This window comes from Anas platyrhynchos, chromosome 12 (assembly GCF_047663525.1).
Source record: "Anas platyrhynchos isolate ZD024472 breed Pekin duck chromosome 12, IASCAAS_PekinDuck_T2T, whole genome shotgun sequence".
Lineage (NCBI taxonomy): Eukaryota > Metazoa > Chordata > Aves > Anseriformes > Anatidae > Anas > Anas platyrhynchos.
This window is the reverse complement of record NC_092598.1, coordinates 16,297,277-16,441,455: the sequence shown is the minus strand read 5'-3', so window position 1 is coordinate 16,441,455 and position 144,179 is coordinate 16,297,277. Positions and strand designations below refer to the sequence as shown.

Below are 144,179 nucleotides of genomic sequence, written 5' to 3'. Positions count from 1 at the left end.
ATTCTCTCATTACCATATACTTTGGAAGCTAGTAAGACAAAATAACCAGATGAGAGATCAACAAGAGCAATAAGCCTCACTCAAATTAAAAGCAGGTGGCAAAATGAGAGAATAACAAGAATGGGGGAGGGTTCCTGATTTGAAGGAGAAAGCCAATGTGGCTGCAGCTCGCTGAGGCCAAGGCTCCAGGCACAGCCCTGCCGAAGCCAGGACCGTGTTTCTCCCACCGAGATCCTGCGCTCATGCGGCTGCACTGTCCTTGCTCAAGTAATGTGAAACCACAGAAAGAAAGCTCCCTCAGATGGTTTAAGTTACAGAAGCTTTTGTCAGTCTTGAACAAAGCATACAACTGAGGCAGTGCCACTAAACTAATAAATGAAAGGCAAAGACTCAACACATATTTATAATCTAAGAATATAAAGCCTTCTACATACACCATGCACATAATTCTCCTCACAGAAAGATATAACACACCTAATATTACCCAGGACTAATATATGTAATACATACATAAATGTTTTACAGAAAACCTAAATCATATGGGTACGATATAGATCATATATGTAAAAATAATCTCCTTTGAAGACCTTTTTTACATCGCAGCTTTTTTTACTATCTTTCCAATATACCCAAACATCAGTTTTTGGAGGGTTTGTAATTTTTTTCCTTTAAATAACGTCTGCAGGTTTTGAAGACAATAAGAAAGGAAAACCATTCAGCACAAGGAAGCAAAGTGGATTTCATCTGAAGGGTGAGATCTGGTTGCCTGAACACCAGCATTTAGTGTCATTTTAGGAAGGGTGAGCCATCCCACTTGACCTCTGGTTGCTGGTTTGGAGCGTATGGACCTTCCTAAACCCAGCAGCAGCTCTACCACCTGCAAGATAAGATGGTGCTGGGTGCCTGTGTTTAGGCAACCAAATTCTCAGTGTTTAGAACAACAATGTATCAAGTATTTCTTTTGTGGTGGTATTGAGTAGATTTTAAATTTAAAAAGCTGAGCATACTACCAACTGAAAGTGGATATTCCTTGTTATCCCAATGTTGAATGTGACTTACAAGGCCAAAAAGTAGACAGCACAACCAATAACTAACCTATCCATAACAAACAAGTAGCTTTACAGATGGCAAACATGCTTCAACTCACCTGCAGTTTATTTTTTAATATTCCTAGACATTTGGGCTTTAGTCAGACTCTTTCCCAGTGTTTCCATAGTCCAACATTAAAAAAAAAAAAAAAGAGAGAGCAATTTCTAGGAAGAGATTCTCATTCAATGCAAGCGGTCTAAGAAACATGACAGGCCCACATGTTGAATGAGAATTCGTCATTAATTTATATAACTATAGCTAGATGGGAAAGAAAAAAAAAAATGGGGTTTTGTCTTTACTAATCACCAGAAGGGTACCTCAAACACTAGAAGGGTAGACTGCAGGATTTTCCAGCAAGGAAGTGGCTGGGTGACTGATAAGTTAGAAACTTCACCAAACTATTGTCTTGAGTAACTTGGAGGACTCATGGGAGCATCTAGATAGAGAGGGGGGAAGAAAGGAAAAAAAAATAATAAATCCATTGTGTATCTTTCTTCTGTTGTTTATGTTATTGACCTGATCACTTGGCAGAGGAGGTGAACTATGTGAAGTCAAATTCTCAAATGGTTTAATTCAACACAACTTAATTCAGCTTTAATTTAGAGCTGCTTCATTGAGTTCAGTCCAGCTGGGCTGATTTATTCCTGCTAAAGAGTTGGCCCCATTCTACTGTAACTGGTGAAAACTATTATCCACTGAAAGCGCTATCATAAAGAAAAAGGTATTGAGAGGCATAGTATGAAATGGAGGGTGTTGATATACTGAGCACTAACAATGTTTATTGCAAAGACAGCTCACTCTTTCATTGCTGTGATTACAGTTGCCTTTTGTTACTATGGAGCAAAAGAAGCACATCTTTGTTGCTTGGAGGTCCACGTGCTTCTCCTATTTATCTTACACTTGAAATCTTTACCCTTAGTTTGTGACAACATAATTATCTCCATGGAAACTAACCAAATTGTCATGAAATGGAACACTTACATAAAATTTGGACCCTTCTACTTACTGAGTAAGCAGACATACTGTACAAACCACCACTGTGGATATATTTCATATAGACCCCCTTGTAAGGATGTTAGAACATAATGGTTTTCCTGTTTCCATTCATCCAAAATATATCATTTAAATGCATTAAGTTTTCATTAATGTCTTAATTGTTCAGTATAATGAAGAACTGCTCTGGTTTCAAATATGCATATTTCTACCTAACCTAGGTTTACGATGATTTATAGGACAGCACAACATATGGAAGCTATCATCAAAAGCAAGGATGCTTCACAAAATTTAATTTTCAATTCTGCAACCTGAAAACACAAGTCTAGCAAGGAAAATGTTTCCTAATATGAGTTAGAAGAGAAGTTCATGTCGTGGAAGCTTAGCAACGAGGTAATTCCTAGAAGAAGAAGATTAAGTATGGGAGTTCTATTAAAGTGTTTTTTCCTTTGGTGCTTTTGAAAATCCCACTGCATGCTACTAGTTGCAACTTTGCTGGGCCAATCCTATTAGCTATCTCCATTAAGTGTTCACAACTTCTGCTGAAAGATGTGTTCTTCCATTTCAGGGCACATTTCATAAATTAATTGCAAGCTTTTTGCATTTAACTTGCATTCAGGTTTTGGTTGGGGTTTTTTGTTTGCTTGCTTCTTTGTTTTTAGTTCAGCACTCGTTCATGCTTTGGATGTTATCTAGAAATCCTTTAAAACTTTGCAATAAAAAATAAAATACTAAAAAAAAAATCAAACATATATATTAGGGGGTAGAAGAGAAGAAAATGAGTTGTATGGTAATACACTATGCATCTAGAATATATTGCAGCTATCTAAAGGCCAAATTATTTTTAGCCCTCTCTTCTAAATAAATGAGTCTCCAGTGATCGTGACTCTTTCTGTCCCTTTGAATTTGTTGTTCTATTACCCTCAACAGACAGGCAGCATTACCAGAGAGACTGTTGCTGAAGATTTTGTTAAAACCAGGGGTTGGTTAGAGGCCAGAGTCAAATATTGTCCCCACTAAGGGGATGCTCAGAAGACTTTGTCCGTGTTTTTTTCAGTATTACTACTGGCTGCATACGCTGAGGACAGGCTTACCCTGACTTCACAGTGATATATACTTTTGCCCCTCTAAATATATGACAACTTAGAAGCTGTTGGGGAAAGAGTAGGAAATATGAAATTATGCACCTTCAATAGAAGGCAGGGTGAGAATATGGAAAAGACTTCTAGGTACTGTCATATAAAAGACAAAATGAGGAGAAATAAAGTTGATGAGATAACAGAAGGCATGAGGAAACCGGACAGAAGTCTGCAAGAAAACTTCATTAGGGAAGGTTCATAAGGGACTTGTTCCTGGAAAAACAAGTGTTCTTTTATGGTAAAGCAATTAACTGGAATTCACTGTTGAAGGTATTACAGTTTTGTAAATTATTTCAAGAGAACAATCATCTAAATATACTAATGCTTTCTGTTCCAGGTGAATACATAAGGCTTTTTCCCCCTAAGCTACTCATTTCTAAAACTGTCCTGTGCTCCAACAACAGCAATTTCATCCCACATTGTATTTAGTAAATTGCACTGAAGTGCATGAAGTCTTCTCATAATCTCTGTAAACATGGCCGTATATCTAAAGGCAACTATTACATTTGGGTCATTACCTATTCTATTGCTCAATATCTCCTATTCATGACCATGTCATCTCAGTAAAAATGAAGTTGTTTTGCATTTAGATGCCAAGAAAGATGCTCTAATATATATAAAATACAAATATTTCCATAAACATAATTTGCTATTCATATAGTGGATTATATCATTCATATAATGCCTTAAACACAAACAAAATATAAATCCCCAGATTTAAGCAGATCCACAAGCTTCAGGGATTTTGCTTTGAATGCATTATTACCTGTATCTATATTATCTTTTCCTGGGCAGTGGTTATGGTTGAATCTGAAATATTTTGGAGGTTTTGTCATCCATCTGAAGCTTAGACTAAACTAATTCAGGAAAACAAGAGGCCAGGCACAATGATTTTCCTGAAACTCAGGATCATGAGTAACACAGCTTACACATATGGTGTGGCACCTGGTGCTTATTATGTACAAATCAAACAAGCTCATCATTCTTATAAAACATTTCTCCAATATGAGCCTGTTAAACCCTGTTTTCTTCTACTTCTCTGTAATTTTTAAACATCATGGTCAAAAGGTGACAACCACCTACAAGAACATACCAGTTTGCCATCAGGGAATAGACTGCAGCTGAATTCCCTGCTTTTAAAGACTTTCCTTTTGTGGTTCTTTCAGATTAGGGCACATAGCCCACCTACAACAGCTGACAGCACTTAGCAGTATATGCCTCCCTCATTTTATTTAAAAAAATAAATAAATAACAGACAAGAAAAACAAACAAACAAACAAAAAAGAATGTATCTATAAGAAGTAGCAGAAAGTCTGTAAAATCAATGAAAAAAAATCAAATTGTTAACACCCTGCATTTGATTCAACCTAAGTAACATCTGGGTGACTGCAGTGGTTACCCCAGCGAAACACATAGCCAGTGCAGAATATTCTCCAGTGCAGTTTAATAAAGTGTAACCCTGTAGCATAGGCCAGATTCAGTGATTTTTAACTTGTATAAAAGTTTGGATTCACTAAAGCTTCTTGAATGTAGAATAAAATTTGTAGAGTCAGGCAGAGAATACTAAAAAATAACTATAATTCAGAATAAAAATAAATAAATCAGAGCTGATAAATATATCTCTATAAGAATCCATTGTCCACATTTTACTGAAATAGTTCATTATGGTGCTATTTTGTGATATTTTCCAAATCTAATTATTTTCCTAAAACAAGTTTAACTTTTTTTTTCCCCTCCCCATAGTACACAGCTCATGATATTTAACTGTGACACGAGGGAAAGCAGTCATACATAAGTAATACATCATCAGTAGCAGATGAAGAGACTATCAGTGGTATCTAGCATTATAAAAAGATTTTGTGGGTAAGTGAACATATATTTAATCTCTGTTAACTTTTTTTTCCCCCTGCAATTTAGGGTAAAAGCTTCACTGTCATTGCAATACTAAAGCATCATCTATCATAAGAGGAACAAAAGACCAAAGCACTATTCAAAGATGATAACATGAAAGGCTTTGGGGGGGCTTTTCATGCTTTCAGTCACATGGCTCTGAATCTTCCCTTTCTCAATTATTTCTGTATATTACTAAATAAAACTGTGCATCTATCCAATGACAAATTTAATCTGGAGGTCAGGATTTAAAATAATACTCCGGCTAAAACACAAGTTGTGTGGATACTTTCTCAATACAATCCTTGTTTTTTTCTTATAGTTTTCATAGCAATTTTACTACGTAGGTGAAGGTATGTGTCATAAAACAATTTATTCTTAGTGTCTGTGTATTCAGGTCCCATGCCTATTTATTTATTTAATCTTTATTAAATAGCACTTGTTTTCATGTCTAATCGTATTTTTATTCTCATTTTACCAATAGAGAATAATAGTTTTTTTGTTGTTGGTGGTGGTGTTTGTTTGTTTGTTTTTGTTGTGTTTATGTTTTTGGTTTTTTCCATTTTTAAAAAAAAATCTTACAATAAGCCTATGGCAGAGTTAAGAACAGAACCCATAATCAGAGATAACCAAACACATTGCTCTGAACACAAAAGCATTATTTTTGAATACATCTTGTTTGGAACAATTTTCTAAGCTAGTCATTTTATAGACAAAATGCAGCAGAGCACTGAAGTGTCGGTGTTTTGTGTCTAGCGATAGGTACATGAAGTATTTATTCACATGTTGACATGAATTGTGTCTATGTAGCCTACGAGAATTCTTTCTTTTTCTGTTTTCTTTCTACTATGTCTTCAATTTTTCCACCTCTCATCAATCCTCCAGAAGTAAAGCACATGCATTTTAATGGGGAATACATCAAAGCTCCACAATGATGCTCAACAGAATGCCAAACTGGTGAATCGCATCTCTCAGACAAAACAAAGACCAGTCTAAACATTTTACGTATGTGCAATTTTTAATCTCTGCACACAGGAATACACTTGATGTATTTTACTGGGTTCAACAGTATTCAGCTGTGCTTCTACTGTTCAGGCACAGTTTTTGCAGCCATCTAGAAATATCAGCAAGATCTCTAACAGCTAGGTCTGTTTAGAACTTTGTCTATGACAACAATCCTGAAAATGTCTTTAAATAACATATTAAAATTCTAGCTGAAAAATTAATGCTGAGAGAGAGAGAGAATGAGAGATTTGGATTCTTTTATTTGCAAAAGAGCATATATTGGGAAAACAATTTACTAAGTGGAAATAAGCCATATCTTAAATGGCATCAGCTCTATATAGTATTGCATATCTGCTAGAATCAGAGGCAAGGATGAAAGCTTGAGATGGCATGTAAGACAGTTCAAGAATTTCATCCATATCCAATATGCTCCATCCATGCAGGAGTGGTGTTGTTGTTGTTGTTCAGTGCCTCTCCCTTCTGTAGGATCATTTCATTTTTAATGGAATAAATACATAAATTTAAAATCTGAAAGCTTGCCTGCAGCCATTAGCTGACTATTGACAATAGCCATATATTTTCCATGAAATATCCTTCCTTACATCTCTTAACACTGAAAAGTCAAAGGGCAGGATAAAATGAAGCCAAAAGCTGAAAACAAGTCCCTAAGCCATGAAAATGTTGGGTTGCCTTTACTTTCTGTTGATTATTGTCCCTTTTTCATATGATATCTACTATCAGAGCCTCCCAGTACTGAGGACAACAGCCAGCAGTAAATGAGATGACCAGCCTCTGCAGGATACAGCTCCAGTTGCACACCAGCTTGACTCCATGACAGCAGCAAAGCAGCTAGCAGTGCAAAGCTGGTGTGGAGCAACACCTCAGGCACCAAAATCTACTGTTATGGCCAACCAGGAACGTCAGAAATCTTATGGCAGAAGCCGTTACGGCTGTTTTACTTACACACAGATGTACTTCACCAAGGGTTAACACATAAGCATCAATTGTGTGGCATCAGCAACCAAAACCCAAAACCTTCTAACGCCAGCTTTGCTGGAGGTGTGAAAGAGGGGCACCATTCTGCCCTGGACAGACCATAGGAACAAGGATGCCCATGGATTGGGGAAAAAGTCCTTCCTTATGTCCCTTGAGTGCCCTCATTATTACCACTGACCAGATCACAGAGGAAGCTGCCAGGATCTGATGGTGAACAGCTGGGCAGGTCTGTGGGACATCCCTCACAGGCTGCTGAGACACCTCATCAGAGAAGATCTAATAAATCTGAATCATCCAGCTTTATAGCAGCTTTTGTTTTCTTTAGCCAGAAATCCAACATTACCTACAAGAACAGCAGAGCATTGATGTCATTTGTGCATCACACACTGCAGATTTCTGTTTTGCATTAAAATCTGAAGGATATTTCGTTTTAGGTGCATAGCTTGTCCAAATGGTATTGGGACCTGGAGGCATGAAACATCTAAAGAAAAACTAAACTGTTCACAAATCTTAAAGCCTTTAGAGTCCAGGTAGACCCAAATCCAACCTCCCTCCTTGCAGAGAGCAAAGTAAGCACACGTTCATTCCCATTTATGCACTGATACATAAGTAAATTAACTGGGAGGTGAGAGGTGTAGCCACAGTTGAGCGGAGGCTACAAAAAACAAGCTTCAGAGTGGAGGAGTTTGTAAGAACTTGTCCTCCTGAGAAGACACAACTAAGTATGATATTGTCATGGAGACAGCATCCAAGCAAAATGAAAGTAAATAATACATTAGAAACAAGATAGCAGGAAAACAAATGGATTTTTTTTTTTTTAAATTAAATACTCTTGCCTAGTTTTCCTTAGCTAATTAGCATCCCTTCTTAGCGGTTTAAGTAACTGCTCATTTAGATCAGTGAATGATTGCTCTGAGATTAGGGTGTGGGAAAAATCTTTCTGTTGGGAATAATCTACTTATGCTACTGTTTATTTGAAGCAGTTATAAACATAGAGATTTTCCTTCCATATGTGCCAAGTATAAGAGAAAGCAGAATGATTAATGAACCCGTGCATTTTGCCAATAAATTACCAACTTCAGACAGAAATTTATAGTTTTCATTAGTACAAGATATTACAAAAAATCATAACTAATTTAAATCAGTTTCATTGCAAGCTATTCTTGGGTTTTTAAGAATGTTTATATTATTTCCATTTGATCTGCTGGGAATGACATTTTGCACACCATTATTTATAATCTACAAAAATTAATTATGCTTCTAATTAACAGCATGCAAATAAATTATTGCTCAAGGAGTTATTTATTCAGTTGTAAAGCAGGAGCTTTAAGACTGAATATATATATATATACACACACATTTTAATCATGCTTCTAGGCTTTTCTGTTTTTTTGTTTGTTTTGTTTTGTGTTTTTTTTTTTTTTTCCATTTTACTTATTAATTTCTTCCCGGATTTCTAAGGTCCAGTAAAGTTAGTCTTCTGTGAAAGTTTTTCAATGCTCAAAATTATTTATTCCTCAATAACCAAGAACTGGATAAGCTTCATGTGCATTTCCTTTCTGTGCAAAGGATAAGTCTAAGAAAAATAGTAATGGGAAAGAAAAATGTGAAACTATATTGACCGCTAACACACTCCCTTCTCAGGGCTATTTAATGAAATTAGCAGCTGTGGAATATGCCAAAAATAGCTGTAGAGATGGACAGCTAATCGTCTTGAGAGTACATAAATTGGACAACCACAATACAGAATGATTTCTTTTGCCCTAATGTCTTATCCAGGTGTAATTAGAAGGGGTCACCTTGTGACAAAGGGGGGACACCCCGTCTCACCCTGCTCCCATCCCTTTTCTTAGGCTCTCGCAAAGCTGCGATTTGGTTTCTGTTCTCACATGTGGGTTGCCAGTGGACCTCGATAGCTTGGTTCTGTCCCCCTCTGTCTCTTTGCAGTCTCCTACCAGCTATTAGGTGACAGGAACTGTTACAAAAGAGGATGAGTGAATGCAGCCAAACAATTACTTTGTGCCTGCTTTCCATACATTTACAAGTCGATGGTAGAAACAGTCATAAAAATACTTTTAACTGATGTTGCAGAATATTCAGAGAAAATGCACTTTGCATCATAAATATTCATGCATCCCTATTTAAGAAGTAACTACTCCACAGAGGGTGTTAGGGAATTGTAGGTGGTGTTACGTCCAGGCAGAAGACCTCCAGTTTAGAAATGCAAACAACCAGGAAAGAATTTTAAAACATTTTATAGACTGCAATATGCTTGCAGAAATGATTTCAAACAAACAACCAAAACAAAACCAAAACACACACACACAAAAAAAAAAAAAAAAAAAAAAAAAAAAAAAAAGGCTTGTGGACAAGCACAGGGTAGGGAAAGAAGATAACCCTAGATGCAGAGATCTCCCTTCTGCAGCATCCAGCAACGTCAGCTAGAGGCTGGAATTATGAGGAAGGTTATCACCTGACATTGAATTTATTCACCAATGGTGTAAACCCACGTGTCAAACAGAGATCCCCTAGATCTCCCCTAAACAGAGATCCCCTAATCCCCTAAAATTACTTGTGTGTACAAGTAATTGTACACACACTAAAAACCAAACATTCCTTCACCACAGGCTGTCTGTATTTCTCTCCTTTTTCTAACATCAGCTGAGGTTTCTACACGCACAGAAGGATGTGCACACATGGCCCACACCCTGTGGACACCCTTACAGGCGTGCTTCCAAAAGCTCACTCCTTGTCTTTGCCACCAGAGGCAGGGTGGGGTGTACACAGTGGGTGCCCTGCTCTCTGTGGAGCTGCAGAGGCACAGGAGGGCCTGGGGACACAACCGTGAGCTGAATGAATGAGGTAATTAAAATGAAAGAGATTTTTGAAGGACACAGCCTCGTATTTGTAGATGGAGGAAATGTTGAAAAAGAGTCTGTCACTGGTGAGAGTTGTGTGCCATGGGACCTGATCTGTTCCCTGGAAACACCTGCCAGCTCCTGCTCTTCTCCTGGTGGGGCTGTTTGCTCCCTGTGGAATGGACTTGGTTGCAAACATGAGCTTTTTATTAGCTGCCAGGGATATTTTTGCTTCAGCCACCCATCAGCTACGGTAGGCCCGCTGCCATCCTGTGCTGGAGCCTGTCAGGAGAAGGGAGCACAGGTTGTGGAACCATCAAAACCTCATTAACAGGGGGACAAAACAGGGAATAAAAGAATGTAAAGTGGTACCAGCAACCCAATGTGACTACAAAATGAAGGGTCTCGTCAAACCACAGAATACTATGGAGCTAAGAGCATGCTGACTTGCAAACTTAAAATAGCACTACAGCAGTTTTGCTTTAAACAAAAAGCACATACAGAAGAAGTCTTCATTTCAACATTGGTCCAGGGTCATCTGTTTTTCTCAGTAGTTGTCATGTGGGTCGTGCTGAAAACATAATGAGCATATCAAAAGGTATGTTGGACAGTTTAATAGAGAAGTCTAATAAACAGATGTTAGTAATGAACAGCTACCAAATATATTAACATATCTTCTTTCTAATAAAACGTAACATAAAGTAGATGGATTGTGATACTCAACAACCTCTGTAGTGGAGTTAAAATTGAATTATATGGAAGAAAAAACAGCTCTGTTCTGATTTCAAAATTACGATGATCTACTATTATGATCCATCACTAGCAGAGCAGTAGGTGAAACAATAATAAATCACTGTTATTTATAATGCAGCAAATCGTAAGAAGTATCATGAGGAGTTATAACTCATTTTCATTTCAGGTCATAATTAGACATCTATTGCATTATATTTTTGCATAGGTATATCAGTAGCATGGTAATTCATAATCCATCACACAAAATCAAAACAAATGCAAACTGAGTAAAAAAACTATTTTTCTCCCCAGCGTACCTAATTTATGAGTTAAGTAACTGGAGTGAGTACAAAGCACAAGTGAAATGCAGAGCATTTTACCTATTGTGGTGATATTTTAATACTTTGTAGAAAATACAGTAATGGCTTTTGAATGAAAGAACTCAAAAAAAAAAAAAAAAAAGAACAACAACAAAAAAAACAACGCATGGTTCCAAGTTTTACCAGTTTTTGCCATCCATATTAGTTAACTAACGTGGATGATGATCTGCCAGCCAGATAGTGGCTGCTGGTTCCCTTCTTGGTTACTGAGTGCATGAATTTTCAAGGAAGCTAGTAGCAAACATTTGAGGGAGGAATTCAGTTAGTTTACCTCCTCTCTTTCCTTATTTTTTACTCCAGTAAATGAAATTTTGTTCCTTTGATGTTGCAGGAAGTGCAGTGTTGCTGAAAACCAGCAACTGTGATATCCACCTGTTCAGATCAGTGGAGTTCATTATATCAGGGATTAGAGTCCTAGTTGTACTAACACAACATTTCTCTCCAAAGCAGAATAAAGACCATGCAGCTTATTCTTCATACTTTCACTTATTTATTTCAGAAAGCAGAACAAGATTATTTTGACCACAAAGATGTCGAACTTTTCTTTGAGTTACTGTAAGAGAAGTCTGGCCCTCTGCAGCCAAGGTGCTACGTTCTGGGACCAACATTTTTTTTTTTTGTTTGCTTGTTTATTTACCATATACCCAGATTTCTTATAGGCAGGGTTTCTGATGCACAGGAACTGCCCATTACAGATGAAAGCAAGGCACTGTATGTTTCTTAGCAGCACAGCCCAGCAGCCACTGCTCAGAGGAAAACACAAGCCTGGGTGGCTCCAAGGCAATTGGAGATCATGCAAAAAAACAGCAAACACAAGAGATATGTGGGGAAAGCTACAGCAAACTACTTCAACCTCATGCTGGTAGTGGTATTACGCCTGCCCTGTGTTCCTCAACGTGTCATGTCTCCATCCTGTCCTGCTATGACCTTTCACTTCAGCTCTGCCCCTGCACATGTGCTCCTGACACCTTGACCCATGCCAGCAGTGACAAACAACACATTTCAGTTGTGATTTACAGCTGGCTGGGGTCAGACTTTTTAACATCTCCAAGCATTATTTTACAATGCTGTTGATTATAGATTTATTTTGTGAGAACATCTGTCTTCCACTTAAAATGTATCCTGTCATTATTTCCCTCTTAAGGCCACAGCTGGAGAAAGGGGAAAGGAGCCACGCTGTGTCAGAACAAGGCAACTTTTGAAGAACATTGCAGGAAACACAAAGGTAAGCCACACGATAGAACAGCTACTTGTGCTTCACAACCTGTTACTCAAAAAAAAAAATAATAATAATAATAATGATAATAAGATCAACCAATTTTTAGTGTGATATCTCCTCATTCAGTGGGGCTCATTCACCCCACCCAGCCATTGGAGCCAGCAGGGTTAACCACATCCCGTCCCAGGCAGGCCGTAAATACAGTGAGAGAGGCTCTGCCCCTCCGTGTCTACGTACTCCAGGTTTGGTAGAGACATCTGTCTGATAAATAGCTCATTTTGCAATCACTATCGTATAATTTAGTATTTTGACAGGTGCATAAACTTAACATGAGCTTTATATAAATATTAAACAGCCTTTCTAAAAATGAAAGCTCTGAAATGAACACAGTTCCCTAGGCCTGCCTTAATAATTATTCTGAGGAAAGGTTTTTCTGAAGAAGAAAGGGAAAAGATTTCTCTAGTGAGAGAGTATTGGAGTAATTTGGTTATATTGTACCTGGGTTTTGTGAATATCAGTTTCAGGTACTATCAGGCTGTACCAATGATGATAGCTCTGTACCTTGCTTCATTCCTTTGTGTTGTTCTTTTTTTTTTTTCCCCTGTTTGTTTTGGGTTTTATCTCCTTTTTTTTTTTTTTTTTTCTCCTTTTACAATTCAGACTTATCTCTTTTTCACCATCCTGAAGGGAGATGTTTGCTATAAATCTGCACAGGTATCACAGAATGGGATCAAGGTTGAATGAACACACAAGAAGATTTAGGAAAGTAAATACATGATAAAATTAATGAAGATGTTCCCTCCCGATGCTCTTCCTGGTGCATTCCCCTTTCACCCCGCGATAGCCTTGCTATTGTCCACATCCTTCCTCTGCAGCCTCTGCTCCTGCCCTTGCTGGGCATGTCTTTGTTCCCGGAGAGGCACTTAAAGGATAAATCTCTACGTCTTTGTGCTGCTTTTTTCCCCTCCTCTTTTTTTTTTTTTTTTCCCCTGACAGACATTGATTTTTACACAGAATGCACTCTACTCTCAGCACTTATTGTAATCAACATGAAAATAGTGTGGTACCACTTCTCAGGATACCTTTCTTGTTTTGTCTCCTATTTTAAAAGGATCATTTAAAGAGAATGATACAGCTGAAACCTGCTGTTTAACTTCTCAAAAATATTCTCTTTTTTTTGTCCTTAAATACACAATTAAAAATAACCTTTTTGGAGGTATTCCTTTTTTGCATAGGAAGACTTCTAAAAACTAGTGGTCTAAATATTCTCTGCTCTGTCCTAACAATGACAAGTTGGACCAACTGCATGATTTATTTTAAAGATCCAATCTCTGTAAAGATAATTAAGTAACCTGTTACTGCCTTCAAATAATAAGGAAAATGCATCTGAGCAGTTATGAGTTGTCCAGCATAACTGAAGGAGCCAGTGTCAGGGCTAAAAATTAAGAGCCAGGAGCTCCTGGCCCATAATTCTTCTCCATGGCTAAATCTAATGTCTTTTCCCAGCCGAATATCATGTGCATTCCTCGAGAACCTGGCAGAGGCACACCATGCTAGACACCAAAATCTTAATGAGTTCTGCAATGTAAACCATATCATCTCTGACCCTTCTACCTCCCATTACTTTCACATACATTTGTTTTTAAACATCACATTTATCTGCTTATAACCTTTTTTTTTTTTTTAATTGATGACAACTTTGAGAAACACCATACATGCTATACATATACTCCACTAGTTTGTTTTTGGTTATTTGCTATTTTTGTACTATAACAAAACACTTTTAGAGTAAATTTAGCTTTGTGATGGAGATTTTTTGTTGGTCTTTGTTTGTTTGTTTGTTTTTTTCACACATCACCCACATTTCAGTCTTTTATGTCCATATTGTCCCCTGTCAATATGCAGATACAAAGAGAAAAAATATCCATGCATCATTTCTATTAAGGACTAAATTCTGTTGGGTTTGACATTGAAGGGGAAGTTTTGAAAAGATAAACTTTCCCACAGGAGAGAATGACAATTTTAAAAATGTTCTTAAAATGGCAATTTATTAATAATTTGCACATTAATGCATACATTATGCATACACAGTTACCGTACACAATTGTGTAACCTTATGCATACACAATTACCATGGAACTGATTTTTGTGACATATCAGAAGTAAAGCAAGCAAATAAAATAAGATTGTCCAGAATGTTCATTTAATTTATTCTTTAGTATTCCAGTACTGAATATGTTTTATTGTTTTTTTTTTTTTTTATTTTAGACTGGTGAGTTGATCAGATAAGCTCTGATTCATGATATCAGACTAGCAGTTATCTTCCTTTAATATGCTCGGTACTGCTTTATGTATGAGCTGGATACCTGGTTCTGCGACTCTGTGTCATCATGATACTAACAAAGCAGATGAGGAAAGCCAGCCTCTGAACTCTGCTCAAAAGTCTAGTTAAATAAATCTGATATTTAATCAATTTCATTTATTATTTAAATGAAGGTGCTCACCTCAGGTTTAGGTCTTGTCTGTGCTATTTATATGCAGTTTTTATATTTATATTTAGTGATCTCATCTGTGGAAATGGGTGAATTAACTTTAAATATAGTTCACCGCAATAAGTTAATATGCATAACTTCTCTTAGCAATATATGTAATATTCCAACACCAGAAAACACAGCCACAGGCACATGAGCTGAAACTTCAGACCAACACTAAATATAAAATACTTTGAGTTCAAAATCCAGTTGATTAAACACAAATTCCAAGAACATTTACCAGAAGTTTTCAAGAAAACTAAATCTATTTCCTGTCTGCTATACTGAATCGATTCTAAATCCTACAAACCTTTATTTGACTATTGCTATACCACGTTCCTTTGCTTTCTTCCTTGCATGAATAAATCCCCCAAAGACCCTCATTATTACTTTGCTAGAATGACTCAAACTAAATAGGATATTTAGTCTGTGTCAAAGAACAGATTTTTAAGGACCAATTTTTCCAGTAAAATATGGGCCTCTCTTAAGTAAGAGAACTCCCAAAATATTTAGCAGCAGTTATTCTTCAGACCCATCTGAATTTCATGGACAAGTTTTATCATGTGTGATTTCCATTCCATTTTCTTCATCTCTGTTATAGCGTAAAATTTCATCAAGTGTAAATGTCAGATCTTTTCTTTATTATTTGCTAATGTCATAAAAAGCTGAATTGTTTGCTTTGTTAAAGGGCTTACTGAGCATTGACTTTTCTTTATTTGTATTTTACTACCAAAAATGTTTTAAAAAATAAAATAATAAAAAATCCCATCTGAAATGGGATTTAAATAACAGAGCAAGGTTTGCCATTATCATAAATGTATAAAGTGCTTTGTGAGTAATAAAATGGATCATGGATTCTGGATAATTCAAACTGAAATGTTATGTTCAGTATCAAGATTAGATTACATTAATGTAGTTCATTTTAAATGGTTTAAAGGCCATCAGATGCATGTGAAAAGAATCTGTATCATAACTTAGAATAAATAGACTGAGACATTTGTTTATAATGTCAGTGCTAAACAAATCTATTACTACATTTCTGCATGTAACATTATGTTACCACTGTTATTAAACAAGCAGAGCATGAAGATAAATTATAGCTTTAATTATAAACATTACCTTTGCATATTTATTAATTTAAAATGAAACAATGTTCATGAACCTTAGATTATTTATATTTGCTAACATTTTAATTAACTTTGTTTTATTTATGTTACTTCTTTGCTGCTGGTGGTCATACATAGCTACTTAACTTGTGCAATCTAATTTATCATACTTCATATTACCCAGGAAATCATACAATGCTGTTTTGGCTACTTTTGGTGCAAGATACACATAAAAAGCAGAGCTAATGACTGATGGGAAAACCCCTCGAAGCTCACTCACAGGCAAAAACTCCAGCCTTGCTTTTTTAAATTACATCCATCTAGCCAAGATGCCAGCCATAACTCAAAGAAAACTCTCTGCTTACCCTGAAATGATTCCGTTTGACAATATGTCCTTGATTCGATATTGCGAGTGTTCTTTCTTAAAGTGATTTGGGAAGAAAAAAGTACTTCAAGGACTCCATGTTTATTATAGCTCAATAATGAGCAGATAATGGGCTGCATGGAAGTATTAAGGTCATAGTACAGCCTGAAAATTTCCTTTGCCTGGTTCAAGTGTATCAGAAGAAGAGAAATTGCTGAAGTTTTAAATCTCTGGATGAGTTTCAAATCCCTCCAACTTCCAGCTAGAAAGTGGGAAAACAAGCTTAACAGTGAAGCCCTTACTGCTGCTTTATGATGAACTTCTTTATAACTTTCCATCAGTCAAGCTCAGCTGAAGTCAAAGTAAGACTCAGCTGATTTTTACTGCCTTTGCCAGCACCTCCCCAGGCAGCAGAGGGGCAGCCCCACTCTGAGCAGCACAGGCTCTGCTCAACTGTAACCGTGATGGCCTAGCAGAGGGCGGTTATACCAGAGTTTGCCTTAGGACAGAGGTTTATGTACAGCTGGTGACGTGGATAAGGCACTAAGGCATTCCCACACAGCTGCTTTTAAAACTCATGCTAAATTCTGCTATTAAACACTTGCTTCTCCTTACATGGATTCTCTTTGTCCCACACATCTGGGAGAAAATCTGTGTAATGTTGTCTTTGGTTTAAACACTAAACCAGGATTAACACCATCATTGTGTTTTGCATAATTATTTTTTTATATAAATTTTATAACTAAAGTGCAATAAGTATCTTTAATATCAATAAATATCTTTTAAAAACAAATGTCTTTAAATTTAAATAAATAACAAATGTTCTACTGTAGTCCTCCCTCTAAGGCCAGAGTTGCCTTAGTAACTGCAAGTCAGAGGAACTAAAAAGAACCAACTATACAGGCCTTAGAGAGGAATGAAATACTAATAAAATTTTAATATTAAATAGAAAGCTTAAATTAAGTTTTATAAAGGATTTACACTCTGTGATCCTTATCTTTATTATGCTACAGCATCATATATTCTGAAAAATGAGGAAGCTCAGTATGTCCCATCTTCCACTGGTTACCACACTAGGACCCAATCCTGCAAAATTTTATTCCCCAAAGGGCTGAAGATTACTTGAAATCAGCAGAAGCAGTCCAATGCAGTGAGCGCTCTGCAAGAAGTCGCTGGTGTCTTCCCTAATGCAGCCTGGGGCAAAGCTGGGGTTTAGGATTCTGGTCTTGCCCTGTCCTATCTGAAACAAAATAAATTGACATGCAGGTCACTCTTTCCCTTCTATTAGAGTAACAGAACAAAGTATAGGTTGTTTCGAAGTCTTTCTCCTTGGCGCAGAGGAGTTGGACTTCGTGGACAATTCCCCAGAATCTCAGTTCCCCAGCCATAATGTAGCTGTCTAACTAACCATTTGCCTGAGATATGATCCTGCTGCTTTAGAAAATTAACTTTATTTATTTATTTTTACTCAGCCCCCAAAAAAGTATTACACCTTTTTAATAGATGTCTTAATTCCAAAAAAGTGGCCCCCTAATGGTGGCACTTTCCTACTTTACACATCCCAAACCAAAACTGTCTCCAACTTTATCTAGGACAACCTATATTTGTGTCCTTAAGTCATATATACCACACTGAACAGCAGTCCCACAAATGTCAAAAAAATATCCTTATTAATTGTTAACTGCCCCTTTTTCAAAACCTTATCAGTAATCTCATCTAAGAGCAGTTGAAACTCTTCAGTGAGATCACATGTTAATTTCTGATAATCATCACTAAAACTGTCTAATTATTCCAACTCATTATTCATTATGACTACTGAAACCTCCTTTATCAGCTCTTTTGACCTCTACAGTTTTATTATTCTTTAAATCATTTACAGCATGTCTCTTGCCATAGCTGCAATTGTAATTAACCTTAGCGATATCATCAAACATTTTATCAAGTTCTTCACCCAAAACTTTAGAAAAGGTCAAGAATAGTAGGCAGAACTAAAAATAGAGCTTGACCACATAAAATAACCTTAGTGGTAGACTGTATTCATTCAAGATACAGGACGTGAGGGAAAATAATAAATAAATAAGTTAAATTAAAGTTATATACAAATGAAAAAGTTACAATAATCATTCTTCCTTTAAAAATATATTGTCTTAGTTCCTGCATTAAAACAGTATTTTTAATTATGTCCAATTAAACTCAATAAAACAATTAACATTAGCTCTCAGAGTAACTACATCTCTGAGCTTGACAAAGATCATACCACAACCAACATGCTAGCAAAGCTTGGAGACTAAATAAATGTGTGGCATACCTTGTAAGGTCATCTCCCTGATGTTATCATCACTGACAAAGCAGTGAGCACTGCAAGAGCAGAGCAAGATGGCAAATGAACACACTTGTCTGATCACGCTTGTGCCCAATTTTCTTGATAGTCAAGAAACATCTCCTGGCAAAGCTTAGCAGAACTCTACACCATTCTATCCCCTCTTAACAAAAATGGAGGAGAAAAGCAATCTAGCCATGCAGAAATTAAGATAGGAAGTGCCAAGATAATGCAATTTTACTTTGTATATGCTGGAAAGGCTGGCAGAGCAGAAACAAAAGCCATCCATGCGTGTTGTACCTGGGGAGATGCTGCAACTCTGATGCTCTTGTTTCTGCTTTGGAAATGGTGAGTTATGGAAATCTTGGCGCAGATTTCCCACTATTCCAGAAATTTTACTCCCGTGCAAACGTCTTAGGAAGGGCAAAGGACCTATCAAAATCTTTTTTCACTCAAGAAAATATTCTAAAGTTTATAATACCATATTCAAACGTCTCAGAACATGCTTGAAGACTAAGCAATTGATGATATCACTCAATCTAGTTACAACTTCAAACAAAAGCATTTTGTTTAGATTTGATTAGCTTGGGTTCTGTAGAATCAGTCTCCTACTAATCCAAATACGTAAAATTTTATTAGGAAAGGACAAAAAGAAAGCATGATGTTATTCTTATCCATTTTTTCTGGTGGACAAAACCCCGCAAGAATGATATACCACACCAAATTATAATGCCTCCTACTGATGTTAACAGAAGTCTCAAAGTGCAAAACTGAAAAAAGGTGCTATGAATTTATTATTATGATGTGTAAAATTTATTTCTGATTCAAATATTTATCCACAATTTAGTTAGATTCTTCTTAATTACTTCACTTTTCCCCACTATCTTCATTAGTTCACATCAAGAAAACCTTAGGAAAAGAATTTGAGAAGAGATAATACTATTTCTGCTGTGAGACATTTAATATTGTTCCAGATTTGACAGTTTGAAAAAAAAATTAAATCCACTATTACCAGCATAAATCTTTCCATTGTACCTTAAGTACAGGACTTGAGTAAGGATTTTAAAAGTTATATTTGAACTTCTATTGTGAAAGCTTCCTGTTTGGGAAAATAGAGAAGAGATGAAGCAGTGCTCATGCTTGTGAACCCCTGAACATCTAGGGCTAAATCTTGCTCTGCAATAAGGCAAGCACTGCTTTTAAAGGTTCATCTTCTCCCTGACTTCAGTGAGCATTTTCCCAGGGCCACATCTGGCTGCATTTGAGAAGGAAAGGGGAATAGCTGCACCTAAGCTTGGTGCAATTGGGTTTCCTGCCCTTCCCCTTGGTGGCAACTGGTACAAATAATGACAAGGAGATGCCGATCATCTCAGTTGGTTGGTGGGATAACTTGCAGACCCCTTCAGACCAGACCAGGTAGTTCCAGGGTGCAGTGCCCTTATTTGACATAGGGGAGCCACGTCTGGGTGTCTGGGACCTCTGCAAACATCCTCTTCACTTTCACAGCCCATACCTGTGGTGTTCCACAGATGGTGTGTATATCATCTTAATAACACACCAATTTAATCAGGTCTGCCACAGTACCTTGTCAATCATTTAATTGACTGTGGCTTATATCATGTGTATTTAATAGTTGTATGATTTATCCACTAACCAAAAAAAACAAATATTTATAAATATTAAACAGTAAACTCAAATAAGATAGTTTTATTCCTCTGGATTTTTTATTGTACAAAATAAAGCTCACAAGATACACTTGTAGAGGAAAAATATGTTCCTAATTATACCTTTCCAGTCTCTTACAAGGAAATCGAAGCATCATTGCTGATACAGCTGAAAAAGATCTCATTACATCTCTAGGACCAGGTCTTTTCCTAGTAGTAGGCGATCTTTTGATCTCCACCTCTTTCTTCCAGGTTGGCTGCATACAGCATTTGTCCGAAAGGCTGCAACATGTCTCATGACATTTCATAAGCTTTATAAATTCCATTTTTCCCTTTAGCTGTTTCCTCTAGTAGTTTTAAATCAGTTTCTCTCTCCCACAGTGCAGAGGTCTTGACCTGACATGGACCTTTGACCGTCACAGCGCTAACACAAGAGCTCACTTATCAGATCTGAGTGCCTTGGAAACCCAAAGACAGCTGGCACTTACAGAGAACGGGAGGTTAGTGAAATGAATGATGTTGTACTGAAATGCACAAGGTAAATATTTTGATATGTTAGAAGAGCATATATACCCTTAAACCTCATCCATATGGACACCGCACGCACATGGGGCTTGATCCAGAAAAGGAGCTGAAAAGTGGCTGATCCCCATCCAAAAAAGTTGGGTTTTTCCTCCCACATTTCTATTTCCTATAATTGAGTTTCAAAATGAAAGGGAGGTTACTCTGCTCATCCTTAGGCATCCTGGAAAATTATCGAAAGTCAGAGATGTGTGACCTCTTTCAGACACCCTATGAGGGGGCAACCAGGTACAATTCTTAATTCAATTTTCCATCTGACACTTATAACAAACATCTGAAATAAAATATTTTGGGAATATCTGTAACGATATTTTTATATTAAATGGTTAGCATAGGTAGATGTTATTTTACCAACAATATCAATCTGATCATTTTCAGGAAAATTAGCCTTCTTTTTTTTTGCCTAGAAAAAGATCTTCAGTAATTTGGGATTTACTTAAGGTCTTACAAAAAGAAAGAATACAGAGCATGAATGATATTTCCTTCAGAAATCCACTCAGCTTTCACCACTGGTGAAAAAAATAAAATATCTATGGAACAACCCCTATTTAAATTGTAGCCCTGTATGGGTTCAAGGTTGCTATTGCTGCCATGTTCATTTGCTAAAATATTTTTTTGACTATCCAAAGGAAACTCCTGAATAATTATGTGATCTATGCTATCAGAAATAGAATAGGGATAATTCACTGCCTCCAAAATTAGACCACTCTCAGGAAACATCTGTAATGACAAAATATAATTTGTAGTTTAATGGAGTGTCAAGGCCTGTCTGGACACCTACCTGGGCAGCCTGCTCTGAAGAATCTGCCTTGGCAAGGGGGTTGGACCCGAAGATCTTTCGAGGTCCCTTCCAACCCCTACAGTTCTGTGATTCTGTGAGTAAGTTTGAAGGCATAAGTTAGGTAATCAGCCTTCTTTACTGCATTAGTTTGACTTGATATTTCATGTTCCTGACTTCCTTCACCATCTGTAGGTCTATGCTGAGCCCAAGACACAGAATCACCAGTTCAGGTTTGGATTTAGAGCAGAGGAAGTAAAACTGTTGTCCCACTCCGCACAGCCTCATCCCAGCACAGATATACCAAAAGATATACCAAAAAAACAGAATACCCATTATCAAGATGGAAAAGGGACCTCGGGCATAAGAGTCATATTCCTTTTCATGTTCTTTGGGATTCCTCATATATATATATATACACATATATCTGAAGAGTGACACAGTTATCTGGATAATAAGCAAACTACTTCCTAAAAGCTGTGAAACAGCTATAGCCTAGGTTTCTAAACTCATTTTTGTAATTGTGAGCAGAACAGAGACCACCAAATCTCACCCAGTAATTCACAGTTTGCATCTATACTTGGAGATATGCTGTGATTTAAGGACATTAAAGAATGGACAGATTACTGCGTCTTGTTAATCATTTCTGCTCTTTAATTATCCCTATTATATCCTGCTGAGATGTGGCATCTCAGCTGGGTTTAAATTCCACTCACTCCAAGAAGGAAAATTAGCCTCTTAAGAGTAATATGCAATGGCTCTCCCTGATAATGTTTTTGTGGACAGATTCAAAAACATCTGTTGGGAAAGAAAAACTAAATCCTTGGCCTTATGTGTCTGCCCTTATAACTGGACCAGGTGACCACTTCAGGGATCTTTCCACTATGAACTTGTGTCATGCTTCATTTTAAATTTTGGCGTTCAGCTGTTGCCGGATGTCTTGGTTTGGTTTGCTGGTTGTGTGAGCCTTATAGTGTCAGGTCTCTGTTGATATACTGACACCTATATTACGTTTTAAACTTTCAAAAATCATACAGTTACAGCATTCCTTACCTTAGGGTACTCTTACCAAAAACACTCCTCACTTTCATGAACAGCCCTAGCAGTATCAATGAGAGAGTTTCCACAAGATTATGCAAACAGGTTCTTTGCTCTTAAACCCTGATTATTCCAATGAAAACTAACTTAGCAGATATTAAAAGTAGTACTATAAACATGTTAATAGGAATATTAGTATTACTAACACTAATAAAAACAATGTTTTCTCCACCAAAAGGAAATAACTGCCTGCCATTTACAAGCTGTGTATGTACTTGTATATATTCCTTTTCTCTAAGCACGGAAAAAAAAAAAAAATCAGGCCCTGATGTTAATAGCTGATGCCCTGGCTTTACTAAAGACAATGTTAGTTTTGCAATGGGCTTCAGCAAAAAATAATCACAATTCCAGTCCAGTCCTTACACGTCCGTTCTGATTTTCCTTCTTACTTTTGTAATTAAGCATGTTATAGCTTGCTCAATACTGTTGATATTATTTTACTAAGCAATCTTTCAGCAGCACTATTCTAGAGAAATGGACTAAACTTGATTTAGAATATATTTATACTCCTATAATTTAAGAGAGCTTCTCTTTTCCTCCCTTGTTCCATCTTCAAGTTTGACTTTGATTGGAATGGGATTGCCAGTAGTGTTGGATAGTTTACAAGCTGTCCCCAAAATCCTGAATGATGTGTTTCTTGCTGAGTCTATGCCCCACAGGATCTGCCAAGCAGCCATCACACTAATCCAGTATTGAACTAGTCAAGCATGTGGGAGTTTGAGCTGTCAAGAACTGTAAGAATCATACGTAAAAACCTCCACTTTTTTCCTTTTCTTGCCCAGTTCATATATGTAACTACATTTATCAATATGTTATGTGTTCATCTCACCACTAGCCTATTTTGATTTCTTGCTTTGAAGAAGCTGCTATAATCAATCTAAACCAATCTAAACAATTCAGTGTCTCATATGTTCACTTCAGAAAGAGCTTCTGTGAAGAAACAGTTTTCAAAATTCAAACAAAACATGAATGCAGGGGTAGATTTGCCTGGTTCCAGTTACCTAAGTGGTTATAGACTTTCCCTGAATCCTGAACAGTTCTTCAGAATAACCATCTGAGCATCTTTTCTCCCCCTTATCAGCAAACATTTCCAATGTGGTCTCTGAAATCAGTAGATAGTTTGAAAATAAACCTATGCAAAACATTGGCAATCACAGATTTCACTCATACTTAAAGACAGAGGGGAAGAAACAGGCTCATCCATCATAGTGGGATTTCTTGGCTGAGAGCAGCATTCCTGTTCAGGCTCACACCCATACTGAATGTATGAAACAGCATGATTTGCTTTAAATACAGGGTTTAGTTTGGCTTCAAGGGTATGATATACATTCTGAGCACCTCTTCAGAAATGCCTTGACACAGATTTGTTCCTAGTTTACACAGCTTAATTGACCTTATGTTTCCAAGTACTTCAAGAAGGAAGAAAAAACTAAAAATTTTGATTCAGTCTGGAGATCCACTGTTGCAAAGAACCCAAAAAGAGAGTGAGAAAAACAGATGAAGAAAGCAAGCATTCCTCAGAGTTACATGACCTCATGAATGGAAAAGATCCCAGCTTGAGTTCTCTGTAGCAGAGTGGGCGATATCTATTTCAAGAAAATGTTTTTATCATTTATTATGTCATAAGCAAAAGAGTAAAATAAACTGTTTATTATCATGTATAAAATGCTTTTGACCAGTCAACTGAAAAACTAATTTCATTTTCTCATTACACTGCCTCAGGCATCTTTTAACGTCAATTTTTATTACAGACAAAGAAGGAAAATTAAAATGATCCGTTACAGTGCAAGAAAAAACAAATGTTTCAGAATTTTAAGATGACTAATAAGCACTGAACCTGCTAATCATTCTTGGTAATTACTATTAATTTTGCAAGAAACAGAAGATGGGTCCTAGGGATCTGTGTTTTTGTGTCCCAGAAGGAACTCTCCTGAGTGGAAGCATTAAGGTTTCTAAGAAAACTTGGAACAGTAAAACCATGAGTCTCTGCAGAGACTTCTGGGTCTCATTGCTCTGAAATAGGAAAGTTAGTTATAGAGATGCTCCCTAAAGGAGAATTAGAGGCATTTTTCTTGCTTCTAGGTGGAATTGATTGTTCTCCTCTGGGTACGATTAAACCAGCTTCACCAGTACAGTCATATGTCTTAACATCTTTTATATGTCTAAAGTGCATCAGATTGCAACAGCTTTATGGACTTACACTTGTGGGCATTCTCTTGTTTTGTTTGGTATGGGGGGGGGGGGGGGAGGCTGTCACTCAGAGCCCCCCCCACCCATACCCCTCCCCCAGATCATCTCAGCCCATTTGTTCCATAAAGGAGTCATGCTAGAGCTGTGCCAGGCTGGAAGTGTGCCCCATGGTGATCCCAAAAAAATTTTAAAAAAATCTTAAGTGGGCCAGTAACTCAGTGTGTAGTACAGCATTTCACCAAGTGTAAAGTTCTTCTGGAGATGTGGCCAGGAATTCAATAAGCTATCAAAGGCAGCAAGGCTGAAACAGTTGATGTAAGGTAAGTATTTACTATTTTGTGATTTTTTTTTTCCTATGCCTTGAAAAATTCTAAGAGAGCTATTGAGCTCATCACCATTTGCCTGGCAGAACCTGTAGCAAAATACTTAGTCATTTGGGTTCCTGCAAGACTTTCCAACTGCTCCAGCTGCTGGGGGATCAGCAGGAGGGACAAATTTAATGGATCTAACATCCGCTATTTGCACAATGGTAGCAAAGGCAAAGGGCTCCTTTGCATGAGTTTCTGCCATAAACTACACCAAAGCAGCATGTTCCAATGAGTCAACAGTACAGTGAAAAGTTTCATAGGGAAAGAATTTCATGTAATTTGTGCAACACTTCTGTAGGCATGTCCAATCCTTTTCTCAAGTTACTCACAGGTGTACAAAATCAGACTCTTCATTTTCCTGGGACAGCTTTAGGAGCCATCTTGTTTTCTTTCCTTCTTTCTTCTCTTCCTTTCCCATCATTTTCTTTCTCTTCACAGAACACCCTGGACTTGAACGTGGAGGACAGGTTTCAAATGATGACAGAACACTACATTAAATGACCATTGCTGTCTTCCACAGGAAAGACTCCAGGGAAGTATATTTATAAATAAATGAAGTTTCCATTCAACTACATACTGAAAAATCACCTAAAGATAATGGAGTTAGTGATGAACAAAGGGCAAAAGTGGAAGTGTCCGCTATGATTGCGGTCAGCTTGGTCATTTTCTGGAGCCAAACTATAGGGAATTGATCCTTTCCTATCCACAGAAGTCGAGTTAAACTCTGCTAACATGTTAATTCTGAGGTCAAGTTTACTTTCTGTACATCCTTCAGTACACCCCTGCCTGGGAACCATGTGAGATAGATTGCTACAGCTAGTTCAGGCCTGATTCTCACATATTGTGCTTTGGGGGAGTTGCTCTAATTTCTTCAGTAATTAGGCCAGTTGATATCAGTTCATAATATAGCTTGTACATGCCTGTTTCCCATGATATATGCTGTGTCAGACACAAGACAAAAATTTACACATTTAGATGTGAGCCCTAGACAGGTGTTTGTCTCATGTCCCAAAAATTGTTTAAATATTTCAGGCAGGTGCTTGAATGATTGCCATTAAAAGCTAACTTACCATTTATCTCCTTTCTAAATGACATGTTGATTTAGTACTGCATGCACATTAGTGACATGACTGAGCCTGTCTTAATTATTCTTTTATTTAAGTCTACAAATTATCATTAGTTGTTTCTCTGTCAGGTTAACACAGATTGTGGCAAGTATCCTTCAGTTTAAAGTTCTGGATTTTATCAAGCAAAAACAATGTTATTATTGAGTTGCTGAATCTTAACATAATTCCTCTTAAAAAGAGACAGCAGCAAACAATTAATACATAGGTATGACGAGCAATGCTTGCTCTTAATAAGCTCCCAGAAATCTACCACCAGCTAATAGCATGCAAAGCAGTTTGCTTGGTTCTGTAAAACAATCCACTTTTTTATAGCATAAAAGTAATAGAATATTGGATTAAGGATGCAAGGGATGCTAGAATAATATTTGCAGAAAGCAGGAAAGACAGTTAGAAGAAAGTTAAAACAGGATGCAATCATTATACTGAAGTAAATACAGTATTTTGAGAATACCTTCTATTATTCTTGCGAATATTCTCAGGGGCATAACAAGGCTTTATATCACAGATAATTAAATGCAGTCTCTTTACTATTATATCTGTTGTATTCCAGAGAGCAGTAGGTTATAGGGCAATAGACTGAAATTAGATTTTAGCAGAACATGTGTCCTGACCTTTCTTTAAAGCAGATCTATTTACTTTATAATGCAGTTCATCTTGTAGGAACTGATGTACTCATAGCCAATGTAAAGGTTAAAACATATGTGACTCTTAAACTTCCTTGCTTCTAACTCTAACACAATTCTTTGTTTATATTGTGCAAAGAGATATTTTAAATAGCTAGTATTGAAAATAATCTTCTTTGTGGTGATGTTAATTTCAGCTATCCTAACGTTTATACATGCAGCAGAGCAAATGCGTTTCTAAATTGCAAATCTAATGGGCCTGATCTTCTCAGCGTAAATCAGAATAGCTCCAGTGAATCAAATACTGAAGCCAATGAAATTTCACTGATTTATATCTAGGTGCCTAACTCAGAGCTTAAATGGATTAAAGCCAGATTTACATGATTGTAAGTGATAAGATCTTGGCCTCATGTATTTTGATACATTATGGGCCAGATTGGGAAACCCTTATGTCAGTGGCACAACTTGCATGACTAAGTGCTCACTGATGTGACTGTGGGCTGCACAATCTGGCTCTGTATTACACAGATGTAAACAAGTAACCAAGAGAAAGTTATTAAGTGGCTTTGATGATCTCATAAATAAACACGTCATGACACTTAAGTAGCTTTAATAGTATCAGAACCACAAGAAATATGTACAGCCTTATATTACAGATGCCCTGTGCTGTGGTCTTTAAACATAATGGATGAGAGATGGTTCAACTATATCACGCCATGATTCTGGATAACATTTGATTTGCAGGGAAAAAAAGTCACATAAAATAGGACAATGATGCACTATGCAATGCAAATAGGAGGTTTTGCACATTCCTTACTGCTCTTACCATTGTTGTCTATTGATCACCAAAATCTTTTTCCCTTGCCCCGTGATCTGTTTTCCTCCTCCTTTCCCCCTTGTTTTTATTTTCTCTTCCTTTGTGTAATCTGTTTTTCTAGCAAGACCTTCACATTTAAAGCACTATGTTTTTTTCCCACCAGGTAAATTTGTGCATTAATACCGCTTGTAATTTAATGCTAATGCACATAATAGACATTTTGTATGTGCATGCATACACATTTCAGATGCTAATATAGGTATATGTATTAATAAGTGGCGATTCTATGTACATCACATAGGCTAATTTGCAAGGAAATCATAAATTTGTGTTGACAGCATCCAAACTCTCAAGGCAGTTCCCACATAGCCCATCTCCTGAAACACATGTCCGCTTATACAGATAGATACAGACATGTACCAGCAGAGCAACACATCATGGAGTGACATGGTATAGGACCTGGATGAACAAATTCTCGTAACATCCCACTCAGATGGCAAGAGATTATTGAATTTGCTCATTGACAACTCCTAGCTGTAGTAAAAGAGTTTCCCATAAAGTTGAAGTAATCTGAACAAACAAAATACATGGATACAAGTGTAAAATCTATTGTCTATCTATATAACACCAAGCTCTGCCTTAATCTTCTTGAGAAATATAGATATAATTTTATGCCTTAGAGAGATTTTTTTTTTCCCCACATGTTAGTTACTTTTATAATCCCTGCTTTTGTCATTCCTTGCATTTGACATGTGGAATTCACATGAATTACAAATTCCAGTCTTATAAACCACAGTAAAAAGTGCAATAAGTAGTAAAAAAAAAAAAAAAAAAAAAAAAAAAATTTCAAGGGAAAAAACCTGGGCCAATAGCTCTGTTCAGCCATGATATGATAAATATTGATTCACCTGGCTGTTAGGCCTTTCTACAGGATTATCCCAAGCCTATTTTTATTGCTGCACGCACAAGCAGGTAGCAAGCAGCAGGTTGGACACAGGAGCAGCCTGGGCTCCCAGGGCAGGGGTTGCAGCTGGGGCAGCAGCACAATCAGGGGCCCTATGATCCTGCTCCCTGCAGCTCTGCTGGGCTTTGATACTGGAGGCTTAAGACCAGAAAATTCTTCTAGAAGATGCAAGCCCAAATCCAGAGACCCTGGGATCATACCATTGGCTAGCATTGAGTCATCTCTGTCAGGGTATAGAGATAAAAGAAGGGCAAGGGGAAGGTGCTGGACAGGAGTATTTCCTCAGTGAACTTTTTCCTCTGAGGACCAGGGAGCACAAAAGGTCATTCTAAAGGGTTTTCAGCTGCATGGGCAATGGGGGAGAGCAAGCACCTCAGTGCCTGTGGTACCCCCTGTCCTGCACCCAGCCTTCCCCTGTTCTCTGCCTTCCCAAGTGAAGGAGTGCATCTTGCTAACAGCACTCAAAGAATAAAAAAGAAACCCTTATATATTTTGACATTGCAGCACTTGTTACCAGCAACAGCACCATGAAAAAACAAAAGAGGTTTCAATGGCTAATAAATACAGCTGCATCCTGACCACTATCACAGCTGCTCCAGAACTGGGAGTTTGGAGGGCCGCAGTCACTAACACTACTCATAGGAACAGGAGGAGCTGAAGAAGGGGCCTCACAGCAATGCAGCAGTACAGAGGGATCTCTGCAGCATCGTCTGGGGGTGCCTGGAGACGTCAGGGCCCCCAGCATAACCATAAACCTTTCTCCTGCTATGGGTATCAAAACAGTAAAGAGAAGCTCTCCTTTTTCTTCAAAGCAAAGCCCTCCTGTGAGAGGGATGGTCTGTCTTACAGCGCACAAACTGCTTGGAAATGAGGGAGCCGGTACAATGGCTGCTACACAGTCCTCTTACAAAGCAGGAGGGAGATGAGAGGATGCAGCATGCTCAGCACCTCGAAGTGCTCCCTGCAACTCCAACACGCACACAGCTCCCTGGGCACAGGCACTTGCAGCCCTGGCAAGAGCACCTTGCCCCTTTTTCACCCTGTTTCTTCACCTTTGTGACATTTCCTTCAAGTTTCTAAACTCACATTCCTGCTCCTCTCTTAGATGAGCACATGCAAGGGCACCAGTATGCACAGGGGGTTGAGGGAAATGGCGAATCACAAAAAACAGCAATTAATGTGAAAATGTTACATGCAGTACTTTTTTTTTTTTTTAAGCACATTACATGAATTCAGTATCTTATAGGGATTATTTTTTTCCCCTCAAACAAGAGACCAAGCTATCTCTCATAACCAAAATAAAAGTAAACTATGAAACAGCACAGGCTTGGTGACCATCCTCAGTAATGTAATTTAAAGCCCCACAAAAATACACTTACACTGGCATAAATCTCAAAGCCTGAGGAACAATTACTGCCAGAATAATAAGGGATATCAACACTGATTTTAACATGAACAAAATGGCTTTTTCAGTGTTCTTAGAGGAAAAGTAGAAATATTATGGGAAAGGCCTTACATAATAACCTTTTTGTAAAGCTTGGATGGCAAGATGATTCTGTAAGACACTGAAGTCACATGTCATTAATCAGAAATGACAGTCTTTATTCATGTATATTTGACTGAAACTGCATAATTTTAGCCTCCAATAGCCCTGGATAAATGACCCTAAGTATAGTACTTTTTCAAATTGACAATGATTGATGATGGAGAAGAAATTATGAACACAGAAGAAGTAAACATGAAAAATAGACAAACCCTTTAGTATCAAACAGATTTCTTGTTTTCACTTCTCCAACTCCTTCCATCTCATTTTTTATCTCTATAACCTTGCTCATCATGTTTTAATCATTTTTATGCTACTGCATTTTTTACATTTTGCCTGCAGTGCCCCCACACTAAATCCAGAGCTTGCTGAAAGATTCATTCAGATAAATGGAATTGATTTCATATTTTCCCGTTCATGAAAAGAGTCTTTAAAGTTGGAAACTCTTTATGCAGAACAAAACTAAGGAAACTGATTACTTCTAGAAAGCATTTATCTACATCTCTTGACAAAACTGCATAGCACGTCCTCACGTGAGCAGCATTACTTACATGACACATGGTGAACCAGCCACACTGCTCTATAGAAGCAGTCCTACAGCTTTCAAGTCCCTTTTATAAACACAAGCCACCTGGCTGACCATGGGATAAATAATGTTCTTAAGTGATTAAAACCCCACCCTATTGATTGTTTTACAAACCAGTATGTGCTTGCACTAATTGATGAAACAGTGAAGAGAAACCAGGACCTAATTAAATTTGTTGGGATTTAACAAGTCCTCCTCCACAGCAATACCTACTGCTGGAATTAATGACTGCAGCAGTTGGGTTTTGAAAAGAAAATAAAAGAAAATAAAAAGCAAAACCTGCCTTGGCACCAGCTGATGCTCTGTGCATGGGCAGGATGTGGGTTGGAGCCTCGAATACTGTTCATTGTATGCCTTCCTCAAGGTGTCTGCTTGTACACGAGCTTGAATTTATGGCAGGGAATCAGTATGGGGGGAAGCACACAGTGGCAGAGGGTTCAGCTCCTTGCTGGCAGGGCTGGATCCCTTGCTGTGACCCACTGGGATGGGGCCAGTCCCTTGCTGTGACCCACTGGGATGGGGCCAGTGGTGAGACATAGGCAGGGAGGGAGCTGCCCCACACACAGTCCCTCTACTCCAGCAACCCACTGTCTGTCCAGGCGAGGCTTCCCATTTCAGCTGGGATCGTGTTGTGCAGCCTACAGAACAAGTTTTATACCACAAGCAAAGCAATCAAGCAAGAGGAAAGCCAGTAGCTTGCAAAATGTACAAATTATTTCATAACATATCTCCTTATAAAAAGCTTTAAGATCTGAAGATGAAATCAGAAATAGGTGGCAGCCCATTTTTCTATTCAGATTGAAGACTGGCCGAGCCCACCCCCACAGCCCTGATCCCTGGTTTGTCAGCAAGGCCCATGGCCTTCATGTTCATCCCCTGTACTCCAAAGCTTTGAACTGACTCTGTGAGAACAGAATTCTGCATCCCGTCACTAAGGGCACACAAGTGAACGTAGCCTGTACAAAATAAAAGACTTTATTGGCACTTTTCTCTGTCATAAGAATGACTCTCATATTAGACTAATAAGGCTAATATTGCCCCTGTGTTACCACTTTACGAAAATTTGCTAATGGGATTTAGACTTGCTTAATGAACATTTCCTGGTTCTTCCAAACACCCGTGCTGCTGCTCGCCATCCAAAAGCTGACCCGTGCCGCCACAGTGGGAACCGCCAGCAAGTGGTTGATGCCAGGAGAGGCCAAGTTGGCTTTTCTCACACAGTGCATCGTGTAACATCATCCCACATCAAGTTACACCACATTAGGGCTCCATACAGCATAGTAGGAGGCAACATCCAAAGGAATAAGCTTGAAGAAGCCCACCACTTCACTAAGGTGCTTGTGCAGCAGAAGTGGGTGCTGCCACGATCGATAATCCTGGTCTGCCGAGCCCTGCACCCTGATTTGGGAAGGGACAGCATGGACCCAGCACCAGTCTCCAAAACAAGGTGGCCAGAATACATTGCAAACACTTTCCCCAGCAGTCCTGGGCAGGGGGACTGGAGGGAGCACCATGGGCACATGCCCTGTCACGGTCTGGCTGGCAATTCTCATATTTCAAAATAATAATTTAATAGCATCAACAGAAGTTATTCCCTGCTGTTTGCTTTGAATAAATTCTGCCTGTTGGGTTGGTGCTTTACCAGACGTGTAGTTTTAAGTTTAGCTTGTCCCATTTGTTTTCACTTGCACTGACAAGGCATAGCGATGGTCTGGACTTCTGCAGGAAGGCACGGCAACTGTTGATTTGCAAGTGGGAAGATGCTAGAGGCATTTACAGAGAGCCGCAGGGAGCACTTCTAGGCTAGGAGAGCAATCACTATAGATAGACTGACCAAGTCAATGGCTTTGCTATAGATCCATTAAGAGGACCAGTTCTCACTTCTTACAATTGTAGAAGGGCCATCTGACTAGTCCATAAAGCAATAAAGCTCCATTTTTCCTCACTTACAGCTGTCACAATTTTCTGCTGGGCCATGAAGACAACAAGGAGGAAAGCTGGAAAAGTCTCGGTCATAATTCTGCATTCCCTGGCACATTTCTCAGCTGCGGAATTATGCAACAGAGGAATCTGTCCTCGGGTGTCTGCTTTTCTCCTACCATAAGTCATGGCTTGTAACGTTGCATTCAATACCCAACAAAACAAAAAGAGTCCCTCTCTGTAGGAGGCATTTGGGTCAACTTTAACAGTGTGAAGGGCTCCATGCAGGGAGCAGTGTGCTGTGCTCCAGGAAGCAATGAATGCCAGTGTTTATCCAGCAGGAATCTGGAGCATCTGAAGTTCTCTTTTGTGTTTTGTTTTGTTTTTTTCCTCCTTTACTATCTTTTCATCCAAGTGAAAGGCTTATGGGGAAGAGCCACTACACAGTTTAAAAACAGATTAGTGAGCAGATGTTCTTCTAAACCAAGTACCCACCATGATTTTTGTTTATTATTAGACCATGTTTACACCACGAAGCTGTGATGAGAGTGTGCACACTTGTGCTGCTCATCAGGGCCATCCTGCTGCAGGGTCTAGTGCAGAAAATCCAACCTTGGCAACACAGCCACGATGCCATTAAAAGGTAGTCGCTGGATCAAGCTGTTCTACCTTCATAGCAAGCTCCTGGTGCACCAGCTGAGAGTCACTAGCACTACAGAGTCATATATTTCACTACTGTCGCTACGAAGTGTGGTTTCCATCACACAAGGGCCAGATTACTGTTACATAAGCCTTACAATGTACTGCAGCCTTGACTGGACTGGACAGACTTTTTGGGAACAACCTCCCAGCACATGGTCCTCTGATGCTGACTGATGTCCAGCTGTGGGTCATTAGAACTCATTTCCAAGCTTATAGCCCTTACCAGTTTACTCTATGACTTCTTTTCACTCCTGAGGTGGGTACTATATCATATAACACCTGAGAAATGTGTACACCCTGATTTTAGCCAGATGCAGGTGGATTGGCTTATGTCAGTAATTAGTCAATCCTCAGCACAAAAGGCATAAGCAAAGTGAATCGATGTTAATAAAATATTAAAACAAGGACTCCCAAACAGTCTACATGTATTGATCATACAAGGAAAACCACAGAAATGAGCAGAACCCCAGCCCCTGAGCCAGCTTCCACCCTGGCAATCCAGGGCCGTGGAGCTCCTCATTCTCATTCACACAAAGGTTACCGAGGCATCACTCTGGCAACATAAAGATACCTCAAAGGGGATATAAATATTCAAACCTTAAGGTCCATTTATATAGCTAGAGCGAGGTAAAACAGCCTCAGGGTAAATGAGAATTAAGATAATAGATTTTAAGGCCAGAAGGGATCACTGTGATTATCTAGTCTGATCATAGTTTTACTCAATAATTCATTTATCAAGCTGATGCCTTCTCTTCACAGGAGTGCATCTCTGTGCCACAGGTATTTACTGCACAGTGAGCCCAAAGAATACTTTGCAATGCATATGTCAAGGCTACACAAGACAGTGAAGCACTTTTGTGGTATTCAGGTGTCCTGTTTTAAGTTCTGGGTTCCTTGGGTTTGGGATGGGTCACAACAGGTTGGGAACCTCAGGCTCATAGTTTTGCTTCAGCATTTCAGATGGGGTACAGCAGCACAGACAGTGGTGAGGAGAGTTATTCTGGAAAAGAGAAAAAAAAAAAAAAAAAAAAGAGTGGTTAAGAGGAAACTTCTGGTTAAGACAAATGCCAGAAACCACAGATCATACTTATATTAATCCCATGTCCCGTCATAGTCATGGTCATTGGCGGAAAGAAACGCTTCTGAGAAACAGCTTTGGCAAAAATGAGGAGGTGGGAAGACTTCAGACTTCAGCTCTAAGGGGGATGCAATAGTCTCAGCCTGAAACGTGGAAAATGCAGACACTGACCTCTGGGCTCATCTCCTATCCTCCTAGGGACAGAAGTTCATATGCACTGTGCTTGAGCAAACTCTTTGTGCTCTAGATGACCTACTTGCAAAAAAAAAAAAAAAAAAAAAAAAGAAAAGGAGGGGGGTCAAAAGTAGGCCCTTGCAGAAAAACAGATGCTGAAAGTGAGCTGAACAATCTTGGGTAATTAAATTGTAATAAAAAAAAAATCGCTTCATTCATTAACTATGGTAATTGACAAAAAAACAGTATGACACCTGCTATTTTTATTATAACTGCCCCAAAATAATTCAGGGTGCAATCTCTATGTGGAACAGGTCATTTAGGTTTAACATGGCTTCAGATTATCATATTAAACAGCTCATAAATGTCCTCACCTTTTATTTCCAATGACTGATTCCAACAGAGTTTGACCAAAGAAGAATACTTAGCTCAGGATTTATAACAAAGTGTTTCACCATGTTACTAGAAGATTCACCTCCTTTTGTATTTGTTTCTTTGCTTCCAATTCCTTTAGGCCCTATTTAGCATGAAATGCAGTCTTTATAGATCTCCCAAAGTTTCGTGGATTTTTCTTCCTATTTTCTTTTTTTTACTATTTAAATGTGATAACATACAATCCTATTGTATTTTTTATGTATTATTTACGTTGTGTCAATGTATGGAAATGTGTTCCCTGCAAAGTACAGTCGGACAGATGTACTGGAGGTGAAAAAAAAAAAAAAAAAAAAAAGACTTTATTTTTCAGTAGAGCTTTCTTTCTTTTTCCTTTTTTCTTTTTCCTTTTATTTATTTACATCTTGCACAATAAAGATTTATTGTCCAACTGCACAGATGTCAATACTGGGCTAATTCCATGTCTCACTCAAACAAGGTTCTTACTACAATAATGTACTTACCAAGATTACAACTGCTGTGGAAATCGGTTGCAAGCATCCAACAAAACATATTTCTCCCAGTTTTAATTTAAGTAGTAGAAAGCAAAAAGGAAAAGAAAGAAGATGAATTCATATAAAGTAACAACTTCAGTTTGTTTTTGTCCTGTCAAAACTACCCCAAAGCTTTTAACTCATGTCTAGAGAATTTTAGCCAAGCTTCTTCTTGGCTGTGTGTTTTAAGGGCTCTGCTTATTTTCAGTTTCAGCTGTACAACTTGTACAGCACACTGAATGATTTAACCAAGCAGATTTAGAGTTCAGTAGACAGTGTTCTTTGTTAGATTTTAGTCACATACCAAATTCAATAGACTCTCTGCTGCAGGCGTACGTCAAAATGCCAGGAAGGCATGAGACATTGTTGAATATGTTGGAGTTTATTGTTTAGAAAAAAATTAAACTTGGTCTCTCATTCAATCTTTAATTAAATAGTCATACTCTAAAGCTCAAGGGACAAAGGAGAAGAGAGAATAAAGACAGTTGTTCTGTAAAACACAACAGATATTTCTTTATAGCTGTATTGAACAAGTCAGTATATGTCATCCTCTCTGAAAATAAATATAAGTATGTTGGGTAAATGTGTTCCAAGCAATAAATTACCATCACTACTGCTAGCTATTACCTACATAAGATCATTAACGAACAGACAGCTTTTCTGCATAAATAGAGCTGTGTTTGTTTCCTAATAAGAACTGCCATCATATTCTCAGCTGGTGAGTTTTGGAAAACAAGTCTTAGATCTCTGTGCAAAGACCTCACACAAAAACTGAACAGCCATATGTGATAGCTAGCTAAAAAACAAGTCATTTCACTGCTCCCTGTCTGCACATTTGTCCTTAAATATGAACACAGAGCAGACTGCACATTAGATCCTGGGCATCAGGCGTCAGGCTTGCATTGCCTAAGACCGAAGAACAGCCAGCAGTCTGCCAAGCCCCCGATTTCAAGGAACCCATTCAAAGGCCACTGTTAGTGGTCTGACCACAAATCCACCCAAATTGATTCAGAGTGGGAACGCCTGAGAAGTGCTCAAAGTGTGGAGAACCACACCACAGAAACCCAGGAGCCATTAATCATGTCAGCCCCACCATGCTGCAAGTATTTGCCTTCCCCAGGCTTGTGGTGGGAAGCATCCAGAAGATTTCTTCCTTAATTTCTGTATATCATTTAAGAGAGTTTTCGTTTCATATATCCATCACATACCCATCCACAGGACGTGGTTCTTACAACTGTATGCCATGTATATGACAATATACATGTCTAGACAATAAAGCATGCCATTAACCTACATTAAATAATAATAATAATAATAATAATAATAATAATAATAAAGCTTTGGCTGCTTTCTGTCTTTGATTGTATGATCATCAGAATATCATCAACTGAAAAAATAAGTCTTTTACCCTAGTTAATTGTTAAAGAATGTGTGACAGAAGTCCTTTATTCCTGCTAATGTAATGAGAATGGGAAACGGTACAAATTCTAACCCATTTAATTATAATGTTTAAATTGTAAGCTTGTTTTCCTCCTTGCAGAGCTTATTCACAGTAACTTGCAACAAATCCGTCAGCAGCACATTAAACTTGTTTTCTTAATATTCATATTCCTAATTATCTATTTAATGTGGATAGCAGAAGTCAATTATTCCTGTTCTTGGAATAATTGACTCCAAATATTTTAAAATACAACTAAAATTTTACAGGGTTATGACCAAAATTGTCTTACTCTGATGTGTGAAGGTCACTAAAATCATCCAATTCGAGGTGACTAGCTGCTGGTCAGTGCTTGGCAATTGGACTTGTTCAGAAGAGACTAATGTAATTCAGATGAGTACATTTTCACATCTTCTTCAACTCCCATTTTCACAGATTTTGCCTATAGAATTTGTTCATGTCGTGGTTTCAGCAGCATGTTGTTATTGCTATGTCTCCTGACTGCACTTCTGATTTTGTTTAAGGTTATACAACTACTTAGGAATGCCATCCAGAGATCTGTCCTGAGGCAGGATAGTTACGAGTGGCAGGGAGTGTGGGAGGATATGGGCAGGCATATAGAGCTGTGGGCACCTCCAGTGCTTTGAAAATTCACCCCTGAACAACTGAAAAAAAAAAAAAACAAAAAAAAAAAAACAAAAAAAAAAACAAAACACCAAAAAACTGTTAGAATGCTTGAAATAGGTGTATCATCAACCTGGCAATACCAGAGAGACACTGCAATGTGCCGGAGACTGGCCTATGCTTATCGAGCTGCAATCAATGGCACTATAACCCTAGTGACAGATCCTGCACGCACTACAAGTCCTGTGATAGGTCCAATGACCACTCCAACCCCTACCATGGACCCTGCAGTCACTCCAGCCCCTGTGACGGTTCCAGTGGCTGTTCTGACCACTGTAACGGTCCCAGTGGTCATTCCAACCCCTGTGACAGGCCCTGTGGCTCTTCCAACCCCTCTGCCTGTTCCAAACCCTGTGACAGGCCCTGCGGCTATTACAACCCCTGCATTGGGCCCTGTGGCTGTTCCAAACCCTGTGTTGGATTCTATGGCTGTTCCGACCCCTGTGACCGTCCCAGTGGCTGTTCCAACCCCTGTGACAGGCCCTGTGCCTGTTCCAAACTCTGTGATAGGCCCTGCGGCTGTTACAACCCCTGTATTGGGCCCTGTGGCTGTTCTGTGCCATGATGGGCCCTGCGGCTGTTCCAACCCCTGTGACAGGCCCTACAGCTGTTCCAACCTCTGTGACATACTCAATGGTCATTCCAGCCCCTGTGACAGGGCCTGTAGCTGTTGCAACCCCTGTGAGAGGCCCAGTAGCCCTTCCAACCCGTGTGGCAGGCCCTGTGGCTGTTCTAACCCCTTTGTTGAGCACTTTGGCTCTGCCTACACCTGTGTCTGGCCCTGTGTCTGTTCCAACCCCATGACAGGACCTGCGGTTGTTCCAACCCATGTGACAGGACCTGTGGCTGTTGCAACCCCCATGACAGGCCCTGCAACTGTAGCAGTGCAAGCTGTCCCTGTAACCAAGGCAAAACAATGGATGAGAAAGTCAGGTTGTTTAGGACGCAGAGGAACTCCTACTCAGATGGGGGAGGAAGATGATGACAAGATAGCTACTCCACAGTGGCTGGGCCATCATACAAACAGGAAGATGAAGAGGAAGATATCATAAAAGTATCAATAACTACCCAAGGCCTATCCCAGCGTGAGCTACGAGATACGCAAAAGGATTTTGGTCATTGTCATTTCAGTTGTTGTGCTTCAGTTCATTTAAATTTTGCAGTGGTTTTAAATTGAGTCCTTCAAACTTCAGATCTACAAATAGTCATGGCAAAGGTTTACCTGGCCCATTCTCCAGTGTCCAAAACAGGCTGCGACAGTGTGGGAAGCAGAAGACAATCACAACATGACATTTTACCAGATTGCCTTCCAGAACGCAACAAACCTCTTTTAGAGGCTTCCCAAGCCAGAAATTTCATCTTTGTATTGAATGAGGAAACAAGTCTTTTCCTTGAGAAGTCTGACCAGTACACCCTTTGAACCCACATACACTTCCAGCATCGTGCAGGAGGAGTCCGGCAGTTTAAGAACATATTCTGCAAAGCACAATGGGATGGCAGTCAGAGGTGCTTTACAGACAAGTAGTGCAGGATTTGACCTTGCTCATAAATATGTCATTACAGGTCTTCAGTTGAGAGTATGAGTAGCTATTTGGCAGTTTTCTTCTCTTTCTTGCCTTTTTCTTTTTTTTTTTTTTGAGCAGAAGTTAACTTTTTTTTTTTTAGTTCAACAGGCTTGAGGCAAATTCTGCCAACTTCCATCTTGAAACTACAATGGCCAATAATCACTTACAATAATCACTTACAACCCAGGTGCCAGGGAGGTGTGCAAGAACCTTTTTAAATGTAAAGTAACACGATTCTGTGACGAATAGAAGGCAAATCATTCTCAATCTAAAAGCAGTTGGAAAATTCATGATGTGTACTCATTAAAAGTGCCTTCAAGATACCAAGATAGGTTTTCTCTATAAATGCAAGTTGAATAAAAATGGTAAGCAGCAGCTATGATGTACAAAACACTTCAATGAACATAGTTGTTTTTGTTTCATGCTGCTGGTGGTTTTAGTTTTTTGTTTTGTTTTGTTTTTAAGCAAACCTGTATTGCTTTAGAGAGCTGAATGTGGACTAAAAGTAAGAACAGGAGTAGGGAAAGCTGAATGCCACAGCAACGTGAAGAGGCACAGGAAGGACTCTACAGCACTAGGTGTGCTGGGGCAATGTCACCAGGAGGAAGAGAGGGGTTCACTGGACAAAAACATAGCAAGATTGATTTGGCTTTGTGACCAAATACTGGGACAGTGTCCTTTTTGTAACAAATAGCTGCTTAACTGCCTCAGAACATGAGGCATCACGCATACCAAGATGTGAATCAAACCATGCTTCAAGAGGAAACAATGTTGAGACATCAGCTCTTTCAGCACCAACCACATCCCCACATTTTCTCCATGTCCAACATTGCTAACTACCATCCATGCAGGGCTGCAAGGCTAAGCAGAGCTGCAAAGGTGCAGGGCTGCGGTGCTGCACGCAGTGGGTGCAGAGCAGGGCAGGAGCACCCAAGCCCTCCTAACACATCCCCAGACAGCATCAGGCTCACAGCCAGAGGAGCCTGAGCCTTACTGAGGCACAGCTCCAAGTTAGGGTAATTCTTCTATTTCATAAAGATAGCAGAGCCCCTCTGTCAGGATTTGGTCCGGTAGCACCAGAGCCACTGAGGGCTTTACACTGAATATCAGGAGGTGAGGGCTAAAATGCCACTGGGGCTAAACTACAATCATAAGACAGAAATGCTCTATGTGACACCATAACGAGTTAATGAATCTTTATTCACTTGCTGTTTAACTCCCAGAGGAATCATCTATCAATGTTTCACGTTAGCAGAACTGCTTCAAGGACTGAGTTCCTCTCCATACCTGACCAGCAGATCTCACTCCCAGCTATACCTGCCCAAGCTGCAGGGGATTCACCATTCACCCTCTGCTTTTCCCCACATGAAACCCAGGAGGGCATTTTTAAAGAAACAGGTGGAGTTATCAGCACATAAACACCCCAAACTCTAATTAATCACCAAGAATAACAGCAACCTGGTTCAGCTGTTCATGAAGTCACCTGTTCAATCTGCTGCTTCAGTTTTAACAAAAAAAAAAAAATCAACAAACTTGCCTTCACACTTCACTTTCATGGAGCAAAATCTTTAGCAGTATCAAAAACCTAAATAAAACATAAATCCTTTGGGAATTCTCATTATTTCTGTTCCCAAGGCCTGAAGGAAGATGTGATGGATTATGAGCAGTTACAGGCTTCTCTACTGTTCCCAAATCTTAATTATCTTTCCTGTTCAGGAACATACTTTATAAGCAGCTTAACTTTAAGCACGTACTTAAGAATCATTGAATCCAAGAAGCAGAAGGTAGGGTCAGGATGCGGGACACCAGAAATGGTCTCTTAGTGAGCTACAGACAGCATTCGCTTCTCTCCAGGTTGAAAAAGCACCTGAGGCCACTGGTGCCCGTGAAATATTTAGATGTGGGCTTTTATTAATTTCTGCAGTTTTTCTTCAATAAAGTCTATGAAATTCAAGCAGACTTGTACTCATAAACTCATGTCAAATCAATATCAATAGGCCTGAACATATGCTTTTGCACTGTACAAAAAGGGCTCAGATGTAATTACACCAGCCTGCAGAGGTTAGCGTCCCATCCTCAACCCCAATCCCCACTTCCGTCACAAAATCAGCCAGCAGAACGTGTCTGCTAGCTACACCCTTCTTCTCACTGATCCAAATACACCACCAGGGAAGTTGGCTGTGATCTCTTGCCTTTTTCTAGGCATTTCCAATCAATTACACTTAGTAGCTGCCTTTCCCACATTTGTTTCCCTTTATTTTTTCAGTAACATCCAAAGGTCCCGGGACAGATCTGTGCCACACCACAGTACCCACCATCTCCAGAAAATACTGCCCATGACCCAAAGACACTGCAATTCAAACAGCTAACGATCTGCAACAGAAATAGAAAAAACATCAAACAGCCCACGTTTTCAAGAGTGCAGGATTCCAGGCTAAACAGCACACCTCTCCTGTCCCTTCCTTCTCCTCCCAAGGCTTTTAATCCTGCAGAAGACAAAAACTATTTTTTTGCATGTGCATTGAACTAGACCTTTCCAATAAATTCATAGATCTGGATCCTCCAGTGAACATGTCTGAAGGCAAAAATCAGCCAGCCACCACCTGGTTTTCTGCTTGCCCACGGATGCTGCCATGCAGCTTACATGCTTTGTGGTGCTTTGCTGCCTTGGGTTGGGCTCACAGCCACAGCCAGCTCCCCTCCTCAAATGACGGTCCCCAGAGGCTGCAAACACTTCAAGCAGCAGCTCAACACACAGCCTTCCAACTCAGGACAGCTCTTTTTTTTTTTTTTTTCTTTTCTTTTTTCTTCTTTTCCCTATATTACCCTGCTCACATGACACTTCCAAGCAGATGGACAGGAACTTTTAAATGAGCTCCCAAGCTGAAGTGCTCAGTGGAGACCTGCAAAGCAGGTGCAGCTCCCAGCTCCTTCCTACTTTTGCACACCTGATGCAGCCAGCAGCCAACTTGCCACCAGGACTGACCCAGAGCAGGGCCAGCATGCAGCCTACCCTCCCTGTTTCACAGGTGAGGGTTGTTTGTGTCTCAGGGACTTCCTGGGATGATCTTGAAAATCATTTTGCCATCCACATTGCCTGGCTGGGACCGTCTGCTTGCTGAGAACAGGCATCAGAGACTGATGATATGGCCTCAAGTCTGCATAAAGAATGAGAGTGCTGAACCAACAGGAATAACCACAAAGTAACATTTGCCCCCAAGAACGTAGTTTGGATAGTGCCTACATGTGCGTTGCACCCTGTAGGGACTCCTTGAGTCTGTCATGTTTATTCTGAGTTTTATGAGCACCAAACACAATTCTGGAGGAATTCTTGCTGCACATAAAAGCTCATAATTTTGAGAGCAAAAGGAAAGTTTGGGTTTTTGGTATTTTCAAGGAACCTGAAAGCTACTTCTCTACATGGTTTCTTGGCTTATTCAACTTTTATTTGCCCGAGTGCTCAGCTGAGATGCTGCCATGTGAAATGCTTCTGGTTTGTTAAACCAGACGATGCTGCCACAGCGTGCTACCCTTACATTTCCTTGGCTACTGAACCCTAGCTGGTGATTTGTGTAATTAAAGCCAGGCATGCTAGGGTCCCTTAAGGGTGCAGTCTATCCCAGAAAATATACTGTACATAGTCTATCCCAAGACATGTAGAGGTGGCAATACACACTTGTTTCTTTCTCCTGGGTTCACTCCTGTGCTGTGCCCTCACCAGCAGGGGTAAGGGCTGGTGTCGTCCCCTCCCCATGATGCCCTCGAGCCCCATGCAGGCAGTGCCCAGAGCAACCCCTGTCATGGGCAGGCTGGACCAAGGGCTGTGTAACTTCCAAGAGGTGACCTTCCTCTGCTGCCTGGGTCTGTGTTATCGCAGCCCATCTGTTTGTGCTGTCCTCTTGTGCTCCTGGCTCCCCTGGAATGGCCCTGGAGAGCTAGGAGCTACTGCTGGAGATAAAGCAGATAAGGCCAGCAGTCTTGCCAAGTGGGATGGAAAGGACTTGAAATCCATCTTTACTACAGATGTATGTTAGATGAAACTCACATTCAGTTAGAACACTACATGCATCTTGCATTTTTTACAAAAGAGGCACCTCATGTTGTTAACAACTGTTACCAAGGATAATTGCACTGTAATTCTATAAAATAAAATGTAATATAGTACTTGCACTTTCCAATTACACAATAGAAATTGTGAATAATTAAACAAAAATCTCAGGCTTTTTTATGGCTCATTCTAACACTGAGTTTGCATTCACTGTATAAACACCATCTGTAGGAAATGTAAGGCACAGCTATGTAAAACTGTATCACCAACTTTCCAGTGAGCATCCAGTTAAAGTTATTGGTTGCATCTTCCTCTAGACTACCTTCATTCAACAACTTACCCTTTTCTATTCAAGGTCCTGCTTCTTTGCATTCGTGCTTACTCACCTGAAGGACTTCTGCTCGCTGCACAATGCTCCGTGCAGTTACCTTGTGTCTGTGACCCTGTTTCCATGGGGTCTTCCCTTGGCTCCATTCTGTACCTGCCCCACCATGCTCTGCCCGCACCCTCAGTGCACAGTTACAATAGTGCACCTGAGGTAGGTACAGGGTGATAGTTTCCAAATTCTTACAATGCTTTTGAGGTGTTTCAGCAGAAGGCTGCTCGCAGTGAATACCAAAGCAGGGTCTTTTCCCTCTGCAGAGGCCCCATCTTAAGTATAAAGTGCAAACAATGAAAATGAAAAGCAATAAAAAAAGAGATCCGGGCTTTCAATGCTTCTTAGGGTCAAGCACTAAAACCTCTTTTGACAGCTACACTTGTTCTCCTCAAGAGAATTTGACCTCGAGTAAGGCATTGAACAAAGTGCATATTTTGTCTACACAGGACGAATATGTTGTTCTAAAGCAACAAACAAACCTCAGATAAAACATACAGATAATGTCAGGAAATAAAAAAGACCCTCCCAGAAGTGAAACCCCTACTGTAAGTGATGCAAACTTTAAAAAAAGAAAAAGTATTTCTGATTTCATTGACTTTGTGTTGTATGGCAGAAGGTTAATCAAACTAAAGTGTTACATTTCTCCTCTGTTATTGATTAACCAAAGTCAAATAACATTATCATTTTTCTTAATGCATTTAAATCATGACTGGTCTCCCAGATGCTCTGCACAGTCACTTTGCAGATTTCAGTGGAAGTTGTTTACATGCTGAAGCACTGAGCGTGGATAGAAACACTTTGCTGTGATAGCAACACATACCCAACAGTTTTCATTTTCTCAATTCAGGAGGAAAATTGCTGTCCCTCCCTCTCCTTAGAATTATCTCGCTTTGTACAAGACTCATTCCAACATCATTGGAGAAAATGATAAGCCTGCTTGTGATAGCTGCATTTCTGTGCCCATCTTCAGCTAAGCCCTGACCCAAAGTCCCCTCAAATCACTGGGATTATTTCTCCTGACTTCATGACCTCTTATTTATCCCCAAGGTTGCTACAAAGCTGGTTTTAATTTTTAATAGGATATTAAAAATTGCTCAGTGGAGTTGCTTATGCAGAGAATTTGGCCTAATAGCATAGAAGTGAAATCCTGTCCCACTGAAGCAACTGCAGCCATGCCACCAACTGTGACAGGGCCGAGGAGATACAGTAGTCCAAGACTGGCTGCTCTTTCTCCCTTTGGAATTGTCGGGAAAAATCTTGCATTGGTTTTTAACACCAAACAGAGGTGAGTTGAGAATGGAGCCTGTGCTGATGGGGCTGCACTCACCACCTGCAGCATCTCACAGCCATCCAGTGGACGCTGCTCCTGGCACAGGATCCCAGCGGGTATCTGTGAGTGCAGCTGGACTGCCAGAGACGCACAATCATGGATCAATTAATTTTTGCTGATCAGCAGCTTTGAAAATGGAACGAATTTATCTGAACAAATTCAGCCTGGATTTAAAGCCAAGTACAGCTTCAGCAGACTTAGAACTGAACATGATTTTGACTAGATTTTCACTACTGTTTTTGTTCAAAGTTTAATTTGTCCAAAGCAGCTAGCAAGCTCTGTCTGTTTTCTGCAGTGAAGGATAAGGATTTTATTTGCATTAGGATAAAACAAAACAAAACAAAAAAGCACACACACACACACAAAAAAAAAAAAAAAAAAAAAAAAAAAAAACCCTGCTGATTCCTTAATTCCTTATAGAAGCACAAGTATCTGTAAATTGACGCTCAGAATTACATGGATTTCACCTGAAGCTCAAGAGCTTCCTTAATACACTTTCTGCTGTAAAAGGCCCAAACACTTAGATTTATCTGCCACAACATTGTAAAGGAGAAAACTATGTTTATAAAATTATATTTGTCATCATCTATATTCTGCCAATGCCTCAGTGTGCTAAGTAGTAACCAAATCCTACAGTAGCCCTTGCTACAAAGCACCTAGAAAATTACCCCCCGAGATGCCTAAATGTGTGCCTAATTTTTACATGTGTTATGTACATTTTCCAAATAAAATTATGTGTACATATCTGGACATCTCTCCATTTAAACACCTATCACATTTGGGCTGCCTATTATTCATTTTCTCATGACTATGAGGAACAGGAGGGACAAGAAGGGGTGAGGAAGAGGAGAAGCTCTTCAGGAGGAGATTCCACCACTGGCTGCTCCTGTGATTAGCAGAGCAGAGAGGAATGTGGCAAGGGACAATAAGAGAGACAAGGCTGGGGGTATACAATTTGGTTGATGCCACAGTGCAGCTCCACAGTTGTTTGGTCCCGTATCACTGAAGTCAATAGCACAATACTTGTCAGTAATGGAACACACATTTGGGCCTGGAACACATCCATGGATTGCTTGCATATCCAGCTTACATATGCACACATACATACGGTGCAGCAGTGAGAATCACCTGGTCAACAGCTGATGAGGCAGAATTTTCAAAAGGAACCTCTGATTTTCAGATGCTGAATATTTAGTATTCCCAGAAATCGGGAGTAAGAAAGAAATTAAGCAATGTTACTTATCAATTTTAAATATCCATGTTGTGTGGTCATCATGATGCACAGAACAGCAATTCCAAAATTAAGTACCTATAACCACCAGTAAGAGAAGTACAACACATGGGATTTATTATTTATTTGCTTTGTGTTAATGCAATGTGTACGTTTGTTATCAGTACACTCTGGGATCTAGCATTAAAAATAAACCAGTCTCAAGTAACTATACCCTTTAGGTTTCACAAATATTGCCAATAGGTATAATGATGCTTTGTTTGCCTGCATTTACTTCTCTGTTTTGTAAATACAAATATTTGGTCAAGGCATCTGCTTAGTCAAGAACTGTGACTGCTGATCCAGGTGCACATTTTCAGACCTGTGCACAGTAGAAACACATCTAAACGACTGAGTACGCAAATTACCAATCAGGTGGTTAATTCTTTACACATCTATGATGATGTGCAGTCAGTGAACCAGCACAAAGGTTAGATACCTGTACTTGAAAATCAGACCTGTGGTTTGTTCAGAGTAGAATTTAATAAAAGGCAATGCAGAAAATGTAAGTTTGGTTATGTTAATTTTAGGTTGTCATTACTGCTGTTTGGAATTGCTTGGAAAACAAATACAACATTTTTGCAATTAGACCCCTGATCTATGAAAGCACTTGAGCAACTGTACAACTGTAAGCATACGAGTAGTCACTTTAATGAAATTACTACTTATATACATGAATTATCCACTCATTTTAAGTGATTTGCTGGATCAAAGCCTTTCTTTTTCAATTAGAGCAGCAGAGTTAAAGTAATGTAACATCTCCAGTTTGGAGAAAATAACAGACCAAAGGTATCTGTATCAATATAGATATTCCAGAAGGGAAGGAGAATAAATGAGACCTGTATTAAGCACCCATATAACTACTCTACATCAAATACTATTATCAGTTTAACTTTTTTTTCCTAAAAGATTAAACTGCATTTCATTTCAAACCTTGTAACAAAACTCCGCACTACTTCAGTTTGTGTAGAAGCTGAAGAAGTTAACACTGCAGGAACTTGGATAAAACCATGATTTAAAATACCACTTCTACTTTTTAACAGTGGTAAACAGAGTACATTATAAATCTCCAGCGTAGCCTATTGAAGTGTCAGAACAGCTCATTCAAAGTCATACATTCTCTTCTGAAAGATTTTAGTATTATAATCGAAAATTCTCTCCCTCAGATGCACCTGAGAAGCATTAGTTTCTTGGTGACTTTAAGAACCAAATCCTCTAATACAAACCTAGCTTTTCCCACAGGCACTTGAAAATATTTAGCATTTTTTCAGTTGAATGCAATTTTCATAATAAAGTAGCTCACTTGGCTACCTGACACCACAGACAAAGACACCAAGCAAGCAGCTACTGCCAACTTCGGCAGAGCGCAATCTCCCCCCAGTCACATACGTAGGTCAGCTTTTAAACCTCCAATTGCTGCAACAATTCAAGCAATTTATGTGTACAAGTGCCCATGTCCTTTATCCCAAAACATCCAAACACAGCTCTTGCGCACCGGATGTCTTTCAATCAACCTTAATGGCAGGTACAACAGATCTTACATTTTTGTAGCATTTAAATTCTACTTCGATGGCCAGTTTTAGGACACCAAAAAAGCCCTTTGCTACGCTAAAGCTGATTTGGATGCCTCATTTTATTTTCTGTGTTTTAGGGGATGGTAATCAGAATTGGCTTAATATAATGTCTATTCTACTCTGAAATAGATTCCTCCACATGAACACACAGCCCTTCCTGAGCTGCACAGGCTCATCTTTAATGATGCTATCCTTTTAGTGAACTGTTCATTTAAATTTCCCTGGCAAACCTCTTAGAAAAGTATGGGAATGAGGTATCCTTTTTTTTCTGTGCCAGAATATCCAGTCCGCCCTATCAAATCAGAAACGTTTGTATCTCACTGCATCTCCAGCAGTTTTAAGGGCATTGTTTTAGGATTCTGGTACTTTTTTAAATCAAACGGCACAATGATCCTGTTTTACTTCCATCCACTTAGCCTATTAATGCAGGCTAATACTGCATGTTCTCGTGGCAGCAAAAACTAAAGTGTACCCAGAGACTACAGTGATAGATTACATGTACATGCTGTGTCATATCCAATTAACTCAAATTGACTGTGTACTGCATTATGCTGTTAGTGCATGGAAGATCAATAAATATGGAGAAAATCCAACAAGGCTCTCTCCATTCCCATCCAATTCTAGTAGGTCTGAGACAGATCATGCTCCTATGATGTGTATGCTGCTGCTGAAGAGGGCAGGTGGTGCATAGACACCATTCAAACTTGGCCTATTCAATCTAAACTCCTCTAACTCTCCATTCATGCATAGCAAAACACCATCTGGTCCTATTTTGCCTCCAGCAATCACAGCTGACCAAAAACGATAATAATAGCTGTTGCAAAACAAAAGCCAAACAAAGGGGGGAGGGAAAGGTTAGAATGAAGTCCAGTGCTGCAAAATACTCCATGAAGTGAGAAATGGAAAAGGAGCCATTCAAACGTCCAATCCCCATTGAAAAGAGTCAGTGCAAGACTTCTGGTTAAACTTGAGATATTTAATCCATCTGTCCTGCAAACCACAATGGTCAGGTGATAATATAAAATTGAGATTATGTTGCATAGAGGTATTTAAAGCCTTTGTTCTCCAAGTTAGAAACTAATGACCCTGTGTCAGCTAAAAATTAAACCTCCTTATGTTCTTTCATCATGTGTCAACCTGGGTTAATGTGAAAGTAGAATGTGGTTAACCGGGGTGATAAAGCATCTGAAACCTTGGGAAAAGAAGGGAGCAGTTAAGTACTTGTAAATGATATGAAGGAAAACGTTCTCTAAAATGTGTATGACACTGAAATCATACGGATACTGCATTTTCCCTGTATAAATTGCATATTAAGTGATTTAAATTAACAGTTTTATTTATGACCTCTGATAGCAAAGTTATCCACTTAGATGTAGAGAATATGAACACCAACTTGCACAGTTTGAAACACAAGATGTTCTGCAATATGCTATTGTGGGTAATATAAAATATAATTTTGTAGCAAGGAGGGGGATGCTGCAGTTTTTCATGATTCAGATTTCGATATATAAAATGTAGTCCTGCTCGATGATTAATTTTTTTTTAGCTGGAGTAATTAAAACTATTTTTCCTGGAATTGACCATCAGTAGTTCAGCAGCTCTTAATCAAACGTGATAAAACTCAGGATTTATTAAATCATTAAATGAGTGTAATAACACCTGCTTCTCGCTGCAAATAGTTGAAAACAGACTTCAGTTGTAATTAACTCTTATCATTAGTGACATTTTTCCAACGATACTTCATAGGTCTTCAAAATGACAATTACAGAACTAATACACAATTACTGTCACATGCAGTTTAGCAATTATTTCTGAAGACAGTTGTCTAAAGGTTTCAAAAAGACTATAAAATGGTTCCTTTTGTTATGTAACATTGCTTAAAACTGACACACAAAACCATCCCTCACAGCCAGCCTCTGCTGTGCCATTTCTAATGCACGCAGGCTTCCTCGCTCCTGGAATAAACACCCTCCACCCCAGACATGATTAGATATCATACTAAGGCTATTATGAGCATGGGTAGCTGTCAACTAACACCTATTATGAAAAGCTTCAATTTACACACTTTTTTTCTGCTCCAAGAAATCTATACATTTCTAATTAGAATCTCTCGCTGTTCAATATTTGTACATAATAAACAGTACCTGAGGATTATGAAATATTGAAAGCTGAATTCATTATTAATAAACCCACACTGTATAGTACCTCCACCCACGAGTCTGGCTGCAACTTTTGGGGAATCTATATTCCATTATTTTTTGGTTGTGGCCCGAGCATGGTAGCCATGGACACGGCCTGAAACAGGATTAGGATTCTGCTCAGGTTTGACACTTGCTGTTTTTAATTTTCATTTTATCATAAGCAGTTTAAGATTGTTGCCAGTGGTAATTTGCAATTTTTATCAAGACCTCTTCATTATAGCTTCTGACAGGACAGATGCTGTAATTAATCATGCAAGACAACTGGGGATAGTGGTCAGACTGCACCCACAGCACAGCTATTGCAGGCAAAGAAGAAAAAGGATTTCTCCCCTCTGTCAAGAGTAAAAATGTACAAACAGCACTAACATCTTGACAACATGCTGGATGCAAATGTTACCAAATCTTTCCCATGAAATATCTCCCTCTCCATCGCTTTCTACCTCCACAATAAAATACAAATCAGATAGCCTGGACCAGCCAGAGCCAGGGGTTCAGAGGCAGGAGGCCCAGGGCAATGGCTACGTTTGCAACTGAAAAGTAATTTGAAGAAAACCACAATTTGTGTTTATTTTCATCTGTGACCACCACAGCTCAAACAGGTTCCCTATCCTGTTCCTGCTGACACGTAGCACAGGGCAGGACGATTGCTTTATAACTCCACCACCCGTTTTCTCTCTCCGAAGTCACAGAAACCTCAAAGAAGTTGTGTGGGACTCTTCAGCCTCGTGCATTTATGGACACAAGAGCTGATTGCAACCCTGATCCAGATCAGTACCCATCTACACACAATGGCTGAGAAAATAAAAATCCAAAAAGTTAACTAAAGTTTCTACGTATGTGTTTTTATAAGGAAATATTGATGGTTTTATTTTTTCTATCAAAGACTTGTGGCCCATCAGTTTTACTGAAATGTGTTTATTCTATAGCAAGATAAAAGCATTTATTTTAGATAAGCAAAATACAAACAACTTAATTGCTGCTATCGTAACTCATAAAAAAGTATAAAACAGCATAAAAACACAATAAGCAATGTAGCAATTAATAATTCATGTTACCAGTGTTTACATTAAAGCCTCATTTATGAAAACTTTACAACACATGATATGAAAACTTACAACTTTTAAAGAAAATATTTACATTGATTATTCAGCTGTGGAGTTTCTTTTAAATATTCTACCGGTTTTACAGCATATTAAAAACTCTTGCATTTTTCATCTTAGCTTTTTGTAATAACAGTTTTATTTAAGTGCATTTCCCTTTTAAAAATACAGTGTATTAAATCTGAAACTCATCACTTCGACACAGAATATAATATTCACATTTGTTCTGTAATTGGAATTAACGTAATAGGGTAACTGTCAATATATATTTTTTGTTACAAACTATGGTACGTTTATTTGGAGAAATGTAGTGAAAGGATGGATCAAACATTTAAGTTCAGTTACTTGCATTTGTTTTTCTGAAGATATTTAGGACAGAAAATTAAGAGCTTTGGCAAAAAATCTGTGATTTACTCTATTTCTTTTCATGACAAAAAATGCCATCACCTAACTCATGTCATACAAGTATGATTGTATGAAAACCAATCATCATCATTTTACAGGTAGTTACAACTGTGCTTTAAGGGCTTCATGAGTTCGTACTGCCTTGAAGTGCATTATTCACTTTTAGAGAAAGAAGGGTTGTATCATATAACTCTGAAAGGCCATTTTGCAGTCATAAGGTCCAGGTATGTATCAGGCCATTTGATTCACATATTGTAGGTAAAGCTTAAATAAATTAAAAAGGCATCACATGAAAAAGAGCACAGCTTTTTTTTTTTTTTTTTTAAACAAAATGATTTATAGTCAGCTAAAAGATGATACACAGCTACATTGTAGTTCTTTATTGCCTATCTAATAGACACTTTAGAGGATCATTTGATCTGTTATGCATCCCTGCATAACTACCATCAACAATTTACAGTTTTCAGCCAAATGTGGTTTACCCCTACCCCCTCCATCAACACAAAGCAATGCTGCAAGATCATTTATCTTCAGAAAATACTGACCTGTGATAATACTTGAGTCTGTGTCTGGGATTGTATTTGTGACTGGTGCTGCTGAGGTGCTGGCTGAGGGCTCCCAATGGCAGGGATTGGAGATGTGATCTGAGAGGCTACTGGAGAGTGCTGCTGAGGAGAAGGCTGTGACTGGTGTTGCATATGCTGCATTTGCTGCTGCTGCATTTGCTGAAGCTGTATGTGCTGAAGCTGCTGTTGCATTTGCTGTTGATTAATTTGCTGCTGAAGATGCTGCTGCTGCTGCTGCAAATGTTGTTGCATGTGGTGCTGGAAATGCTGCTGTTGCATTTGTTGTTGTATTTGCTGATGCATCTGATGCTGATGTAGCTGCTGTTGCTGCATCTGCTGCATCTGTTGCTGCTGGAGCTGCTGTATCTGGTGCTGCTGGCTTTGCATTGAGGGACTTACTTGAGATGAAGATGGTGTTGCCACCATATTTGTTCCCATAGAGCTTATCAATGGAGCTGCAATGTTTGTTGGCATGTTTGGTGCAATGGTAACAGATGCTACAATCTGATTCATTGGCAGTCTCATGGTTAGAGGTTTTGGAGCAATTGCTCTGGGAAGGGACTGTTGAAGACTTTGAGGAGATGCCGATACTGTTGCATGTTGAGACAGGGAAGTATTCAGAATAAGGGAGGAAGACAAATTTGTGGATGCCAACGTTTGCTGGACAGAACGAATTGTCTGGGCCTCAGCAGACTCTGCAGCAGCCTGTGTTTGGAAGATGAATTCAAAAACTTGTATTGGTAAAAACAGACATCATCCCCTATCAAACTTAAAAAAAATTATCAAAATCCCCTCCTGCTCTTTCTTCCTTCAGTGTACGTAGTTCAGTGGGAAGGGGGAAGACTTTGCCCTCGAGAGTTTATCCAATTATTGTAATGGTCCATTTAGGAAACACAGTTCAGAACATCCTCTGAGTTGCCCACTTTATTCATCCATTACAAGCTTTTACCACCTTGTTTCTTGCTTGTCCTCTTTCAATACTTAAATCTATCTGCTTGCACTTAAGGTATTTAGAAAGGTACAGATCCTGGCTCAGTATGACCTGATCAGTTTAAGTTATCCTGCCTTTTTAAAGAGAAAACTTTGTTTCTGTTTACAGAAAGTAAACAGTTACAGGGAAAGAAAAGCTACAGCTACTCAGGGAGACTTTTTCATCTTCAGTTTTCTATCAGGAAGCATTAATCAGCAGTCTGAGAAAGGCCACTGATCCACTGATCCATTACATCACACCTTCGTCTGTCTCTGTACACAGTACCTCCAGTTCTTACCTGAATGCCAATTCTTTATTGGACAAAAAAAATAAAAAAATGCATGTACGCCCTGGTTCAACACCAGAAATTCACAGTAGATCTTTGGGCTGAAAGAGCCCAACACTCTCTATATGCTTAAAAACAACAACAACAAAACAACGCTGTTCTTTGGGAGACAAATCTGAACAGAAGCATATCCCAATGCACCAATTATCATGGTATAAGAACAGTGTACAAACACCCAACTTCTCAAAATACTGCTTACAGACTAAAGCTCCAACAAGTAGGATTCATCTTGCACAGTTTTATACATCTGCATTGTACACAACATGTAACCTAGTTGCCTAGAATCCCTTTAAAGACAATGGAGAGAAAAACTCTCTTCCAGTACATTTAATTGATCTATTTTAGACATTTACCTTAGAATGTGCCAAAACTTGCCTCAGAAATGCCTGTACTATCCCTACTCTCAACAAGAACCTTCGGTAGCAAAGCTATAGCAAGGATGTCATAAGTAAGGAGAGATGAATTCTGGACTTTCCACCCTATCTTCTTGCAAGTCACTCAGCAACCCAGGTTTCGCAGATTTAAGGAGAAAATACGATTTCAGATGTTTTTTAAAAGTGACTTTAGGACTGACAAGATAAATTCCCTCAAAGGTATTTAGAATTCCAGCTGTCATTTCACTTAGCATTGCATTATTAAAAACTTTGTGGATATTATCTAAGTCCTAGAGACAACAGAAAAACACAGCTATGTATGCCTAATTTCTGTTGTTGTATTTCTAAGCATTAATTAAAATACACAGCAACTTTCTATACAATTTACTAATGCTCTGCAGTTGTGTATTCAAATAAGTATTCTTCATTCTCAGAAGGTGGATCTCATCAGTTTAGTTTATTGCTTTCTAGTGATCAAGGATATTTTTGTAGTTGATCTTTACAAAGTATTACATGAGAAATAGCCAGCTTGATTTCCATACATATATCAGATGGACATAAACATACTTCTATTTACAATATTCAGAAGCAACAGATATACAATCAACCTAGTGCTGGCAGCTAAAAAGGTAAATTGTCAAATAAGACAACAGAGCTTTGTTTTTTTTCACATGAGTTTTATATTAACTAGGGATTCGCTGCAATATTTAGTGTGGCTCACTGCCAGCTAGTCCATTTGTAAGTACTCTCCAAATTCAGAGCCACAAGACTTATTATTTTTCCCCCTCACCTGCAAGAAATACTTAAGCTTTGTCATACAGTAACTGCTCTCCAAGTCCGTGCCAAACAAGTTTGTCTTTGGAGAAGTAGCACTTGAGGAAAGGAAAAAAAACCTCTGTGAATACCCTGTAAATCTTAATGTCAAAAGGTCGCTGTATTTTTCATGACTAAATTTTACTTCTATTGTGAAGGGCATTATTTTGCTTCCAAAGATAATGGATGATGTACATTTGCAAACTTATTGTTTGGTAATCATTATTGTGCCATTAGAGAGATTAAATTTCTGTTGCAGGGTTCAAGCAGCAGCACAATGAGTTTCAGAACTGTATTACAGAAATCCTAGGATTCTACTTTTGTTCTGCATAACAGCACACCCCTGCCTCCATATTTAAAACAAGATTGCCAAAAGCTAACTTGCATTATATTGAAGACATTATTAGGCTTACCTTGGAAACAAGGCTTGCTCTATAGGCTGCAAGTGCCTTTAGGTATTCTTTTTTGGCAGCTTCAGTTTTTCTTTTATAAACCTATTAAAAGAGACCACAATTTCACCAACTTCAGTTATTAAGAAATTTTTGCCAGAATGTTCCCAGAATCACTTGCAAATAAACAAACAGCTCAGATTAAAAAACAGAAAATGCTCCATGGGAAGAAAAAGCCCATGTAATATTAAATATTTTTGCAGGTGGGCACAGACTTCCAGGTCCATTTGCTGGACTTTCACCACAATTTATGTCAATTTATCATGAAGGAAAAAACCTGCTCAAGCAGCTGACTGTTTGACAAGACCAGCTATGCACACTTCACCTCCCTAGGAAATGATATTTTACTGACACTGAGTGTTTCAGATGCTGAAAAGTATCTACAGTAGTATAAAGTATAAAAAAAAAAAGGGGCACCTAAGCAGTAATTTTGTTTGAAAAGTATTCAAACTGCACTTTAAAAAATCATACATTTAGAAAATGTGGTTCACAGAGTTTTGACAATTCACTTTCCCCAAAGTCAGTATTAGAGAATCCCACAGAGCTTAAGAAAAACAGTTAAGCAAAAATTGAATAAATCTATATCTCTGATCATCAGAAAATTTAAAGTTCATCCTTAAATCATGATCATCATCTGTTAAATGATCATCATCTGTCAGACTATTAAGTATGACTAGGAGCTGCATATCAACAGGCAAAGAGCCCCAAAGGATTTTTTTTTCCAATCCATGTGTAGGAGTTATATGTGTATAGTAAGAAGAATAACCCTCAAGGAAGAACAAAACTCATCATTCTGTACAAAGTTTGAGTTGGAGATAACATTTCACACACGACATTGTAATGAGGCACAGAGGATTGGCTTCAAAGGTTTGAAATCAACACGCTTTGTAACAAATTCATAAGGCAGATCAAAGGAAAAGGTAAATGTGCTGTACCTTCCCCTTTCCTATTCTAACGTCTGATTAATAGGAAACAAGAGCTTTGAAATAGGAATCATCAAAAGATTGTCTTAACAGGACTCCAGGACAGTATCACCTGAGCTTTTTACAAACTGCCTTTTAAAATTTAAAGACAAATGCATCCATTCGATATTACCTACTGGCTCTTATAACAAAATGCTTTTTAGATGCGAGATCTTCAGCAGGTTCAAAAAAAATCAATGCAGCTCTATAGAGTAAGAGGTCTACATCAGCAAGCAGTCTTTCCCTCAGAGCAGAGGTAGAAGGATTCTTTACAAGAATTACTATATTACTTCTTGTAAGACATCCCTGCACCTGTGTTTTTTTTGTTTGTTTTTTTGTTTTGTTTGTTTTTACCTGTTTTTGTTCTTCTCCTAAACTGTCCCACATTGATGCCACTATTTTTGAAACCTCTCCAAACGTAGCATTCGGGTTCTGCCCTTTAATTGCAGCTTGCGTATCTCTGAAGAAAAGGGCATATGCTGACACTGGCTTTTGTGGCTCGTTGGGATCTTTCTTTTTCTTCTTCTTTGGAGTCTTGGGCTTCTTGCCAGAATCTGGGGCAGCTCTTTTTTCTCCAGTAGCCTGAGAAACAGCAATAACAATAACAGTCTATATATGCATGAAATATAAGAATACTGAAAAATTATTGATGGTCTGGCTTAATAGTATATGGATAAAACTACTGTGTAGGCAACGTTTTGTAGAGTCCTGTTGTGCAAGCCTTTCTCCTACCAAATAGCATTACTCTCAGTTATTCTCATCAGATGTACTGGAACTAAATGCCTAAAGAGCTACCACCTATCATAAGCATGGCTCAGAATCAATCATACAAGCTTGACCTGAAAAAGTACACCCTGACATCCTGAATTTCTATTTAAAATATATATATATATATTTATAGTGTGCTTTGAATAGGTGATCTATGTTTTTCCACTAAGATGCAATTCCTGCAGCACAGACTCAAAAGACAAGAGCTTGGAGGCATTTCCTGGCTTCCAGACCTATGGCTGCCAGCTTTGACACAGGTCAGGGGTTAAAAAAACCTTACCCTTGAGGCAAGAAACAGCAGCAGCAGCTCTGCACTTTCTTTCCACCTGCAGCGAACACACCCTGTGCCCACCACCCACCCCCAGCAGGGGGGTCCCCCACACCTAACACCTCCTCCTGCCCAAGGAACACAGGAACCTGGAGTAGCACCCCAAGGATGGGGGTACCTCCAGTCCCATTGCACCTCATGTCCCATACCCAATTCCGGTGAATGACTTATGGCAGCAAATGGATATTGTGGCTCTAAATATACCTCTCACAGTCCTTTTACTTTGATATTTTCAGGATACTGTACAATACTCTTTCCATTAACTTAATGAGAAAACCTATCACAGAACAGTCTAAGTTAACCATTTAAATATACTGCTATAATAAGACTTTGCTCTATTTTGTTGATATTTTTTTTCCATTTCTAATAAGTTAAACTAAATTAACTACACTTTCAGATAGAAGAAAGCTTATTTTATTTCCTTCTGAACACACCATATTTTAAATGACTCCAGTGAACAGTGATATGACAAAACTGTCCAAAGCTGATGAGCAAAGAGATTCACCAGATCTATAAATCTAAAATGGATTATTAATGTATTCGGCTGAAAATAGATAGATAAGCATATTCTGACCTCTGCTATCTTGGAGGTGTCATGGAAACTTCCTAAGAAGCTAAACAGCAAATGGGTCACATATCCCACAATACAATAAAGTGTGTGTTTTATATGACCACACTGCAGCAGGGATGACATCGCCACATTCATGAAAACACAGAATATAGACATGTAAAGCTTACTCACTACAAAGCAGAGAATAACTTACTCTATTTGATTCATCTGCATCTTCTTCATTTATAGAGCTGGATGGGGAAGGAGTGGCTGATTTACTTGCAGGAGGGGAGGGAGAAGTGTGTGGCAAGTTAGTGCCTCCTAAATTTAGCCCCAGCTGTGCGCTTAGCTGAGACTGGTTAATGGTGGTAAGCTGAGAGGGAGGCATAATTCCTGAATGAGCATCCGTCATGTGGACAATGGATCTCATAATCAAAGAATGGTCTTGGCGGTACTGAGAAACTTGTGTGTGACTCTGATCCTGAAAGAGATTGAAACAGTATTTAGTCATTAACAGAGACCATTATAGCATTAGCAAGTACAGTTATTTTTACAGGCTCACACAACTGAAACTGTCTGCTTGTGGTTTGTTTTGTTTCTTTTAAAAAATTAAATATATTTTTAATAAATGAAACACATCAACAGTTACCACACTTGCTTCAGACTTTGCTTCCCCCCCAGTCATTTTTGGGGGTAATAAAAATTGTATTTCCCCATTTTTAAACATTTTTTCTCTTGATGCCATGTGAAATACCCACATAAACAACTGGCTGACTGATGACACAGGGAAAACATTGCAACTGAGTAGACAAACTGCTGTCAAATGCAGAAAGCAAACAAAACAGAGAGGGAGTGTGGAGAGAAAAGCATCTTCCTATACTGACATTCAATTATTCATAGCTGTTACCAGTAACAGCAGTAGGTATAAAACAACCCTGTTTAAAATAACTTTTAAATCCCCTTCAGACAAAGAACATCGCCCTGCCACATCTTGAGTGCAGACGCAGCAGCACTCTAGAAAACTGTTCAAGTAATCCTAATCACTCCTAAAAATCCTTTTTTTGCCAACAACATACAAAATGATACGTTTTTATCTTTAATCCAACAATCATATACATGTGGAAGTAGCAAGCTATGCACCAATCACCAGTTTATTTTTCTTGTACTTCATGTCTTGGAAACTCAAGTGCTTGCATGTTTTTGTCTCTACTGTTTCTTGAGGGCAAAAACTAAGTCGCCTTCTTCATCTACACAACACTTACCACAGCTGTAAATAAAAGGAAGTCAGACCCCAAAGGTAAAAGTCAACTAGAATCTGACTATGAACAACTCAGTTTTGTTATTTTTTTAACCATACACAGACCAATAAGGGAACATTTAAATAGAAGATTTTAAAACCAATTAGTAAGTGAAGAAAATAAATAGCTCACAAATTGATTTAGCAACTTGACCAATCTATAGCCATTGTTCAAACAGACACAACCATGACAAGTACACTAGATTTTGAAAACTCCTTCATTATTAATAACCCACATTATTAATAACCTAATTAGTAGCAGGTACAATGATCTTTAATGAAATGCCACTGAGCAAAACTGCAATGCTTGAGAGCCCAGCATAGAGCCCACCTAACTTCCACAGCAGATTTCGACTTTTCCAGTGCTCTCTTATTAAGTTTGTATAAGCTCAGATCGGTGTTCAAAAATCTGTATCAACACTGAGGTTTATCCCAAGTGACTTTGCTCTTACTCTTTCCCAGTGGAGGCAGTGGGCTCTGTTCTTCTAGAAACCTCTTATCTGGGACAAGTGAAAAGAAGCGATGCGCTTCTTAAAGAAGAAGCTTGCCCTGCCTCATCCATCTTACGTATAAGTGCTGCAGCACATCACTTCCTTATAGCAATAACTTATTAATTCTGAATTTGGCATGCCTGTGTCTTTCTGCTGAAACCCAGATATAGAAAAGAAAGCCTTTGTAGCATAAAAGCACGCGTATTGTGTTGCACCTGGACCCAATACAGATGAAGTTAACTCCACATGCTCATGATCCAGGTCCTATCTGCTAGGTCTCATCTTCATTTTCTCCCTACTTGCCAAGCCATTGCCCCTCAGTTCATCATCCACACTGGACCATGCTGCTTTTCCTACCTCTTAGGGTCTTTTAATATTTTCAGTAAAGGAGCATAGTTCCTTAGAGATGAATGCATGTGCCAAAAGTGAAGCACTGATACAGAAAGATCAAAACATCAGACTTACTGACTGAAATACCCATTTGCTTCAGGGCACCATTCTGTGAAAATTTACGACCGTTAACTAGAGGGTCATTTTGATTCAGATTTGATTCAATTGTATTGGCAGCGGCATCTGGAAGTCGTATGAAGTGTTTTTAAAAGGATATCACTTTCTGCATATTACTCCATTCCTTTCTAGTTTACAGACATTGCTTTATTGCATTAAGAAGAAAAAATGTGTTGTTAAAGCAAAGGTGGAGATCTTCAGAATTACCTTCTCTCATAAAAAGCAACTTTCTTCATTATATTGCAGGCAGTACTTTCGTAGGGCTGTTCTATGGCCTAAAAGGCTAGCCTTTGCTCTCTCTCTATTGTTACACAAAACAGGCCTTTTGGGCCTTTACACCAAGGCAACGAAATATGATGACATGGGTTACAAACGATTTACTCTAAGTCTTGTCATTTCAGTTGCATGTACGATTTTATTGAGACTAAATTCTCTTGACTTGCATTGACCCAGAATCTAATTTTATACAAAAGCCCATGAATTCTTAACTGTCACTTCTTCTGAGACTACTTCTGAGGCTATTTGATGCTTCTGTGTTTTTTCATCAACTTATTTAATTCCTGTTTTTCTCTTCTATACCTCTTCCCAATTTTTAATATTTAAAAACTTCACTAGAAGCTAGAATTAGGAACAACAATATCTTGTAACTGGCTCTCTAGGACCAAGCAGGTAAGACTTACTATATAAAAGAAGATTATTTTATAACATTTCCAATCATTTCTCATTACATCCTATGTGCATATGATAACCAGGAATTCATCTGTTTTCTGCACTTAGAATTAAAGTTATGTGGCTAATTAATAAAAAAAATGGAATGGGAAACTCATTTTTATTTTGCGGTTTGGTGTTGTGGGCCTCAATAGCTTCTGGTATCTGCAGAGGAGCTTTCAGACAAGGAAGCATAAGCCATTGTTTATGGCTGTACAGTGGTTTGGTATGTAGCAAGAAAGCAGGGTGGTCAATAGTAACAATGAGGTTTGCAGCATTTGTATATAAATTCTGAGTAAACAAAATCTATCTAAGGAGGAGTATATACTCAAGAAAGCAAGTTTTCCATCAGTTATCTCACCTCTTATTTTTTTCCCGTATTTTATGAAGACCAGTATTGAAACAAAAGGATCAACATTTCATTATGCATGAAATGTTAAACAAAGAAATGTTTAACAACAACAAAAAACATCTTATATCAAGAGAATCCATGGAAGTACTATTACAGTAAAACATCCACAAGACACCCTAATTATATTACTACATAAAAATTGAAAAGGCAAAGCTTGTGCATTCAAAATAATCCACTGAGAATACTGTGAAAATTTTAGAGAGTAACACATGCTCATTTCTTATATAAACTTAACTAGAAGTAGAAGCAGTGTTTAAGCATTATGAGCATCATAAGCATTCAGGATTTTCATCACATAATGCAGAAATGACAGATTAGTTCTGAAAAAAAATAAAAAATCATGGACTCCTCAAGTGAACAGAAGGAAGTGTTGAGTGAACCTGATATGCTGTACTGTTTTGGACTGAAGTTATGCAAAACTTGGTGATATTAACATACAGTCAGGCACAACTCAACCACTGGTTTACTCAGTTTAACAATCAAAAAAGGACTTAATGGATGAAATGGAAAACCAAAGAGAAATGACTTGTGTGATTCCCCTACAGACTGAAGTGACTGTCTCAGATCTCTATCGTAATCCTACATAGTGCTGCAAAAAATATGGTTTAGATAAATTTATTAAATAAAAGCAAAATATGGTCCAAAACATTTTCCCCTCTGAAAATTAATTGGCTTTCTGTCATCACTCCTGAATAGCTCCAATAGCACCCATTACGAAGAGTTTTATCATTTGATGTGTTGAAGACATCAAAGGCATCGTGAGGTTACCTATCCAACAAATTATCCTACTTTCAACTATTCTAATCTATTTAGAGTCATGTCAAAGAAGTCCTATTTAGTCATATTTAGAAGTCATGCCAAAGGACATCTCACAGCATATGCAAAATATGTAGATTATTTTAGTTTGATCTGCAGAAATATTAGGTTCTCAAAATTTGATAAAAATCAATTCCTCTACAGCCAAGAAAGCAAACAGAGTAATGAGACTTTAAATTAAGGTGTGAACTCTAGTACTTTAATTTATACAGTGTATACAGTTAAAGGTGTTTTTCAATAAATTCTGTACCTCATCCAGCCAAAGTGAAGCATACCCCTGAGAATAAAGGAAAAAACTATGGTAATAAAGGATAGTTACTTCTTCTGATACTAAGTCATTAGGCATCCAGTAGATAATAGAGCCACTAACAGAGCTAGTATTTATTTTGATAGATAAATGGTACAGAGGGCCAGCCATGACTTCTAGAGATGACATAATTTCCACTTTTCCTGCATTTTGAGAATTGTTTGCAGATAATTTCTACACTGACAAAATTTTGAACTCCACAAACATTCAACAGGATATATGAAAAATAAATAGGAAAATGTTTTTTTTAGACCATTTTGTGTAATAATGGTGTCTCAATTAAAATCAATGTCTACAATATTCAATCATGCAAATAGGCAACACCTCCACCAAGATGTAGGGCTGCGATCTGACCCTATACTAGATGAGCCAGGTTTTTAAGAAAAGTGGTCAAGTCTGTGGTAAATCTGCCAATAAAAATAACTACGCAAAAGCTAACATTTATGTTTATGCTCACTGTGCCCTGGTTTTGGAAGTTGACTTAAAACATTATATATTCTTTTGCCTTAGGAATTTGTCACTGTCAATGTAACATAAGCTGATGTAATACTTTGAAGTATTCGAGTTGAAGCAAATGCACTTCAATGTAAAGAGTGGAATCCTCAGTTGTGCTTGTCTGTAAATTACTCCCTTTAGTTTTGGGCAAGTCAGCATATCTCCAGAAGAAATCCTCAATACTCTTTTTCTCCACGAGCAAAATAGAGATAAAAGAATCCATTAATCTAAATTTTTACAAGATTGGAATTCACTGCCAGTCAAAACAAATCAAACTAACAGGATGCTTTTCTCTGTCAGAGATTAAATCCTTACTTAATAGAGTATAAAACAGTTGCACTTGGTAACGCCACCACTGCAGAAGTGTCCTTCCTCTCCCCCCTTCAGATACTGTGATCAGTGATGATTTGTCAAACTACAGTTATCAGGAGATCCACTACAAGCAGCAGCTTCTTTTTTTCTAGCAATGAGAACACTACTAGGTTTTCCTTTGTGTCTCTGTAGTAAAGTAAACCTTACCTAATTTAATTCCCAAATAAAGGCTACAACAACACACAGTACATGTCAGAGAAAAAAAAATGATGTCTGCAGATGGATCTGAAAGATTGGTTGGTGACAGGAGGCTTACGCACATTCTGCTGCTTGAAAGACATGAAGAGCATGCAATCTCCTGGTCTGTGCGCTCCCCCAGTCCCAATACATCAGAAATTACTGTGTTCTGTACACACAGAAAGAGCACATAACCCAGAGAAGGGGCACGAAAGATAAAAAAAAATATAATAACATTAGGGCCCACTGATTCATTCCTCAAAACTGAGCAACTATCTCCTTTTTTCTGTGAGTCTCAGATGTCTGTAGAAATTCCTCTGTCTAGAAATAAATTTTTCCTATATGATTTTCTTCTATAGCTACCACCTCCAAGCTAATTTACCATGTTTTCTTTGAATCTTTCTCATCTACTGTCCCTTGATTTTCTTTCCCCCCCCCCATTGCTTTTCTTTCAGGTCAGTGACCTCTCCTGTGGCTGGTGTTCTACCCCTGGGCACTGCAGAACTTCTTTCTCAGCAGACAGCCTGACCCATGGTGTCGGGTGGTTACAATGCTGAGAGACCACCAAATGACAAGTTAAAATGATTCCTTCTATGGAATGATGTTCAGGGAGCAGGCAGGAGGAGCACACCTATGCCAGGTGGTGCAGCACCACCTCAGAGATGTGGCTGGTGCCAAGAGATGGAGCCAAGCAGCCTGGGCACCTGCCACACCGACATGGCCCTGAGCCCCAGCTCTGGCTCCCCCTGCCCTGCTGCTCTGTGCCCCCACCAGTACCAGCTTGTTCACAACAGCCTCAGGTATCTCTAATGTAATGCTGCATTACCTGGCGAGGAATCACTAAACGCTCACAGCTGGGCAAAATCACACAACCAAAGCAAGCGATAAAAAACTTTCCTCATAATGCTCATAATGCTTAAGCAGGTCACCCAGCCAGCCTGGCACAGAGCTCTTGTGGTTTGGGAGACTTGTTCTCACCCATCTACTTTCCTGTCAAACCACATCTGTCTGAAAATGACCTGAAATGTTCCTCTTACAGTCCCCAAAGTGGGCTGAAGGGGACCGATTCTTCTTGGTTGTCTCAGCTCCATGTTGAGCCTTTCTGTTCTGAAAGGGCCTCTGCTCCTGCAGATGGCTGACACCTTGGGCTTGCTTTAGCCCTGAATCCACCCACAGCGGCCACCACTGACTGATGCTTTAGCATCACCTCATTCACAACTTACTTATAGTTCAAGTTTTACACCACTTTGCAGACACTTTTAAAAGCAGGTTCCCTGCTGCTTCCCCCTCATCCCCTCCCCCCCCAGCTGCCTACCATTCTTTAAGCCATTCTGAATCACACTCTTTTTGGACAGGGGATCCAACAGCATGATCACAAGGCACATGTGACTCAGATCACAGATCTGGGCTCTGATCTGATCAGTCTGTTGGCACGAGGAGCTTCTATCCAAATTAGCAGTACAAGCTTAGGTCTGCTGTATGCAAACAGTGCAGGCACATTGCAAACAAACACTGGAGAGTTGAAATGAAGTCCTGCAATGTCAGATAAATGCTGTAGCAGTTTTGTTACAACCCCTGCAACTCCAGGTGCTTCAGCTACCAAATCAAAGGCAGACTTCAAAGGTCCTTATTATGCAGAAAGCATCATCGGGAAAGACTGCAAGGAAGCATGACAACCAACAAACATTACCAAAGCATTACCAAAGGTAACATAAATTGTGTGAGAAATGTGGGGTGGGGAGGGGGGCAGGGAGGGACAAATGACACACTCAGGTGTTAGGTGACATTTGTTTAACACTGCCGCAAGTGCTTGTACTGATGTGTTGTGCTTTTGTCTTTGGGATTTTTTTTGTCTTCTGTTTGTTGTTTTGTTTTTTTTTAAGCAAATCATAAAAGTAGGTCCCATTATCAGAACCAAGCTTTTTCTTTTCTTTTCTTTTCCCTTTTTTTTTCCAGCTACCTGGCAGCACAGAATACAATCTAAAACTCTAAAAAGACTCCATATTTCTTTATGGCTTGAGAACTGGAGATGAAAGCTGAGGATTGGGTAAGCTGTCCACGAGAAAGCGTGGCCGGTAACAGGCCAGGGAGCAGGACAGGAATTGCAGGAGGAATTGCAAAGGCAGTTTTCAACTGACCCAAGAATGAGGGCAGCTGGACCCAATGCAGCCTTTGTCCACATGCAGCAGAGCAGCACCAGCACCTGCCTCATCTGGTTGACTTCAGGAAGCAGCAGGTCAGGGTTTGCTCACACCTGACTGAAACTCGGGAGGCAGAAGAGTTCAAAGCCATTGCCCAGGCTTAAAACACGGCTGGTGCCCACAGTCAGGTATGTCCACACTCCTTCTGAGCTCACTTCTTAGGCATATCACCAGTTCCTGACTGCTTCCTGGTGGATGCAGCACTTTCCACGCCTTCATTTGGCACCTCCCAGTATCTTGTGGAGTTAATGGATCCTGATGTAGGTATTATGAATATCACGCAGGCATAGTCTTTTTTCCCCAGACTCTTCTGCCAATATTTGTGTATTTTTCTATTTCCACGTGGAAGTCCCTCTTAGCTGGGTAGGTTAATAACCTGCTTCCATTACTTTTCCCCCCAGCATCCGTAGCACCTGCTATTCAAACAGGTGTCTTTGGGAACGGCTGCCGCTGTTTCCTACGGACAGGTCCTTTCTCGTGGTTACTCGGACAGGAAATAGTTTACACAGACCAACAGACGATGAATAAAGATTCGGTTAAGGATTTTGTTCTGCTTTGAATTACCAACTTCTGAAATGAACGCGAGAATCCGTTTCCTTCTCCAACCATGGCAGCTCATTAACAGATGGCCTATTGTCTCCGTATCGATGAGAAAGGAGGAAAGAGCACGTCTCACAGAAAAGTGACTATATTATCTACTCTAAGCATTACAATGTCACCGAGGACATAAGAATCTACACACTATTAAAAACTCTATTATTCAGTATATCATTAGGCTGTGCTGTCTTCATATCCCATGGAAGTTGTAGCAGTTTCTGTACAGAAACAACTGCTGCCTACGGCCTCCGGGGCTGCAGCCCATTGTCCACCTCCCCCGGGGCCCTGTGAAGTGGGCATACATGCTCTCTGAACGGTGACTAAAAATGCACAGCTATGTCATTAGACGCAAAATATTTAACCACATATAAATTTTAATAAATAAATTAATTAATAAAAATCTCTGTAAAGACTTGAAAGCTCAATCAGTGATGCCCATAGCCCAGATCTGCAGGCAGAAGACAGAGGGACACACTTCCTGCCTGGTAACAGGCACCGGAGTTACAAAATCCCAAATGAGCCCTAACAACCTAATTTCATGAAGCATGAGCCACCATTTGAAAGATTCTGTATATGACCAAATGTCACCTATCTGAGCCATGAGAACATCATTTAATTTATGATTACCTAGTTTTGAGATTATTTTTTCCTGGTACCACAAATTATTAAACATCCACAAAGTCCAATGCAAACCAGATTTATGATGTTAATCTGGAACTTAAGTTCAGTAGCCCACCTTTCTCAAAGGACAAACACAGATGAGAAAACTGAAGATAATTCCTAGTAAGAATAGCTGCTATTCCTATAAATGAATAATTTTAACCTCCCAGAATCAGTTGTATGTTTTGGATTAGGGATGACAATAAACACGTTCATAACAATAACAAGCGCTTGTTTTAAAAGACTGTTCCAGGCCTTAAACACATTAATGACCCATGAAACAACTGCTTCATCTGCAACACATTAAACAATGTTGTTATAATGTTGTATTAATTGAAAACCAACTGCAGTCTCTCTAAATATAAGATTACAGACTGGATATTAGAAGAGAGATTTACAAACTAGTTTGTTTGTAATAGGAAAATTAAACATATAAATTAAAGCCATGAAGGTGAGTAGTGAAATAATTATCTGGAAAGCAATTTTTAATCTTCTGTTAATCTGTTCCTTGAAAAGTTAAATTAATAATCTGGGAATAAACTCTGTAAGATTTTGACCTTTACATAAAAGGTACCACTATTTTGAAACATTAATAATATCTCTGTTTTATGCAGCCTTTAATAAGCTGAAATTTGCAACTTGGATCTTTAAAGCCACATCATTGCGCTGTTTACTTAAAAAGTCTTCTTGAAATAAAAGCAATAGCCACCATCATGCCTTTAGTTTGAGCACAGCGCCACTCTTAAGTAGTAATGTAATTAAAGATGAGCTTATTCCACTATGAATTAGCCTTATCTGTGCAGAATCCTGAATGCCCTGAAAGCATTGCAACAATTATAAAATATAAACAGGCTCAAATCTTCATCAAATAGGAAACACATTTTCTCCAGCAGCATAAGGAATATAGGGAGCAATACATGTAAAATTATCAGTCTGTTTTTGTAACATCTGTACTTTTTGAATAAAAGAGAAAAATCAGACTGAAAAGAGACAATTATTTTACTGTCTGTTTCTTAGATACCAGAAAGAGAATTTTGAAATTCATCAAAGCTAACCTTCTGTTATGTACAACAGGCTAAGCTGAAAAGAATGTTAACAAGTTCAATTTTCATTCAATCAGCACTACTGCTCTCTGAAATGTTTCATTGCAGGAAAGAAATAAAAATAATCTATATGGTAATTATGAGGATGAATCCCCCAGTAACTTTCAGCTACATGAAAGGTCAGTTCTATTCAAGATATTTTATCAGTCCCCTGCACATACTCCTGTCCTGTCATTTTAAATCTGAACAGCATTTTATTTTCCCATTTACAGCTACCTGCAGAATTAAGTACTTAAGCCAAATAAGAAAAAAAAAAAAAAAAAAAAGAAAAAAAAAAAGAAATGTTGAATGCTGGCAAAGGCTATAATAGCATGGAGATAAATCGTTCAGCTGCTCTCTCTCAAGCCTCTGGGGCTGCAGATTTTTCTTCTCCTGGTGCACTGTGGGTATTCAAAACTTGTTCAACATGATTTCATTTCATTTCAGGCACTGCCTGAGAAAACTAAATTACAGAATCAATCATACAGAAGGTCAGAGTGAGACTTCATTACAAGTATTGCATGCTTGCATGAATATCTTTCATTTATGACTGACCCAATATGTCACAATAGCTGTCTAGTAAAAATAATCCACTTTCTGAAATTGATGTACTACTGATGTCAATGCTACTCAGCAGGCTGGGCAGATTATAGAGAGGTGTTAAAAAAAAGGAACCCTCAGGAGCACAAGTTGTAGTTATATAGAATTGCCACAGTTTGCAGATTAAAATAATTTTTCTATGGTCAGCTCAACAGAAAACAGAGCATTAATATAAAATACTGGGGGTTGATTTTTAATGAGGATATTCCTGTTGATTTCTATTTACTTATATTCAAGCATTTACAAGAATAATATTTGCATCATTTAAATCCGTATGTTCTTTGGAGTCAAACGTACATCAGCACTTCACTTTTCAGTGATTTTTTTTGAATATAAGGATTTTTTTGTATGTTATTAAAATATGAAAACGAATCTACCTTCCTCCATTTTCCACCTTTCTTTTTCTTGCTGTTGTCTGTTTTTAAACGTAAAAAAAAATGATGTTAAGTAAGATAAATGTGTTGTGTTTGTTGCCAATAATAATGAAGTTAATCAGCATTGTGACAAATTGACATTCCTTCCACAGTGTAATTCAGCATGCCTGGATCCAGCTTCTCTGTGTCCAGAACTGCCTTGTTCTTAACAGTATGAGCAATTGTTAATTCATCAATACAAGCTTTTAATAATTGCTAGGACACATTTTTATACAGTGAATAAATATCTTCCTTGCACTGTGAATGAATTTTTCAATATAACAATGCACAAAGAATATGTTAAAAAAGAATTATTTTTTTTTTTGTCTGTCTTCCTGTGGGAAATATGTGAGATACTTGCAGAAGTATTATGAAGTAGCTAGCCAACTCCATACCCTAAGGGAGACATAGGAAAACCTTGACATAACCTATTTTTAACCATGCCTCTGGTGATTCTGCATTCAAGTTTATAGGTGAACATGTCAGGTAGTACATAGCAAAAAGCCAAAGACACACAGTATTAATCATAATTCTGTCCGAGCCCATTTTATTTTTTCAACATTTGTGATTTAAAATCTCATGACATTTCTTCAAGGTGAAATTCTTCTACTGGACTTTTCAACAGGGTAGGACTACATTTATCTAAATTAAATATGGCTTACAGTAAAGCTCTCTAATGCTTCACAAGATAACCAATAAACTCAATGCAGTTCATATTAAAAAAAAAAAAATTAAGTTTGTATTCAGCTAAAGAAGCTTTAGTGATTAGCAATACATTATTAATACAGCCTTTAAATAAGACTATCCTAGTATCGCTGGATAAGAACATTGTTCTATAAGTGTATACGAACATCATAATTATTTTACAGCCTCATCTTTAGTTCTTTCTGATATAGTAAATTCAATTGACCATGAAATGAAATTTCATAGTCAAAATGCCTCCTTTACATTTTTTTTATTGCTGCAATAAAGTTTTTATAGCTCCAAGGCAAGGTAATTCATGAAATGTCTAATTTAAAGATGAATTCTAATATTATTAATAAATATTTACCAGTCTAATAAAGTGCACATTTTTCACCTAAAATATGATGTACTGTTTTCATTTTCTATTTTTAAAATACAGATTAATGGCTGGAAAATTTGAGAACTAAGGAGCATTATATGAGTTCAGGGGAAACCTATGCATGGACCCTCTGTTAGTATTTTTAAAGTTCCTGATGTCACCCAGCATTTATGAGCAGAGGAGAAAAAGATCACTGACTAAAATGCAGTGGTAGGGGTCACTCCATCTCACAGTACAAAACAAATCTAGCAGTTGTCAGGAAGTGTCTGACACATGAACCTCCCCGCGTGGCTCCTCTGTATCAAATCCCCCCATTCCTCATCAATTCTCTTTGACAAAACTGCACACAAGTCCCAAACCCACAGCTTTGAATTGGCAGTCACCCTCGAAAATATCACTGGATTATTGGGATATGAAGGCAGGAGCATCTTCCCTTTGACCGATATGGGAAGAAATCCTTAACATTGCAGTTAATGTAAACCTTGACTTAATGAAAGAATGGCATTCAGTGAAAATATGCAAAATGACAAGGCAACTCGAGGTCAGGTTACAAACCACTTGGTAACACTGGGGGGACTCTCTCACATGTAACACAAGACTGATCCAGCTTATGGTATTTATTACATATTTCTGAACAAGTTCCTTTGCATTCAGCACACATGCACTCCACTGCTTTAGTTTTCAGGCAATACATTCCCGACTCTAAAGTTTTATTATTTTTTTTTCTGTGTTTGGCACTCAGTACGTCACCCAACATGGCCAGGGCATACAAAAGCCCATGCATAACGAGATCTGAAAAGAAGTATCATATCCTTCAAGGCTTGTTTCAGGCAGTCCCTGCTTTGTGCCTGTGGAGTTACTGAACTCTGTACCTCCTAAAGAGTGAGCAGTTTGTGTTTATTTCTGTATTAGGGCTAGCTACTCTGCATTACCTCAGATGAAACATTAAACTTTGTGATGGAGCCAGAAGCCTGGAAAAATCCTGAGAAATTTGCCGTGTGTTGATTTGTAATTCTTTAATTAATTGTCACTCACCAGAATAATAAAAAGGAAGGAAAAAAAAAAAAAAAAGTACATGAAATTATAATAACATAGTGGGCTTTACTATAGTCCAGCAGTAAATTTGTATTTTCACTTCAACAAGTTTAGCAAAAGGTCTATGAAACAGCTGATCAGAATAACTAAAGCTGATATAACTGTTGAAGCTAAACATCCACCCTGGCTTTAATATGCAATACAGAAACTAATTCTAATGGCAACCACTGAGTTTAAAATGCTAAGTATGATAAAGTGACACAGCTACATCTCACGCTTGGGAGTAGGAATGTTACTGCACGAACCTTAGAGAAACTCACACAAGAAGATTCTCCAAAGGTGGGGAGACCCTCCAAAGCTGAAAGGGAAATGCACCAAGAAAGTGGAAACTGCCCCCATATATTCTCCCACCACAATCGCAGACACAGTGTGAACAGATTCTGGAGATGACTTAATACAGCCTTGGTTTTTAGTGCTCTAATTGCCAGGAACTATCACTGAAACTGGCCTAGTAGCCCCATCCCTCATCTCTTCCCCACAGTCAGATCATTCCTCCCCTTTCTGGAGGGCTCCAAAATGTCACAGGAACACAGAAGTGAGGCTCAACCTGCCACAGTCTCGGGTCAACAGGAGCACTGGACAAGTCTTTTTATGGCCCTGTATTTCTGAGTATATGTCCAGTTAATTCATCCCCACCACTCTGTTAGTAGTTAAAAAATAATAATAATTATAAAGATCTAGCCCATGAAGTATAAAGAAAACAGAAATATATATGTATATTACTGCTGGTATAAGGTGTCTGGATCCCCTTCTGAACTACTTTCAATAATGTGCTTTCAGAATATCCTGCAGGCCGTCAAGTGTGGGTCCTATACGTGAAATGTGGTCAAACAATTCCTCCTAAATGCCATAGTTCACCCTGGCCAACACCATGGTGCTTCAACTCATGCTGCCCATTATCACAACAATTTCTTGAAATCTAACACCAGTCAGGATTCACGTGATGCCAATGACATGGGCTTCCAACTCTGTTCCCAAAATTAAAATTCTATGTTTATAAAGCCTGACTGCTTTTTTACAAGAGATCTGTTTACACACAGTATAGCATTGCACTGTACATTAACAACCATGTTTATCTTCCTAAATCCACCAATATTAAACCCTTAAACATTTGCCAACTGCCTTAGGGAACTAAATAATAACATATCATTGTTCGCTGTGCAACACTGACAACATGTGTCATCACTCAAACAGAACATGGCTGCACATAATGCAGAACATTGGCAAATGCTTGGTCGGACCATAATACCAAGAAATGGCACACATCTTTGGAGAAGTCAATTAAAAGTGATACACGACACAAATCTACATTACTATGCTTTGACAAACGATCTTTTGCAACCAAAACACAAAAAGAACTGCACCTACCATATGCAATCCATTGTTGTGGATGATGCCATCTTGCTCCACAAGATTTCGGGATATCGTAATAGAGGGAAGATCCAAGCTCTGTGGGGGAAACTGAGGCGTAAATTCATTTCCTTGTGCAGGCAGCTGGTCGCCAAGGCCCTGAAAGGGCAGCAGTATATCTGCCATCCCTAGTGCAGGGTCTGATTCCGGTGGGGGCGTAATGGGTGGGATTTCAAACTCCTCATCCCCAAGGCTCGGTGTGTGGAACGTCTGCTAAAAAAGGACAGGACAACATGCACCACGTTAGGGCACACTGTTCTCCAAAGCCATCTTTGGACCTGCCATCCAAATCTTGCTTTGTTCTCAAATGCAAACTCTATATATTAATAAAAAAAAAAGTTTCATATACTAAAGGAGTTTGTATACTGATACATACTGATTAAAGATTTAAGTCTCATTATCATATGGCTTTAATGGAGTATCAGTATTAACAGTTTTTTAATGCGTACTTAATTAGCAACATCTGTCTTTGTTGTTAGTCTGAATATCAGCTACATTGGATTTGGCTGTATAACAAATTACCACTTTATTGATATGTTAGTAAAATAGCACAAACAGCTTATATTACTCTCATGCTTCATAAAATACTGACAATTTTGTAGCACACACACAACATTAATTCAGCACTGACCATTTCACATCTTTTGTTTCCTTTTTATCCACTAATAAACATGAAATACTGTCATTCTGGTCTTTATTTCTTTTCTTTTCCACCCCCAAAGTACAACACATCCTTCTATATAGGCGTTATAATTTGGAGAAGAGAAATGTACAAAGGAGTGTGGATGATTACAGCAGCTTCCAGTGCTTTTTAAAGCCAGCCAGCTTTGTTTGAACAGTAGGTTTGTTACGAACTAAACACCTGTTAAGATGCCTTGAGCAAAACATTTACTGCCAGTTATCTTCAGGGTCTGTGCGTGTTTGTACGTGTGCATGTGTCTGTCAGAGAAGATCTTTATTCAAGTAGAGTCTGTATCTGGCTTCAACACTGCCGATATTTATTTGGGAAACAAATGAGCTGTGCTGATTCAAATTTCTTGTGAGTCAAATTAACTTTCATATATTATTTCGGCTCCACTGCTACTTAATAATAGAAATCCAGTGCTTGAAATTAGGCCATTTTAAATGTACCCAAATCAGGACAGTCTTGATCAAGTCAGGCAGTTGGCAATCCCAAAATAGGCACTCTGTCTTGTTCTGGACATGCAACACTGCTCTGGGATTTGTTTGTTTGCATTAGTTCAGGATCCTAGTTGAGAGCAGGGGAAATTGTTTTATATATTATTTACATTGTTTGAAAGAGTGACTTAATGCCAGTTAATTTAAAAATGATATGTTCAGTGAAAGATCTCATTAACTGCTGCAAATTGTCATCCTTCAAACTGTTAATGATGATACAAATTAATAACCGCTTGAGAAAAGATGGAAACTGAAACACAAGTAAAACCTTTGCTTGCATATAGAACCTGTCAGCTGTCATTATTGGTCTCACACCAGAAATGATGAGGTCCCAGACTGCTGCAGTCTGCACTACTGTCAGTCTGCCGAGACACGAGGTGCAATACTGTAACTTAATTCTGGACCTGAAAGCTGGGCCAGTGACAGGGAGCCATTTGACTTCCCCTCTGCTATATCACAAAAGGTGTAAATTTTGATTCCTGTGTATCCCTTAGTTCACAAACACAAAGGATGGATTGGCCACGAGAAGTGGTTGGCTAATGAACATAACCCTATGGCTGCATTTGCAGTTATTTTGGCACTAATGTGGTCTAGTAACAGATGCAACTGTAATTTGTGACTCATTTGCTACCCCATTACTGCTTAATGAAATCTAACATATCACATTAACAATACGGATAAACACTCATTCTTGATATGTGGCATTTGGCTGTTTTCATTACCACTGTAATTAACACTTGAAATATTATTTCAATAAATATTTAAGGTGCTTTAAAATGGGTCGTGGTAATCATGACATAGAGACAGAAAACATAAAGCAAATGTGTGGCTTCTTAGCCTGAATGTGCTCTAGGATTACACTCTTAAGGCATTATTTACAGGAATAAAATGGGCTTCTAGCTCAGCAGTGATCATGCCCAAAATCCTAGCAGGAAAGCTACATTCGTGTTAATGTAAAAACACTATAATTAAATACATTGTAATGCAGTAATTGCAAAGTTAGGTTCATGCTTTAATGCAAGCAATAACACTTAATGATATTTCTATTCCTTGTTCAAGCAAAGGGGGTCAGTGAAATCAGTATTATTACAGTGCGCTTCAACCTCTCTTTACTTGTGTTTATAAGATAGTAGTAATTAAAAGAATTGGATCTTCTTTCCTCATCTAACAATAAATCTAGGACATCTGTATAAATACATAACACAGTTACACGATAATACAATACTTTATTTAGAGAAGCCCCACTCATCTTAATAGTCATGGCTTTCTACAAATGGAAGAGCAAATTGATGTATAACGTAACATTTTTTAAATGTAGATTTAATTCTTACAATATAACTTTTCCAAGTGTGTATATATCTTTTTTAAAAACATATCAAGGGCCTAAGAATGAAGATGAAATAGATGTAATCTAAGAAGAAAGAAAGCCCCTTAGTGAAGTAGTCTTAAATCCAAATCACTGAGCTATTCAGCCTGCAGAAATGGTCTGAATAGTATGCAATTTGGGATTGCAGAAAGGTGCTGTTATGATCAAGAGATGGTCTAACATTTGTGGGATTTATCTTACCAATCATATTTTTTTTTTTAAGTTATTAACTTTTCTAATATTTATATCTTACATGTTTAAAAAAAAAAAAAAAAAAAAAAAAACTGTGTGCACAGTTAAATGCCATCTGTACTGAAATGTTCAAAACATTTGTTCCTTTTGATAAAAATGCAAATCTGGAGAACTGTTGTATCAACATATAACAGCCAATGTCTGACACGGTGAATTATCACAGCTGGAATTAAATTGTCTCTGAACAGCTGCTGGCAGCAGAGCTTTCATCAATGTTTGATTCAAATGTAGGAAAGAAATTCTACAGAAAGAAACATCATGTTGTCATTACAGATGGGGTTTGTGTTCATTATCACAAATAACACTGGAGCTAGTGCCAAACAATATTCCCTTATCTAAGCAGTCTTGCTGGGTAAAAAGAGATGGTGACCATTGTATAAATGATTCATAAAATATGACTCCTAATTCTAACCTTCGTATTTATTGTTACACCTTTCTACTTATTTTCTCCAAGATCATTTTTTTAAAAGTGCATAAGAATACCTCTGGCTGAATCACCACTTACAATATGTAAAGGCAAAGCTGCCCAGGTTTTACCCTTTTCTTATGTCTAGAAGATCATTTATGGCATACACCTGATATAAATATTGAGATCTTTTTCTTTATATTGCCACACACACTGCTAGGCAGTGCATCATGCATTTTCCATCCTTCCAACTCCCTTTGGAATAAAAGCTGTTGATTTTTAGTGACAAGCAAAAGGTGTTTCTAACTGGAGCTGGGGTCAATATTAGCATGTTGATAGTCTATTAACTGGCTGGAAAGAGGCACCACTGTAACAACATATACACAGATTGCAGCTGCCGTACCTTTATCCTGTTTCCCTTTGAAAAGCCAGTGCTCAAATCCATCACCTCTACAGCCCAGCCAGCCTCCACCAGCCCAACGCCCAGGTTTGCTCTTAATCCCGATCAGACATTTCCCTCTCCCAGCACACTTTAGGCAACAAAGTTGGCTTTGTTTTTCTAACTTATATGAGCATTAAGAACCCAAATCAAAATATTTGTATCTATAATAGAAATTAGCACATTAGCTGCTATTGACTATTACTAAGCTTGTTTTGAAAATGTACACCTACTGTGCCTTTTATTTGTTTCCTTCTGTTTATGACTTTTTTTTCATACATAAAGCAGATTTGTTTCTATTGACATGCTATGTAAGTAACAGCCTTATGGACAGCTAAATTGACTAGTAATGGAGAGCTGTCAGGTTATTTTCTTTCTCATTAAAGTCTTTATTTTGTGCTCCATAAAACACACAGAAATTCAGCACTTCACTCTTCATCCATTCCAAGTCTGTTAAATTATCAAAGCAAACAGCAGAATATGAGCATAGATAAAAAAAAAAAAAAGAAAAACATCTACCTCATTTGCAGCAAGAAATGCATTATTTGCCTCTGCCATGTTCATGTAGTTGTTATTGTTTCCAAACTGAAAGAAAAATAAATATTTGGATTTTAATGCATGCCACAATAAACTTTTCTTTACCCCATCACCAGCATAGAAAAGTTTAAGAAAAGCAAAACAGATAAGATGTGATTTTGCAGGTGTTCTTTGAAGTCAGAACATTATTATTTAACATTATTATTATTATATCTTCTGCATCCCCAGGTCTGTACATGGATGATCTCCAAGCACACCTTTTCAACTTTCTGTGTCACAAAGCCATCCCACAGGCCTAGGGATGTCTTTGGAAATTAAGTGCCCATTACAAATAGACCATTTCCCAGAAAAGGCATTTCAAATCTGCTACACTTCTCCTGACACACATAATTATATTTCTGCAGATGATCTTGATCTTGGGGACAGCTGTAGCTAGAAGTAGCTTTTGTATTACTGTTCCAAGCAGAGCTGGCTTAAAAGAGATGAAGGTAAGAAGGAGAAGAAAGAGCATCTGCAGCATTGCTTTTAAAATCCCATTCTTTCCATAAAATTAAAAAGCCAAACAATCCCCCTTTGTCTATCCTTCATTCCAGTTGAGCTCCCACCCCCACTGATCTTTAAGGCCAGAAGACTTTGCAGAGGATTTTTCACATCAGAGGAACAGCATCACACGGAGACTCTGAGATCTACCCGGGCTGGGTGACCGCTTGCTCCTGCTGGGGTGCAACTCCTCTCCCAAATGAGTGATCAGAAAGGATCCTCACAGATGCCATTAAGTCATCTCCTCCAAACACCCAAGTATGAACATTTGTGGATGTAGATAAGTACTTTTTCTTCTACAGACTGAGCACAGAAAGGAAGAGATTATCAGCATTTGGTTAATTGGTAGTTAGCGTGCCTTATTCCTTTAAACGGCACTTCCAAAGGCAAGCAGGTGCCTCGAGTCCTTGCTTCAAGGAACAGACACCATGCATGTCATGCAGCTACCATATAAGACACTAAATTAAATTTTTTGCATTTTCAAATTTCTAGTGTCAGGCACATTGCAAGAGCATCAAATGAGAGCAAATTGCTGCTGCTATAGTGCCCTACCGTGTTTTACTGCTGCTGAGCCACACTAAGCACTCTTCCCTAAGCTCCCATTTTTTACTTCTGTAAAGCAAACTTTTTCGGAGGTTTTTTATCTTGCCAGCCCTTGCCAGAGAAAACAATACCAATCACAAAAAATCACAAGTCCCCCCACCCAAACCAAACAAAAGACAACAACTAAGTACAACAGCAAACAGTACCAGCAGCAGCAGAAGCTCTGCAACAAGTACTTGATGATTGGTAACCATACACTTGCACAGATTGTTTTTCTTTCCAAGCAAGAAACCCTGTTGTGCTCCCAGAGCAGGTGAACCTGTCCTGAAAGGAAAACCACTTTGCTCCAGCTCAATTTGCTCTTGTAGTGCTTGATGCCTGACTGTTTTTAGCAGGGAAATGTTTCAGACCGTGACTCTCTCCAGTTCCTGCAGCATCCTGGAGCAGTGGGGGGCCAGAGAGCGATCCTTTCAACAGAGGTTCTTTCCCTGAAAACTCCAAAATCCATTTCACAAAATAAGACCAAAAGCCAAATGAATGAAAAAAGAGAAGTTGAGGAAACTGTAATGACAGAGGATGAAAAAAGGAACATGGACACAAAGAACTGGAGCCTCACGTCCCTTGCGAATATACTGTCTTTGAGTCCTGATCAACAAAACCGAAGAGATCAAGTTGTATCAAATTCCATACTTAATATATACTTAAAATGCTGATTCTTTCAACCTGTATCACACATTAAAGCAACAGAGGCCTTAAAACGATAAGTAGGCTGCCTCATAATTATTTAAACTGTTATCCTCAGCTACTGAAATAATGTCATCCACCTTTAAAAGCCCAGATGTCACCCATTTGGCGCAGAATTAAAAAAAAAAAAAAAAAGAAATTGCATATTGAAGTTACTGTCTTGGCATGGAAGGATGTGTGTGCGTGGATTTGGGGCACAAAGATATACTACGTCAGCTCAACAAGGAGGTTGACAGGATAGATTTTTTCATGTCAGACAGCGGCAAACTAAGAAGGATTTATATGACGGCACACCAATGGTTCCAGTAGAGCTGTTCTTTCTACAGTAACAAGAAATATATATTATTTTTTCAAATAATACCCAAATGCAAAGGCATAACCTGCACTAGCTCTAATACTGGATAAATAAGTTGGAACAAACCCAATCCATGAGCTTAGAGTCTTAGAGACTCCAGAACCTCAAAATGGGAATGCAGCTGATTTTTATTTATTTTTTATTTTTTTTACCTCAGAGGGTAAACTATAATGTTTTGATCTACATGTGTTCCTCACATCACAACTGCTGCTTGTTTGAATGCCAACCATTTTTTCCTTGTGACAGCATACTTTTCCATTTTATTAAGGCTGTGGAGGCAAATTATATAATGAGGAATGTCATAGCTAGAAGTTGCAACTATATGCCCTTAGATTCACTCTGTTATTGGAGTACAATATTTAGGACTCTATTGTATATGACTCAGGCACTGATGTCAGAACCTGGCACATTTAAGTTTTTGTTAGCGTGGGTCCCAACTAATATCGCTGAAATTTATTTTTTCTCTCTGAACTAGAAATCCATTTAAGGCACACAATAATTATCAGTGAGTATTGCTAAGATTAAACTTCCTTATTATCTAATGGTACCTATAACAACAAAAGAAAATAAAATGGTTATTATCTTAAGGACCTAAACAATTCAAAAAACAAATTAAGCTTAGAGTGAAATAAGAACTGGGTTAGAAATCCTCTTCTGAACAGTTAGTCTGCGAATGTAATTACTGAAGAAACTACAGCTAATCAGCTGTGAATTGTATCCATTAATTAGTATTTGCCCTGGAGAAATGAGAAAAATCAGTAACAATGTTAACACTGCAATGCACTGATGAGTACTGAAACACAGGGCCCTCAGCATTTAGTCAAGCAGGTGGCTCCAATGGTCCAAGTAATTTAAAAAGCTCTCACCTGAAGTGCGGAGCTGGAATTACAAAGCACCCCTTGCATATCTTTGTATCTATATAAGGCTATAATTAATGGCTTTTAATTTAGAAACACTTTGTGATCAGCTGGGAACAGTTATAAATCATTCTAAATAGAACAAGGGGTTCTTGTCTATTTTAGTAAAATAATTTGGGAAAGATGTTTTCTGTGAAATGACTCTTGTTACAATCAACACTTTTCTCCATTTATTTTCTGAAGGATCACTTGCCCAGACCCCTCATAAACATGACAGAGCATTCCGACACTTGACAGCGGACATCCAAATTAAAGGCTAGATCCCCCAATTAGGTCTGCCCAGGTACAGTCCTGTGGGGTCCCATCTCTTGTGTTTCCTTGGGACAGAACAAGATTAAGATGCAGTAGGTAGTCCAGCTATCTTTTAATTTCATGCTGGCTTTGTGATGTTTTGCAAATGAGTTAGCCATAGCTATGAGCAAGGTTTTGCATAAACTTTTGCATCTAAAGATCCTAGAGCACCCCAGGTCTGTAACTACAAAAGCAGACTTTTTTTTTTCCGTCATCCTCTGGTAACATATACCATCAACCCATTTATACAAAAGTAGCTTTGGCCTTTCAAGTAATATCTGCAACATCAACAAAAATGAGGCACTAAGAAACTACTCGTTTCCTTTGTTTCTAGGAATTCAACAGACTCCATCTTAAGTTTCAATAAACATATTAAACCTGAGTACCATAACTTTCTGCTGCAGCAAATCAATGCGAACCATACACACATGCTGATTGCACAAAATAGACTGCAAACAAATGAATACTCTTTTGAACTTGTTCTGATATACAGCTTTTGCTGTTCGTGAAAATTGTTGCACTAAAAGTATGACAGTTCAGTCCTATACTCTTTGAAAGGCCCTTGAACTGTCTCTGCTGAAATCTGTAAGCACTAACAAGAAGGCTGTTATGAGAGACCAAGTGTTTGCTTACTAACACCTTGTATAAAGAATGTCAAGAAAGCTGATTGGTTTGGGTAGTCAAAGCTAAGAGAAGAGCTTCAACAAGTGATTTTAGAATCAATGTCCAACATCTAGATCTCTTTTGTAGGAAGGATCTGTATTTGTAATGCCAAAAGAGAATTCATGCCCTCTATTCTATCACATGCCCAAATGAAGACCAAAACAACTTCTGGCCAAGCTTTAAAAAGCACATCACTGCCCCACTTCAGCAAACTGCATATTTTCTTTGACCAAACAGAGGCCAGACATTATGACTCCTGTTTGTGAATCAAGGAATTAAGCATGTTTAATCAAAGTAGAATGCTACTTGGGTTTCCAAGCTACCCTCTGTAGCTACTAGAGCATAAAAATTGTTTGGTTATGAAAGCTCTGAGACTAATGAATTCACATGAATCAAGGAACCAATGTTTTAAGAAAGAAACCTGATGGTGGGCTTCATTAAAAAAAGCCTTGGCAGCTGGAGATACAGATCAGGAACTCAGACTGTGGACATTTAATGACTACCAAAAAATATCTTCAGACAAATCCCAAAAGGTTAAATAGGAGCTACTATCTGAGTTCTTGTCCTTTTGCAACTTTGATGAGTCAAAAGCCACAGCAAGAAATAGGCAACAGAAGTTTACATCACAAAACCACAATAAACAGAAGACTAAAGCTAATAACTAATTCTGAAGATGTTATGGACACACAGAATAACATTATGAACCTATAAAAGTTAATGGGAATTTTGCCACTAATTTTAATGGAGGGATTATTTTACTTGCAATATTTAATCAGTATTGTTTGTTTAAGCTTTGTACATTTCTGTCTTTAAGTCAACCCAATTGTGATGCTACCCTACTTTGAAAAACATTAGAGCCCCGCCTACTCATTACCAAAACAAGGCAAATAGAGAAATACCTACGGAACTTAAAACATACAGGAGCCCAGAGCATCTCAATGGAACAAACAAGAATTTTTATAGAACTGCTATTTTATGCTTCACAGTAAAATTAGATTCATTGGGCAACTACAACACATTTTATAAATAACTCCTTTCATAATAATGCTAGTTATTTTAATAATGCAATCAAAAAGAAACCATTGGATGGGTTATTGTTCCAGCACAGAATAAGAGCAAAACCATAAAATGTGAATAAATGTTCCAAATGAAAAAAAAAAAAAAAAAAAAAAAAAAAAAAAAACAACCAAAATATTAAAATATTTACAGAACACACAAATGAAACACATTTTGTCTTCTCAAAACATACCAGGAGATTTATAAAATATTGAGATTAAATTCCTTACTCAATATTGAGATTGTAATTCCTTACTCAAAGATTACAAATCATAAATCTGAGAAAAAGTGAAAGATTCATTATAAATGATTACAGATTTCCTCTCCTCTCCCGGAAGTTTTTGGGTTTTGTTTTGTTTTTTAAATAAAGCCTTATCTTAATAAACACGTACTTCAAAACAGAACTCAGACTTGGCTACCATGACTCTAAGAATCCTTACATAATTATTAGTTAATGTTTAGTCAAAACACATATTTTGAAGTTTCTTAGGATAGTATCTTCAGACAAAAATTCTCAGTGGCTTGATGTTCAACTCCTGCTTGAAGAACCAGTGCTAAATTAGTTATGTCACAGCACTACATATTCACATGGATATGTATTTTAGATAGTTGCACACCCGAATTCTATCATTTTTAATGTCAATTTATTGCTTAAGGAAAACAGGAGCCTCAACTGATCACATTTCCAGCAGTTCTGCAATAATATTAAGAGACATATTTTTTGTTTTTTAAATACAGCCATTAATACAAATCATTCTTTTATGGTGTGAACATATATATTTTATATAGAATAATATCTACTTGTACAAATATATATTATGGCAAGAATCTCAGTTCTATCTTCAGATTTGGCAAATTAATTCCTCAGAGGTTACACTATCCTTATGAGTGAAAAGAAAGATAACGATCCCAAAAGATGTAATTACAGACCAAAACTAAATTACTTTGCAGGTCTAAGTACTGTATCTTAATAATTTCACCAGAGAACATCCTCACTGCATTTGGGCAGATTTGATTTTGCTGCCTGACCAATAATTACAGCTCTGGCAAATACAATGCCTGATAAGGACATCAATTAAGAATGAGCATTGTGTTATTTAAAAAAAAAAAAAAAATCATCATGTTCACAGCCCGTCTGATTGAATGAAATGCCAAATTAAATTAATGGAGATTGCTAAGTCTAGCTGACTGGTGGGGAACCATGCAGAAAGTGGGACAGCATAGACAATAAACTGTCTGTAATTAAAAGATGAGAAGCTGGACTAATGCTACTTCAGCCTGATTACTCCAAACAAAACAATATACACTAAAATTATTCTGGCAACAGAAGTAGATGGAGTGGGAGGAAGCTTTTTTTTTGGGGGGGGAGAGGGGTTAAATCATCAGCTATCAGCATCTACAAACAAGTGTTTCATCAGATGCATTACATTAAATACTGTTTTTTGTCCTCAGGAAACAAAATTTATTTTCTTAGTGAAAGTAAAAATAACATTTCTATTCTGGATAGATTTCCAGCTAATCTCTGTAGAGGCTTTACTTTTAACTGTGATGTGTTCATAGCAGGAGCAGAGTGTTCTTTTCTGGAAGAGCAAGTCCTTCATGACAGTTTCAATACTTCAGAAACAGTAGGTGGCATTCATATTATTTTATAAAATACAAGTACTCTATTTTATTTTTGCTACTAGTAACTATAAGGCTGGTTCACAGATGTAACATCACTAAATATATTAGGGATTTATACTCATAAATGAATGAAGCATCTCTTAAAACATGAAATTTAAAACCTTGTAAATAGATGAGAACTGATTTTACCTCAGAAGGGATACAAAATGGTATCCTCAATTTTGATGCTACATAGCTATGCTTAGAAACATCTGAACTTCTCCGGCACAATTCTAATCTTTTTGAACACCAGTTTCTGTCAATTACAAAATGTATTATTTACCACAGACAACAAGTAGCTACTGGAGTTGTAGGCATTGGAGGTTAAGTGTTGATTCACTGAGTTGAAAGGAGATGGCCAGTTTGACCAGATGCAGCCAAAAGGCCTTGCATTTGGGTTAGCGTTTGACCAAATACCTAAGTAGATGAGGTATCACAACTACATTAAAGAACAAGTCACTAGATGTGTGTGCATAGGGTATTTATATATGCACAGACACAATACATAAAAGCTACACTTTCAGATGAATATCATGATGTAGTGGGCCACTTGTTAATATGCCACATTCATACTTGAGCCTTTGCATTCATATTCTTACAGCAAAATTATGATCAGTGATTACTGTAAATAGCACAATAAAAATCAGCTTACTACATTCTGCTTATTTCCAGACTTTTTCAGAAGATTTCCAGAAGTACCTTCTGGAAGTAGGCTCAATTCCTGCTACGTTCTGCTATAAATTTTCTAGGAAAGTTCCTAGTGCATGTGTGAAAAACTACCTGGGAAGTGCTAGGTTTAGTGACTTCACCCACCAGAACTTACTACACTATAGATATTTCTATTATTTTCCTACACCTAAAGATTCCCTAAAACACCACATCAGATTCCTAACCTTTAATCAACTGCTTAATACTTATGAGGAAACGCAGATCCCACTGAAAACAAAAGGAGTTCCTACAGTGTTTCTAGAAGCTTCGTTTGCTTACAAACACATTGCTGATGAGCAACCAACAACAAACAGGAACACAAAATATTAGAATGAGTATTTTTAGTACCCAGTTTTGCAGTCACATCTCCAATGTTGAATTTTGGGCAAATGAATAATCTCATTAGTGGTTCGTTAATTATTGAATCTCTATATATGTGTTTGTACCATCATGTATTTGACAGTCTTTTGATATTTAATTCTTAAAAACCTTTAATTCAGGCAACCATCCAAATTTGATTTGAGCCTTAAACACCTGCCACACTAATTTTTATATATGTGTATTTTTACACATAAACATATGTATGTATGTATACACACACTTGTACTGTTTGCTTACCACCAGAAAAATATATATATATATATAAAAAAAAAAAAAAACAGTCGGATGAAATACTTGAGCAAGATCCTAAAGAAAACAGCCATTTATATTTTATTCATATATCCTCAAATCTCCATCACACACACTGTTTGCAAATATTATAGATTTAAAAGTTTTAGGAAAGCAATTAGAATGAAAATATTTGAAATTACTTTAAAAGCTTTCAGCCAACAAATAAAAACTTCAACAATAACAATAAAAAGCACTGACTTAATCTCTCTAATTCCAGCCAAACTCTTTAATATGAATTCCTTCAGTGAATTCCATGGCCAAAAGCAGTAACTGAATGATATTTTGCCAAGTGTGATACTGTGCAATCTTAGGAACAGTAATGAAAGGAATATTTAATGGTCTCATGTTAGACATTTTCAGATCTCTTAAGAAGGATACAGTCTATAAAAGTTTTTATATGCAAGAAATAACTTTGTATGAATATACACGATATTATTCTGTTGACTGACAGTCAGGGTAATTCAATATATTCCAAACTCTTAATGCTACTTATTCCATATTTAAATGCATAAATATTAAAAGGTGGTCTAAAGTGCAGTACTGGCCCTAATATTCATACAAGATTAAGGTGTTATAAAATTAGTTTGAATCTTGACATTTCTCTCCAAGATAAACATACCAAATGCTTTGCTGTCACATGTTCCGAGCTCCAATTTACCATGTTAGCAAGTTGTAGACAAGGATGTATTTTCCATTCCACCCACCTTGGTTCAAAGAAAGTAAAACTGAGAATTATACATGGATTCTGGGTATCTCTCTGTATCCACCTACATATATTCAGACTATTTTTCCTCTGTAGAAGGCTAATAAAAATATCAAGTTTAGATCAACCCACTAATTTCCATTGGAAAAAAAAAAAAAAAAAAAAAAAGAGCTCCATAAGATCTACAGATGTTACTTCAAAGAGTTCTGATGTGCAATCACTATCACCGTACCCTGTTGTTGCCTGAAGGTTAAAAATACAAGAGACCAAATGTTAAGATAACTACAACCATTAACAAAGGCAAGGAGAGGCAAATGTAATTTTAAGTATTTTCTAAAAACTATATTAATTTTTTTCTTTGCTTTTTAACCTAGAGTTGTTTGTGGTGGTAAGCTATGAAATTATTTTCATGATTGCATACATGTTGCTGAATTAAACCAGATCAGATGCAAATACCATGGAAGGAATATATTGCTAAAATGCAAAAAGAACTTACTTATAGAGATATGTCTCTTGCTTCTACATATATATGTGTATTTTTTTTTTTATTTTTTACAACTTTGTAGCAATTTAGATTTCAAATGAAAAAGGTCTCATCAAACATGCAGTTTCAGAGTATCTATTCAATGTATGTATTTTATGAGTTACAATTATCTAAACAGCTCACATTATACATAAGATCTCATTTCTGATAACATCAGAGGCTAGAAGGAAGATGAATTACATTTTTTTCCACAACTGTTCTAAAGAACCACAGCAAGATTAAAGCATAATTGCTCCCCTTCCACGGCCCTGTGAGACAGTTGAAATGTCTCTATATTCCATGACATTTACCAAACGGGAGGAGATCAACAGCCTCTCAGAATGGCCTCAAACGTGGACAAAATAGCCTGCCAGGAAAACCCAAATGAAATCTGTGAACCAGATTTTGGGACTTTCCCGCCAGACTACCTTCCCACATGCCCCAAGACTGCAATAGCAGCACTGGTGCTGGCTCCTGGTTCATGGATAGAGGCCCATACCTTGTGTCCTTCTAAGGGACGGGAGCCCACTGGCGCACTGGGGACTGAAGGGAGAGCATCCTCCTCCTGTCCCAATACACAACATTAAGGGTCCTTCTTTAACTCCCCCCAGCAGGGATATTAGACCATGCTATACCACTGAGTCCCTTTCTCTACCCAACAGCTTGAGTTTAACTGCTGTAAGGAATACTTTTATAGGGGGAGAGGGGATGGAGAATTCACAAATACAAAAGTGGTTTTGCCATATGAACATTTCTGTTTCACCTTCTTCTTTCAGGCATTGAATTCATACAGCCAATGTGTTAATCATGTCTACCCCCATATTTATTTCATATAAGCTGTCTAAGCATTGAATCTAAGCATTTCTTAACATAATGACAACATTTTATTCTTAGAATCCTAAGAAATAGTTTTATATCACTATATTCAAGATTACTGTAACATTTTCTCACACGAAATTTAAAGTGATGTGATTATACTGCAATTGGGCTATAAGTAGCTTTTCTTTGAATCTTATATCAAATTTCACTCACTCCAGCAAAAATCATAAATTCCATTCTAGACTGTGATTCAGCTCTACTACACTAGCAAATTATATCAGGTTTTAAATATAAAATTGATAGAGAAAGGGTGAAGCAGATGCAGACATTTTATAATAATCATAATGGAGGATTAGTCAAGACACTTTCAGGATAAAGTCAGTAGATGCATGAATTCGTAAGTATCTCAACTTGCAGCCATGTTGATACCCCTGGTTCAAGCATTTTTTTCTGAGACTAAACGCTTGCCACTTTAGAAAATATAACTAAAATCAAACAGCACACGCACACACAAAAAGCATTTTAAAAAGTATTAATTCTACTCATTATATGCCAGGCTGTACAAAGCAATACCATCTATTGCAAAGACAGCCTGAAAAATGCAATATTGCTCTCACTCTCTGAATGAGAACTGGAGAAAAGCCACCCAGAAATACACCAGTGGTTCCAACCAATTGTTCCAGTGGTTGTTACCCCCAGCCAAGATGGGGTTGGTGGCAGCAAGGGAATTTTACACTTGGTTTCTTTGTCCCTTCATAAGCTTCCTAAGGGAGATTTCTCACTTGATTATTTGTTACTGATTTCCAAAGCATTCTTTACATGACAAATGTTTTCCAAGCTCTGATCCGTTTTGTAGGCCTCATAAATTAAGAATCATCTCACAAGCAGATACAGGAAAAAGAAGAAGAAACAACTGAAAAAAAAAAAAAAGTATATATAATAAAATAATAAGTACATAAAGCCTGTTCCGTTTACCAGGCAGACCTGGGAAACACCAGGTTGTCATCTCTTGTGAAGCTCTGCTCAGTGATAACTCGGCTGCTTGCAATACCCAGGCCAAGCTGTGTTAAAACTAGTGGGGGTGTCACCCCTCTAAACTGAAGCATGCTATAACAGTGCCCCTCTATGTGGAACAAACAGGAAAGCACAGATGAGGCCCAAGGATTTCCTATGATAATCTCATAAGAGAAAGCATGAAGTGGCTGTACAAGAAACGGAATGCCAGTCAAAAGCTTCAGGAATTTTGCTGAGGTAAAGAGGTTTTCCAGTTTTGCAAAAATTATGTGTCGGTATAATATCGATATAGGTGCATGTTTGAAACAGGCATGTAACATCACTTGCTCCTGTTTCTTCATCTTACATCAACCTTAAACCTGGTAGATCTCTCCACTGCTTTTAGTTGGGGCTGGATTACAAATCCCACAGCAGGGAGGCCTCTGGAGAGTCTTCAGCAACAACTAACTTTATTTAAACATGCAAGATTGAATTGGATGCAATGCTCTGCAATAACAGTAGAGGAGAATTAAATTTAAGAGTGGAATAATCCCTCATGCTAGCTTGTATTCTTAATTTATGCCACTGAGACTAATCAGGCTTAATTTATCTATCTTTAGCTTCCCACTGTTCCATTCCATCCTAAAGGCAATGTTTTGGGCAGCACAAACTTATTTTGTAGGTGAGTAACCTACTTTAATTGCATTTTCATCCACTACTAAAGTCTAGCATTTTCTTCACTTAATTGGGTCACTGTATTTCTTCTTATAAGTGGGCACAGAAATTACTTCTGATATTGATTGCAGCCCCCGAGGTTCTGCTGAGAGATGAGGACACACAAAGGGTACACTGCAAACTCCATTTATGACTTGTGAAAAGATTCCACTTTCCCTCAAAGCCTCCACTTCTGGTAATAATAAAGAATAAACAAACAACCAAACCAATGAAACGAACATGAAGATTCCTAACATTGAAATATTAACAGTATATATTATACAGGTCAATGCCAGTTAGGAAAATTCAGGTGATTCTGTTTATAATCTTATCTAAAATGCATCCTGACTGATGGCCTCACCCACACAGGCCAGGAGTGTGCTGCACCACACAAAAGCTAGGCCTTGCGAGGTTTCAGGTGATACTCAGCTCCAGTGTTTCAGAATGCTAACCACTAATTAGCATTAAAGAGCATATTAAGTAGCACACCAGGCATCTGAGTAATGTAATTTGGCCTCATAATTCTCAGATGCCAGAGAAAAAACATTGGTTTTTATATAAGACCAAAAATGGTAATAAAAGCTCTCTTGAACAGTCAAGTGTTCCTCTTCATGTCTTGATATAAGTAAATCTGAACTTCGATACATGTATATTTTTGAGTTTCTTTTCTTAAAGTATAAGAGACACCAGATCACAGTGGCATTTCCTCTGCAGAGTTGTTCCTCAGCTCACAACTCATGCTCTGAAAATATTCTCCTAGTTTAGCGGACTGAGACATTTCAGTGTCTTATGCTATTCACACTAAAGATGTGAAAAAAGTTGAATATTTCTTAGTTGAATTTAAAATCATCAGATTTAACTTTAGTATGAATTCAAACTGTATCTACGAAATTAGCTGAAATCTTGCCATGAGATTTATATGAACCTGCCTTGTCTGAATGTTGAAATTATGACAAATATTCCTAGGAATACCTGTTAAATACATGTCAGGTCAAATAACTGGAGGTCAAATGGGAGAACTCCCAAGCTTATATTCACGTAGCACTCCTCACTGTTCCTCATTAGCTGATGGTGATCTGAACTCTACAAAAACATTTGTTATGGTGTCTCCAAGACAGTATCTTCTTCACATTCTGATGAGAACAGAAAAATACTTTGTGCCGTAACAGCATGCTTCTGGCAGACAGTAGTCTGCTGCAACTAGCTAAAAAAGACCAGGAGTTCTCTCACATTTCTCTTCCATTTTGATCCCACTTTCAATTGCCCAGACATCAGAAAATTTTGTAAAGGAAAAGGAGACTTGCTCTCAGTGCACTCCTGGAAGAGTCCTACATATAACTTTTTTCTTTTTTTTTCCCCATGGCAAAAACTGTCTCATTACCTTACTATATTTTGCCTCATATAATAACTTTAACCCCCAACCCCCCCCTTTTTTTTTTGACAGTCAGAAGTCATATAGTCAGATTATGTTTCCCTGATATCAAACTCTTACCTTGCATGAGAGTTGAGAACTACTATTCCAACATCCAGTTCTGGTGAGCAAGTGAAATAATGCTAAACAATGCAAGGGAGCATGAAACATAAACACTGCTTAATGAGTTCACAGTAAGAACAAATCACAGTAAATCCACAAAGGTTGGTTGCTTCCTTGTCTGTAAAACTGGGGAGATTTTGCACTACCCAGTTTTTGTTGTTATTTGTTTGGTTGGTTTTGACCTGACTTGAAAGACACTGTACAGCATCAGTACGAATGCAAAGGAAAAGGCAGAAGCAGGGGAATAGTATATGATGCTCTGGTAGTTCTCTCACCACTAAAAGAAGACAACACCAACCAAGGAACACCTATCTGGTCACAGTAAAAAACAAGTATTATTATAAATAATTATTTTCTCTTATTTTGTACAAGCATCTACAATCATTTCTGGTAATATCATTGTCCAGTGATCTTAAAACTTAAAACACCACCACCACACACACACACACACACACACAAAATGTCTTATAAAATAATTAAAAAAAAAAAAAAAAAAAAAAAAACATCCTCCAGCTAATTGCTTTGCCTGATCTGTCCTGGAATCATCAGTACAGTTCTCCAGTAAGACATTTCCTTTGCTGATCAAAACAAGATTTCTCAGTGGTTCTTCCAGAATTTGTTAAGAATAACATAAAATATATACATATTTTTAATGGGAGAACTGAGTTGTGAAATATTTATATATATATATATATATATACATATATACATACACACACACATATATAGCCTGCTTTTGAGAGGAATGTTACAGCACTGCTATAAGATGCTGTACAAGTGCTGAAAGCAGACAAAGGTTGGAAGAGAGGCACACAAAGGTACAGTGAGACAATGGTTATCAAAACAGGTTAATAAAAATTAGCTTAGCAGGAAGATAAGAAAAGAAACTTGAAAATAGTAAGAACAAAGGAATGAAAAACTTTGAGGAAATTAATTCACAGCAAAGGACAGTTCAGCATTCAAAATTAAAAGAAAAACAGCAGTTCGTGATATGTTGTAAAAGAAATGATTTTGAAAGCATTTAGAAGCAATTCAAAGCATTCATACACTTTCATATGAATGTATTTTTTTTTTATAATTTGAAAGAATGTACAGCTTGTAACAGTGAATAGAAACCTAAACTAATCTGCTAATTCCAGACAACTAGAACTTGTAAAGAAAAATGTGTTTTTCTTTCACCTCCAGTACATATATCTTATTTATACATGTACCTGTACATACATTATATATTTTCACCTCCTCGCAACCTTGGAACCTTGTGCTCAAGCACAAAGAAAATTCTGGGTAGCATATCCATGATAGTCCTTCATACATCTCTCTCTGCTGACCTGTCCTTACTAATACTGAACCCAGACCAGGTAGGTTACAAGGGACACAGGAACATCTTTCAGTGCTATAATCTCACTTTCATCCAACCACATATAAAAACTATTGGTTATAAGAAACACCTCCACTTCTATGCTGTGTACCCCTGGGATATTTGACAAGAGCAGGCTCTCTCCATTCGATATAAATTAACCCTCATCGTTTGTGTTGTACAACATTATGGTGAAGTTTTTGTTTGTTTGTTTTTAAGCAAACAAAAATTTGTGTAAGGGTTATCTAGGAAACCAAGGAACAGTGGAAAACAAGAGCTCTGTAGTGGTGCTTCACCAGGGAGAAAAACGGTGAAAGGTTATTTGCCAGCATGAATCGGGCTTTTCCATTTGATTCAGATGGTGGTGGTTGTGCACTATATTCCAGTAAGTGGAATATCATCTGTATCTAACTAGCTACTATAAGAAAAATAAAAGGGCTATCAATTTTCATGTTGACATATAAATATTTTACCTTCTGGGAAAAGGATAAGTTTCTGCCATGTTGTAATATTTAACTATGCATGTGTGAAAGGGGGATGAGGAGTGAGTGTGCATGTATTGATTACATTCCTTACAGACGTATACACTAAATGCTTCATAAAAAGAATGCTAAATTGAAAGCCTGTCTCTGTTATACGGCAAGTCTTACGCTCCCTATATAAACCCTGCAGCATTCTCAAATGCTAATTCTCTTTCTGCTGTGTTCACTCTTCTTATGTTTTGCTCCATAAATACAGATTTGGGGAAGTCAGACCCCTTTCTGCTCTCTTACTCCTCTCTGAAGCAAGACCCATGTTGCTGGCTCCATAACGTGTCTTCTTCAGACATATAGAATGGTATTCAGTTTGTGAATCTCACGGTACTTCAGCCTCATTAATGGATACTTTTATTATCAGGATCTTAAAAACTGGCATTTTCACACACCCCTCTCACACCAGAAGTTCCCAAGTCATCTAAACAACCTTCAACATTTAAACTCAGCATCAACAACAGTGAATGAGATTTACAACCTATCTCCACCTTCCAAAAACTGGTTATATGTGAGGTTTGATTTCAGCTATCAGCAGCAATGATGACCAGACTAAAGGACATTCTAGTGACTACAATGTCAGCGCTGGAACCTGCTACCATGTTGTTAAGTGAACCCAGGTTCCAAGAGGTTCACATCTTGCATCGTGCTTCAAACCTCCTGTGCATTTTCTGTTCTCTCTGTAATTCATAAACCCTTGCTTATGCCATTACAACTTTTGCTGAGGTCACACTGCAAAATGAAACACTGAACTCATTGGGATTTGGGGGTAAATGTGATTTAACATACAGCATGAATAAAGAGCTGAGGAACAAACTCCTTAGCTTAGGCGAGCTATAAAGACAAATCTTTTGTATCATGAAACCACATATTTACTTACCGATGCAAATGGTCAAATTTTTAGTAACCAACTTGCTGACTACATGGAGGTTTTTTGAAAAAGTCAGCTTCTATACAGAAGCTGAATTATGAGAAAACTTGCCTTGAAGGAAGATGCTGGAAAATTACAAAACTTATTCACTCATTAGAATATATCAGATATTCTATACACCATTCACTCCTACTAAGGAATAAAATGCATATGGCCTAATGGAAGCAGCAATGATTAAAATTTATGTAACAAGTAGATAAATTATCCTTTGCTATCATGCACTACCGAGAAGCTTATGGAACAGAAGCAGGATTAGTTCAGGACAAGGAAAATTATACACGTAAGAGTTAAAGCTTAAGAAAAGAGATCTGGCTTATATCAAGTTGACGTTTCAGATAAGAGACTGCATTATAACAGGTTATAGTTGCAAAAATAATTTTGATTGGCATATCATTTATACTAACTACTGCTTGGAACTCATCCAGAATATGCAGCGTACTAGAAACTGTTAGGAAATATATCTGTGTATTGTTCAATATTTACAGTGTGCTTTATTTTGTAAATATAAGACCTGGCCAAAAAAAAAAAAAAAAAAAGTAAAAAAGTTGAGTATTAAAATAGTTCTGTTTAAAAAGAATCCCCTTTTCCCTATAAAAAGAAGTATTTCACTAACAGCAGTTGATAATTCTGTTCAAAAATGTTCACGGTGAAGCTAAATAAACTTTCAATGGAAAAAATTTGATTGCTTTGTTCAGCTGCTCAAACAGATTTCTATCTCTGCTTATTTGCATATTTCTGAATATTCTCTTTCAGGCCCACACCATTTTTGCTAGCAAAATCAATTTTCTGTTGGACAAAAAGTGAGATTTGGTCTAATGATTTTAAGCTTTTAAATAAACATGAACCAAATGGTGTAAAGAGCTCCCTTTTAAGAAAAGATCTTTGCAGTTTGGAAAGAAAAGCATTCTTCATGTTCACAGATATCAATTGACAGCAACACATTTTAACATGAAGAGAGAAAAAAAATATACAAGGGCAAAACAAAAAGAGCTGCAACTTAATTGTGTAGCTACAACACAGATTGATGCTAAGGTTAATTTTTAAGAAACGTTGTGTACCTACATGTACATCCATGTGCAAAGCATAATAAATATTAAGCTATGATATGAAAGTGCTATTATTGATTTTCTAAGACTCTAAGAGTAGTCATGTTTACAAAATTTTCTTCTGCACCTGAAGAGAAGTATTGTTCTAAAACTCTGCAGAATCCTTAACAAACACCAACCAAATGCAGGTTGTTGGTTGTTTTTTTTTTTTAGGTCTGCTCAGCTCTGCTAATAGTTATTGTTTGCACAACTGTAACTAAGTACATTACCAACTAGTTGTTCAATCTATATAAATTTAAGAAACACACATTGCCAAGGAGTGACTCATATATCAGTCTATTATATGCTACAGAGCTGACTGTATTAAACAAATCACTTTCCCTACAGCTGAAGAATAGAAGCTATATACAGAGCAGAGGTTATTGTCTAATTTAAATCTTGGCTCACTTCCCAGAGCTGTACAAGATTCCAATTTGTGGAAATGTTACTCTCTGCTACTGCCAGAAAGGCTACAGAAAATGGTATTGGGTGCCTTCCAGAAATATGTCTGCAAAATGCCAATCAACAAGTCACTAAAGATTAACAGTATGACTGTACCAAATTAATTTAAATTATAGAAACATATGGCTAGGATGTTTGCACTGCACTTAACACAACACCTGCTTCACAAACAGCTAAATTTCCTTCCACAGTATAAAATAATACATGTCAAACACCTTAAATCTGATTCCTATAAATGGGAAAAATCAGTTAATAAACATTAACCAGAGGTTACCACTATTAGCTCAAAGCCACCATTCTGTAATGGCTAGGTCCCTTATTTATTTTAAGTTTTAACATCAAACCACATCAACTTGTCTTTTCCCATCATAGTAAAAGTAATTGGCAACAACAGAACTGAAGGAAAAAAAAGATGACAGAAACAACCATCATTATATTCCACTTAAGCAATCCAGAACAGTATGTTGATTTTGCTAAAATGTGCTTCTCTTCCTTTAACAGTCATTCAAATACAGTGTTACTGTGTCATAGTGTATCACAGTAAAAGTTGACATTCTTATGCAAAAGCCACTCCTGAAAGGCACAACAAGCTTATGAAAAGATTAAAAATTACACACCAGAAGCCAAATATTTTATATTTCCTTGATGATGTTTCCCATTATTTCTACAAAACTCTTTTAATATATGTGATCGTGTCATCAAATTAAAAAAGGAAAAAAATCAGTGACAGTCTTAGAAATATTTACACGTTACTGTACGCCATATTTCAGCTGAAGAGGAAGGGAGCTGCTTTATGTTTCTCTCCACTGCTTTTCTATTATTGCCTAGCTAATGGAAATACATCAAACAAATGTTCTACAAGAGCAATAAATATTAAAGTTGACCTATCCATCTGGAAGAAATGAGAACAATACTGCTCACTTTTAGCCCAAATATGACACTGATAAATGAAGCTGTGAGATTCCATCACACTTTCAGCAACCTGGGCTAAGCGCCCACCACGTGATTCTTGTACCAGCAATTTTCTCCATTCATCTTCATTAGGCAGTCACTTGACCTGCCTCCTAACATCCCTGTCAAATTTGAACCTTCAGGGGGCTGGTTGTACTTTCTAACAATGTACTCTAAAAGCTCCGTTCCCTTTTGGAAAAAAGGCTCAGATGAACATGAAAGAGTATGAGAGCCATTTTTTTTCTGGAGAGAGAACCATCAGATGTTAGTCATGATTTAAAAAAAGAAATCACAGGACTGTACATGCAACAGTATGCACAGTAGTGTTCTTAGAAGTCCAAAACCAATGCACAGCCTAGAAGAAACCACAAGTAGGCAAAAGCAAATCACTCTTTTGGCCATCGAAAGACAATTACACATTCAAATGAGCCTGTACATAACCTCTTGCCACAAATGAAACACCCTCCATTTCCTCACTCAATCACTGTTTGAAGCAAGCTGGAACAAGCAGCCATAGCATTCTTAACCTACCATAATAAGAGCATTTCATCACATTAGCAGTTTTACATTACATTCCCATTATTTTCTTTTTCAACAGTACAATAATAGCAGCACTGATTTGATTATTCTGTAATAGTGAAAATGAATACCAATTCAATATGAATTTGCCAGTATAATAAAAAGCTCCTAACAGGATTCTTAGAGACCTCCTAGAAAGACTGTTTATAACTTTATGATCACTTAGGGAAATCAGAAAGGCTGAAGGCACCAAAAAGCGTTAAGCTTTTGACATTAAAACCATCTCAAGCATTCATGCAGTTGCAATACCTTAGTTAGGGTAGATCTACAATGCTTATCTGACAAACATCTGATGTATTAACTATGTTTTTCTATAGCACACAAGCCTCTTATCTTTCTTTTTTAAAGAAGTCTTTAGAATTATAAATAGTGCAGACTGTCATGGTAATGTAGCAATTAAAATACACCCACATAGATTCCTTTTAGGCATTAAGTTCTTCAACCCTTTTTCATGTTGATCAGGTCTTACATGAGTGGTTCCATACAGCTGCTAAGCACACCAGGGACTTACTCATCCAGGAAAACATCACTGAATGCAAGTAAAGACTGCAGAGTCAAACAGAAAACATGAAAGTATGATAGATAGAGGTAAGATGGATTTCACTGTGATCACCAGAAAATGAACACAGATGACTTCTATGCAAACCAAACAGTCCTTTCATGAATGGATATTTCCATTGTGCTAGACTAAATTTATTGCACTAAAATTTTTACTTTTCTGTTTAAATGCATTCAGATTGCAACTGACTTCAAGGGAAAACAAAGAACACATCTTATTTTCTGTCATTACTTTACAGATCTCTGCAATATCAAAGACTGTGCTGAAATACTGAGTACATTTCTGAAAGCACGGACAAGAAAATTTATTAACATGACATAAAATTTAAGATCAAGATCTGGTATAGATGAATAATTTCTTGACTACAGCAACTGTTACATGTAGTAAGGAAGTATTAACTAATAACATGGTGCGCTTTCCTGCACAACACAATAAATGATGGTCTATGAGCTTAAATGTTGATCCAATTCTCTTTGTAATCGTATAATTATATGTTCTCACATCTGCATTAAAGCAATCACATAACAATCACTGGCAACATTTTCATCAGGCTTTTACAAGACAATGAGCGATTCACAAGAAAGCCATCCGTGGCAGTAGGTTTCACCTGAGCCAATCCAGCATCTTGCTGTAGTAGTATTATCTGCATTGGTATCTGAGCCTTTCTGGAAGTGAACAAAATGGGTTCTCTCTTACTTGCTTGTCTGAGATGCTGAAGATTTCAGGCCCTCTGCACTGATTCCAAGTTCAAAGTGTGTCATGTTTTCTTCACTGCTGACAACACAGGCCTTGGCCATTTTCTTCATACAAAGGGATTCTTCTCAAGAATGAATGAATGTCTCTGCGATGACAGAGAGAATAAAAAACCTCACAAGTGGTTTTCAGGTGTGGGTCAGTCTACAGCTGCAGCAGACAGTTTATTCTCAACATAAAGCATCCTCTAAAGATCAGCTTTTGGATCCAGTGGTCCTCAAAATAGGCCACATGTCCATCATCTACCACTTCAGTTTGTCTGAGCTGACTTCTCCCATAAGATTAATACCTAAGTTAATAATGAAACAAACTGCCCTAAACTGAATTTCCAGACACAATATGACAAAGACTTTTTAGTGTTATACAAAATTCAGTTTGTGAATGAAACCTGATTCCAACAAGATTAAAACAAGAGTTTTGCCAAGGTCTAAAGTGAGAAAACACTACACAATAAAAAAGAGAGGCCTGAGGCAGTTTTCAAGGAGCTTGGGGGGAGGGGGGTGGTGTTAAGGATCTCAAGTGTTAAGGTGTTAAAGATCTCAGCACAGCTCCAGAGATGATCCTATGCATAGCAAGAGATCTAACGTTACAGGTCTAAGAAGGTATGTCAGGGAAACCACCCTCAGGTTTCAGGAGACCTGACTAAAGGGGAAGAAAAAAGAAAAAAAAAAAAAAAAAGTAATTTCCCCTGCTTCCAAGAAGCCATATTAGAGAAAGAATATCTCTATAGCCCTATATGCTACAGCTAAGAGGAAAAAGACAAGCAAACAATAGATATTCCAAGAAGTGGTGTCACACAAGAAGAGATGCAGATTTTCACCTCAGCTAGCTGATGTTTGCTGTGAAATGTTTCATCAAAAGTGATGACGATGTGTTACGATAATGTCAGCTTTACCACCACCATCATCTATCATGCCAGGACTATTCTATAGCTCTTGATGATAGAAGTTCTTCACTTCTTCAAGACTGAGCAACTCCAAAGCAACCAGAAGAAGTATTTGCTAAGCACCTTTAAAAAACAAACAACCGAAACAACAACAAAAAACTCTACATGGATTGAATTAGGCTATGCATACATCAGTGCAATATCCTATTTGGAATTAGCCTTCCTCTGAGCAGAAACCTCAGTGAGCAGTTGTACACAGACAGAAGATGACATCTTAAATTTCATTAACTTTTCTTCTACATTACTTTCTTAACTTTATTCAGAATTCTCTTTCAAATGCAGTTCAGTCATGAACTCTATCATTTATAGTGCAGCATTGTTTGTGTCAAATCTCTGCAGCAGGGTTATCGCCACAGGTTAATGGATTTGTGTTCTGAGAAGCCATGATTAGAATAGGTTTACCAACAGTGACCTGTGTTCTGCATTATACAGTGAAAAACATCTAGCAGCATGATTATTATCAACCATCAAAAGAGATAGTGAGAGCTGTGTGTACAGACAGCACTAAACTCAAATGTTTTTATTACTCTATATAGGTATTGTGCAGTGGTTAAATTTGACATGTACAAATTGCTGAAGTGAAGACTTGCAAAATAACAGTATCTATCTCGATGCTAATGGCTTAGCTTAGAAAATGATGTGCAAGATTCCAAGCACAGCATGAATATGTATTTAAAATATTCGTGGCACTTTAATGGACATTTTCATTAGCAGAGCTTATAACAATGGGAAAAATCTGAAATTTAATGCAGTGTCTGAAGATATTACAATAACTTCAGAAAATCTGAAGAGAAGTATTTTTACCATTGGAAAATATATTAAAAATTAAGACCCTTAATCTTCCCTCTTGATGCACTTATTTCAATAGAAATTCAAACATATAAATATAGAGGAGCATGTTTTCATTGCAACGCCTTTTTTTTGTCCTTTTTGGAATACTTTTTAAACACCGTACAATACAAAGTAGTAGAAAATATAAGCTATCACAGCTTTTCTCTTCTCTCCCCCCCACTTTGTGGCACACCAGGTGATATTACAGGAGAAAAATAAAAAGAAATACATTTATAATTTAAATTGAATATACTAGTGCTATATTAGCAGGGCATCAAAAAATACTGATCAGGAGTACATTTAATAGTAACTATAACATTAAAAAGAATAAGTAGTACATGCAAGGTATAAGGCTGACTAATTACTCAGTGAACAATAACACTTGCTGTCAGAGTAGACTGCACATACAATGCAGGCTTGGACTTTCAAACCATTATGCATGCACAGCTACAGCCTTCCCTTGTTCAAAATTGGACTTTTACACACCAACTCTTTTACCAAATCCAATGACACTGAATCATGACACTGAACCCATTCAGTTATGAAATGTGCATCAATAGAAGAGCCTGCAAGAAAAGACTCAATGCCTAGGTTCAAAATTTACACACTTCACAACATCATACCTAGAAACTCACTGACTTCTTTGAGAGCTTTACTAGCAGAAGTGTACACCTCCAGTTCCTTCAGAAGGAGGAATTCTTTCCAAGTTACATTCAGTATGCTTGGAACAACTTTGGCTATGGAGGAAAAGGACTTATCCTGACCTTCAAGTGGTCTGCATCAGCCTTGTTCACAGGTACCATTTAGACAAGCCCAGATTTTGTTAGACAAGCCCAGATTTTGACAAGTGTTTGTCCACTATTTCAGCCACTTCCAGGGGAGCAGTGCTGTACCCCCAAGAGGAGCAATGACTGCATCAGACACAGATGATGCAGCTTCTGTCTTCTGTGCAGCTGTGTTACAAGTAGGATACTACAGTTCAAGTTCTTTTCCTCACCCCAATAATCAGCCTTGAATTGCCAATCCAGTTAGTTATGTCAAATTTATGTAACAGTTATGCAAATTTTAAAACTGAAATAAATCTGCTTTCCTTTAGAGACAGTAATATATTTGCATCTGACCCCAATGTCCTCAGGATTTCATTCAGCACCTCTTTCCCATTTGGTGTAGTAGCTTTATCTGCTGTTGTTGTTACAGCTTGTTTAAACTGTTCTCAGACAGTTTTTGTAGCTAATACCTACTACACTGTCTGTATTACTTCTGACATAATTTGCTGTGCTAGGAGTTGCTGATGACCACTTCTAGGACACATTGTTTTCAGTAGTACTTGTAACAACATTTCTTTTCAGAGGCAGCTGATCAAAAGGTGCTGCAAAAGGTCCTTTTTCTGTTGCCCCCTCAATATTCTCTCAGGTGAAGTTTGACTGGTGTCTCACCAGCTTTGAAATGAAACATCCATTTATGACTTGCCAGGATCAGAACTGCTGGAAGTATCTTCTTTCAGATTTGCTGATGTGAACCTCTGTTATAACGAAATGATGATCTCTGGAATAATAGCAATGATGGCAAAATAATAACCTCTGTGAAATATTTAAAGACAGAGCTTTTAGATAACTGCCTTAACTGCTGCTGTTACCGCAGTTAGACAAACTGCCCTAAAGGCTGTCTTTTCTAAGCCTTCAAGTTGTCACACCATTGGGAAACATGCTGAACATCACTTGCTAGATATGATAGGACAAGTTGGCCTCTTACGCTCAAATAAACTCTTTCTGAAGTCTCTTTCAAAGAATGTTAAACTCCGTTCTGTAGGGAAGATGGTAAGCACTCTCTACAGAAGAGCACCTTCATACAATGAATGACAATAATTAAAAATAAATAAATAAATCATGAGCAGTGAAGAATTCTGGCAGCTGCTGAAATGAAGCACAAGCCTCACCATGTTTTTGCTACCCACTTATCTACAGGCTGGTGAGGCCTGTGATGTTATTGCCTATAGATTCTTTATGTTCAAAAACCCCAGCACTACAAATGAACTGTCTTGGAAAAGAAAACCAAAACCAGTATTTGGAATGATAAGAAAATGATTGAATTTTGTGTGATGCAGAACACGTATTTCAGTAGTTTTCAGGAAAATATTTTATTTATTTATAAAGAAAGAGCTTAGTGTATTTTAAAATATACATAAGAAAACACATGAGCAAAAACATGGATTTCCAAAGGGTCTTTCACTACTTAGGTAAATAACTGGTAGTTCAGATATCTTTTTATTTTGAAATAAATTAATTTGCATCTTAGTGGATGGTAAGGTCTGTTCTTGAAAATAGAAGAAAAAAGAAGATGAAAAGCACTGAGACAATGCCCAGTTCAAGTAAAAGCACATTACTAAAAGTACAAATACCCTATGGACAACAAACAAACAAAAAACTGCTAACTTGTATCTGTGTATGCTCTGTGCAGGAGCTTTGGTTGAACTCATAGCTGAAAGCCAAAATCTTCATTTTGAGCTTTTTTTTTGAACAATGGTATGTGTCATTTAAGTTGAGATCAAATCTGAAAGTGTCTATCCCTGAGCAATAACCAACAGGAACATATTCCTGTTGGAACATATTCCTGAATTCTTTATTTGTCTGGCACAAGAAGTTATCTTCACATCTGCTAGTTGATTTGGAAACACTACTCTGGGAAGACAGACTCTGTCACTTATTTCGTTAGCTTAATTCCCCAAAGAGTTAGGGAGGCCTCAGTCACACAAATGGGATATCCCAGGAAAACCCGACGTGTGCCAAAGGGGTGGAGGGGAATTGTTTTTGATGCCACAGTGCAATGCCATGTGCCAAGAGAACTGAAACCAGCCTGGGAGGCTTACTGATTCCAGTCCAATGCAGCTTTTCAACTTCTTTCCTAGGAGCCACTGATGCGCATGGAACAGTCCCATGGGAGTTACCTACAGGCTTCCGCATCTTGCTAGGAAACACTTACTAGGAAAGGAAGGATGGCAGAGGAGTTGGAAGTAGATAATCTTTAAGGTTCCTTCCAACCCAACCCGTTCTATGGCATTACAGACAAGAGAAAACACATGCAAGACAATTCCGCAAGTTCAGTCTGTGTGACCTTGGTTAAGTTACTTAACGTTGGAGCTCTTAGTTATGAGCATCTAATGAGAGTAAAAAGCATGTTGCCTCACAGGGGATAGATTTTTAGGTAACACAAGAGTGTAAACAAGAAAATTTAAAGGATTGTTGCTCTGAAAGCAGGAAAACCTGTAAGGATAAAGGCTACATCAGGCTTCAAAATTTAATCATCAGGCCATATGCTAATATCCAGTTGAGTATTAAATTAGGGAGAAAAAAAAAAAAAAAGCAATAATATTCATCCTGCCTCAATTTAGAGAAAATTGATGGTTACAAACAAATTCTTTGTATTTGCTTCTACCTCCTCCTAGAGTTTGTTAAGCAACCAAAAATAACAACAGAAGTCCAGACACAGCCTGAGACAATACATAGTGGTCTTCCTTTGGAGATATCCTGGCATTTGTTAGCTCTTTAAGTGTAACAGTGCCAAATTAAAAACATTTGGTCCCCATTTATTGGCTGAGGGATAGATCACCAAAGGATTGTGCTTTGAATCTTGCCTGCACATAGCTTTTAGGCGTTTGAGTCAAGAGCAGAGGCTGCAGCCCTGAACGAAGCCAGGATTCAGAATCTTAAAGTTTATCTTTGATCTAGGTCTTATCAACCTATGGTCTTCTCTTTTCCAGGCTCTCTGCAAAATTTTGGTATTGTTGGCTACCTGCAGAAACAAGGGAATTTTTTTCTGTGTATTTAACACTTCTGAGAAAAGCTCAGGTTCATACAGGCTTTAGGGAAACGAACACCGAAGCAGGCATTTTTAAACCTCATACTTAAGGATTTAGACATTTTCTGTCTAGACCTTAGACCTATGCACCAGGCTATAGGCTTCTAAACTATTTAGGTTTTGAAATGACAGAAATATTACTTGTTGAATTAGTTCTTGGTCCTGCAGAACCACATAATGAAACAACCACTCCTAAGAAGTGACTGATGGATTTTATTCTGGTAACTCAGCTGGCTGAGTCAAATAATTTAAAGACTTATTTTTTCCTAGCACAAGAATGACTGTACAATGCAGAATATTAGTGTTACGAAGCTATTTCAGCTGTACACATACTATTCTTGTGCAACTCAATACCTCCCCCTACATATGCACATAACTACACTGAGCAGCAACTGCTGCTCTCTATGGCAGCACCGAAACAAGACTTAAGACCAATGTTCTTTAAATATTTGCTTAATTATACTGCACAGAGAGGCAGTGTTCCCCCCCCCCCCCCCGCCCCCCTTTGATGATTTAAAATATAAGTTGTAGTTCCTCTGCATTTTGAATTAATGAATGTTATGAACGGTTTATAAAGCTGAAGAATGGCTGCTCCCTCAGAGCCAACAAACAATCGATGCTAATACTGGTGTGAGATCACAGTCAATGTCTGGAGCCATTCCTTCACATAGGTAAAGATTCAGAAGCCACTTCACTACCATTTAATCGAGTTTCATTATGGTGTGAAGGTGTTTTTATTTTAATCTAGGGAGTACATAAAGGTGCATTTCCTCTGCATTGCCCTGAGTCGAGAACACATAAGAAAAGTCATGAATTTTCAATGTGAGATAATCTTTGTATCTTAAACTATGACATTTGCATTACGTACTCTATTTATTTATATTACACACAACAGAAGTAGCAGACATCTCATTGAACCTGAAGCCAGCACTGACATGCAGCCTTCTTGTAGATGAAAGCCAATGCTTTCCAGAGCTAGAAGCTTTTGCTTCACTCCTGTGAGCTAGATAAGGTGACACTGAAACTTCCAAAAGGTTGCTGAGGACAGAGGAAGGAAATGTAGAAACTGCTGTGCTGGAAAATTGCACTGCAACAGAATAAATCATAGGAGAGCCACAGGAGTTGCATTTTTCTCCTTTCCATTTTTGCTAAGAGAATGCGACAGAGGTTGGCCCAGGAGACTGACTCCAGATTGCCACATAAACTGTAGGCACTAATATCTAAGACTTTTATCAACAAGCTTCCTGGCACCACGTACTATTCGCCCACCTAAAAAAAAAATACTTAATAGGTAAAAACAGCTTCCTCGTTTTATAGAGGTGAGAAGTTTGCATTTTGTTTCTCCTCTAAAGCTCAAATGCATTTGTTTTGACACAATCTTTGGAACAGCATTTGGAACTACCGCTCAATGCAGAATTATTTACATTGCTCTAAATCACTGGCTTACAATGCTTGTTTTCTTACTGATCTAGCTTCACTACAAAAGGAACATCACACAAAGAATTCTTCCCTGGAAAAAGAGAATTGAGAAATACAAAAGATGTTACCTTTGCAAAAATACAGCATTCAGATACTAGATTATAATTAGGTTTCTGTTCCAAGTATTTCAATACATGCTGTTAACCTTAGACAACTGTGCATGAACCTTTTAATTAGCATGTTATCTTTGGTGCAATTAATATCTTGTACCTCATATGTTATCTTCAAATTAAAACTTTTACTGTGTGAGCCATATTAATTAATCAATGCAGCTCTAAGAGGGAACAGACATCATTCAAGAGAAAGTCAGTGTTTTTAGAATGTCACAGCCACTGACATTTTAGAGCAGTTATTTAGCTTCCTTGAAGTAATACATGGCTATTACCTTCAGCTTACACTGTTCTTGCACAAAAATAAATAAATAAATAAATAAATAAAATATTACAAACATGCTTTTGCATCTAAAACAATTTTTCCTTGCCCTACACAAAAATATCAAAGTACGTCAGTAAAGAAAAAAATAGTGAAAGAGCAAATGTATAGGTATTTTATAAAATCCTTAATAATTCCCTCGATACACTCAAGAATATTCTTCTATGAGGGCCTGTAGCAAAGTTCACAAGCAGTAGCACCAGCTAAAGGTAAGAAGTGATCTGACTGCTTTACCCTGAAGATATCAGTACAGATGATGATCGTTTATAAGCCACTGTGCCAACTTGATTTGCTGTGATGGATGAATAAATTTGTTACCTAATAGCTTGTCACAACACTTGATATGAGAAGTTAAAAGAGAAAATAATTTCAAAAGATGTGTCCTTATTAAATACTTTAAAAAACACAAATATATACAATTGTACTATTACTCAGAATAATTAACAGTAATAAAATATTAAGAGTAATAAAAGTAATAAAAAGAATAATTAAAATTAAAGAAGAATTAAATAATAAAATAAGAATAAAAGAATTAATAAAAGTAAATACAAAACAGCATAATGCAGACACATTACGTAGTCTGCATCAACAAATAAAGCTATCTACTTAATGATAAATTTTCCATGCTTAAACTAGGAACTGTTTTATGTCTGTTTATAAGCAAAGGACTCCTTAATCTATATTACACCAAAGAAAATTAGTCTATTTCCAAGAAAACACAGAAACAGAAATCAGTTGCAAAACACTGGATTTTCTTGAATTGCTTCAGAGAAAATGAGAAGTATGACCTAGAAATATTTAACAGATGAGATGAAGATTTTCTTTGAACTGCAGCACGTCATAATCTGAGTTTCATTCCAATTACTTGATTCTACACAGCCCTAAATCCAAAAATGTAGGGTACCTGGGCAGATACCTACCTAGATAGCTTTGTTATCTACATGTAAATAATATCACATTGTAAGTAGACTTATTCTAGTGATTTTACTTTGCAATTCTTCTTTTCAGCAAAATTAGTCAGTTTTTATTAACCCAGTATACATTAAGATCTACGTATATATTTTTACATGTACCAAAAGAGATCCTGAAACCCCACAGAAATAGACATTCTGAGTTAAAACACCTGTGATCCTAAAGAAAAGAATTAGCTCCTGCTTTGAACATCTCTTTCTACTACAGTCATGAATGGGAACAAAATCATCAGTAGTGTCACAGCATGACTCATTAATATAAACTGTAATTATACAGGAGAGTAGTCAAACATGCTGATACACATTATATATTCATATCTACTTCATATCTAAAAATACATATTATGAGCTGTCATAATATGCACGTATGGATAGAAACGTCTGCAGTAGTGCCTTAGACAGGTCTCCCAGAGCCCTCCACAGACAGCAATGAATTAAGGTTGAGCATTACCAAGAGGTCCCTATATATTATCATCTCTATTTTCATAGAAAAAAAAATCAGCAAGGGACATGCACAATAAACGACTTGCCCAAGGTCATACAGAAGTGTAATAACCAAAATGGGATTGGAACCCAAACACCCTGACTTTTATTTTAACAAATACAAAGTGTTTCTTCTGTTAGAATAAAGGACAGAAACAGAACATCTATTATTTTAAGAACATCTATTATTTTAAGAGAATACTCTTGCTAACTTGAAATAATCAGGTTATATTAGTTTATTTCAAAAAAAAATCTAGAACTATTTTAGAACTGTAGGATAAAAGAAGGTTGAGGCTACTAATAAAGTCAATCCACCACCAAAGTGATAAAGAGTGAAATGGATTTGAATCACATTCAGAGCAATGTGAATCAGTGCATTTTTTTTTTAATTAAGGATATAATTGCCTAAGCATTAGCACCAAAATAAATATCTTCTACACTGCTTAGCAAAAAGTAGACAGCTTTCATGAGATATTCATGATAAAATGCAGACATATTCCGATACTAATTTTAAGTTAACTACAATCATAATCTAAACACATTTTCTTTTTAAAAATAAAGATCATTTTCTTAATATAAGAAGCCCTGAGAAATACATTTCCTGCTGAAATGACTTGTTCCTTTTGTAAAACAAGGAGAAATGCATATCATATAGTCCTCCTTGTTCTGCTTACAGTCTCCAGCAAAGCCAGAGCCCGAAGGTCACATCAGTGCTGAATCATACACATACCACGTAGTCTACATGGATACTACTAATTTTCAAAGATTCTTAACCCTTAAAAGTGGTAATAATGGCTTATTACATATTACTGCAGAAGCAAAATTACAGATTTTCAACTACTACTTTTCAAAGAAATCTGTTCTACATTGACATTGTCAGTAGGGAAGACTCACATGGAAAAACAAGGCAGCGAAATCCACACAACTGGAAAAAAAATACTATGGTGTCTTTTGGCTTTCCAAAGAAAATGTGAAATATCCAAACCATTAAAGACCCCAAACCACCTCAATGTTTCTGATAAGTTCCCTGAGGGCATAGGACAACCTCAAGACTTACAAACTTGAACACTTGCCTTTAAGTCCTCCTGTCTTAACAAATAACTTTGAATCTTTTTACCAGGAGCAGTGAAGAAAGGGATAAGATACATACTGTTTGTCCTTATTCTGTGTTCAGTGACAAAATTACCATTTTTACATGTCTCAAGCTTTGAAAGCCCAAAGAATTTTATCACAAAATACAGAAGCTTCATCCAAACCACAACTATTCCAGAAGGTATGGCTTTTACTGACTCAACCATCATTTTTTCAATTCTTATCCTAGTGAAATTACTACATACAATCAACTAAAAGGTTAAAGGCCACTGCTGAACCACCACAGACCACTGCTGAAACTTGGATGAATAATGGATGTTATACAGTCTATTTGTAATTTTAGAAAAATTCTCTGTTTAATCTGCATGCATTACTTGGGTTGTCCTTTCCAAGGATAGGATGATTCTGATTAATTTACAAAACTTTAAAGCAAACATTTTTCATTTAATAAATTCATCTATTTTTATTAAACCTTTGGTATAAATGTAAATAAGTCCTTATGTAGATGAAAAGCACTAAACAATTAATTTAATGTTACTGAGCAAATGCCTTTTTTTTTTTATTGAAGACCGAATGAATATTGGCTTTGTTAGTAAAGGACATTGAATATTTAGGGTTTTAAAAGGATGTGGTTCATTTCTTTATACAGCAACAAATCTTCAGACAGTACTTCTGTCTAGCTGTAGAAAACTACAATTGATATCTTTTCCATATATACTTAACCTCCTACAGATTTATTTGATTCTCAATAATTACTATTCTCTGGTAAGAGGCATATGTTATTACAGCACACTGCACTCCCACAAGCTGTCCACTCAGTGTATTTTAATAAATCTCTGCCAAAGCTGTATAAATTTGATCCTGTTTAAATTTAATAAGGATCAGAATATATCAAAGCACAAATTCCCATGGGAGAAATAGATATTTTGCATAGTTATTGAGTGCCCTATTCATAAATACAATGTCTAAGACCTAGACCATCAACCTTGAATTAAAAAGAAAAAGAGATTAATGTGTGCAAAGCCAGCTACTTCTTAAATAACAAGTGAAATTAGTGTTTAATAAAACATTTTTCCCTATACTACTGTTGGAGATAGCAGCACTGCTATGGTTTCAATTCTGATTGGGAACATTGGTCTGGCATTCTGATATCTAACTACTGAATGTTACAAGTATACAAATACCTTTTCAGGTACCTTTTGTAATTGTTTAAAGATGAACCCACTCGAGGGCACATATCGCTAAACATGCCACCAACAGTTTCTCTAGGGTTACCCCTGATCCTTTGTAGGCAATGGGGCCACCGTCGTTGTGCAACCAGAACTCACTTCAGACCACAGTTAGTATGAACATAGACTTGGCATCCATTTTCTTACTTCTGACGGCAGGGAAAGGAAGAAATTCTTCAATGCTCTATTAATTCTAGATAAATTCTGGTGAGCCTCCATAACACCCTACAAAATTATATGTTCTGCTAAGTAGATCATTTTCATGCTTACTGTGGCAAAATACCAGGAGACATGACTACACAAAAAGATGGTGATCTTGCCACGTTATACAGAATTTGGAGGACCACTATGAATATGACATGTCTTCTAAATGCATAATGTATACATTATACAATTATTTCTTCAGATTCCAATGTGGTTTTTTTTGTTGTTGTTGTTTGCTTTAAAGAGACACTCTTTGCATGAGAAAAAAAAAACACATTTCGAATGATGCACACAGAGACCATACTTGACAGCTGATACTTACAGAAGTGATTCATTAGTCTTCATTAAGAAGTCTGCATTCCTTATCTTTGGTTTCTGCTAGTAATTGTGTATAGAACTGTGCATACAACCTACCACTTTCAAGGTAGCTCCATTTTCTCCCATTTTTTTGATACTTAAATAATGATAGGTGTGGGGAAAAAAAATCAGACTATATTTATCTTGAATTAAAATTCACATTTTCACAGTAAGAGCATATAAGTCATAAGACAAGTCATTTTACATGAAGCAGAGATCTTTCCCAAGGGAAAAAAAATATGTGCTAAATCAATTTACCATTGTTTTACAAGTCAGCCACTGAGGATGAAATCACAGACTGCTGAAATTAATGTGAGTTTTGCCATTGACTTCAATGGGCCAAAGATGTCATTCTCAGTATTTTACTATACACGGAGGCCTGATGTCAGAATTAGTACAGCTTTACAAAGTACAATACAACGTAATTCAATTCATCACAGGGAAGCCGATCATGCCATCACTCAGTTGTGGCTCCCACCCACATCTATAAGATACTTGCTTTATTTTCCCATCATCATCACATAGGTGTTTGACCTGAGAAAAACCTCAGGCATGTTCATCACCATGTTCCTTTATCCATTATCAATATTATATTGTTACAGTTACAGTGCAGGAATAGAAAGGAAGTTAAAAATCCAAATGATATCAATGGAAGTATATGCAAACCACAGTCAACATGCCAGAATACTGCCAGCAAAATCACAGTATTTAAAACACAATTACTTGAATTAAGGTCACACAATACCATGGCATAAGTAGTCACCCTAGGTGGACACTTGGCTAACTCTTTTATGTGCCACCTGTACTACAGGGTTACAATCTGTCTTAATTTTCGTGAATTTTAGGAAATATTGAACATTGAGCGTTGGTTCCATTCATTTAAGAGATTCAGTGCTTAAGCACAAAGACCACTGAGGTAAGAGTGACTTAATTTCCTTGCTTTTATGGGTTTATGTCTTTCAACTTTAATGTTATTTCAACAGTGCTTTGTGTTTATTATGGAAATATTCTGCTATATTTCCCTTTTCTCAGTTCATGAAATTTTCAATATAACAAGAAAAAAAAAAAACAGTTCACATTCCTATTTTGAAAACCATATTGCCATTTTTATTCAGCCTGTATTTTAATATAGCATCAATATTTAACTACTTCATTAAATGAAGTGTGACTTTTATAGTGAAAATGTCAGTCTTTGCAGTTCATTAAATTCATTTAAAGCATAGCTGCTTGATTTTTTTTTCCTGAAGGAATAAAGGACTATTAACTGAAGGCATAAACTTAGCATTAGCATGTACTTTTTTTCTTCAAATTAACATTCAAGATTTGTAACAGTCTTTACAAATTTAAGGGATTGTTTGTATCCTTTTGCATTATCTTTATTTTTATAATAGATGTCATTTTTACAGCATATACAACTGTTTATCACAGTTGGATATGACCAGTAGGATGTCACAGAGGATATTAACATGTCATGTGCTATTATGAATCTGTAGAATTCTGCAAGTAGTATTAAAAATACATTATTTTGAACTGTGGCATCTGGAAAAATAAACCGTATATGATGTAAAATGTAATAACTCTTGGAATCCAATGGGGTTTATGAGTACTGTTTTCTGTTTCATAAAACATTCTTTGATGAGTATCCTTTTTCAAGGAGGGTTTCTATTAACTAATACAAAAGAACACAAGGAAAGCTCCGTTTCCAGAAAGGTAGTGGCATGTTTCTGCCAGATGTAAGAAAACCTGATACATATAGGACTTCTGTAACTGAAGTCTATTATATCTGGAAATGCTCATTATTTCTGATTAAATGGATGTGACTATAAAATACTTCAGTAAGAATTAAGAAGCTGATTTGAAACATACTAAGAAATAAAAGTGGTAATAGTTTCTTTCCAACCTACTGCTCCTTTAAATGTTTGAAGTAGATTTCCATGACTTCGGTTTTGGAAGACAAATGATGATTTCTTTTCAGTTTTACTGTTTGGGTTCCCCCTCACCCAAATAAAGCAACATGGTTACACTCTTGCAATAAGGGACCTGAATCACTACCACCTCCTATTTACAGGCTTCACTAAATGGTCAATGTTTAGTTTATTACCATAGAGAGGGTGAGTAGAGGCTGGGGAGGAGTGGGCCACAGACATTTTTCATTTTCAAGTGTTTCACTTTCATAACTGTAACAGCTAGTTCTCTGAAAAATCAGATAAATTCCTAGTGTTGTAAACACAGAATCCAAAATACCCTAACATATGCAGTCATTTGGGGTACCACACCTCAGTAGCATTAGGTACCACAAAGATTTAATTTTGAATTAGGACGTGAAAAGGTATCAATTTATTCAGTCACTAATTTGAAAGGTCACCATACTCCCCATTCCTCTCACCCAAGGGCACTTAAGCCTCTATGCAACCAGAAACTGGCACCAAATTAGAGAAGAAGAATGCAGTAATTAGTGCTCATGTAAGTTCAAAGCTCCATTCAGAACACTTTCTTCCACAAATGTTGTGCACAACAAACAGTTTTATTTTCTAGAACTACTTTGCATCTCAACATTTTTGCTAAACCACTGTGATTTATTCTTCTGTGTGTAAAAAGTAATAGGGTTTTCAGAAAAATTTGTTGCTTGAACTGCCTTGCTCTGGATGAAATTTTCTAAAGAGTACTATGAGAATAAAAATTGCATTACTACAATTCTGAAAAAGAAGGAAGACACTCTAAAACTTAATTACAGAAGCAACAGTCACATACAAACAGTTAACAGGTACCAGGGACATGCATTCCAGATTGGAGTTTGACAGATACGGGCTTTACACGTTGTCATTTTCTACACTGTTACATCTGCCAGCTCAAACTGATGGGCTCCAACTAGCAATCCCTTAAACCAAGATGACGTGGAGCTAAACAAAAATCATTGCTTTTAGGATGTCACAAGTTAAGACACAACTACAAAGGCAGTGCTATCCAGCTGGCTGTATTAAATCCATATGCTTTAGACAGGTCATAATTATGGACTCACTCGCACCAATACGTGCAAAACCTGCAGAATGGGATTCCCATCCTCATTCTTTAACTTGGAAACCAACTCTTTTACCAACAGTGTTTTGATAGCTATCCAGAATGAGAAAACCAAGCACTGGTTCCACACTGCATGGACCTTCCCATTGAAGGCTGAAACATTGCCACTCTTCCAGATCTATGTTTTCCTGCTAAAACAGTACAGGGAGGAGCAAGTTAATCTCACCTACCTATTCACTTTGTGCAATTTTTGAGTCGTTCAGGTTGGAAAGGAAATAGGGAGATCTCCAATCCAACCTCTGCTCAGAGCACAGGCAGCACTGAATTCAGTCCCAATCCCTGAGCTTCTCCTTGCAGAGCAAGTGCTCCAGACACTGCCCATGTTGCTGGCCCTCCACGAACTTGCTCTGGACAGTTTATTCAGCCAACTAGCCACTAGCACCTGCCTGCACTCCTCAACAGGTCTGCTCCCCAGCCAGTCATACCCCAGCCCATATCAAACCAATATACCATGGAAGAGTTTTGATACATTACGCCAAGGATAAACGTGCAAGCCTATGAGGGGTAATACCACCATTGACAGACATTTCCTTGGGCATTTAATGTACTTGCGAAGCAGAGGACATAATTTTGGAGTACAAGCACCCCACATAATCAACAAAGAGAAGGGAAGCACTGACACAAGACCTTAGTGTTCTACAACCCTCAAGAGATCTCACAGATCTCACAGGCCTTTTTTGTTTTGGTTTTGGTTTTTGTTTGTTTTTTTAAGGTCTGCCTTACAAGAAAAAGAAACAAATTGTTTTTTCCTCCATAGAAAATACGTAAGTCCCAATCTGACATGCGAGAGTAAGCAAATAAAATCATACTGTTATTATTAAGCAACAAAAGTAGGAAGAACCATTACTTTGGGTAATTGAGGCTTTGAAGAAAACTTTTACGCTAGCTATAGACACCTGCTTCTAAGCTTAACTCCAACAACAAACGAACAACACAATTCACACAAGGGACAAACCTGGAACCCTATTTTTAAAAATTATACTCACTGACACTTTAATTGCACAAAATTACGTACCTGTCCCAAGACATATTAAGAAATAATTGCAGTAAAACTTGAAAATAAGACTTTTACACCCAAACTGACTTATAACAGCAGATCATCAAAGTACATTTCAGAGTTCAGTAACTCCCAGGAAATCATGTTGCAGCTGCAAATAATCAGCACCCTGAAAAACTAGGCTACTGGAAGACCAGCCTATCCTTAAAAACTCAGAGCTAGTGGATATGTGCTGCTGCTTAAATTGTTCTGGACTTCTTAAATTTCTCTCCAGAATTCTGGAGTCTGAGACCCAAAAACAGTTAAAAACAAATGTTTGTGTACAAAATAAAATAAAATAAAATAAAATAAAATAAAATAAAATAGCTACCAAATGCAGTGCTACAGATAAGAGACTGTCAAGAGAACTATGATTTACCAGGCCTTTTACCTGTGTTGTAGACTATTGTACCAGACATTCAATCCACCTTTTTTCTAAACAATAACTAAACTAATCCCACCCCTGGTGAATTGTCACGACACTTTTTTTAAACACTGAAGTTCAGCTCAACTGTACCTTTATTTAGTGCATCTTTTCAAACAAAGTTACTGGAAGAAGTTCATTTTATATACTCCAACCAGGTGACCCTCTCAGGAAGTCATCAGATAATCTCAGTTTAAAATGAACAAATATGCCACCTACATTTTTCTATCATATAATGGGCCAGGAATGGAAATATGCCAAAAAAAATCCATAAGAGTGATTAGAAGGACATATTAATAATCACAGAGGACAGAAGAAATTTTCCTATATGGGTAGGTAAGAAATTATGTTATTTTTGTACACTGTACTAAAAACAGATGCAAATGAACATTATAGGATAAAGTATATTTCATGAGAATGCTGCACTCTGAAAAACTTCAGATTTGCTTGCAGAAAAATGATACAAGGGCTCTTCTTGAACAGAATTCCTTTTCAGTCAACATACTTATTTAGTGAAATCAAACTAAGATAGAAGGACCCTTGCAACTTGCAACTCCAGCCAAAAACATGCATTTCATCACTACGGTTGCAAGCACAAATACTCTATAAAATGATATAAAGAGTCATATAAAATGCATCAATTTCCTACCTAAATAGGATTATAAACTGGACTTTTCAAGGAAAGATCAAAAGAATGGAATTATGCTACTCCTATGTACCTTTGATATTAACCACTGATCTATAATTTACCTCTAATCCTTTATTTACTCTATAGATATGATAAAAGTGGAATTACAGTAAAAACATCTGGTACTGTCAACAGTTTTGCTTCATTTTAAAAATGTAGAGGCTATGTTCTGCAATGGCAGAAACTACTGACTATATTAGGGAATCTGCGCCTTTGCCACACAAACCAGCCAGGTCAGGTTATGAGGAATTCAGTGTCCCAACTTGTGGGGTGGACAGGAAGGAGCAGAGCTTCGAAGAACCCCTTGGTTGTACTAGCTGCTCTTGCAAGGCTGGAATATTTACAATGGTGATAGCAGATGGCACTTTTTATGCAGACAAGAAGCCATACCTTGGCTTCATTCACAGTCTAGAGGAAAACCACAGATACCAACTATGATCAGTCTCAGTTTTTATGCCCTCTAGAGAAGAGAAACAGACTTGTTCGTGAACACAACTGGATGCTAAGACAGGCTGCAAATTTTTGCCAGCATTCTGCATACCTATCTGAAGGGCTGCTTAGCCCCATTGTCCAAATGACAATGAAGTTCTCACTCAGACCCCTGAGACCAGATTATTTTTCAGAACCTTGGAAGTGCAGCAGTTACCAGAGCATGGAGGTAAGGAAGGAGATGATTATCTGACACATGCTTTGCAAACACTCACACTGAGACAAATCATCCGATAACTTGATATCACGTTTGTACAGTCTGTCAAACTTTTAGATGCAAGTTTTCCATCACCTCTTCCAGATGCACAAAGGCCTTTTCCTCCCCTACACAGCATCCCTACCACCACCAAGGAAAAGCACGCCAATCCTCATGGAATAAACAAGTGGTTCCCCCATGCTCACAGATACCGGATAATTCCCCAGCCTAAATCTCAGAAATAACACTTTTCCACTGCCAAATTAGATTTCAGACAAGTATTATTTAGCTGTCATGCATTACTCCAAAATCTTTGCTGACTCTAACCATCACATCTATGGCTGCTTTGTCCAACTCAGAGGCACACTTCAGATCAGAGTGCATACCAAAACTTCTATATCATATGGTCAAGAACATAAGCAGGGAATCTAAAAGAACCATGTTGAACAAGGTTGAAAGTACAGACAACCTCAGGGTCCCTCTTTCTTTCAGCCAACCACACCACATAACATTTAGCATTAACTCAGAGCCTTAGAAGTGCCTGCCATTCCTTTATCTATCCCCACTCAGATGGGAAGGGTGCTTCACCATCGTACTCCAGAAGTGAAAGGTTTTTTTCCCCCTCATTCCCAGCCTAAACTCACAGCCAGCATTTTTACAGGCATGCCTGTAATAACACTGTCTTCCCTCTCACTTTGCTATGTTACCAGTATTACTGTTAAAGCATTGATACTTTGGGTCTCTTATGTCTTCTTTTCTTAAGGAAAATCGATTTTCCAACTGTAAGGTATTTATTTAAAAAATAAATAAATAAATCTTTGCTGCCAGACCTGCAATTTTATGTGTCAGTTCTTTCACACTTCAGAGATGAAGATTATCTACACCTTCCCAACTTGAGGCAGCTGAATGTAGCTTCATTTTCGGTCGGTATCTAAGCTGGAGGAAAACATCATGATGATTCATTTGTTTAGTAAAAATGCAGACAAAACCAACTGGAGACCATTTTTATGCTTTCTAGTGAGGCAGATGCTTCTTCTGGTAAAGACGAGAGGCTGGATAAAGCTGGTGCTTTTTAGCAGCCAGAGGAACACTTACCAATGCTACAGCCCATCCACACATAACATATTATTAGAATTGCTTCTTTTGTTTTGTCAGCAGGTACAAAGAATTGACTTTATCCTTTTAGGAAATGAATGGTTCAGTGCCCAAGAAACTACCACTTCAAAACACATCCGCTAAGCTGAATTTTCTCCAGCAAGTTTATGAAGCTCAACTGAGAAGCAGAAACATCTCTCTTCTTCAAAGAGCAAGAGCAGGACTGCACCCACTTCTTTGAATCTATAGAAGGTTTTGGAAAGTAGGATGAGAAAGAAAATGTTGAGTATGTTTCAAATCAGTTCTTATATGAAGTTCAGTTTGTTTGTTTTTCTCATTGATTTTTATTTATTTATTTATTTAAGATAAACATAAATCATCTTCACAGGGAAAATTTCAGCAGCTGGGATCAATAAAGCAACTGCCCTCTTTCTAGCATTCATACTGAGATTCATTATCTAAAATCTTGTTATTTCTTCTTTCTACATTCAAAGATCCCAGGCAACTGGAGTGTCAGAAAAAGGTTGCAGATAGGAGATAGATCCTTCACTTGGCTACCATAAGGCAGTGGAAGGGGAAAGTAAGAGAAGAATCTCACTTTTTTGATCAAATGAGGACCAAAGATCAGTTCTCCAAAGCTTTTAGGAAATCTTTAAATGAAAGAGCATGCATTTCTTCCCTCTTCACTGCCTAAATTAACAAACGGTTACTTCCTCTGGCACCAGAGAATGCAATGACTGCTTCCTACTGTAGCAGCGTGGGATGAAGATTCATCTAAATAAGAATAAATTGAAAAGATGTAGTTAAAATGAAGTAGGAGATGGACGATTTTTCACTGTTAAAATTCTGTGCCAGGGCTATGCTATGCATTGCTCGTACTCAATGCAGCTGCAAAGTATCAACCTGAGTTCATGATTCTGAAGGACCAGGACTGATTTTCCTCCATGGAAATTCTTCTGTCTTTTTTACTTTCACATTTATTTTAAAAGAAAAAGGTTACACCTGGGGGGCAGAGAGCAAGCTGTATGCTTGGTATCAGTTCCTTCCCATGCAGAGAATAAATGAAACTCAAAAGCCCTATAAATACTTGATATAGTCTAAAATTTTATAGAAAGCTATTATGTTCTTATGATTTCTAGACTTTATCCTTTCCTATGCATTTTAATTACTCTATTGATGTCATGAGATTTTAATGGAGTTTAATATCATTTTTGAGTCACAGAAGCAGAGTGAGGCATAACAACATAATGTTCACCTGCAGTTAGTCATAATATGAATCAAGCTCTTTATCATCACTGTCTCTCACTTCTTGTGATAGGATAACCTTAAAAAATTTTGTTTATAAGTAATTTTGCATAAGCATACAGTCAAACAACATGGTACACGATGCAGAGATGGCGATAGCAGAATTCAGTTAATTAGTGAAAGCAGAAGCAATGACAAGGAGACCCATGACCTCAACAGTAGACGCATGGCACGTATCCTGATGTATACATCCTGGACAGTAACAAAAAGCCTCTTCCCACCTTTTTTCTAGCAGTGGAAGACTGTTACAACTGATTCAGACCAATACTTGTTGTCTATGTTTTAAAAGTGTGTGACTGTACAAGAGTCACATTTTCGATTCAATGTTTATTAGTTATATGTATGACAAGTAACAGCTGCCAAATTTTCTTTACAAAAACCAATACAAAGCTCACAAAACCTCTTTACTACATTATCAAGTAAAGAATCAGGATTATTTTCTGGTATGTAAACTCTCCACCAGACTATTAACAAAAGGGCAAATTCTCAGACCTTCCCTGAAAAAGCTGCTATTTACTAGAGATGAGAATACAGGAAGATAGGCAGCACACTTGCATGATATGTTATCGCCAGTAATATATTTGTGCTGATAGAATTCTAAGCCAAGCCTCACCATCCTTTCTCAAACATTTTCTAACAGAGAAGACAAAAAAAGGCTGCTATCCTACCACAAGTTGTTTGCTGACTAAATTTAGAAAAAACAATTTGCTACTTAAAGTGGGTAAACTATGGCTGCAGATTGAGACAAAATATACACAGGATCTTACAATACAAGTTAAAAGCTGTTTGTTTTTTTTTAGTGTTTTTTGTTGTTGTTGTTGTTTTGCCTTTTTTTAAGCAGAATTACAGGTAAAAAGAGCAATATTCATCACTAAACTGTACACTGGGCATAACACAAATCTGTATATGCAAAATTCTGAAGCACTATTGTTTTGTCTACTCAAGCATGCATTTAATGAACAGAACTGATGTTTTCCTTTCATTGAGCTATGTTTAGCCCTAGATTACACTGCCTACCTTTCACTGCATGTCAGCTGTTGTGGGTGGCTCCAATGACTTCAGTAAGCCAGTCCAAGCCAAAGCAGGCAGCAGAGCCAAGGGGGCACAAGAAAGCAGCCCCAGGAATGTGCTGACTGAGCAAGCTCCAGGGATGCTCTCACAGAAAAGGCACCCACAAAGCTGATCCCACAAAGGCCAAATCTCTGAAGCAAGTCGTCATCTCATGGTATGACATGGAGAGCATGGAGTGGCAGAGCATGGGGTACTATCACACTTCATGGAAGCCACCGATGCACACATTTGACTCAAACATTTTTAAAAGACCAAAGTATGAAAACCATCCAAAACTGAGCACAGAGAAAGTATGTCCATATGGCTTGTCAAATCCTTGAAACAACAATTACCTATTTTCAACAAGCCATACTATACCTGTGCACATTACAGCAGCAGCATCCAAGACCTCAGCACAAAGCATCTGATCAATACGTTTATTTAAAGAAAAAAAATAAAAAATCTTGCACTTGTAAATTATTTGGCAGAACAGAATAAAATGAAGCAACTTGTATCGATTTATCATGTGAAATACAGTTACTGGACACTTAGAAAATCACAAACGTGAAGTCGTGCACACAAACACATTGTTTGGTTCAACGATTACTTTTAGTACAAATGTTTTCACTTGTGCATCTAAATGAACTTCTCATGTTTGCACCTCATAATATGCTTAGCTTTGTGGTACATTCAGTGTACAGCCTTGAAACCAACCTTATTTTTACCTATAGCTCCCCTGTGGAAGAAGTGCAGAAAAATCATTGTAAAATTCTATTTATTTTGCCTCATGTTTAGAGTTGCCCTCCTCCACCACCACCCGCTCCCCCCCCCCGTTTTTTGTTTTTTGTTTTTTTTTTTTAACTGTAAGGTTAGTGTATTTCTAACCATATCAAGAAAAACAAGAGAAGAAAAAGAGCCCCATTGGGTTGTGGTAAGAAACCACAGCTATCAAAGTTTTTCACTAGAACAAATCAACAGTATGATATCCCCGTATTTACATGGCCACCTAATATAATCATTTCATCCACACATTTACTAAGAACCCACAAAAGTAACTGTAGTAACCTACTAAAGCAAACAGAATGACTATTTTCCTATGCCTAATCAAATTTTTATTTATTTAATAAAACAAATTGCTCAAAAAAAAAATACAGAGGATTGCTAACCCTTAATCAGTTTGATAAAAGTACAGCTTAAAAAAAATGCACTTCTGTGAATAACAATAATACCGAAATACAGTTCCCTAAGCCATTCAAAATTCATCTATTTGTATAAGCCTAAAGACTATGAAGAGTAGTATAAAAAGCAGAACTGGAGATAAATATGATCTGCTCTGAAAATAAGCTACTCCACTATGCAGCAATTGATTTTTGCATGGTTTTAACACAATTTTTCATATCAAAATTAGACAGCTAATCAATACGGAGGTGTTTAAATATGTCCTGAACCTACAAACCTTTACATAATTCACTGACTAAATATAAGAGTTGCCCCATTGGGACAGAAAGGATGCTTCACACAGCTCAGGTTGTTTCCATGCATGGGTTCCTTGCAATAACAAAACAAAACAAACCTCAAGAAGCCAATAATAATTTACATATCTAACAAACTATTTCATTCTTTAATCCCTATCTGATTTCTCCAGTATTTCCTGCTTACAGAATTGTAGTGTAAATTATGTTGTTTTCAATGCTAAATGCAAAAAAGTTTCTCTTGACCATTTTTGTTCAGAAAATGAAATGGGGAGATGTCACCTTGGCATCAGTTCTCAGAAGGCAATATCATAATGAAGCTGTGGAAAAGATTTTTTCAGATTGAAAACTGCACCTTACTTTTATTGCTATAAATTTTGTGGAACTCAAGTCTACCGAATCACAGTAACAACTCCAACAAAGTTCAATGCTGAAGGACTCTTGAAAAATTAGAAGGTAATCATTCCAAAATCTGGGGGTTGATCTTTTACATACAGATGAAGGCAACTTACTTCAAGTGACCCAAATCATCTAAATGTAGTCTTCATCTTCCAGAAATCCTACCCTGTTGGTAATTTTACATACTTGCAAGCTCTTATTAGGTTGTCCAGTTGATCTGAACTCATTACAATGCTAAATCTACAGAAAATTCAAATGCAAGTGTCTCTCTGAAAGCAATATTCCGCTTTAACTAATGATTTATTTCATCATCACCAATTGCATACTTCATAAAACCAAACAGGAAACTGAGGAGATAGCTGTGCTTCTGCAGCTTTCACTCATCTCCAGTGTCTTTGCCTGTAATAAACAAGGTCATGGCAAAAAAAAAAAAAAAAAAAAAAACTGAAGACAATCAGATCCCTTGCTTCAGAGGTTGCCAGTCCTAATCCTGGCCTTTCATCCAAACACCCTCTTCATTTTTGCCTTCACTATGTCACAACTCACTCCTCTGCTTAAGATTTAGTCTTAGCTCTCACAAGCCTGTGGCCAGGAGTGATAATATATGGTCACAGTGACCCAGACAGTAAGAATGATTACAACTTTACAATAGCAAAAGTAAAGTGTTGAATTGCTAACAGTTTCCCCCATTAAATGCCAAGGGTTGGCCTGATCTAATGTCCATATAAGTAAATGAAAGATGTCCACATTGAATCAATCTCCAATGAGCATAAACAAAACCGAGAAACAAGTGACAGAAAGAAAGAAAGAGCAATTTCTATCCAAGATTTTTATTTTTTAAATCAAGCTTAGAAGACATTAAGACATACTCTCAAGTGTCTGTTTTTGAGAATGGCTTGCTTTAAAAATCTTGTTTTGTTTTGATAGCATATCCTCAAGTATAGATGACAATTTGGAGGCTTCTTCATCTTTCTAAAGATTTTTTTTCTTTTCCCTCTTGATATTTATACAGGGATTTTCAACAGAACACAGGTTGCTGGGCAAACTGGCCATGGAGGAGGAAACGGAGAACATCGATATCAATAGCTGGCACATGAACTACACAAACAAACAACAAACCAGAAGAACTGTTTGTTTAAAACATTTCTCATTTTCAATAACAAACCAATATTTGCTACTTTCAGTAGAGCACCTTTTCAAACAGAACCGAGGCTGCAGCCATGGTCAGTCGTATCTACAGTACTCTGCTCAGAAAACTCAGCTATTTTTAATGTGATGAAAACAGTCCATATTTTCAGCCTGCTTGCCCATTAGCATGACACATCTGAAAAAGTTCATGAAAACAGCTATTCAGATACCCAAGGTGCATATTTCAGAAGCCACTCAGAAATGACAGCCTCCCCTTTTGTTTCTGCCAGTTCAGCAGTCCTGTAAACACTTATGGTTTTCAATATATTGTTTCAGGTACAAACAGAGAATGCACTCGAAACAGAATTTAGATCGGTTTGACAGGTGCTAACACGCAGTGGAGAAGATATGAAATAGTAATCTTGTTACTAAAATAAATAATGAAAAACGTGGCTGCAAGCATGATCTCATCAAAGTCTTCATCTTAACACAGCACAGTGGCAAAGACCAGAAGGCTCTTGTGTGACATTGTTATCTAAAGTCCTGATTAGATTTTCACCTCAGAGTTCTCAATTTTGGTAGCAATCATCGCAAAGATACTATGGTGACTGGCACTCTATAAATACATCATACAGACAGGTAACAGTATAGAAGACGGCTATCAGATAAGAGTTTGAAGCATTTGAGAATTCAACCCTGCCATTAGGTCTGTATAACAGTACTCAATTTTATGGCAGGAGAAATGTGATTACAGATAAAAAGGTAGGATTAGTGCTGTACAAATTCTTTTCCTCTTAAATTAGATTATCATCACTCAATAGCATTAGTTAGGTATTTTGGGAGTGTTGGAATTCGACAAATACATAGGCATGTATTAACCGTAAATTTAATAAAAGCCTGCAGCACAACCCAAAGGTCACAATTTGATGGGCCTCGCTTTGCTAGACACTGTACGAAACTGTGACAAATGAGTCACAGAGAACTTGGAGTCTATGTGAGCTACTCTCACTTCAAGTATCTGCCAAAGAATGTAAGCTGTTATTTCCCCTGTTTCTATTTTAGATTTTATTACAAATTCATGATAATTCATTATAGGCTCAGGCTGGACGTGGTACCTCATACAATGCACTGTGCTGGGTGCAGGCAGAGCTGTGGGAATGAGGCTCTGCTCATCCCAGAGGATTTGCTGAGTATTTTATTGCTCTAGAGCCAGAGGTGTGAGCAGGTGCCCCTGTCCCTGACATGCATGCTTCAGAATTGCTGTTGCTAAAAGTTATCATTATTTTAAGAATACCCACACTTATTTCCACACCTACCAAAAGTACGAATGCTTAGATTACCTCTAAGCATTAAGCTCAAACTCTTCCAATATACTGCTATTGCTGTATATTAGTACAAGTATCTCCCTAATACAATTATAATCCATCGTAAAGAAAGCAGCTGATTTTTTTTTTTTTAATCACCAGGATGAAATGGCTTCCCCTAAGTAAACTTTGTACACATCCAATTTCTCCTCACGTCTTGATAACAAAAAGGTGCAATCAGGACCAGATCTGCAGTATTAGAACAACGGACAAGTTGCACTGCACAATCCAATTTGTATTTCCATTATATGAGCTCATTCTAGACAATGTGGGTTCTTGCACGATCGCTGCCCTTGGCATACATGGGTTTCCTTTCAAAGCAAGCTCTTCAAGAGAGCTACGTCACAAAACCTGTGGGATGACTGCTCCTGTAAAACAGCATAACGCAAGCAGTGATGATGATACAAAGGGTAATTTGTGTTCTTGCAGATATAGTCATCGCATCATTACACTTCCTCTTGCAAGCACAGGGAATCACATATCCAACATTTTTAGTGCTGGACTGGACAGCCAAATATTTGGAGAGCTTTTTCCTCTACCATCAGTAGTAGCTTGTATTGTCCTGAGGTTCTGAGATACGAGAGGCAGGGAAGGGCAGCTCTAAGAAAGAAACAGGTCAGCACACTTGTCACGTGTGCCAGAAGATCAATGGGAAATAGCGAAGGTAAAATGGCATTTACTAAGCTGATACTCAAAACAACAGCAAGTTCCCAATCCCTTCGTTACACTGCCTCCAGCAAGAACCCTAACTCCGAGGGCCAGCCTTGCCAGGGTCAGACTGGAGGTACATGCATCAGCTTCCAGCTCACAGCCTGGTTTCATCAGAAGAAAAACCACCCCGTCTGCACCACAGCAGAGCCCAGATGTGAAGCAGCATATATGCAGAGCAGATGATGAGTGAGTGCGCAGTTTTCTGTCTTAACAGCATACATGCACCCATTGTCTCTCACCATCTGCTATATGAAAGAAAAACCTATGCATATATAGCCACTCTAAATTTGCAAGAAGAATAATTCTCAATCCTTTGCATAATTCTAATCCATTTTTCCTACTAACACACACTAATAGGAATGGCTTATAGCCCAGTTTAGCATACTACTAAACTACTGCTATCTATGCTTTACCTCTGGAAGAACAAGATAACCTTCCGGAGCTTCCTTTGTAAAATGCAAAATATTTCAGTCAAAAACATCAAGCTCTGACATTCACATATGTATGCTGGTGCCTAAATTAAGGTATGGATGTTTGAAATTTGTATCCTTCAAGGACAATCTGTGCAGAAGAGATAAACATTATAAAATGTAGAGAGCTAAATAATGAAGTAAAGATTCTGGAATTTAATATAATGATAACTCAAGCACTGAGCTGTATGTGTTTAGGGTTTGGAGGTTTCTTTTTCCTTTTGCAAATTGCATTATGAAAATGATGGTTACTCTAACAAAAAAGAAATGTATTTGCTATGATGAATAGAAGTTCCCAAATATTTTTAGTACAAGACAAGTAATTTACTCAATAAGTGAAAAAGTTTGTTTAGGGAAAAAAAAAAAAAAAAAAACAACAACACACCACTACTAAACTATAGCAAATGTCCAAAATCAGCAGAACCATAGAAGGGCTCAAAACAGAAGCAGGATGTTTTACAACAGCTGCTCTCTTTCAACTTTCTGTAATTTGTATAGCTACTTCTTGATGGTGGCTTTTTTTGTTGTTTGTTTTATATACAGAACAGCAGGCAGTTCTAGAAACAGGCAGACCGTGATCTCACTCATGCAACTCTGAAACAGAGGTGGATCGCTGCTATCCCAAACCACCACCATCCAGACACACGCGGGGTCAAGTTCTGTACTCTCACACCAGCTCTGAAAACTTATCAAATATGGCCCTGATCCAGCAGAGCACTTAAGCACATGCTTTACTTTAAACATGTAAGTAATCCTATTAGAGCAAATGAGATTCAGCATAAACCACTGGGCTGAGTCTCAGAATACCTTGGTTGCGGCCCTGATTATGTCAGTGACCGACTGCGTAACCTTGGACAAATCGCTGTCTTTCTATTTCCTCTTTCGCACTTTCTGCATGTTTACGGCATCGCACACTATCTAGACAAAAATAATCCCAATCTGGAATCTTCTGGAAAATGCTGTGCTGCAAATAATGTCAGGGATACTTCCTTTTGGCCCCTTTTCAACTGCTTACCACATGCTTGGAAGTAACGTTCCCCCCCAAAATCACAATGACATCCCCTACCCTTAGGTGTACTTATCCAGTACGGACAACAGACCTCAAAATCATAACTTTGAGTTTAAGAACATGCATTGGGGAGGGACCCCAGCTGCAGGATACCTGCACAAGGGCTGGGACAGGTCCCCAGGTCCTGCGGTCACTGGGCCTGTTCCCATCCCAGTACTGTCAGAGGCCAGGCCTGGCCGGGGTGCCCAGGTGGGACTGCACCTTACTGGGCGGCTGCAACCCCTAAGGCACAAATGGGGCAGTCCTAGGAAAACCAGAAGGCAGCTGGAAGGCAGAATTGATCCATAGGGTGCAGGGCAGTGATATCAAAAGGCCTCACATTCAGTATTTTTAGACAATTGAATATAGCATGCAGTTTTCCAGAGGTAGGCCACGTGCCATCAACTCTACGCCTTGATGATCCCAAGAACGTTTTCAGATAAACAATTGTGGTTTTGCATATGTACACAAACAGGCAACACGTTTACTCGTGCCATCACGCTTCCTACTGCCCAGCACTCGTCACAGGCGATGTCACTGTCACAAGAAGAATATGGATTTGGAGTGTAACGATGAGGCGGGCATGGATGAGCGGGCAGGATACTCAAATGAGTTTCAGAAAGACTTGAGGTGAAATACTGTCCCCAGTGAAATCAATAACAGTTCTCCCATTTACTTCAGTGGAGTAAATATTTCAGCTCTTTTTTCTGTGCCTTCCGGTCGTCTCAGTGCCGACCAGAGTAATCATTTATTTTTCTTAGGAGCATAGGAAAAGGAAAGAATGGATGGAAAGTGAGGGAGGGAAGAAAGCAGGGAGAGAGGGAAGATTATTTCAAAATAAATGTATTCTTCTTTTTGTGGATAAAAAAACAAACCTAACAATAATTGCTACAGTTACAGATTATAAACAATACAGAAGAAGAGGTTAGATCAAGGTAGCTGAGAATCTTTCTAGGAACTCACTTGCAGATTCCCCTTCTGTCCTTGGAACACCTGTACACCACGCTCTGCTTTCCTGACTGAGCACAGCAACAGCAACACAGCTTCGCCTGTGGCAGCCTGCTCAGGATCAGGCCTTCCACATGCAAAGACATCTATTATAAGCCACATGCATTATCAGCTGTACTCTGTTAATTAAAATATTTTCTGCCACACACTGGAAGCCTGGCCTACAAGATACTTGCCAAAATTATGTTCAGGAGCACAGAAACTGAATAGCATTTTTGAATAGGTCAAAAGTTAGTTACTTCTGACTTCTGAATGTGTGCTCTGTTCTCATTGTATGAGGAAGGGAAATACAGTCAAAAGGTTATATCTAACTCTGTGCATTTGCTGCAAGTTAGTGGTCAAAATAAACTTCTGGTTTTGCAACCGTTCACATTTTGGACGTAAAAAAGAAAATCAGAAAGAACTTGTACAGCAAACTGTAACGGCTCCTGAAATAAATACATACCATGCATAACAATAAAGTTACCGAATAAGTGAAATTTACAGTAAGCATGCTGTCTGTCAGTAAGTGTTGTAAGTTTCCTAAATTAGTTGGCATATCAGACAACAGTGAATATTTACTGCATGTTTTAGAGCTCTTGAAGTCCTTAGCAGCATTCAAAGTTAAGGTTGACATTTCATCTTTAATTCATGCTCCCGTGTCTTTCTATATTAACTACTAACAAAGCAGCATGCTAATAGCCTCCTCATAGAGCATGCGCAGGGCTCGGCCGTGCACACTCCACGGGAGCACGGCTCTGCATCTCTGCTGAGAGTAGATCTGTGCGTTTTGGAAAGGGAGGCAAGCTCTAAGTCACTACTGACAAACTTGAACGTTGCAGCAGCTGAGACCAAGATGATCATAAAGATGATCGCAAATAACAACAGGGAAGGACACTCGTGACTTCTACTTGAAAACAATTTATCTGGGAGAAAGTTTTGTTCAGCTACTAAACCTCTTTACTTGAGCCCACGTTATTTCTCTCTCTGAACATGATCTTTGCATTTCAGCAAACTTTATCTAGGTATTTGGAAAGGATTCTTAAAAACAAACAAAACAAAACAAAACTGATTTTAACATAAGCTTAGACTTTGTGCAGCACCCTTCTGTTCCCCAGCATCTCATACAGTGCCTCACAAAAGGCCCCAGAGGTTGGACAAACATAGCACCAGGAAAAACACAGTGTGAAAGGGATCTTTATGTGCATGTGTGAGGGCCCAGTGCTAATAGCTCAATGTGCTATTGACACATCACAGTGCAAACAGCTAAGGCTTTTTCAAAATAGCATGAGTCACAGTGTCATTCTTAACTTCGCCTTTCCCAGATTTGGGTAATTTGTGGAACAAATCATCTCCATATTATTAAAACATATTTTCTGTAAATGAAGGTAGCCACCGGGGAATGCCTAGCGCCTGACTGTAACGTTTGCTCCATAAACTACACGCGCCGCAGAGAAGGTGTGAATAAACACAAGTGGGACTGCAACTTCTTCGACAGCCCTGGCGGAATTAAAGCGCTCGTTACCCTTGGGTGCTAGCAGCCGGTGCCCCTCCAGACATCCCACCCTCCGCTCCGCTGGGGTTAGGGGCTGGCCAGGGCAGAGATGGAGCTACCCGGAGGTGCGGAGCGGGGGCAGCCGCCCCCTCCGATCCCTGCCGGGGTCGCCCAAGCTCCGCCGGGGCTCTGCCGGACCCGGGTGGCAGCCCGGGACAAACCGTGCAATGCCCGGCTCGGGAAGCCCCTGCCCGTGTCCCCCGGGCTGCGGCACCCCAAAGTTGCCGGCGGGCCGGGGCCGGGCTCCGCAGCCCAGCGGGGCGCCCGGGAGGGTCCCTGCCGCCCCCCGAGCCCTCCCCACCGCCGGGAGCCCCCAGAGCATCCCCGGCCCGGCGGGACGCGGGCAATTAACAACCGCGGGTATAATCACCTTGTTGTAGCTGTAGTAACCCAAGCACTGGGCAAAGTCCAGGTTGGAGGGGTCTCCGGGAAGCGAGCTGCCCGCCGCAGCCGGGTAAAATCTTACATCCATGCCGGTGCTTTGGTCCCAGAAGTGCACTTGGAGAGAGCGCCGGGGGCTTTGATAGATCCACCTTCAGGTGCCTTCGCCGGCAGCGGGCACGGACGGGGGGCGGCAGGGGGCTGCGAGGGGGAGAGGCGGCGGCAAAGTGCAGGTAAACGGGGAGGAGGAGGAGGAGGAGGAAGAAGAGGAGAGGAGCGGGGAGCAGGGGTGGCGGGCGCGGAGCCCAGGTGGGTGCCCGTCCGCCGGGGCGGCCGGGAGGAGGGCTGCTGCTTTGGGAGAGCCCGGTGCCAAGCCACAGGCTTTGCCTCCGCATTCAGGAGCAGCTGCCGTACACAAAGGAGCCACGCGCCCAGCACCGACCGACGGCCGGCCGGACAGACACACAGCCAGCCAGCCACACCGACCTCCCCAGCGGCTCCAACCGGAGGGGAACGGGGAGGGGCGGGGGGAGAACAGAGGGAACGCGATGCGGGCTGGGGAAAGGAGGGGGAGAAAGAGGGGCAGCGCCCCCGGAGTTGGATGCAGCGGGGGCTGCGCGGGTGCGAAGTGCCGGAGGAGCCGGCTGGGCGCTGGCAGCGCTCCCCGGGAGGAGCGGCCGGGCCCCGCGCCCCTCCCCGCCCCGCCGCCGCCCCTCCCGCCGCCCGCCCGCTGCCGCCCCCCGCGGCCGGTGCCGGAGCCCCGAGCCCCGGAGCCGCTGCCCATGGCCGTCCTCGCCGGGCGGTGAGGAGGGGACTTGCCCCGCTGCCGGCTCCCTGCCCTCCTTCGGGCCCTCCGTAAGGAGCCCTATCGATCGGTCCCGCTGCCCGGCGGGGGGAGCGGAGGAGAGCTTTGTAGCGGGCTGCGGGCACCGTCCCGGAGGCGCCAAGTCGGTGGGTGCCCGTGCAAAACATGCACCGAGGAGCCACGTTTGTTTAGCCGCCGGGCTGCCCAGTCCCGGCATCTTGCGGCAGAACTTTTGAGGGAACCGCTAAGGCAGGAGGAAAGGCTGTTTGGCCTCGCACCCGTGCCCCGCAAACAAGGGGCGAGGGAGAAAAAGGATGGAAGCGCCCTTGAGTCAAGGCTTCAAAAGTTCTGTGGTGGGGAGAGACCTGTCCTTTGGGCCCAGGGCTGTGTCCCAGCATCCTTGACTGTCTCTGGTTTACTCCAAAATACCAACGACAACAGAACTATACCAGGTTTAGCTGAATAACACCAGCAAGACCTTCTCCGAAGGCTGTTTGCCCACATTTCTGCTCTGGCAGCAGGGACCAGGGGTCAGGGACCAACGCTGCAGTCCCACCTCTGCCCAAAACCTGCCCCAGGGGCTTAACACCCCGCACTGCCCTGCCCCGCAAGAGTTTGCACTGGGTAGGTAGATGGGGGAGCACACTCCAAGTCAACAATCACAATGTGTGGAGAAAGGGAACATCTTCCCAACTGCGTTCCTAGAAGTCTTGCAGATTTTTGTGGCACAAATATTGTGGCAGGTTCCTGCTGGCACAGGAGGCGCCAGATCGCAGAATCAGTAATGCCTTTGTTCAGGGTGTTGGTACCCAAGTGTCGTAGCTTGAAGCCAGGAAAGATCTCTAAAGTGACATTTTGCTCTAAGAGCAGAATTAAACATAGCGTGGATGTACATCTGTATTTACATGGAGTATTTATAATCTAGCTTTCTAGAAAAATGTGTATGAACTGGTAAATGCCTAAGTAGAAAAGAAAGCAGGCATATTCAGCCAGATACTTAATCCAATTTCATATTCGTTCAGTGTCAACCATTTCTAACCAAAGGGGAAAACTGCAGAAATCAACTCTGTTGCTTGAAGGGGAACAGTTGAGAAGCACACACTTCGGAGCATTCTTGCAGGCACATCCCATACCTATGGCAAAAATTATTTATGCTTCTTAGAGAAAGAAATTGTTCAGAAATAAAGACAGCCCAGCACTGAATCCATATCAGAACACAACTTTGCTTTCCTCCAACAGCAGTGGCAGAAAAGTGGTAATGTACAGGCACAGCAAACTCCTTTTGACATTCCAGCTGAGGTTAATGAAGTAATACTTGCTTTGTTTTATTCATTGGGTGGCAAACGTTTCTGAAATCAAGTGTACAAGTTAGAATAAGCAGATCCTCGGGTACAGGAAGAGATTATTGGCACTGAGTCCTGATGTGCTCCGCTACATAAATACAGGCATTTCCAGACTGCCTTGCTCTGGTTCTCTACTCTTTTAATGCAATCTGAAAGCATGCTCCCTTAGAATTCACAGGGAAATTGAGCAAGGAACAAACAGCAAATGGTTGCAAGTTTAGGACTTGATCCCGTTGTCTTACTGAAAGGAGGTCCTGAAGGGCTGCAGCCCTACACAGCCTATGGCTCCCAGGCTACTCATAACCTCCAAAGCACTCAGGCTGCTGCAGGACTCCAGCTGTGGCTGGTGAGGGGTGCTTTGGGTGCCCCCCAAGGTGCTACCCAGTCTGAACAGCTTAGCTCCTCTCTCCCATCCCATGCCCCCGACACGAAGGCAGAAAAAGGAGCACACAGGGCAGCAGGCGGCCTTCAGGTTATAAGGCTTCGTTCAGGAGCTAAGCAGATGATGGTAAAGGATGAATCAAAGCATTGCAGTGCAATATGCTGTTCCCAGCACAGTTTCTTCAGAAACTAAAAGAACAAGCACAGGAGGAAAAGCCCAAAATATTCCATCTTGTCCTCACTGGAGCAGGGAGTTCATATAAAATTGAAATGAAGAAAAGATGTATTTATTTGCTTTTTTTTTTTTTTTTTTTTTTTTTTTAATTCCAGCATGGTATCTCCAAAACATTACTTGGTGAGGGGCTTTGAAATACTGGCTATATTTACAATTATGAAACTAAAATGTAGAAATTTAGTGATTTTTCCAACTAAAAAAAATCCTTCTCCTGACCATAATAAATTGAGATCTCTGCCAAGTGCCAAAATTCAGTCTTTTGCAAAAGTAATAAGACTGCAGTGAAATTAAAGAGTGATTTGAAAAGGAACAGCAGTGAAACGGGGATATATGTGCTAATTTGTTTTTTTCTTTTTAAACAAAATATTGTGTTTGATGTGATAATGCACCAGAGGGAATTTTACAATCTAAAAAATCAGGCAAGCATGTTTTCTTTTCTTGAAACCTCTTCAATGTAGTTTATTAAATCAGTAAACTTGAGTAATCTCTGCTACACTTTAAATCCATATACATGACGTCAAATCTGGTTGTTAATAACAATGTATTTATCTCAGGAGTACATTAAAGATGGAATAGGAGCCAAAGTATGTATATCTTTCTGTACATATCACTTGAAAGGAATCCAACAAATTCTTCTCTCAAGCTATTCACTTGCAGATCTTTCAATAAAACTATGGCTTTGGAATTCTACTTTTGTTTTTTCTTTCAGGGCAGTTGGAAGAACGAAGTATTTGCAACTTTAAGTATTCCCTTCTTTTCTGTTGATTTAATAAAAGTAAGCACCTACCTACTATACATGCAGTATTCCAATAGTTTCCTTGGTAGCCTTGATTTTGAAGAAACTTTTTGAAAAGCTCTGTTCCATAAGGATTTGAATGTATGCCTACTAATGCCAACAATTATGATTCAGGCAGTAACACACAAACTGTGACTTTGTTCCATCTTCAGCTATACTCTCTTCTGAGTCATCATCACAATTCAATTTTAAAAGCCATTAAGAACACTCAAGCTGCTTTTCTGATGTAAGAGCAGAAATTGTATTGGAGTGAATCAGTCATATACAAACTTGAAAATGTGCATGCACAAATTCTCACTGCTGCCCAGAAACCTTTCAACTTGCATAGGTAAATACCAACGTTTCAGGTCTCGCTGATTTCCATACAGGCCTGGCATGTCCTTTTCTAAGGACCAGGACATAGGAAGGGAATGTGTTCAATGGTTATGGTTGAATTGCTTTATCCAGTGATCTTCAGCTATTACCCTTAAAGCCTCTGCAAACTACTTTGCAAACCCTGTGTCAGGCTCCCAGGATGTAATACAGATACAGCACCACAGACTCAGTAATATTTTCTTTCTTTTTACTACAGAGAAGCCAAAAGCACTGGGATGAGATTTACTCCTCCAAACAGCAGAGCTGGGAAGTAACCCTAGAGAGAAGAGCAGACACACCAGCACCCTTACATCCAAACATCCAGATAGCCCCTGAAGTGTGCCACGAGTACTAGTATAACAGCAACCAGTAGTAGTAGTAACGCTGGCAGACACAGACAACAAACATGAGAGGGAACAGAAAAATGAGGAATAAGGGAAGAGGTGGTGGGATGAACAAAGGTTAGACTGAGATCCTTCAGTCAGAGGAATCAACACAAATAAAGCACCACCACTCATTTTCAGGGTGCAGGCTCCACATCTGATGGCTCCTGGGAGTCCTGGGAGGAACAAGACGAGGTGGGAGAGCACAGCATCCTTAATGTTACCTCCTAAGGAACACTGCCTTGGTTCCTTCCCACCAGAGCAGCTGTGGAGAATGAAAGGGCATGAAACAAAAAGAATGGGACACAGAAGGAGAAAGAGATAGAGCAGCAAGCAGGTCTGGTTTAGAAAAGAATCTAAAGCCTCCTACAATCAATAGGAAGTCCCTTTAATTGATTGCAATGGGCTTTGAATTAGACCTATATTCTACTTATCAAGTACAGCTGCTGAGAATCAATAATATTTTGACTTGCTCCTCAAACAACAACTACAATGGTAACTTTTGGCTAAGAAATAGTACAATGCATTTTAATTCATTAGAGTTTATCCCACTGATATACCCTTCTCCTCAGATTGTAGGGTCAGCTACTGTTTACAAGTGATCATGCAGGCATGAATATCCTACATAAATGAGGCAATAAAGGAAAAACTGTTGTTGTTAGCATTAATTCAGATCAAATATTCATTGATATCTACATTTCTCAGCAAGTATCTCCAGCAGAGATCAATAAATACTTATTAGTCACTGACCATGTTTCCTGCAGTAAAGGAAAGAATGTCAGCCAGCAGATGGGAGCAGCCAAGTAATCTGGGAAGCTGGAGTTTCATAGTTATCTACCAGCTGATCATTTACCTTCTCTTTGTCTCAGTTGCCACAGCTAGAAAACTATAGATCAAAGAATAATGACAAAGAAAAATCTATTTTTATAGTCATTCCTTAAAAATACAAATTATTATTTAACAACACAAACATGGAGTGCTGCAGGAAAAAAAAAAAAAATAGAAAAGAAAAAAAAAAAAAAACATCAAAAATGAAAGTTCTTGGTTTGTGAAAATTTGATTTCTTTTGGGCCCAAGTCAGGAAACACAGGACTTTATGAAAAAGGGAAAAACAAAATGATTAAGCTTTTCAGACATTTACATGTACCTGATTTGATATTTCTGTGCATTACTGAAGTCTCATTTTACCTTAAGTATTTTACCACCTCAACTACTCACATCTAACAAATTTAACCTTATTCTAACAGAAAAATAAGTATTTAAATTTATTAGCCATTTACAGAGCAAGGACAACCACTAATGCTGCTGAACTGCAAAAGCAAAAAGGCTTCTGTCACTTTAAAGAAACTATTCCTCAACCCTCCAAAATAACCTGTGTGTAATGGATAATATAGGATTACTTTTTGGCAGCATGAATATCCTGTTGCTATTGACTGCAGAGCTACAGTATCCTGACATACTAGTATACAGCTATTGTGAGATAAAGACCACGTTGAAAAACAAACTGATTGCAGTACTGAAAACAGAAAAGGAACTGTCCAGTAATATAAAAATTAAGAGTACAATGGCTGAAACAGTGTAATTTCTAGAATAAGTATTAAAGAATAAAAGCTTTAACTGAAACTAAGAGAACGCTGCAAAATATTTCTTTCTTTTTGGGATACCACTTTTAAGCAAGATGGAAAAAAATGGTTAGAGATGGTTCTGTATGTATGTTTTGCATTTGTATCACCTGTTGATATCAAGCTGTTGGTATGTGTCTCTCTTTTTTTTTGTGTGTGTGTGTGTGTGTGTGGTTGTTTTTTTATTATTATTATTATTATTTTGTGTTTTTTTTTTTTTTGGAGGGGAGGGAGGGTGGTTTGGTTTCTTTTTTCCCCTCTGGCCAACTTCACATTCATATACTTTTTGAATTTAAACTAAAAGATTTATTAAAAGAGGGGAAAAAAAGCTTCTGGCATCCACTTTATAAAGGGAATATACGAGTACAACATCAACAGAAAAATATAGATGCTCATCAAAAGCAACCCAAATTCTTCTTTGAATTTCTGCATTAATCTAAAGGAATTTGTCAGGCAGAAACTTTCATTTGACAGTAGAACCAAATCTAATTACTGAAAGATTTTAATGAAACTTATCTGAAAAGTCTTGGTGAGATACTGTGAACAATATTTCCCAATGAGAAAGGTTACATTTAATCCTTGTCTCTGCACCAGATTTGCTCATACATATTTTTCAGTTTCAATTTCATCCAATGTTCTATTAGGTAATTAGTTGAAAAATACAGCATATGACCCAAAATATATTTTCAGGTGTACACATTTCATTATAAAGCAACTAAACAAGGATGCTGGAGTGCCTGGAGCAACTGAGAAAACAGCTTTTGGTGTTTTTGTGGGTTTGATGCAAAAATACTATAACTCCCATACAGTAGCCCCCAAAAGAGGGCAAACTTACCCTTAAGATCCTGCATGGACCCTGGGGAGATGTGAGAAGCTTGTGCCCTGATTGTCTCCTGGAAGCAGGTGCATGTACTCTCAGTGACCACAGTTCACGTCTTTCACTGATAGGTGGGGAAGAGTTGGGCTTTTGGTCATCACTTGGAAGTCACTGAGGGACTCGATGAGACACTGCTCAGATTCACCATAAAAGGCGAGGTCATTCCTTAAAAATAAAAGTCACTATTTTAAAAGGCAAGTAGGGAGTGCTGCAGGTAAAAATGAGGTGCTGTGAGATGCTGAGCCCCAACATTGTTAGGAAAGAGAGGGATGACATGTTTCATGGACTTTTTTAGGCAGGAATGGCCATTTGCTATCATCTCGTTCTCCCCATAATTATTTCCTGCCCCAATAATATATAATTATTTCCTTCCTGTGTTGTAGGAAGAAGCAACAAATGTAAGGCTGCTGATCTCATGTCCCTTTCTAATGTGACACTGCCTTATCATGATATTCATGTCACCTTTCACCAGCACACGTTATAACAAAGTAATTAGTGACCAGTGCTAGAGAACATGTGAAGATATACAAACATTTACCCACATTTGATAGGACTGCAGACATACAGCTTTCCTGGCATGGATCAGATCCATACAATAACTGGAACTAGTCTTTCAAAGGACTTGTAAGTTGTCCTCCAGGTCTCCTAATTAATGTAGTGTTCTGAGAGTGCATTAGTAACTCCAGTATTTACAGCAGCACGATTCTAGCTGAGAATTAGAAAATAAAACATTTTTGTAAGTACTTGTACAATAGAGTTTGGGACTTAATGATAGACACATACATAAATTCATCAGATTAAAAATTAACAAACAGATTCCTACAAGTATGATCTAGGGACCGCAACATCATCTCCAAAAAGAACTGCTATGCTTTTATTCAGGAGACTTAAGCTCAGTTTACAGAGCTGAGCTCCCTTTTTTGATGCTTCCCTGGATGGGGTTTTCAGCAGTCAAAGGCTGAAAAACAGATTTCATCCAGTTCTTTAGACTATTTCCCCAAGCTCATAAATGCTGTGTACCAACCTGATTCTTAAAGAATCAGCCCTCGTTGCCATGAATGAATAATATTTAATAAAAGATCTGATCACAAAACCAAATCTACAAAGGAGTACTAAAATAACACTCCAACTTGGTGCTGAATACAATGTTCTTTAATATAAGTCCATTTCAACTCCATTTATTCCAGGGTTCTACAGCAGTCGAAATAATCAATGCGGAATTTTCCATGTGATTTACACATTGCTTTTTAAAATGAATTGACTGAAACAAAAAATGTTTATTTCTGCTGCCTTGCTTGTTTTCTAAAACATATTCTCTTTCTTCTAAAGTGAGAGAACGACCTCTGCTTCAGGAACAATTTTCTGAGACAGCGTGTTTATCAAATGGCTTCTCTGCTTTCATGAAAACAATTTATTTTCACTGAACTCTTCAAGATAAGCATCGAAGTCAGGAAGAATGTACAATGACATTTATAATTACATTCAAAAAACAAATATTTTGCTCAAAGAAAGGTTTGGGATTTTTATCTGTTTTTAGAGATACAAAATATTTTTCTTCCTTCAACATACCTTTTAAAGACATTTTCTCCCTGAAATTACAAAGTGTATTTTCATATGCATGGAAAGAGAAGCCCGGGACAGTAATCTTCTCATAGAAAGGCTACAGTATGCATCCTAAACAATGAAAGCTCTAGCATAATCCTTACAACCAAATTGCCTTCCCTGCCCCACTCTTAGGAAATAATCTGCAGACAAATGACAGGGAGAGCAGGGGGATTCGTGACCTTGCAGAGCCTCCTCCAAACTCCCCCCCCCACCCCCCCCAATGCCCAATCTTGCAAAATGGACAAAACAATTGTCCCGTGGAGTGGCACGTCCACCTCTCCAGCTTTCCTCCCACATTTTCCCCTTCCTCAGGGGGAGTTTCTTAAGCCCCAGAGCTCTGTGCAGAGCCTATGGACATTGGGCACAGTGCCCCCCCTTCTCTGGGGAAACAGATCTTGCTAAAAAAGCTCCCTCTGTTTCCCTTGTGGATTCAGCCCTGGTCCTATTTTCAACTACCACCAACAAAAGCTCAGTCATGCCAGACAATTACTGCTTCCTGCTATATTCTCAACTGCCGCTGAAATCAAGGTAGTCCATAATCTATCTCATCTTTCAGGACAAAGCAGAACGAGTTTATCTCTACAGGGCCTGTATTTTCTAATGCCAAATCAGTAACTACCTATGCAAAAGCTGCCCGTGAATATATTTAGGGTTTCTGTTTGGGAAGCGTAGCTCTTACTGGATTAAAAAGACATATTACTTTCACACCAGTAGAATGCCCTTTAATTTGTGGGAATTCATTTTAGAATTAAAAATTTAAGGTCTGGTTTATTCCTTGTCAGTCAAACATCGCAGCTTTTCATTATTCCGTTTTTCAGTGCACAGAGTTAGTTCTCATCATAAAGATTCTCTGATAAAGTTCTCCTCTGGAGACGTACTCTTTTTGTAGGCTCAGCTAGTGAAGAAATATCATTCATTTGTAATACTCATCAAAGAGAAGTGGAAAAAAATCAAAAGCGGCTGAAAAGAGATTGTGTTTCACTAATATACACCAAGGCTTTATTTAAAATATACAATGTTAAATTTGATCAAATATCAACCCACTATTCAGAGTGAAATAATCTCTTTTAATTTGCATGTATCTGTGTGTGCCAAAGAGAAGCGTGTTTGCTTTCAAGCAGGTGCACATCCTGCTATGACTAAATCTCTAACTCATCAAATTGCTTTACCAGTGTGGGACATGCCCTTTTTTCTGGAACAGCTTCAAGCATTTTCCCCAGCATTTCAGCCACCTGTTTACTGAGTTCATACTCCAAAGGAGATGCATGCAATTAGAAACAAGGAAATGAAAATAAATGACCTTGTTTGTTATAAATAACAAAGAGACTCAGCAAAATTAATGCAGTGAAGCCTGACCTTCTGACCTGAAAGAAAGAATCACCTCATTCCTTTGTAGCAGGCTCACAATGCGCCAGCACCAGGCATTGTTATGCAGCTTTGCCTCTTTTGATGGATTTTAAAGGAGTATATTCTAAATATTAAATGTTTTACAAGTTAGATTAGGAAATTTGCATTAAAAAGCATGTTGAAACAAAGTCAAGAGTGCGATGATAAAGATTATCATTGCTTTATTTAAAGAGCACAGGTAAGTCGCGTGTGTGTTAGTTCACTATATTACAGCTTTTCCACTGGAAAAAAAAATGGAATTCCAGGTACTAAAGAGACATGGAAAATGTCTTCTTCGGTCTTCAGTGAAGTGGTCAGGAAAAAAGCTTTTAATTACCCAACTCCAAGACAAGGAAGCATTTTTCCTTTGTAAAACCTTTGTGCTATGATGATCTGACTTGAGAAAAAAGTAATGTACTTCCACAACTACTACAGGAAAAAAAAAAAAAAAAAACATTATCCTTTGATTAGGCAAGCAGAAATACCGTCTTTTGTACAAAGTCTACTGAATAACATTTCTATGGGCTACATTTTCACTTTTGAATGATTCATGTCATTGTGGAACAGTGTCCAGCTGTAATGGAGGGCAAGGTGTTAGAAATTTGTTTCACTGCTTGTCTTTGGAGGTAATGAGAACATACAGTTGTTTTTGTGGCAGTCCTCGCAAAAAGAACAGTGTGTAATTATAGTGCTGGTTCCCATCTTGTCACTCTCTAAAACAAGTCTGTTATTAATGATGCAACTCAGAACTGTTGCAGAAATGAAAGGATAACGCATTTGCATCTCACTGAAAGCAGTGCCCACAACAGGTATTGTTTGACAAGGATTTTTCCAAAACTTGTTTGCCTTTTTTTTTCCCCCCTTTTCTCACTTTCCATGACATCCATCCAGCTGCTGACGCACGCTGCAAGACCCTTCATGCCAATTAGGACCTCAGCTCTACAAATGTCCCTTCTGCTCCCAGCGAAGTGCGTGGGGCAGGGGGCTGAGGAGGGCAGCTCCACCTGCAGTACCCACAGGGCAGCACCGAGGGCTGCTGGTGTAACGGGACAGCACAGGGAAGGCAGGCAAAAATGTCAGAGAGGTACGGTGAGGTCAGTCTCTTCCACCAGGCCAGCAATGGGAGCATGTTAATGTGGACTCCGTGCTGCAAGGATGGAGCAGCTCATTTCCTCCCAGCCATTCCCCTGGACTACACAGGAGAGGCTCTGTGTGCCATGGAGCAACTCCACACTTGTACTGATTCAGCAGCTCGCCTGTTCCCATACTTTTACTGTAAAAGGTTGACCTAAATGAATAATTTCCAGCAGAAAAACAGTTGATGAACACTGCCTCACTTTGTGCTCACAAAGTGTCATGAACAGCTTGTGTTTTTTTTTTTATGTATGGATTATTAAAACTAAATGGCCCACATCGCTGAAGGGAGGGATATGCACAAACGTTTGATTGCACCAGAGCACTTACAAGTATGGTCTCCTCAATAAACCTGGATCTGCCCCCATGGATCGAAACCAGACCACTCACATTTCTAAACCCTGACCTGTGAGGCCCTGCGTGGCAAACCAGGAGGAGGAAGAGAACCTGCACACCAACCCTGAGAGCTAGTGGAAGCCAGGAGAAATTCTGGTTTGTGGAGCCTGGAGCCCCCACCTCATGGGCTAGCACATGTGGGCCTGCAAGTGGAGCAGGGCTGTGGCTCTGTCCCAGCCACCAGCACACGTGCACAAAGATGGTGAGAGCAAAGCTGGGGATCCATTAACGTGACTCGTGCTGAAGGTATGAGACCTTGTTGACCTATAAATTGTGAATATTCATATGACTGTCTAACGTGAAAAGCCTAGATTGGGTTCCTTTTGTTGGCTTTTAATGACTTCAGTAGTCACCTCCTCTTTGTGAGGAATAAGTGGAAACGATTGTCTTCTGCAAAGTCTCACATTTAGCCATTCAGAATAAACTCTAGATGAATATTCTCTAACAAGCAGCTTTAAATTTACATGTTTAGTATCTGTCCTCAAACTTACTCATTGAAGCATTTGTGGAAGTTGAGCTTAAAAAGAATTTCATTCCTGGCAGAACAAATTCAGGGCTCTTAGGAGAAGTCTATTAGCTCCCCCACATTTGCTTTATTACAACCTCAATATATGATGATTTAAACAAGTAAAAGAATATTGTAAATACTATATTGTTATGTATTTGTTCAAGACAAAGCTCCACGATACCTGCAAACTGCCTGAAAGATTAGTGAGTAGAAGCATTAGAAAAAGCGGAATGGAGCATTTTCTTTTTTTTTTTTTTTTAATTTGTATTTAAACAATTACCAGAAAACTGATACTGCACTAATTAATAATTCACTAAGACCATAGCAACTACAAGAAGCTGCAGAGCATTCTGGACTGAAACTCTGCCTCCAGCCACCTCCATTTGAAACCCAACATTCACCTCCCTACAGCATGCTGCCAACAGAAAGCCAAGCTGCCCTTACAGGGACATCCCATGGCTAAATGCACACAGATACTCTGCCACACTGCCTGCCACATGCAAGGCTGTGCATCTGCTCAGCCAGGCTTAGATAGGCTTTGCTGAACCCACACCGCAGTGGTTCAGTCTCCCAGAGTCTTATAAAAACTATCCAGTCTATCACAGGCTAAGGAGAGTGATTTGAGTGTCCCTGATACCGGGGACAGGAAAAAAGCGATTTCCATTATTTTCAAGCCACATAGATCCCAAAGGCTAAACCCAATAACTTCAGTGACACCTTGATATTATTTACAGACAGAAGAATAACAATGTTAGTCCAACTAAATAAAGTTTCCACACTAGTGGAAAACTTGCATGGGCTATTTAGAGATGGCAGGCAGTAGAAGAGAGCAAAGTCATTTTCCATGTTACACATAAGCAGTGTGATCTGGCTCAGCAGCTCTACCCCTTTTTGCACTGGGCTATGCTCTTGCCTGTGCTTTAGAACCAGGCTTCACCCAATACAACAGTGCATGCATTTTTTCTCTTCTGCAAGCTTCCCAGATTTGTGCTGCCTTCTTCAGCTGATCACCCTTATTTTAGATAAATTACTGCCATCCTACACCCGCAGACAAGCACACTGCAGATTGTGCAAGCACCAAAACCATGTTAAATGTGCAGTTCAGACATGCAAGCTGGTTGTGCAAGCACAGCTCTTGCTCTGCACCACTTACTTGAATGTCCTTGCATTACATCGGTGAGACACACCTCATTGCTCGGAAGAGTGGTCTGGCTTTTCTGTAACAGTAAACTGAATATTAAGGCAGGCAAAGAACACAGCAGTATTACATCCAAGAATCAATGCTAGTCATGATCAGCATGCATACATGGAGATATGCAAATAAAAACAGCATTCCAAATGGTTGGAAATGATTAGCGTCCAAAATGAGTGATATTATAAACTTGGTTTAAAAAGCAGCAATTTTCAGGAGCATTAGTTTGCATGAATTAGATGCATAAATGCCTTTCAAATTTGTCTGAAGTCAGGTCCCCCAGGAAAAACACTGCGTACTATTACCACTTCTTTGCTTCAACTACACAGGAAAGGTAGCATCCTGCACTGGAGCAGGAGAGCACATACTTGTTTCACGAACATACAGGAGGCACATGCTGACCAAGAAAATAGTTCTGGAGAACAGAGTTCCTACATAGAAACTGGGGCTCAGCCGATTTCTGCCCTTGCAATTAAGCATTAAAGGTGCTATACTAACAAAGTTACCACCACTAGTATCAGGGAAATGCTAAGAATTAACAGAAGTTTCCTTCTTTTCTCTGGTTCCCATCAAAGCAGAGGGTAAGCAATACCACGAACAGTTCAAGAGGACAAAGACAGTGTCAGGGCCAGTGTCCCCTGGCTCAGCACGACGGCCCTTACCAGCCACAGCCACTGCCGAGCACACAATGATTTTGCATTGAAACGCTAAACCAGCCATGCCGTGGCCTGAACAACCACAACTCTAACTCGCTCCTTCATTAAATGCTTTGCCATTCCTTGAGAAGGAGAGGTTTTATAGAAAATCACATCGTAGTGTATTCTATCGGTAAACAATATCTTATATATATTAAACTGGTTTATAGTAGTCATCTGTTCTTTTCAAGATGTGACAGGACTTTGAATTATTTGCTCTATCAGCTACTGCTATAGTAAATTCCCCAGTTATGCTGTGCATGGCAGACTTGCGGAAACACCCTTGACAATGAAGCGAGCAGAGAACTCATACATGACGGAATCCACTAAGCAGACTATTTTTTGGGGACAGTTGGGCCTCAACAAACAATCCTTTCTTCTCGTTCTATAGAGGAGCTGCACTGGGGCCTACTTTGGCCATTAGTCTCAGGAAAGCCTTTGTTGAACATATAGCTGCTTCTCACATTGAAAGAATAAATCACATTCTTATTCTGGGTATGTCTTCGCTGCATTCACTGATGTGAATGTTGTTCCATGGCTGAAAAACTGGGTAAACAGCTTGCCCTGTACTGGCTCTGTGCTGCTGTGGCTACATTACTGGCTGAGCAACCTAATTTAAAGCCAGCTTGGATGTGCCTGTACAAGCGGCAGCCCCTGGGATAGCACTGCACTGTAGGCAACATACCCCTTTTTTTCAGGAATATTTAGTTCTTCAGGCTGGATTCCCAGGATTTGAACCAATTTGGGGCCCACTTTGCCTGAGAAGCAAGAGGAGGGAGAACCCTATCTTTTCTTTGAGTTTAGTGGAGCAGAACCCAGTCCACGCATGCTTCAGGAATGGCTTTGAGTCTATGTTTTTCATTTTGTTTTGTTTTCTATGGTTATGCACATTTATTTCATTTTTCAGGCAAACATACTAGAAGCACAGGTCCTGAGTACTGGATGCCCCTCCCTCTAACATTTAAAACCAACAGTAATCATTGCTCCAAACTACATCAATGTAAAACAATTCAATATTAATTCATCTTTACAACAACATGCCACTCTCCACTCTTCAGTTTGTTTTGTAATTTGCTATTAACTTACATTTTTGCCCATCTTCATATCCTCAAGGACAAGAAAAATGGAAGATGCAGGTTTCAGCAGACCGTAGGGACCTCTGCTGACAGCTTCTATGCCAACGGTCATCTTTGGATGAACAGAAGTGGTCTTCCACAATACCTGAGCTTCAGTTATTCAAAAGCAAGATTTCTAATAAACTGAATCTGATGATCCATCATCAGTGTGGTGGAAAGGCTCCCATTGCCAGGCAAGATGCTACTGCTTCATCTGAGTGTAACAACAAATACCACACATATCAGTCTGTGGCAAATACAGACAGAATTCTCCGTTTTGTCATTTAAACAGGAGTTTGTCTGTTGCTCTTATATGATTAACATATGTCTCCCTTTTTACTTCAAATCTCAGTCAGTACTTTTCCAGTAAGGACTGTGCTACCAAAGAGAACAACAGCTGAAGCAAAGTGTTAAACAGGGCGGCTCTCAGGAAGCACCCCTCTCTGAAGTGCTTGCACATTTTTCCTCAGAGATACAACAGGCAAATTCCTGGGTTGTGTTTTAGTGGGTGTGTGCATTTGTGTACTTGTATGCACAGATGTGTGACTTAAAATTTAAAAAGAACAAATAAATAATCTGATGACCCAGACATCATGTAATCCCTTTTGCTATAAATGTTTTCAAGCAGGGTAGATAGTAGATGCAAAAAGCCATTTTTACTCCCTCTTTCCACGCAACACGTTTGTGTGGCTAGTGAATTTGTGGCAGGAAAATGTCCAAAATCCAGAATTAGGACCACCTTTAAATTAAACTCTGTATCCCAACGTTTTTCTCCCTTCTTTTACTAATTCTTAAAATAGAGCTGTACTGCAAATACATATATACATGCATAATTATTTACAAAGATAACAGCTCACTGGAACTGCAAATGTTAAAAGTCATTATATTTAAGATGTAGGTACCTTAAACCTTTAAAGTATTGCTTCAATTATTTCTTCCTCTTGCTGTCATTAATGAATTATTTTATATCTGTACTTGTTCCCTGTTTGTGTAAGAAATTCCAAATATTTTTGATATACGTGTCTTAGTTCACACTCCCTTGTTCTTGCATCTCAGAAGAGTTCAAGTAGCCTAGTAGCATTTATTCTGCCAGTTCCTTTCAGAATTATCTTTGACTCAATGAGATGACCTCTTAATTTACAGACCTGTTTTCTCTAACTTCAACAAACAACAAAGGTCTCTCTGCCCT

General features: G+C 38.4%; 1 protein-coding gene across 2 annotated transcripts; it reads right to left on the bottom strand.

Moving 5' to 3' along the window:
- Window positions 1-51,283: 51,283 nt before the first annotated feature.
- TOX3 (TOX high mobility group box family member 3) lies at window positions 51,284-128,879 on the bottom strand. Of its 2 annotated transcripts, none has more exons than XM_027466974.3 (7): window positions 128,153-128,879; window positions 76,747-76,812; window positions 72,544-72,798; window positions 58,097-58,363; window positions 56,591-56,818; window positions 55,239-55,319; window positions 51,284-53,027 (listed from the first exon to the last, which is right to left on the bottom strand). In XM_027466974.3, the coding sequence occupies exons 1-7, from the start codon at window positions 128,252-128,254 to the stop codon at window positions 52,287-52,289; spliced, it is 1,740 nt and encodes a 579-aa protein (XP_027322775.1). In that variant the 5' UTR covers window positions 128,255-128,879; the 3' UTR covers window positions 51,284-52,286. The 2 variants fall into 2 exon arrangements, with proteins under 2 accessions (XP_027322775.1, XP_027322777.1); XM_027466976.3 differs by having other exon boundaries at window positions 72,544-72,795.
- Window positions 128,880-144,179: the final 15,300 nt, after the last annotated feature.

Bases quoted from the DNA above. Each gene is read 5' to 3' on its own strand.
- TOX3 (XM_027466974.3), bottom strand. From the start codon at position 128,254: ATGGATGTAAGATTTTACCCGGCTGCGGCGGGCAGCTCGCTTCCCGGA. The intron at 72,799-76,746 runs GTAGATGTTTTT...GTCCTTTTTTAG, and splicing joins CATTTCTTGCTGCAAATGAG to CAGACGTTCCACACACCGAG. The intron at 55,320-56,590 runs GTAAAAACAAAC...CTCTTTTAATAG, and splicing joins TAGGAGAAGAACAAAAACAG to GTTTATAAAAGAAAAACTGA.